This window comes from Solea senegalensis, linkage group LG5, assembly GCF_019176455.1.
Source record: "Solea senegalensis isolate Sse05_10M linkage group LG5, IFAPA_SoseM_1, whole genome shotgun sequence".
Classification (NCBI taxonomy): domain Eukaryota; kingdom Metazoa; phylum Chordata; class Actinopteri; order Pleuronectiformes; family Soleidae; genus Solea; species Solea senegalensis.
In genome coordinates, this window is record NC_058025.1 from 12365585 (window position 1) to 12487550 (window position 121966).

Consider the following 121966-nt stretch of genomic DNA (forward strand, 5'->3'; position numbering starts at 1 on the left):
ATGTAAGACTCAGGCGTGGATCGTTTCCCTCCACAGTTATTTATGAAACCGGTTCTAAACACACACTGATCTGCAGGTGCAGATCCTCTGTGAGCATAAGCATGTGTGAGTTGACGGGATTTTCTTCCATATGTGTTTCTGCATGTACAGCTTTTCACTTTGACCCGGAGGTAAATGTAAAAAAGTATCACACAAAGCCACGGAAACATCCCCCCCATATGTAAATCTCACACAGTAATGGAACATGCTTAGGACATCTATTTCTTTTTCCCTCGTATTAATGTGTGCATACAAATGTGAGGATGGTAGCATGAGGCTGTATTGTCAACAAGGAGGTTAAGTCACAACAGGGGGTCCAAAATAAAAAAAATAAAATAAAAAAGCAGCACAGTCGCAGAGCAAGTCAAGCAGCAAGTCTGTGCAAGTACATATTATAATACATAAGTGTGTATTACTAGTGCATGGAGAAGCCGTGGATTAAACATCAAACAGCACTTGGATTAGTGCGCAGCACATCGGTCCACTCGCAGTACAATCAGTGCATTAACTGCAGCCAGCTCTTCATGGTATATAATGATTACGACCGAGTATTTCTCTTGCCTATATCTGGCAAGTTTGTGAGTCATATGAATTTATCATTTGTGAGACATGGCTTGTCATTTGGAGGAAACTTTGGTGGATAAAGTGAAAATAAATAAACGATTATTCATGTAATTTGTCAATTAAACAGTTATTAAACAATATTCTGAGAACTCTGGTTTTCCAGAAATCCAATTGGTCAGCAGGACTGTTTATTAGGCTTTATCTAATCTGTGGAGTAACTAAGCTGGAAGTTGTAACCCTGAAAACCAAAGGGTTAAACATGAAGTCGCCCAAATATTAATGGCAAATCCTCTCTTGCTGTGGAGGCAACATAAAAGGCCGCAGCGAAAATAAGATGCAGAGAAGGAAAAGTCCAAGTAAAACATGACATCTGTCAGGCGTGAACTTGCCAAAGAAACACCAAACGAGCCCCAAACTTTCTTGAATATTCCTGATCTGATCTGTTCTATCATCTCCAGACCATAGTCTCTCCCCCCCCGCCCCCCGAGTTTTTCTGTCCATATACAGTCTTCTCCTCCACAGACCACAGCAGGAGATCTGTCAGTCTAAGAATTACCACAGGCAGCTCATATGTGCGTGTCTGTGTTTGTGTGTGTGTGTATGTGTGTGTGTGTGTGTGTGTCTGTCAGGTCTCAAACTCAAAGAACCACCGGGCCTCTGAGCAGAAATCAAACCTGTCAGGACTTTTACTCAAGGCTAGCTAAACTGAAAGCTCATCTTCAGATATGATATGTTTCAGCAAATCTAAATAGGTTGGTTTGCTCCAATATCAAAAACACAAGAAACCTCTGAGGCACTACATGCAAGTCCCTGGTGTGCACTGGAGCTAAAAATACATGCAATGTTTGTTTCTGACTTGTATGCAAATAACTTAAACATAATAATAACATACACCTTGACCACTTCTCAAATATTGTATTGTCCCATCAGTTATCGTACTCCCCAACTCATGAGATCAAGACAGGGTCAACATATGGAGCTTTTCCATGATACAGTTCTTGCACTACTCGACTGGACTGATACTAAACCAAGTCAAGTCCAGTCAAGTAGAGCCGAGTCGTGCCTGAACTATCATGGAAAAGCAACAACAGTACAGAGACAAACAACCAGTCGCTCTCACATTCACACATAAAGTCAGTTTAAAGTGTCCAGTTAACCTGAACCCCAATCTGCATATTTTTGGACTGTGGAATGAAGCCGCAGTACCCGCAGAAAACCTGCACCCATGAGGAGAACAGGCAAACTGGTGACCTTTTTGCTGTGAGGCAACAATGCAAGCCACAGTGCCAATGTGTGGTCCCATTATGTTGTGTTTTGCTAAAAAGAAAATATGCATACTATGTATAGATTTTGTATTTCTGCAAAATATTTCATGTACATTTCACTGATTTAATGGTGATTTATTGTGACACGAGTGGTTATTGCCAATTCTTAAAAGAAATCTGTAAAAACACTTTGAGTTTTAGAACTTACACTGTACATTTGTAGTCACAAAATATCTGAGACACCTTGCCCAACTGATTTATTCTGCTAGCCTCATTCCACTGAGTGAAGTGTCCTCAGACTACTATACACTCGGCCAATGTACAATATATCACACCCTGCACATCCATTTACAGCTTGAAATATGCCCGGCAACACACACAGCTATAAAAGTGTGAATGTAAATATTCAACTACCCAAACTTTGCTGTTAACGGGTCGGGATTTACAGCTTTTGCTGCCTTTGGGAAATATACATTTTTTGATTTATATTTCATTGATTTCATCTTTTACCTGCTCTATGTTTTTAATCAGTTACAAGTCGGTCCACCTCTTTTTCTTTTTTTTGCCAAAATCCTTGAATTGGCTCCAGGTACAAATTTTTGATGTGCACAGTCTTCACAGGAAGTCGTCCAAATATTAACCATGCAAGGTTTAAACTGCTGGGCTGAAATGCCCAACACTTTGAGAGGAGTTTTACACACATTACTCACAGAGTGTAGTGATATGAATGCAATCTAAGTGCACATATTTGCTTTTTCCTACTCCCTCAGACTCCTATTCCCTTGGTGTTGCGCCAACTGACCAATGGGAAGAATTTAAAAAGAAAGCTTTTGGTCAAAATGTGGTTCCTTTTGCAAAGCACTTGCAGTTTTATGAAAGATTAGGTGGTATTTTATTGGGGGAAAGTTCTTATTTAAAGTTATTGTTATTCAGGGTCTTTCAGGCCCTCGGTACATTAAGTAAAAAAAAAAATGTGAGTCAAAAATTACTTCTGCATGCACAGTTTCCCACCCACAGGCTTTGACCTGGAAATAATAGAAGAGGCAGGAACAAAGAAAAAGGAGACAACGCTGAGAGAAAAAAATGTGGCAAAATCCAGAACAATGCGTTTCTCAACTGATAAGGAGATTGAATTTAAACTGTCACAAAAATGGGTGGTAGAAAGACACGGACTGGTGCTAACAAAAATCCCCCAGCTTAAGTTGTTGTCTGTGACATAATAGGTCAACTGGGAAACACCTGATACTAACAAGCGGAGCAGAGGAGGATAAATAGATTCTCTGCTAGCGTCTGTGTTACTGGGACAAGGACAATAGTGGTGCTACCCTGACTGGTACGAGATTAGGTCTACACTAAGGTCACTAATGTCAACTCTCCTCCTGACCTGTTCCGATTACTTGTTCCACATCTGCCTTTGTCTGTTTTTCTGTTGAAAACTGTGCAAAATTCACCAGATTTCTTCCCCCCCGTGTCGGTCAGCTGAACCCTGACTCATTTGCTTGGTTGTTCTGTTCAGTTGTTGGAGGAGGTCATTGTGTTTTATCTGACTCCACTTCACCAGGGTGCTTACAAACTAAATATCATTCCATGCTCTTAGTACTGTGTTCCCTTTTTCACCCCATACGTTGGGAAACTGCAAATCAATATGGCTGTCAATAACTCAGTTACACTGACTCCGTTTCAATGCATTGCTCACATAAAAATACGATTGTGGAAAACTCCTTAGGGAACCCCACTGCAATTCATTTTTCATGTTGAACTTTGCCGAAGATCAACATCTCATGGTTGTAATGAGATTAAATCTCTATGGACTGTGAATTATTTCGAAGAGTTTCCGCTCCCTTTATATAAAAATGTCAGCCGAGCTCTTAGGGGAGCAACACTGCAGTCAGCCTTCTAATGCCCAAGTGAAATTTCAAGAACATTCAATGTTGATATGTCCAAAAGCGACTGTGACTCAATCAAAACTCATTATAGTGTGTTTATAACGGCATTGTATGAAACCCCCGGTCAAATGTGAGAGTATGGCTGAACTGTGCATAGTCAATATGAACTTTAAGAGAAATGCCTGTGGGAAAGAATGACCTCTTCTTTCTTAGAGACTTGTGACCCAAACTGGCCACTAACTGTTCCATCCAAGGAAACTTGGGCACAACATGGAGGATTGTGACTCCCACTTTCTATTTCCCATGCAGCAAAACCAACAACAAAATATATCCAATGTTTCCAATTCCTCACACACAAACTAAATAGTAATGCTGAACCTAAAAGTCTTAACCTTTGACGTTGTGAGGACCCCTCCAAAATTTGAATCAAAACCACACACACACCCTGGTTTCCACTACTTTAGAGGACATTGCATTGAGTCACTTCCTGGAGACTTCCTATCACCTTAACCATAATTTCTTCTGGCCCTAATCCTAACCCTCACCCTAACCTTAACCTAACCCCAACCTCATGTTTTCACCATAAAATGAAGAAATTTAGTACACTAATTATTAGGACTTGATTTTTGTCCCCATAATGTGACTGTGCCAAGGTTTGCCCACAAAATATTTGTTAACAGCTGTCATTTAAGGTTTTGTTTATTAATTGCTAACAAGCATTGGTCAATACTGCAGCTGCATTATCAAACCTCTTCACACGGTCTGCATTAGTGACATGCCTCTCAGATAAAACAGTTCATTTCAGCTTCAAAACACACCATTCATGTCTCAAAATAAGCTCATCCATCCACAACCTTCAACCAACAAGTCCCACTTAGGAAGCAGAACACAGTCACTCGGAGCACACTGAGCTACAAAATACTAACAACAGAGGGCACGATTCATCGAACACATCTTATCTCTAAAGCTTGAATGATTTTTCTTTCAGATAAATCAGGTTTTTTTTATTATGGAATAAGGTCTTTACACTGTTACATTTGTTTATTTAAAAGTTATGCCCAAAAGTGTGGAAGATACTGTGACACAGAAGCAGATTCAGCATATCATTTTAGCAAGTTTGTAATAATGGAGTGAATCGATAAGCGGCTGAAAGCGTAAATCACAACTTTAATTGTTTAACAAGGAGGCGTGTTGCAGCGCTGTTGGGACAGATAAGACCAGCTGATAACCAGTTGGTTGCACAATTACCACCGCGGGAAATTATAGCTTGGAACAGAGAGCGCGCATGTTTGAGAGGAGATGAAAAAAAACAAAAAAAACAGGAAGTATGACAATGAAACTATGATTGAAGTATGCAATGAGGCGATGCTTTGTGTGCAATTCTGTATATAAAGAAGACTCGATCAGCATCGGAGATAAGAGAGTGACCAAAATCAAAGAACAAATGCACTTAATTAATAATAATGGCCATTCAATCCAAAATGGTTGCCTTCCTTTGGGATTGGTGACAAAGTCCTTATTTACTTTTTTGAGTGTCCCGACATGATTAATGCGTGTAAAACACGTAGATTTCATCTTCGTTTGTCCCTCCCACTTCCAATTGACCACGCATATTCACTCAACCACTTTCAGACGCTCGTTTCCACCGAGACTGACACGTGCGCAAAAGTTTTCTGGGATGCTTAGGCCCTTAAGAATGTGATTCATTTGAGTGAAAAATAGAATAAAAATAATAAGAAGAATAACTCCTTGAGCGCTCGGACCCTACTAATATTAATAATTATTAGAAGAATAAACCTTAATATAATACAATAGGTACATAGTTGAAGTGTGTCTTACCTATTATAGTGTCTAAATGTGCACATCTGAACTTCATTCATTGTGCCTGTTACCATTTATTGTAATTGTGTAATTACCTGCAGTAATATTCTCCTGGCATACATTTCCTATTGCAATTCTTTCCTATTGCGCGTCATAAAATCCAGGTCATTTCAGGCAGAATGACTGTGTTTATATAATCGCTTCAGGCCCCTTGAGGTGAATGAATGCTGCCTGTAGCCGCCATTCTGACTGAATAAGGTGAACGAGGCCCCTGCTCCACCTGTCTGATGAATGGCTTGGGCGCAATTCCCTCGCTTTGCTTTTTTATGTCGTCGCCTGTCTTTGATATCATCAGATAATTGCTCCTTTTAGAACCCGAAAAGGGCCACTCAGTGCTCGCGGAATGGGAGAGTATCCATGGTGACAATCTTTGTTATTCCACTCTGAAAACAACTGTTTATTGTGCCCTGGAAGAGGAAAACGCTTTTGAGAAGGGATACTGCACATGTGGGGTTGAGGAGAGAGGGAGCCCAAGAAGGAGAGAGAGAGGGGGGAGAGAAGAATTAGAAATAATACATTTTGTGCGTGCGTTTTACGTGATTTCTTTTTTTTTTGAAAGAGGTAAAGAGTGACAGGCGATAAATGGATTGTAGCAGTTTGATTGGAAAAAAAAAGGGAGAGTTAGAAGGGAGCTTAAACAGGATGAAATGAAAAACAAATCCATGAGATTTTCCTCCCTGTGTTCAAAGGGGATTTGTATGCGATCATAACAAGAAGAGAAGCGATATTGATACCGTCACTGCAGGATAGATGAACGGATCAAACACTGACACCAGTACATGACAGATACAGATTGCAGTCGCACACGCCTCTTCAATAAACATGCATTGTTCCATACAGGATCCATCACTAAGCTCCTATGCTGCTTCCAGTGAACTCTTGCTTTATCTGCCATTTTTCCACAGCTACTATTATTGTTATTATTATTTTGGCCATATTAACCATAGGTGTGATTGTGATATGTGTCCCTGTGATGTACTGGTGGAATGTCCATGGTGTGACCCCGTCTATTGCCCCCCGCGACCCTAATAATTGGATGGATGTGGCCGGATTATTGTTGTTAAATGCACACACCCATAATGCAAATGATTTCAGCTCAGTGGGGCTGTCACTCTGCTGCATGCGCGGACCCCATCATTGCCCTTCATCAGTCTTCCCCTGTATTCGACTTGATGACTGAGCTAAACTTGACTTAGCATCACATCGTTTTGAATTAAAATCCTCTTCACACTCCACTGTAACGATGAAATTGGCCTTTTTGCAGTTAGTACCACTGGATATTGCCAAATGCAATTATGGTAGATAATGCATGGCTTTTAGCTTCTTTCTGACTCTGGCCGCCTCATCTTTTATATCGTGTCTCCACATGATGATGAGGGTCAGGCATGTTAATGCACCTGACTGATTTAGGAATGACACAGCTCCCAGTGAAAACAGCTGAGCCATGAGCTTTGCAGGGACGACGGGAGCACTTTATTAGTCACGTATCGTGAGATACTCTTTCACACCTAACTGGACTCTCTGATATTACACCCGTGTTGCAAAACATACGGTTATTTGAATGACCGAGTGAACATTATTGATCAAGGGAGAAAGTCGACTGCACACGCAGTCACAGCAAGATCAGATTCAAGCAAGAGTTAGATGGTTGAGTGCTGTATTTGTGAGAGAAAGAAGAGGAACTTGCCACTATGAGGAGGCAAATAGATTGCATATTTTCTGTCAACAAATTGGAAGCCATCGTGTGAAATTGCTTGCTGCCCACAATCGTGTGCAAAAGATCTGCCCACATCATGTTTCTTGTTACGCATGCTGAACCACCACCACCACAAGCACTTATTTCAGTGGATCCTCAAAGATATCTCCAGGGACTGCGGCAGCAATCACTTCCCTGTGTTGCATCTTAATAGGAGAGGAGGGGAGAGGAGAGGAGAGGAGAGGAGAGGTGAGGTGAGACAGGCGAGATGATGATAACTGCAAATATGAAAAAGGAGATTAGCAGTGACCATAAAGTGCCTCATTTCACACTATTCCATTTTAATTTTGGATCTTTGTACCCGAGGTCACTTAGCCTTTACCTTTTCCTCTTTCTATCTCTGTAAGTGAAGTCTGTCCTTCAGGGCTTGTGATTGGGACAAACGCAGGTAGTCATGTGACCCATTTTGTGTCCCCAACCAAGCATCTGGGAATGACTGCAATCCACCATTGTCCTTCCATGTTAGTGTACCTTCAAATTTGTTTGTCTAATCTGCAAAAAAATATGTGCATAAGACAGATTATCCTCCTCTCCTTCATGTGTTCTCCCTTGTTTATTTTGGGAGTTCATCTCCCTGGAGTTTCTCGCTCTGTTTCAGCCAGTTTCTTTGTCTTTTTGCACTTTCTACCGTGTTACCCTCCACATGAAGGTCGCGGGGGAGCTGGAGCTAATCCCAGCTGACATAGTAGCAATTTTGGCCCCAAAAAAGTTTTGGTTTTGCCTTAAAGTTAATTTATCATTCAACAGTAGGGTTTAAGACGTTATTTGAAGCACTGTGCGATTTTGGATTCACACAATGGCTCTCTGTAGGTGTAGAAGAGACACCTATAGACAAGAGGAAAATAGAGATGATTATGGTATGTGTTTGACAACGAGAGAAAGTGAGTGGGGGAAAGATTTTGATGGGAGGGTAAGTGATAATGAGAAGAATGGAAAGCACAATTAAGCACCCAGTTACTGTGTTTCCAAGAATATACACATATACACAGGATCCCATAATAATAATAATGATCCCAGTCTTGATTACACTCAATTTTATTAATTCTCCGTGTTGTTGAAAAGACAGAAAGTTTGTTGGAGCTTAGGCGAACATAATCTGATAAACCAATTTATTATTCAACTGTCTCATGTCTGAATCCATTTTCTACGCAACCCATTACTTTCTCATTCCCGCTGACGTGTTGTAAATCTTCTCAAACATATCATCAATTCAGCTTTGTGCCGACACGAGAGATGTTAATACTTTTGAAGCAAAACAATATGTAGAAGCAGATGATTGAAGCTTTACTTCAAAGGGAATCGATCAAAGGCGATGTGTGGCATGATATTCCTGATAGGTTATTGGTCAGAAGGCATGTCTACAATAATTCATATTCTGTCAAACAGCATATTTAATCTACACACATTTTTCTGTAGTGTCCCTGAGCAGGGACCTGGGGATGAGCCCTTTTCTTTTTTGTTCTTTTTGCACCGTGTCAGAGAAAAGTATATGACCTCAAACCACTTTTCAGTTTTTACTGATGCTGTGTGGAATATATTCACTCGTCTGATTCAGGCCTCGGTGGATATGATCAAAGGTATATGTCATATACAATGTTACATATACTGTAGAACCACTACAAAGCTTCTATGTCATTCTGTTTTTCTTTACCTGGGGCTTTGTGTTCTAGCTCTGGTTTCCTGTTTTATTTTGTACTTCTTCTTAGTGTGTGTATGTTGTTCAGTTTGACTTCCTGTCCCGTCTTCCCTGTTGATTGCCAGCTCCGCCCTAATGGGATTCATCTGTGTCCTATTTGTCTCACCTGTGTCTGATTATCCCAGGCTCTCTTGTGTATTCATGCTGCCTTCACGTGCTATCGGAAAGATGATACTTCCCATTTGTGAAATTGGAACCATGAGATTGTTGTTGGAGCAAAATGAAAAACTCTTATCTGCTCGCTGGGTTAAACAATTTTTGAATAGTTAATTAAGTTGCTCGAGCATTAACATTTCAACATTTCACATTTACCATAATTCTGATAACACATGAAGGCAGCATTAGTCTCTTGGTTTGTTTAGTTTGTTTCATGCTACGTTTCAGTCCCAACTTTTTTTTAGCTTGTGTTTTACTTGTTTACCCTTTTGTTAGTTTATCTTATTCAAGACTCTTTTTGTTCATTTTGTTGAAACTACTTTTTTGGTCCCCCATTGTTTCACACTTCATGACACTGGCAGCTTATGTTTATCCGTGGAAGTTTAAAATCAACCTTCTTATCCCCAGTGCCACTGTCACCCAGAGTTCATATTTCATATGCATCATTGAAATATTTCCATGCATAAAACGGAGTCATTGTTAAACTCCACTGTTAATTTGTTTTAAGCTTAAAAATGGTCAGTTAGATTTAGTTTCTTGCTTAACCCTTAGTGCTCACGTGGCACACATCAGTGCTGCAGGTGCACCCATGTTTAATTGCAGTGGGAATAATACACAACTATGATTATGAGATATGTGATTATAGCTCACATCTTCAGGCTTTACGAAATGCGTTTTTCAGTCTTAAGTGTTGTTGAGTCAAACTTATGATTCATTTTATATTGCTTTAAAAACAGGAGTAGAATGGATTGTGCAGAAGTCACAAAACCTTTTTCTTTTATTTGTATTCATAAAAATGAGCCAAGCAAATTGAACATTTCCCTTCTTTCAACGTATTTCCAAATTTCACAAATTCAATGATTTAAAGCTTTAAAGTAGTACTTTTTGCTCAAAATTTCAGGTGTGTTTATATTGTTGGTGAAAATGAAAAATCATCAGCACATTCCTATAGCCTCTGTATACACGTTTTATCATAGTAATGAAAAAAACAGCCTAAATGCTCTGCGTTCTAAGGGTTAAGCTTGCGATCGTGTTAATATATGGCAGTTTCCCGTTTAAAAACTATGCAATTTGATGATTTATAGAGGAAAAACGAACAGAGGAGATTCATGGATGTTGTGAAGGAGATGGAGGCAGATGATCTGTTGTGGCGACCCCTAAAGAGAGAAGCAGCCTCACCACCAGTGTACGGTGCTGTTGCAGATTTGAAATAAATGACATCATAAACTGTCAACTTGAATAACATATCCTCTTTAATATTACATTTAGTTTCAGGTGCAAACATCTAAAGAATCGAAAGAACAACTGAAGAAAAGATAAATAAAGAAACATAATTAGAATATATTGTAGTATATATATCCCCCAGTGTGTGCTGAACTGAACAGCAGCAGGATGCTGGGTAGTATCATGGGTAAGATAATAATACTATTTTTGATACTGCATATCGATGCAGGGCTTTAACAGTGCTCTTATTGGTTCTTTTTAGGAGAAAGTATTAAACAAAATAAATAAAGAGTGCACTTTTTTCATTTCTCATTATTAACACAGACGAGAAGTCAAACAGTGCTATTTTAAGGCAGTTATTTTGAAGTTTGTTGTTTTACCCTTAGAACTGGCTGATTTTTTTACATTAATATTTTAAATAGTACAGTATATACAGAGGCTATAAGACATATTTTGTCGTATATCCTTTTTTCAGCACAAGCTAGGCAATTTGATGAAACATTTGTTTTAATTTTCACCAACTATATAAACACACCTGAGCAAAAAATACTCAGAATATTTAAAATCGGACTGAATTTGTGAAATTTGGAAATATACGTCACAGTTTAAAGGCTCATTTTTAGGAACAAAAAGAAAAGAAAAACACTCTATTTTATGTCTTCCGCACAATTATTGCTACTCTATATCACTGCTAAAATGCAATATAAAATGAATCATAACTTTGACTCAACAAAGATGAAAAATAATCACATTTTTTAAAGCCTGATTATGTGACCTATAAGCACACACCCCCAGGATGTCCATATAAGAAGATATGTATTATTCCCACAGTAATAAAAAACTTTTTTGTAACTTTTTATTTTTTATTTTTGTGAGCGCTCATGAGCTCTCCCTGAATGTAATTTTTATTTTTATCCCTCGTTACATCAGCCTGTCAAGGGACTACAGGCGGAAATTAGCCTCAGGCTGCAACGTGGCATATTTACATTTTGATGTTTATTAATATGTATTGTTACTGTCCTTAAATAAATAAATAAATACAAAAAATACAGAACTTTTTAATCAGCTCCTGCACTAACAGCAGGTCTCCCCCTGTGAACAGCGAAAATCCATCACAGACAAACAATTTTTCCAAAAATACAGTTAGCAGAACCATTGAACGTCAGTGGGACTTCATAACGCAGCCCTGGGGTCCATAGTTCCCAGTTCCCGGGTTTCGTTACCCACCCACAGTTGTGACCATTTTCTCTATTCTTCTTTTTCTTCTTCTTCTTCACTACATGTTTTTGTAGTTTTCCCTCTGGGGCCATTTGCATTGATGCTGTGCATCACCACATGACATGCGTTGTTCACATTATGTGGTGCAATAATATGGATGTGTGTACTACATCACTGTGGTGTGTGGTGAGAAGTGAGTTTAGGCACCAGAGAAGCTCTCACAGCTGCCGTGCGCACAATGCAAGAGTCTCTTAGCCGTGTATTTACTCACCTGCTGCCTGTTCTTTTGAACACAAACACCCTGCAGTTGTAACAAAAAAAGAAAAAAAAGAAGTAGCATTAGCATATACCAGCTGTCAGAGAAGCTGACAATATGGCATGCTAATCATGAGTGGAATTCTAATGTGAACACTATATTTATTTGCGCGCGCGTGCACCACATGAGCACAGAAATGCTGTGTCTGCAAAACAAACCCCTGTGAGTCTTCTCTGAGGGAGAGGATGTTCGGGAGACTATTTTGGGGCAGTTAACATGTACAGCAATCACCATAATGGCGTACAGAATTCGCACTGAGTCTGCAAACTTCCATGGTATATTTCTCCCGAGTCTACATAATTAATATAGGAACTGCGGCACACGTACATTATTGATGTACTGTATATGTACGAGATCCATCACCTTTTTTTTTATGTAACGTCTCTCTTTTGGGTGTTTTTCTTTGCTTTCCGTCCATATGTGTGTACATCTCTCTTTTCTGTTTCATAAGCTGGTTTGTCTCTAAAAGCATAATATACTCACGTTATGGTCGTATGGTTGGGGTTAAATTATAAACAAAATATTGCCTTTGCATACCAAATTCAAACCAGTCCACAGCTAAATAAATCAATGTTCGTTAAAATAGATATTTTTAATACTAATTAATTAGCCCAGTGAGTAGGATTCTGACTTTTTTTTTTTACAATCATTTTATCACTACGATTGTTTTTGTTAAAATAACAGTCTGCTGAATCTTTGATGCTGCTGTGTTATGTTATAACCTGTTATAAGCTTTCCACACACTATTGCATGTTATGTAAGCATATGAGTGGAAAGGCTGTTCCTGTGTTTGTTTTCATTCCCTTAAAAGACAAAGACAAATTTCTCCCTGCAGTAGCTCACTGTGCTGCACCAGTGATGAATATTGTAAGAGACTATGTCATAAACATGTTGCACTTTTCTTAAAAAAAAACATTCTTAATATACATTATTATAATCATTCTGAGTAACATTTCTTTTATTATCATTTAACAATAACATGGTGTTTTACCTTATTTTGTAATATTTAGTATTACTGTGGGAGTCTAAATTCTGGACTATAGCATATTGTGTTTTGGGCATTAAATAATGCCCAAAACACAATATGCTATAGTTACACAATATGCTATAGTTATTTATTATTTTTTTTTTTTAACCATTAAAGTACCAGAGAATGTCCTTTAAAAAACAGTGAAATTACCGTAATAACCACCATCGTGCAACTTCTCAGCTTTCAGAAACCGTTGGAATTTTTCTAATAGCACAAATCGTTGTGTTCAAATGTGTCATCAGCAATACGCTCAGTGTTAACGGGTTAAACTAAACAGAAAGAGTAAGTACTAAATAATTTAACAATGCAAAAATGATTGGATTATGTCAAAATTATGTGAAGCCTTAATGGATAATTCTTCACCGAGTGGTGACACCCCTGCCCACAACCTCTCCCTACCTCCCTCTGTTTATCTTTATTTCTATTTCTCTCAGCAACAGTTGAAGGGTCTCTCAACATTCAAGACAAGAGGTCATCCGACAGACTCCACAGTGCGGAAAAATTGAACAAGAGCAAAAGGGCATGGATCTCTGCCAGCCAGACAGCAAGTGGGGGCTGCTCTTCTCTGACCTGTTTTTTTTTTTTTTTTCCCGCTTGATGTTAAGTGGAAAGTCTATGAGACTAGATGGTGGAAGGAGGAGGAGAAGGATCGATGGAGGGGAATGCTGAAGTAGGAGCAAATAAGTGAAAATTGAAGAGCATGGGAGTTGCAAAAGGACGCTGGGGAGGCAAATTCAAATTTGAGAAAATAAGTGGAGAGGCTCGCAAGGGTGTCAGGAGCTGTGAGGAGGATGGTGATGCACGCGCCGGCGCACGTCTCTAACATTCTGAAATGCAGTTTTTTTTATTATCATGTTTGGGAATAAACAAAGAATACGCTTTGCTTTTAAATTGTTTTAAATGACACCGACCAAGTGAAGTGGAATTGACAGCTTAGAGGAGGAATTAGTTACAGAAAAGCAGATATTGATCAGAATGTCTACAATATGCCTCCCTGTGGAGGTTTGCAGGGATTTCTTCAGGTAAGAGACCTCGGGGAAGAGCCAGAACAGGCTGAAGGGATTTCATCTCCTACCTTGGGAACACCTGCAGCTTCACATGCCAGATTTAATCACATCAGTGTCTTTATAAATATCACAGGCTCTTGCTATGAATGTCTTCTGTTCAGTTCTCCCATACGGTCCTGAATATAATGTAGACACGTCAGCGTGCAAGTACACAGATCTATTCCTGTTTGCGACTCTTCTGCTCGACTTCCCTCAGAGCTCCCTGCTCTCACTCTTATGTACTATTTCTCTCTTTAAATTGCATGGTCAAAGGATCACACGATAAACCCCTTGGCTGCTGTTAGCACTGAATGTATCTAATTGGCCTCCTTTAGAGGCTCAGTTTGCAAGTGATGAAGTGTCAGCGAGCTCTTATCCTGTAGATACCTGCAGCTGCAGCTGTGCTGTGACAGAGACTAATGGACAGACTTTGCCATGGGGGAATGCTGTTGCTGTCCATTAACATTAGTCGGCAGCGCACAACTTTGGACTGTGCACATCCGCACACAGCACAAGCGGACACGTACTCGTGCACAACTGGGAACTGATGGTTCCATATAGGCCTATAAACAGCCTGAAGGTGTCTGCACATGCCAGACACGTTCACATGACCAAGATACATTCACTCACATGCAAAGAATATACAGTACAGACTGCTGCTGTAGATATTACAGTACGTATTCCATGCTTGAAAGCATTTTGACTGCACACATCAGCAGCCTCCGAGTCCATCAGCTTAGCCATGAGCCTGGAAACTGAAAATCCTTATGCACACGTGCTTCGTACTGACGATTTCACTCTTTGGTAACACTTTCTGAGCTGAGTAGTGCACAAGTCCGAAATGTTGTCCAAAATTAATAATTTTAACATTTTCCCACATTTAGCAACACACACTTGGTTTTCTTTTCCCCCCGCTTTAATTTATGGGCCAATCCATCGCTGTGCATCATGTGACTGGAGCATTATTAGCCGAGACTAACAGTGGTAGTGTTTAATGTAGTTTTCATCAGACATTAATTAGCCAGCCATCTTAATCCCACGCCCTACTCCAGTGAGGATTTGCATTTGTATTAGGGCTGTCAAACTATTTGCAATTCATAGCAGAAGTTCTATAAAATTCAATAAAATTCTATTATTTTGCAATTCACAACAGTTTTCACGTCCATGTCGTAAATTATATTGTACTATGTTGTTTTGTAAAACAACTCTTCCAAATATATCTTGCTTGGGAATCAAAAGAATGCCAACACAATTACTTATTTTATTTTTTTTTTAAAAAGACACAAAATGATTAATACATTAATGCAGACAGCCCTAGTTTTTAGATATAATAAGACTCCAAGCAACATGAAAAGTGGGCCGGACAAATGTGTAAAGCCTAATGGATTCTGTTGTGTTGGGCTGAAAACTTGCTTTTTGTACATATAAATCACATGTCAGTTTAGTTGTTTTTTTTGGGTTTCTTTTAAACCCTTCCTTTCCAAAAAGGAGGTAATTTAGTTTTTTAGCTTTTACTCCACAAATAAAGGCATCGAGCAGCCACTGCATAAGTCACTTAGGCTGTAACTTACCTCAGTGCTAGGTCACTGGGATTCCATTATAGTCCTCTGCCTCCTCAGACGAGGCACTGACATCCCTGGAGGGACTTCAAGGTGTCCTATCAACGTCCTGTAATATGTCTGCATCCAGGGGCCAAGGCAGAGCGTCGGCTGCCATGTGAGGCCATGGAGCTCAGCTCCTTCTCTTTCTCTATCACATACCCCACGAGTGGGAAAGAAAAAGATCTGAATGTACCTTTTTTTATTCTTCTTAAGAATGAGCTGGTGCAAATATATTTGAACCTTTTAACCCATAGTGCTCACACGGCACGGATCTGTGCCGCAGGTGCACCCATGGTAAATTGTCGTGGGGAATAATACACAACTTCTTATATGGACACATTCAGGTTTTTTGAAAAAAAAAAAATTTGTTTCATTTTGTTGAGTCAAAGTAAATAAAGTAGCAATAATTGTGCAGAAGTCACAAAACAGACCGTTGTTCATAAAAACGAGCCAAGTGAACTTTGAACTGTGACATGTTTCCAAATTTCACAAATTCAGTCCAATTTTAAACATTATGAGTACTTTTTGCTCAGGTGTGTTTATATAGTTGGTGAAAATGAAAACAAGTATCATCAGATTTTCTAGGATGTGCTGAAAAACGATAAAAATCTATATTGCGCATTCTTGTAGCCTCTGTATATACCATTATACTGCTCTGTGTTAATGAGAAAAAATGTTCCCAGTATTTTGCATTGCTGTATTTATCCATCACATCCTTGGTGTTTCGAGGCTTCTCTGTGATCTCTTGTAGTAGACTTGTTTTTGAACACTGTGTAATTGGGGACTTAACGATTATCATATTACGTTCTTCCTGTAGCAAGGAAGTGACAATGATCAAATATTTCTAATATCATATTCTAATCAGCCTATCCCCTTGCTTCCTCTATTTCACTTTATTCTTTTTCTTTTTTATCTTGCTTTCATTTTTTTCTCGTTAGGGACAATGGACATTAATTATTCAATACGATGTACTGTGAAATTAGTCAGTTTTAGCCTGGGGGCTCATTTTCATCTGCCGTCCCAAAGCAGCTTCATGTTATACAATAGCATCAACCACCACCCAAGACAAACTAAAGGCGACTAAGTAAGACATGAAATCTTGATGTTTATTGCAGTTGTAAGGAAACATAGACTTTGCTACTCTTTAGAATGTAGTTTGTCAAGTTGTGGCAAAAACAGGTCAAGGTTTTCATAAACACGACCCAATTAGACGAGGAAAGAACTATAGGCTCGGGGGAGTTAATGTATTGGTTTCTGTTGTGTGTGTGTGTGTATGTGTGTGTTTCCAAGAGCCCAATTAATATGCACATCTTCTGCCAGTGTCAGTATCCCATTGGCAATTAAGATAACATGACTGAAAGCGAAGACATTGTCTCTGAGGACACAAAAATGCAACACTGTTAAAATTGTTTGTAAAAAAAAAACAACCCCATAACAAACAAACAAAAAACAATGTTACCCGGTGAAGCACTAAAAAAAAAGCACCAACAAAAAATATTACTATCACAGGTGGTTTTTAGGTTACTGAGACTGAGAGAAGAAATATCAAATTAGAAACAATATATTCAAATTAAACGCTGTTCCTGAAGCGGAAACGCTGACATGTTCATTTGTTTACACTCAGACTGTGACCACATTTACAGGACACATGGGGAGATGTTGTGAAAATAAACAAGACTTGGCAACAGATGAAATGAGGACTGGGGGCCTTTTTTTTCTCCAAGAGTAAATCTTAAGGCAAAAGATCTAACTCTTGGCAGTAGATGTTGCATGATGACACTGGCTGGAAATGATGCAATAATCCAAATTCCTCTCTCTCTCTCTCTTACTTCCTCTCCCAATTCCATCAAAACGTGCCTGAGGTCCAGTTTAAAACTTGTAGTGACGTCTTGTGTTTCAGTTTCCTCCGGAACACTCACTCTCTCTTCCATATAGTCCTTTTTTTTTTATGAATGACCTTGAAGAGCTGCACTATGATGACGTTAACATTGGCTCTGTACTCGAAGTCAAACTGCTCTCAGATTTTTTGTTGCAGTTATTTATAATCTCCAGGTTCTCCGGCTTCCTCCCACAGTCCATGCAGATTTGGGAATTAGGCAAATTGTGGCCACTAAATTGACCATTGGTGTGATTGTTTGTTTCTATAACTGTCCAGGGTGTACCCCGCCTATCGCCCTATGCCAGCTGAGATTGGTACAGTGCCCCTGTGACCCTCATGTGGAGGATGAATCGATAGTAGATGATGGATGGATGTAAATATTCATAATATGCCACAGCAGAAGGGCCCAGATTTGTCACCCGGTCAGAAAGAGGGCCTTTCTGCATGACGTTTGCATGTTCTCACTGCGTTTGATAACGGAGTGCGGGTTCCTCCCACTGTCCAAAAAAACATGCACAGGTTAACTGAACGCTCTGAATTGGCCATAGGTGTGAATGTGAGAGTGAATGGTTGTTTGTCTCTGCCTGTGGTGCAGGAGTAGAAGTATTTGCTCTCCAAAGAGGTTTCTATGGGTAAAAAAAAGAGGTTCTGTCAAATAAATGACAAGTCGTCTTCAGGAAGTAACTTTCAGTCACAAGACAAGAGCTGCAATCACTTTTTGACAAGAGTAAAATTGCGTTATTCTGCTTGTGTTTGTTATATTTCAGTAAGTAAAAGGGACAGGATTATGCACGTTATGCAAAGTCTGTGCAAGTTATAACAGCAGCTGTATATGTATTTACATCACACCTTTAAGATGCTAAAAACTCATGTGAATGGAGTAATTAGCTGTATTAAAGAAGCCTGATTGTGACTTGTGAGTTTTTCAAAAAAGTTTAAACTTGCAGGATCTGATTCAGTCTCACAGTTGTCCTTCCTTCTCACCGACCAGACACTGTGCAAGGACAGAGGATCAGGGTGCAGAGAACGGAAAATGTATTCTGTGACCCATCAGAATGATTTACTGTAAATTGTCATGATGAGTCAGCTGCTGGTCAGCTTTCCATATAAATTGCATGTGCAATCATCATGACGATTGGCTATTAAAGCTAGGGTTGGTGATCCTGGAAAAACTGTTCGAGCAGGCTACATTTTGAATACAGAAGTCCAAGCCCCTTTCTTCAGACTTCCCTCCGAAGCTGCGCCTCCAAAGCACAAGAACGCGCAACGAACACGGACTCACGAGCGCTGCGCAGCATCGGTAACTTTCGCTACTTTTTTGGATAATTGATGATGAAAAACAACAACCCAACACTTTGCAGCCCTTTCTGGGCTTTCAGTTGTCGCCACCATTCAAACGCAGCACCGATGTTCACTCTTGGATCGCTCTGCTCTGTTTTCCCAAAAAACACCTTTTGTTTGGGGGCAGGGGGGCAGATGGCAGTTTGACTAATACATCAGGATCCAATTATTTAATTTGGATGGTGTTTTTACAGGCTTGTCTGTTCCACAGCTGACTGACATTTTTCATTTTTGTGACAATGCATTATTCATTGGTTACAATTGGGGTGTGAAGAGGATTTTAAGCAATACAGTAAAACAAAAAAAATGCTCCAGAAAATAATCTCCAACCCAACCGTTAATGATTTTTAAAATGTTACATTTGTGTGTGAGTTTACTGTTTGATGCTAAAGTTAAAGATAAATGCTGAAGCTGGAAAAAAGGTACTAACACACACTGCCTGTCCCATATCCCACTGTCTTTCTGTATGCATACTCTTTGACCTGGACATACTGAATATGTTTATCCTGTGTCAACATTTGTTCTTGAAAATGGTCTGCACACAATTACGTAAATGAGTGAATAAAAGTTGAGATTTCAGTCCAAGTGGACTCATCTCTCAAGTAGCTGGACTCAAATAGGCTTCCCGGGCTGTCAGCATACAGTCCATGTTCCCTCCACTTCTCTCTGCCCTTCTTAACACACACACGCACGCACACGCCACACACACACACACACACACACACACACACACACAAACACAAACACACGCATGAGCAATGCCTCCAGGCAAACTGAGAGGAGCATGTTTTGTTTGGAGTGGCCTTTGTTCTCAGACTGTCACACAGTTAGTGTTTGGTCCTCTGCCTCATCCACTCATTGTCTCTCCACGTACTTTAAACCATCAAAGTTTTAGCTGAATAGCACTCACGGAGAGGCACCAGGCGATTACTCTGTGAGAAGTGTATCAGAGCGGGGAGGGGGGGGGCATCGACTAAGCAGCGTGTTTGTGGCTTGTTGGAGGAGATGCAGGAGAGTTCTTTCCTAATTAAAAACAAAACCTGAGGTGAAGTGTTCCTCGCTGCTATAATACACAGGAGCATGACTCTCCATCGCTGGCTCTTCCATTATTTGTGAAAACAGTATGTGATAGACATTGTTTACTCTTGCGTCTTTCCCTGTTCGCTGTTGTCCTTGAACATGTGATTCCTACCCTCCATCACACTGATGCGGTTTGTGGTGTGTGTGTGTGTGTGTGTGTGTGTTTCTGCAAGATAGAAAAGTCTTATCCATCAGTGTTTGGACGATGATGTAAAACAAACATGACGCACACTTTTGTGAACGAAGAAAACTAACCTGGCCATATTTGGAAAGTCTTGATTTTCCACATCAGGAGATGTTTCCGGTCCTCGCTGATGGACATAGATGAGGATATTTGACAGGCTGAGCGATCCTTGAAAAGACTCTGACATATTAAGAAGACCCTGACGTTGGAGGGGATGAGGCAGAGACACGTGTTGGACTGAATCTTCATTTATATCAATTTCTCTCCCTGTCGTTTAAGCCATTTTCTATTCCTCCGTTTGCTTTCTGCTCATCCGTTCATTTTGTTAACTCGTATGCTTTTTTCCCCTCTCTATATCATTGCCTTGAGGGGCTTTATGTAATTATCATATTAGGCTATAAATTGACTCTGACATGTCATGTGAAATTAAAGGAAACATAATAAATAAATAAAAAAAAAAAACACTGGCTGCACTCCTAACAATGGTACGGCCAGTATATTTATGAAATTAATTTTCATTTGTAGCACTTCGGCACACAGGATACCAAAGCAGGCAGAGCAGTGAGCTGCTGTGCACAAGAACATTATTAAACCTAAACCTTAAAAAGCCTCACTACCCTGCTCAAAAATGCCAGAGAACAAGAAAAACAAGGGTCTATGTATATATATACATATATATATGTATATATGTATATATATACACACATGCTTGCTCTCAAAATATAACAAAGCCTCTGCCCACTACCCACTGCCTGCCCATGTTTCATTATTATTGAACCGTAGACCCAATGCCACTTGCTTGCTCTGGTTTTACTTAATATGGCCCCCAGGTCCCTTTCGCGTGGGGTCAACAAAGTCCTCTGATATGCCCCTGACTCTGAGTGTTCACTTTTAGACCAGGAATGAAAATTTATTGCAGCAGGGTTTTCTTTTATTAAATATCACCAAGGCAATCCTCTGTCCAGCCTAAATCTGTAGCTTTATTTAGAGATTTCCATTTCAGGCCCTTTATGTGACACACTTATTAGTCCACTGGCATTTAGCTCTATTTTAATTACCCTAAATTTTAAGATAAATATGGATGTTCTTTTTTTACACTAAATGACTGAGTGTTTGCCCTGGATTTCTAAAGTGATTGGTGCTTTGAAAAGCTTATCTGTTCACTGAGTGTTTGAGCCTTTGCATAATCTTCTTCTGTCCCATCTCAACATCCTGTCAACGCAAGCTAAATAAAACAATATACGCGTTAATTTAGCTTGTTAAAATCCAACATTTCAGGTGGTATGGATTAGACAAATCAGTCAATCATAGCAGGGGGAAATCAATGCTTTTGCCAAATGAAATGTCATCTTAAAATGACTTATGTTATGTTACTGTGCAAACTCTATAAATGTTTAATGTTCCATTTGTTGTTTGAGGAGATTGACATGACTTTTAAATGCTCAGAGGTTTACAAAAAAATTGGTCTTAACTGTTCTTTACTTTATCTTTATCATATAAAACCATGAACAATCTATTATAATATAAATTACACAGTTGAGCATGTGTAATAAACCCCATAATCCCCCCCCAGTGGTTTGATATAATCCCATACTCTTCAATTCTTTTGCTGGCTTGAATAAAAGGCTTTTGTATCATTATACCACAACCATCTATCTACAGTATTTTACCTCCCCAGAGTCGTTGGGATTACTGTAGTTTTACAATCCAGTAGATATTATGACATAGATTAAAGCAGGTCAGTAATGCTTGGTAATCTCATATCAGGCCCAAAATGTAATGATATTAATGCTTTCCACATCTTCACAGGACATTTTACACTTTGCTCATCAGCTCACACCACAATCTCTATGGGGCTGACTGAGCTCATCATAAGCCCAGAATTTGACCCAGAGGTCACAGGTATGAAATTAATTTTTTCCAAAAGCATTTTTAGGATAACCGATGTCACACTGACTCACCACAGAGCTTGTATGGTCTGATGAAGAAAGGAAACATATGATGTGGAGAAATAATGGGTTCATGACTTTACAGCTCAGTTTTCTCCAGGCACAATTTGAAACTATTTATTTATTTTTTTTAAGTTTTAAAACCTGTTACACATTCTAATTTATTTTAAGATTGTGTAACTATAACCACTGCTGTTGGGATTAATGATAAGAAAACTATATACTCTGCTATTGTGTTTTTAGCAAGTATTAGTTTTGTTGATCGACATTTAATTTACTGTTTGATTGATGGCCTAGTTAGGGTCCTCTTCCAGGCTCCAGCTAACCAGTAAGTCAGGCAGCCCGCATGGCCAAGAGGAGAAGAATTGGGCTTGTAACGGTTGATGGTTGACAGTTCAAAATCCAGGATTGGTCAGTGGTTCAGGTGCACCTGAGCGACGCATCCAATCCCCATTGCTGCTCCCCGAGTGCAGATAAGTGCAGCCCAGTGCTCCTGCACCCAGCGTGTGTGTTGTGTTCTCCACTGTTCTCTACATGTGTAAAAAGAAAGTGTGAAATGCAGAGGTCAAATCAGCTATCACTAATTGATGTGACTGCGAAATTAACTGTTATGAATAATAATATTAATAATAATTGACACGTGTCCTGATGCTGCATTGTCTGTGACCTCTCTAAATTGGTGCACTGTGTCTCCGTGCTTCGCCAGCATATCCCGTCACTCTGACTGACCATGTGGGCCTCAAGCTTCATGTGTTGCCTTGGCAACAATCCAAATAGCCACTCATCTTACATTATTTGAAGCATGCTGGCCTCACATATAGTGGCTTCTTCCTCCTGAAAGTTGTGCTCCTCCTGGTCCTTTTCATGGCCTGACAGTCTCTACTGTAAGTGGATTTTGTGTCTGGGATTATAGAAATGCAGTCTGTGCAGTTTTTTTTTGTTTTTTTTTCTACACAAACAGACCTCTATACCATGTGCTATTTAGGGTCTGTGTAAAAAAAAGTACCACTGAGGTTTCCTTCTGTTTCAGTCTGTTGTTGTTTCTTTCACATGGGGCGAAAAGAAAAAAAACACAGAGTAAAAGGAGAGACTGTAAACACTCTATCAGAATTGGCTGCTTCTTTTTTGGGGGGAAGGGGGTAACAACAACCTCCTGTTGCTTTTGACTTTGGGATTAATTTGATGCTGGTGTTTTTGCTGGATACCCCTTGGACATATATATACATATATATATATATATATATAACCTGAAACACATCATGCACTGGTGACCTGACCGCCTATCCTCATCCTGCAGCCTGTCAGAGCAAACTGATAAGTTGCCTCATGCTTTGTTCTCCCCATCTACACGAATTGATGAATTCCCTGAGACCTCCTGGATGAAGATGTACAGTGTGACGTGACAGCAACCAAGTGATTCTGCGATTTCTCGTCATGGGCCCTGATCTCCTCTTGGGTCATTACTTTCGATTTTCCAGCCTAAATAACAACTGACTCATATTTCTTAAGGACAAACTTTGATTGCTTTTATTATTTCAGTGCTACAAAGCTCATGGTGTAATAGGACGGAAACCCGCGTCTCGTGATGAAATGCATGGAATCAGCACATGACACGTCTTGCATGGCAATACAACGATGGCTGCCGTCGCATATAGGATATATATACTGTAGCTACAAACACTGAATAAACATGAGCTTGTACATTTAAAGCGACTGTTCATGTCTTGTCACTGTGTCGTTTCATCAGCAACCAGTGATTTTCTTCCCTTTATCTTTTTTTTTGAAGGTTTTCTCTCTTATACACATACTGAAAAGAGACTGTCCCTGAATTAAAGTCTGGATAGTCCATTTAACTACTCAACACGCCAGTGAACACCGCATGTGGTTATTGCCTGCAGAATTTGCATTTTATAATCTTCTTGAAAGCATTTTGGAAGTCTTTGTTGAAGTAGGCATATATGATGGGGTTGAGGAGAGAGTTGGAGTAACCCAGCCAGTTAATGACTGCGCCCAGCCAGTCGGGCATATAGCAGCGCTCTGCACAGAAAGGCAGCACCAGCGCGACGATGAAAAAGGGCAGCCAGCAGAAGATGAAAGTTCCCATGATGATCCCAAGTGTTTTCACCGTTTTGCGCTCTCTGGCCAGCGCGATCTTCCTCTTCGCCCCCGAGTTCTTTTCGCTCATGTAATCGTAGCCTTGCGAGGACTGTGGGGTGTTGGGCAGAGGAAGATGCGTCTTTGAGTTCCCGATAACTTCAATGATTTCCAGTGACTCGCCCTCATCACCATGCTTCACTGCGCCGTTTACGCACGGAGAACTCGTCTTTGACTCGTCACTGCGCTTCCAGCCCTTCCCTCCGGCTTCGCCGTTGGTTTTCTTGTGGAAGATAGACGGAGAGATAGCCAAGCACTTGTCTGACACTTTTTTAGTCTCCGTTTTTTTCACCGTCTTTCGAATCCGAAACCGAGCAGCCTTGAATATTCGCCCGTATAGGACCAACATGAGGATGAGGGGAATGTAAAACGCGCCAAATGTGGAGTAGATAGTGTAGCCCGGGTCCTGGCTGATGATGCAGGCGTCGGGGTTCGCCCGGTCTTCGGCGCTTCTCCAGCCTAACATAGGCGGAATAGAGATGGAGAAACCAACTAACCAAGTCACACTAATCAAGAGCGCAGCTCGCCTTGGTGTCCGTTTATTTACATAGTCAATGGGGTCAGTTATGGCCCAGTACCTGTCCAAGGCAATTGCGCACAGATGTAGGATGGATGATGTGCAGCAAAGTACATCCAGAGAAATGAATACATCACAAATCTCTTGTCCCAGAGTCCACTTGTTCAAAACCTGATAGAGAGCCGCCATTGGCAGAACCAGCACCGATACCATGAGGTCTGTCACGGCCAAGGATCCGATCAGATAGTTTGCCACATTCTGGAGAGATCTTTCCAAGGTGATGGCTGCAACGACACACGCATTGCCAAATATTGAGCAGAGGATGAGGGACCCCAAGAGCAGAGAAGTGATAATCTGGTAATTCAGTTCCAGACCAGGCAGAGACCCATACCCCGTCCCATTCTCGCCCCCGTCCCAGTCAAGAACCACGTCCTTCCCGTGAGGGAAACCACTTGTCACGTTGCTGTCGTTGCTGGTAGTTGTTATAAAATCCATAATGCGACTACAACTTTCCCAGAGCAGTGGGGACACGCTGCTGAACAGACGGACAGGACACAGTCAGCCCCTCAAACTGCAGCTGCTGCAGCTGCTGTGCCTTTTACTGGGTTCCATAGGAGTTACCGAGCTCGTGCCGTCGCTCTCAGGACGCATGACGCAGGCGTGTTTGTCAGTGAGTGTGAGGAGTTTTGTGCGCGCGTTGTGGCTCTTGAGTGTTGACAGCCGGGTGCGCTCACTGTTAGTGGGAATCATATGAGCGGCTTGGTGACGAGGTGAATTCATTTATACCAAGAGCTTTGAGTACGTCAGACCGCGAGGAGGTCGCCCTGGAGTTTTATGCCCGTGTTCTGCTTGTTGCTCTGTTTTTCAGCGCAGACAGCCAATAAAGACGCACAGCGCTTCTTTTCTCTCCGTTTTACTTTAAAACGACAGTTGAAGCTGCGTTTTTTTTTTTATTTATTTTTTAAATGTGTGTAAAGGATTTATTACACAAATAAGAGAAGAAAGAACAAGTCTCGTTTGTCCTTCTTATCACTTCAGATTAATTTATCATTTAATCTAAATTATTTTTCAACAGCCATGTGACATAAAACGAACGAACTTAAGAAACAAATACACACGTAGTGGGAAAAGTGTGCGCTATTTAAAGCCGGGATGGAGGAAAGAGATCTGCATGTCCAGATTTTCGAGTGGAAGGAAATTTCAGGACCAGAGACAGCGCCACATCAGCACAGAGAGGGAAGCTGCTGCCATCTGCTGGTCGTAGTGGGCGGTGCATCAAATGGGTCTCACTGATCTTTGCGAGAGGCGAGATGAGAATTAAAGCGTGTGTGCGAGAGAGAAAGAGAGGGGCTGCCGTTTGAATCTTTGGAAAATAATAATTGCGTTTCGCTTCCTTTTTTTGAAAATCTCCGAGGAAACTGAGAATGTAATCAGTGAGTCAGGGAATCGAGTGGAATAAGTGCAGTGCGGTGTACACACGCATCGGGGGCAATGTGTGGTTCAGTGGCTTTCATTTCAAACAAGCTGAGCTGAGGCGCTTGGGATGGAACATCAAACCCTCTGAGCCACAAGCTGAATTAGAAGTGAAAAGGCAATTTACAAAAGGGGAAATTTAAACCAGAGAAGTGAAAAATACTGAGTTCGAAACATACAGATGCACCTTTGAATTAAGATTTAAAAACTTTCACTTTTAAAAACGTTATTTGTGTTTCTGGTTCTGTCATATCAATCACACTTCTTTTTTATTTTATTTTTACTTTTGGTAAAGAATATGTTTTTCTTCAGCCTTATATTCTCTTAGAGACAGCAAAGTCTTTTGGGAATAAAGTGCTACTGAACAGGTTATGATATCATCTTTCATTTAATACTTTTACATTTGTTTCATGTTTGTTTGTTTTCAGACATTTATTAGGTGCAAAACTGCACCTGAGGCCCTCGGCAAACAAAAAAAATGAAAACCAATTAAAGAAAAGGTCTGGGGAATTACAGTATATTGTCCAAACAAAACACACACAAGGCAAAAAAAAAAAAAGACACTGAAGGCAATTTGATTCTGATGTGATTCTGACACACCCACACACACATATGAATGAAAAAAGCTGACACAACAGTGTGGATGTGATAAAAAATAAAAGGTGGCTCTGGCTTTTTCACCTTATTTTTTGTGTGTGCAGTGGTTGCATAGAGATGTGTTTTCTATAGGTCACACAGGACAATAATGAGGCCATGAACAGTGCAGCTATTGTGTTGCAGCTCACCAGAAGGACTTTGTCTTTGTCAACAGTGTGGAATGTCCCGGGGGGGGGCAGGGGCAGGATAGATCAAGCCAGAGGACTGCATGGTTCACCTCCTCTGCGCTGGAACACTCCCTCTAACTCTTAAAAAAAGAGATTGACTCTATACATCTAGAAGGAGTTGGAAGGCAGAAACAAGACTGAAGAAAGAATGACAGGTGAAAGACCAGACTAGGTGGTTGAGGTTGCACCAGATACGCTCTGCTGCTGCTGCCTAAGGGGCTGCAAAAAGCATCATCATGAGCTCCCATGCTGGAGGCTCTGGTGTAAGCATCTCACGTGGAGTGACAGGTCATGAATCTGAGGATCCGCATGAAGAAAACAGCAACGATGAACCTTACACCCCACACTTGATGGCAGTGAGGCCTCAGCTGAGGAGCGCTGATCCAGCCGGAAGAGGAAGATCAAGCAGTGTGGAGCAGCTGGGGAGACTTTCCTTACCCGGGAGGAAAGCTCGCAGAAAGACCTGCACTGAAGACGACAGAGGAAGATGGAGAGAAGGAAACCAAGTAAGTGAAGAGGAGAGAAGAAGTGTTGAACGTGCAGAAGGAAGGGTCAGAGGGAAGCAAAGGCAGTGGAAGACTGAAAGAACACATGGAGCTGGAGCCCAGGAAAGATGTCATTCTGACATGCAGTTAAATTGTGCTTTAGAAGTTGAAGAAGGATCAAACAACTTACAGGGAGGACAAACATGTCCCAGATTTATCTGTATCGGCTGCTCCCAGACCAACACCGTCAGTTTGATTGCCCAGTCCCCTTGGCCCACAGTGAAGCCCATGTCTTCTTCTCCCCCTCAACTTTCCATCCCATCCAGCTCCACACCACTGCAAGCTCAGAGGCTTTCCCTCAGGACGGCTGCAGAAGGCCTGCACCACCACCCACCCAGTTCATCCAGAGAGCCTGAGCCGTTCTGGTTGCAGGTGAGAGATGGAACAGCGACTGCACGATCATCGCAAAGTCACCATAGCTCAGAGTTGGGAGAAGAGGAGGAGGAGGAGGACAATGACGAAGTAGAGGGTGAGGACGTGGAAGATGGCAAGGAGGAAGGCCGCGGTGTGATGGAGGTGACGAGCCAAACCACGACGGTGGCAGTGGTGCCACACTGCCTTCCTTTTGGGGAGCGAAGGATGTGTAAAAGAGAGAAGAACAGGATTAAGTGTTTGAGGAGGAGGCAAAGGAGAAGAGAGAGGTGGAGACATGAGAGCCGACAGGTGAATGACACAATCAATGACAAATTATGACAGTTTTGCAGATGAAGAACCACAGAATTATGGTAATATAAGTCTTTGGGGAGTACGAGAACACAGCAACTGTGATATTTGAAGTCTATTTTAAGTTTAATTTTAGATGAAAAAATACTAATGTGGACAGGAAAGTCAAAGGCACCTATCTGTGGTACATCACAACTTTTCAGTGCACTTTTTATAGCTGCACATATCAGCACCATGCTCAGCTCAATAGCCATTGTCCATGCGGTTTAAAGTGGGGTTACATCTGAATTAGCTGCATGATGAGGCTTGGGCAGAGAGCCTTTCAAAACCAAGCAGACAAAGAAGCAGATCCTGTTTTGATTGGGTCCTGCAGCTCTGCAGTCAGGTGGTTGGTGGGTTGGAATTATTCCAACTGGTGTATTAGAGAAAGCTGAATATATTTAATTGCTTTGAAAACTGAGTGTATCCATTTTCCATGACCGTGTCCTCCATGCTGATTATGCATAAACAGACAGTGGTATTGATCTTCTCACCTAACTCTCAGGCAAAACTTGAATAATTGTACTTTTCTAATCAGGCATTTCTCTAAACGTTAATTTATTCAAGGGAATTGAATGAGCTTGCCTGCTCATGTATCATTATCAAGGCTTATTGAACTAGCGGCGTCTGTTCTCAGCTGTGTCTAACTTTGCACTTCCACAATTACATTAATTTCCACTTGGGATCATCTCAGTACAAGCACAGCATTTGTGCCATTAGCCACTGAGCAACACTATGGCACTTGTGAAGGCTAATGGCAGGAGAGCAGTAGTTTTTCCTCATTCACTTGTTTGTGCCTTTTATGTATTTGAATCCTCTTCTGGTCATAATGTCGTTAAAGCTGTAGTGTTCGTGAAAGCTTTAGGTTCTCACTGGAGCCACAAACCACCCGGAAACAAGGTCACACTCAAACATTCAGTTTATTTTCCTGAACCATGGGTTACAGTAAATCAGTTGACGAATGCTATGGTTCTCAAGGAGAAGAAATATATTCGAAATACTGCTCAATTAAATAATGAATTCAACATAAAGTCATATGAACCCTTTAACACCTAAAAATGTCCTGCTTATTTTAACCATAAAAGTGTCAGAAAAATGTCTTCCGAATAAATGATTTTTGACCATTTCTCCAGAATAACTTTGAATATTTACAATTTACTGCATGTTAAAATAATGTATGAACAATTTATCAGTCAGTCAGTCATCATCTAACCGCTTTATCCTCCACCAGAGGGTCGCGGGGGGTGCTGTGCCAATCTCAGCTACATCGGGCGATAGGCGGGGTACACCCTGGACAGTTCGCCAGTCCATCGCAGGGTCACACATGAACAATTTATAATAAAGGGAAACAAAAAAGTGGAAATTGATTTTAGAGAAAAAGTACAATGCAGTTGTACAAGAATAACAGATTTTTTGTGTTGAATTTGACTTTTGAACAGTGTAAAACAAATGTACAATACAATGTTTTGAGTCTTTGTCTCAATGTGCAAAAACAGGCCATTTATCCAACTCTCTCCTCTCTGGCGACAAGGACGCTGATTTGTTGGTTTCCTGCTAAAGCACGAGTGACAATACCGTAATAACCACAATGTTGGCTTTCATGTGCAACTGCCCAGCTTTCAGAAACCATCGTGTAATTACGGTAATGCAAAGTGCGCTTGTGCAAACGTGTCATCGGCAATACCCTCGGTGTTATAAATACCTAACAAATAACTTGTAATAACCTACAAATAAGAGTATGAATTATGGTTAGCTGAACAACTTAAACATAAAACAATCAAACAAATGATAAAGGTTATTTGTTTTAAACATCAAAAAGTCAGGCAAACGTTTGGAGACAAAAGGAGGAAGTGGAGGTTGAGGCCTCTATTTATGAGGAGGTACAGTGCAGTGGGACATCCTCCTATCTACTTCCTGGATACCTGGATGTTGAAGATCAATTCAATTCAAACCATTGTTAAATTTCACACAGTGCTGATGAAGCCTATCAGCTTCACATGACCCTCTCCGTGTTTCTGTTTTGTTTTCTGTCACCTGGTGACATTCCCACACTGTACACAGAGTGATACTTTTCACATCATGACAATCAGAGAGAAGGCAGAAGTGGGACAGCGATGGCAGGGATGTCCCTCCCTCCCTGCCACCTTCTAATCCTCCAAGAGTCTAAACCACTTGTCTTCCTCCCGACAGCATCACTGCCGCTCCCCGCAGAAGCTCAGTTCATGTCTGCTTCGATTTCCAGCAGCTTCTTTTAGATGTTTCTATCATGTTGGCTGAGAAACTATCAGAAAGATAGTGCGTTTGATGGAAGTTACACATGGGAGCTTTAATTTATGAATGATGTATATCACAAATGTGTTTTTTTGTCCTGAACAGTACCACTTTTATATAACTTGCTTTAAGGAGAATGTCTTGGTACTGTTTGCACTGATTATGCAGTGGGCCAAAGATCAGAGCAGGTGTTTTTGTCATTTCCCACAGGGCTCAGTCTCATCCTGTGTGTTAGAGAGGCAATTAGCGCTGGATTGTTTGGAAACTTGTTCCAGCTGATATAATTACTGTTAAACAGAAGCTTTAAATATGGCTCGAGTTGCACTTCTAGTGGTGGAAGACTTACAGTTCATACACAAAGGTTATGGAAATGGTTTCTGTCATGTTTCTGTCACTGCCTAAACAAAGACAGTGACTGGTTCTTTATCAGTTTATACTTCTCAGTGTGCAGGTATCGTTTGATGCGTCTGTTTTATTTCTATTTCTAATGTAACCAAAACAAAGCTGCTATGTAACAGTGTACGTTTCCAGGGGAGAGCCTCAGTGCCTGTGATTACTTGGGAGCTGTGTGATCTGTGTTTTCTCCTGTGTTGATGACACACCTTGGGAGGCAGAGCTGGTGTGACAGGGAAGTCCCTGGAGCTCCCCCTGGGTGAGAAAGTGGTAATTACACCCCCGATCTTTTTCAAATCTGGAGCTTCAGACTCCATTCCCCAGCGGTCTGCTGACACAGTCCTAGGATGACTTGGGATACGGTTCTCAAAATGAGTTTTGGTGCATCCTCTCATGTGAGTTATATTTGGCATTTGAAAACAGGAAGCTGCAAGTGAGGGATTTGAGAGGAGAGGGATTTGAGCAGTGGGCAGGTGGCAGGCTGCATTGTGCTTTATGAAATAAAATGACAAGATTAAAATAACAGAAGAACTAACCCTCTGCAGTGGAAACACAATGCATGTTCTTCTTACTTGAGCTGTGTTTGTGTGACCCATACTGTGGCACATGGAAAACTACACTCATCTAATCAGGTTTATTAAAAAGAAAAGTATTAAAGGAACCTCAAGAAGGTGACGAGAGAAGTCAGTTTCACATGGATTAACAACCAGCTAACATTTTGTAGTAGTAATATTGTATTTGCTTATACAAACCTCACATGATCCCTGGATTGTTCTTCTTCATTCAACGCAGAGAAATATGCTCTAGTTTTTATAGTTTCTATCAGAGCAGTTCACTGAATATAGAAATGACCGTAAAGTGTGGATGTAATGTTTTTAAATGATCTTATTGCATCCGAGGCACAAGTGGAGGATTAACATACTCAAAGTTGTTTGTCTTTGAATGTAACCCGTCACACCCGTTCTTACTGCTTTGCATTCTGTTGGCGGAGCCCACATTTTTAATATGGGACGATTACGTTTGAGAAAGTCAAATGATGATGATTGTAATGGATTGTGAAGTCCTTCCTCTTGATTGTACAGGTTTATTTTTAGCTATAGAATCCACTAGAGAGACTTTTCATGGGCGTTTCTTGCCATTTTCTGCCATAGTCTAACTGTTCATGTATGCAGCCATGTAGCTATTGAGTTTTTGACTTGCCTCCTTCAGACGTCAAATGCAGCACACCGCGTTTGCAGAGCTAGTGGTGTGGAGCTGATTGTGTGAACAATGGTACGAGTGCAGCAGATATTCATTTGCATTTAAAAGTTTTACTATACAACTTGCCTCCCTGCACACATAGAGTTCAACAGAAAACCCAACCACCAGCAGCAGCAGCAGCAGCAGCAGCAGCAGTGAGGACGATGAGGACGTGAGCACCAGGGACAAAGAAGGTTACATCTGTGCTGTGTGTTTGGACGTGTACTTCAGCCCTTACATGTGCCACCCGTGCAGCCACATCTTCTGTGAACCCTGTCTGCGGACGCTGGCTAAGAGCAGCCCCGCCAACACCCCCTGCCCCCTCTGCAGAACAATCATCACGCACGTCTTCTTCCAGAAGGGTGAGCTAAAGGGCAAAAACAAGGTATTAAGTATTAAGATGGGATAGTAGACAGTTCAAAATGGGTATAAATCAACATGCTTATACATTAACGTTCACATTCATGGATATAATGATCATAAAGGCTAATTATGTGTATATTTCTGGCTATAGTCCTGTGTGTTTGTTTTCAGGGGGCTCAGCTGCAAATATCCCATAGGGAGCAGAGTAGACCTTTAGTTAAGCTCTGACCAGATGAGTCATAAATGACAGAGAAGACAACCTGAACATTTGTATTCACTGCTTTTATGCCTTGATAGAAATAGCAAATACAAGTGTGATGTGTAACGTGAAAATTACAACCCAAGTGTTGTCTGCGCATAACAATGTTACACAAGCAGTGAAACGACAAGGCTTTGCACCTATGCTGTATCACAGGCATGCATATTTTATGCAATCTCATGATCACTGCACACTGATTACATGGTTTGATTTGGAGGAACCCATGAATTAGTAATGAAGTGATGTGATTCACGTTGACCTACTTCTCAAAGAATGTAGACGAGAAAGTGAGCGGCCGCGATGGCCATAAAAAGACAGAGTGGCCGTGGTTATGAGCACTGCAGACTATAAGGACTCTTGTTGGTGATTAGGTGACAAGCGTTGAAGATTAGATTCTTGTTTTGATTACCAAAGCCAAGGTCACACGGAAAGAGGAGAAAATGAGGGAGTCTTTTGTTGCTTCATCTGCTGTGGGGTTTTTTTTTTCTCTTTCGAGAGTTGTGACTCTAATGTTCCCCCTTGGCTCTTACGTGTGTCTCTTTGTCTTTCTTTACAGAGCTAAACCAAACCACGAGAACATTTTTCCCGAAGGAATACCTTTCTCGGAAACAGATTTTTCAGAAAGCAAGTTGTGCAAAGTGGCCTCTCCCAAGCTGCAGAAAGCTCTTCCGTATCTTTGGAGGCAAGTGTTTGATTCCACGTACATCAAAATTGATTGAAATATTTAGTCCTGATTCCCTAAATGGTTCCCACCTTAGAACATAGAACATCAGTTAATTTATTTTTTTAATGGCAATAATGTGCCGTAATATCCTGCCATTTCCAATTCAATGTGGATTTAATCAAAGATAAAACTAATGTGGTAAACATATTGTAATCATTTTTTATGGAAATACCATCAGCTTGGTAAGAACGATAAATTATCAATTTTGATTCAGAAACATTTCCATCTGAGGGTATTTCACCGATGATATAGTAATTCTCATTATAAAGTTATTTTCTGAATATTACTTTGGAAAGAAGATGGTTTTACTGGAAAAAAAAATCACCTCCTTAAGTTTTACCATACTGTGGAACTATTTTACAGCAAACTTTTTTGATTTTTCTTTGAATAAAAAAAAGCCATAACATACAAAATGCTGCATTTGTCTCACACACACACACACACACACACACACCAGGCTTCCAGAGGCAGAACAGTCCCATTGCCAGACGCCAGTTCCCCCACGGAGGCAGCTTCCATCAGGATGCCATGGACTTTGAAGACGACTCTCAAGGCTGGCGCTTTGACATGGACATGGTCATCATCTACATCTACTCAGTCAACTGGGTTATCGGCTTCTTCATATTCTGCTTCCTCTGCTACCTCTTCTTCCCTTCTTTTTGATCATTAAAATCATTAAAATGGGGGATTGGTGTAGTGGGATGTTTGGGAATCTATTGTTCACATGACGTGTGGATGTCCCGTGTCTGTACAGTGTACGGATGGAATCAATATACAGTAGCAACTCTTAAGCTGTGGTGTTTTACTTTCACTATATTCACATTTGCATTACAACATATCATAAAGTGTAGGCGCACATCCCAGTGGAAAATGACAACAGCAATTTTCCAAAGTAAAAATCTGGATGGGAAATTTTACTTTTCCAAGAACATTATCCAATTTCATGTTGTTGCAAACCGCTCACACAACATTATATTTAATAATACAGAATAATATACAGTATAGATCTGAAAATACAGTCAAGAGTGTAACTTTTAAAATCAGTTTTTTAAAGTTGTAATTGTATTTTGTCATTGAGAAACAAACATGATTATTGAAAGGTTGTAGTGCTATTTTTTTGCACCAAATCCATGAAAGAAACACTGTAGTTATCATGAATATCCAGTTTATCTTTAATTTATTACCATATACACAACAGGCACTTAAATCACTAATGTTGGTTTTCATTCATTGATTTTCTACTGCTTTATCTGATTTTTCATCCTTATCTTTTTCTTTCACTTACTCTCCGAGCACACTTTTGAGAGAGTTTTAGAGCGATCCGATGACTTCATCCATGCTGCAGGCCTCCACCCAGACAGACACCGCCCTCACCTCAACCATGATAGTGGCCAAAAGTATGTTTTCAGGAATAAAGCACAGCCACAACCATCTCTGTTCTTTTCATCTTCTCATTAAGGCTAGTCAGTCCACGTTGAAAGTCATTGCGCCACCTACTGACAACAGGTAGTACTCTTGGGCCATAGCAGTCGCTCGACACTCCGTCATGCATGAGGGGTGTCAGGGTCTGTTCAGTGCTGCTGGCAGCCCTAGTTTGTATTTAAATCCCCTCTTGCATTTATGTCCTTCAGTATTTTGTATAAAGCATGTCACAGTGTGTGATTTAGAACCACATGAGTTAGGTGAAGTAGTCTGGAAGTAGTCCCCGTGGTTGAGACAATCATGTGTTGGATTAAAGCAATTTAATTTTAAAGTTACACAATGTAGGAGTGGCTCTCAGGTTGGTACCACAGTTGGTAAGCAGCATTGTTTGTTATAAATGTCAGAAAATATATGTTAACCCTAACCCCAACCAACAATACCTTCAGATGTCAGGAACAGTAGTCAATGTTATAGCATTTTACAGAAATATGATGACTTTGTTTTATTTTTCAAAATATTAGAAATGAAAACTAACCCCCCCAAAAAACACAGAAGAACCATAGTCTTTAGTTTACATGGCTTGCACCCCCCACCCCCCTCCCCACATTATAGAATATATTGCTCATTGCTTGAATCACTTGATTTATGTACAGGAGGATGAGATGTTTTCAAAATAACAGCCTGACACTAAGCAGATTGCAATACACTTAAAATAGATGATAGGCAAATTACTTACACTTAAAAGTCCAACAGTAACAGGACAAGGACAGGACAAGGTCAAAGTTTCCCTTCGCTAGTGGAACAAAAGCAAAAGTGAAAGCCAGACCAATATTCTTCCTTGTGCAGCCTCTTATTCTATCACTCTCCTAAAGCCTCTGTGGTATTTGTGTTGCCTCTGCCATACAGTAACATCCATTCAATAAATACTGTACCTTTGTTGCTGCATTTGCTTCCTCGTTTGAGCGAGGGGAGAGGTGGAGTTGGTGGGTGTTTGGGGGGTGTGACGGATGCCATAAAGTAGAATGAGTTAGTTCTTTTTGTGGCACAGACCCAAAACCAGAAGTTACATGTGGCGACTCTACTTGCCTCGGCACGGCATGGTTATTTTGCTTTTCCATTAGCGATAGTACCTGGTACTTTTTTTTTTAGTACCGGCACTGGCGAAGGTTGAAATCCTACAACGTGTCACTTTTAGTTTATTCTATGGAAAGAACAGGATAAGGACTGGCTTTCTCAGTATGGGAGTGGCATTGACAATGAAATCAAATCTTCAATGTTTTTGTTTATCATAAAATAATGAACATCTGAGGAAAAAAAATAAGCTACTACCATGATGAGATGGGGGTATAATCGAGTTAGCTCCAAAGCACTTTCTTCTACGTCACCATATCCAAGAATAAAACACAATAAACAGTCTCCCACGTTCTATTCTCTACCGTCATCGTTTATTTGCTGTGCACTTCCGAAACGTATACATTCATTGATTTCCTTTGCATTCCTTAATGTCAACTGAAATTGATCCAATTAGTTATTCCTGTAAGCAAGGGAGTGCAAACATTCATTCATTTGCCAATGAATTCAGGTGCCTTTACACTCATTTACACATCTACAATGTGCCATCTCACAAACATCACCGTGTGGTGTGAGGCGCTCATCTGACCTTTCACCCTCTGACCAGATGGAAGTTGTCATTTCTGAGAGGCTGCAGACATTTTTTTATACTTTTATAAAGTATAAAAATGATTTTTTTATTCTGAGGGCCCATTGCTTGTTTGCATGAGTGATACGTGGTTGTTGAAATGAATAAATATGTAAGTTGTTCCAATTTATAATTAGGTGTGCCTTGTTCCCAAATTCAGCCTGTCTGTGCACGCCACTGTCTAACTAAGTGTGTGCTGTCGTCCCACTTCTTGGGTGATGACAAAGTGGTCATTGCACGATCTAAGACGTTAAAGGGGCTCATGCAGCTCCAGCTCAAGGCGGGGGTCTGACTCTGACTGTAGAGTAACAGGCCTGATTAGTATTCAGTCCTTTGGGTGCGCAGTGTTCGCAGCCACAGAGCCACGTAGGGCCTGTAGCAACTGCTCGTCTTGTCTGCCTCTCCAAGGTTAGAGATGGGCCCGACCGAGTAGCTGGAAAACAGTGGAGGAAACACAAAACTGGGAGACGAATAGGGATACGCGATACTAGGAATTAAGTTTTTTGTTTGTGGGAACATTCAGCTTCCCCCCACACCCCCCCCCAACACCCTCCCCTCCCCTCGAACTGGGATTGTCGACAGTGAGATTGTCAGTGGGGACATTGTTGGCATCGTCGCTGTGGTGAGGAAGCTGTGCCGCGAGGAAACAGATCGTTATCTCCCTTCTTATTTGTGCTTAATGGAAACGCGCAATCATAAAAAATGGTTGCATCTGGAGGAAACCCGTGAATGCACGCGATCGGCTCTTCCCGACATCGGTGCGTTAGAGAAGACGCCGCAGCTATAGCTGGACTCCGGGTTGGGTGTGAAGTGTTCACTGTGCACCGTGTGCTGCTGGAGTGAAGGTGACTTGCGCCCCGTTGCAGTCAATGCGATGCGGAGAGAGGAGTCGAAGGCGCTCATCCGGTACTTTTTCTGCGCTCCGAGGCTCGTCTAGGAAAATATTTGCGCCTCCTCTCATACTAGAGGAGAGGAACGTGAGCGAGGGCAATCACCACAGTCGAGGTTTAACCAAAGCAGAGGTGTGTCTGAGGTAAAAGAAGAGGGAGAGAATAAGCCAGGTGGTGAGGAAAAAGTGCTGGAGTTTGGTGGGGGGGATCAGACAAAACCGTTCTGTATTAGAGCCGTTTTATTAGTGGATGTGTATGCATGAGTTCTGCATCGAATGGGCGCAAAAACCGCCCCAGATCCGCCGGGAACATCTTCCAGATTGGCAAGCCTCCTTACCGAGACCCACAGAGGAGGGAGAGCACCGAAAGTACCCGCAAAGCCCAGCGCGCCGTGGCCGACTGCAGAATGGTAGGTTTGCGACACGTCGATGTCTGCATGCTGTCCCTTTATAAAGGGGGTGCATTGTTATTATCCCAGGATTTCTTTGTGCTAGGATGTTCGGCTATCCCGTGGCTGCAGGATGCACAGGCGACAGCTGTTAAAGACTGTAACCCGGCCCGGGAGCCTAAAAATAGCTGTATGCATTTGCATTGCTTTGTCGGCTGTGAAGCCAAACAGATCATCTCGGCGTGCAGATTATGATGATGAGTGATTTGCATTCTGCGAGTGTTGGAAGCTACAAGGTGATTTGAGCTGATTTCAAAATTGCCCGAATTGCAAGATTGCATCCACAGAGGTGTTCGTGATCGTGGCACAGATGTCGGGTGTTTTGACAGATGCTGGCAGCAGGGATCATATGTGTATGCCTGCTTCACCCTTTCATACATCAGTGAGCGTCATGGAGACTCGCTGCTCGTGTACCTTTATTCAGCAGGATGTTATAGTAGGAGTGTGTGTGTGGGGTTGCCAATAAACTGCCAATAATAATACAAACTGGACTGTATTTCATTAAAACAAAATGTTTTTATATCCATGTTTCAGTTGGCTTTTGTGCAATTTCTGTTGAAACATATCCCCGTGCACTTGAACTGGTAGATTGTTTGTCCCCAGAGTGGAGGAAGAAAGAAAGAAAGAAAGAAAGAGAGAGAGATATTGAAAGACTTGGATGCGTTTCTGTCTTAAGTGTCTGGTTTTCATGGGATCCTCCAGTTTACTGCAGTGACCAGAGAAGGACGCCAACTGTAGTTGTTTGGTGCTTATTTGACTTTGGTTATTCAGAGAAATAACTTGCTTTGTGTGTGTGTGTTTTTCACAGATCGTTCAAGAATTTAACACACTCGTGGCTCTGTACCGGGAACTGGTCATCTCCATTGGCGAAATCACTGTCGACTGCCCGTCTTTACGGGCCGAAATGCTCAAGACCCGGACTAAAGGCTGTGAAATGGCGAGATCGGCGCATCACAGTCTCTCCTTGATATCGGGGTGAGTTTGGCGTACAGCTGCTGTCCATGGTGCTGAAATGTGTGTCTTCGCTAAGACCTGTCCGTGTTGGTGAATGTGTAACTCTGCAACTCTGCAGCGCCTAAAGTTGTAAGGAGGCACATTTTTTCTAAAGAAAATCTCGTCTCAGTGAGTTTGGAGTGGATTGGGGAAAGTTTGGAGAAACAGAACATGAGACCGGCTTTTAAAAACCATGACATCTCTAATTGCTGGGGGTGGGTGTGGAGGGGGGCTCTACCAGGAAGCAATCACAACAGCATACTGTAACTGACCACTTCCCATTAGCTGGCCCTAAAACGTTAATGGTACAAAGCAGAGTGGAAGTGGAAGATAATTATAACAATAATGTGGAGTCAGTGACTTTTAGATTGTTTGCTTTCTGTGTATGCAGCGTGTTTGTTTCGTGTGTATGTTAGTGTATGTGCATAGATAAGCTACTGGCATTATTTCACCCTTGCAGCAACAATAGCTGAACAATGAATCCTTTTCAAATCAATATTGCTCTTTTTGAAACCTTGCAATCGGCAAATCACAAAGGCTACAAGTTAATGCAACTGCAAATTAAAAAATCTCAAAGTCAAACCTGTTGGAAAGTTGAAAACAATTGTTGTCTTTGTAAGAGTAGTTACTGTTCACGATGGTGATGTGTGTCATGCTCCATCACATTTTAAATAATTAAAACACAGTGAATATTGTACTGTACACACACAATTAAATCACAAATCATATTGTCATTGTCATTTAGGTAATTTCAGCCAAATACACATCATCCTCACCAACCAATAACCTGAAATATTGGGTTTTATTTTAGTATTCAAGAAAGTGTTTGTTTGTTTTGTCATTTATTCTACCAGAGGAAGTTTGAAAAGCTTTGAAAAGCATTACAAGTGGTCTTTTTTTCCCCCATCACTATGCTAAAAGGTATAAACAGAGGCTGTAAGAATGTGCAATATAGAGTCTTATATCTGTTTTGCAGCACAACCTACAGGCAATCTGATGAAAATAAAAGTTTTTTTTTAACTATAGAAACACATCTGAGCAAAAAGTACTCATTTGTGAAATTTGGAAATAGGTAACTACGGATGTCCATACAAGGAGTTGTGTATTATTCCAGGGGTGCATCTGTGGCACTGATCTGTGCCGTGGGAGCACGGCACAGATCTTAGTTAACTGCATTGATCTTTTCTACACTGGTACTAGTGGACGAGGGGAAAAGCGAGGCCGAGTCAACTGAGGTTCCTCAGTAAGATACCAGCTGACCTCAACGTTAATTAATTTAAATAAGAATGTGACATAGAGAAAGATTTGGACAATGTCCACAGTGTTGTCTCAGGTACTGTTGGACCAATAAGCTTTAGGTTTACTGGAGCTAAAGCCCACAAGGCTCATGACATATTTCCTATTTTTGAAAGCATTTAATGTTCTCCCAATGATAATTTCACGAGTTTGTTGTAAGCTGTTCTCTGCTCTGAAGCCCATTTCCTAACTCAATAATTAATCCATGTGCTATATCTTACAGTGATTTAAGAATGCATATCCTTCACTGTCTGTTACATGCATGAGAAAATCTTTTCCATTTCACGTACACGCTTTGAAGTTTATGTGTGTGATGTGCTCATATGGTAAGCCCGTAAATATGTATTGCATGTCTGCTTAATATTTCCTGTCACGCAGAGGCATGCGTCATACAAACATCCTCAGCACAGAGGCATTTATAACAACGCTGAAATAACATCTTATTTAAGTCTTTGAAGAAACTGTGCAGTCAGTTTACTGTGGAGAAGCTACATGTACTCACTGCACTATTCCTTTTTTCCCAATATATGGCTTGTAATTATACAGCTGTGTTGCAAATGGAAATTAGTGATAAGTGATATATATATATACATACATATAACACATCTTCTTTATTATCTGTGGTTTTCATCTACCTATTTCAATGTCAGAGACTGGTTTCAAGGATGTCCTATTATATTCTTATTGGAATAATTCATTTGTAATATTGCTTTTAAAAAAAACAGTCACAGGTTTTTTATTTATTTATATATTTTTCATCCATCCATCCATCCATCCATCCATCCTCTACCGCTTTTTCCTCCGCCAATCCCAGCTGACATATAGTACAGGGTGAAAGGCAGGCTTCAGGTGTGATGGACAGGTCGCCAGTCCATCAAAGGGCCACATAAAGAGACAAACAACCGTCCAGTCTCACACTCACGGTCAATTTAGAGTGTCCGAATTTACCTAATCCCCAAATCTGAATGTTTTTGGACTGTGGGAGGAGACCGGAGAAAACACACGCACACACACATACACACACGGGGGAGAACATGTAAACTCCATTCTTCTTGCTGCAAAGGCAAGCTAGTGCAAACCACTCTATCTATTTACTTCCCTGATTAAAAAAATAATAATTCATACATTTACAAAACAATTTATATCTTAAAGTTCTCATCCTTGCATTTCAACACAGCATGTTATATTTTAAAGGTGTCTCAAGCTGTAATGCTCATGTCATGTTCCACAGGGAATATTGACCAACTGCTTGACTTAAAAAGGACATTGCAAGTTAAATTGCAATCACATTGTCCATCAGATAAATCGCAATTAGATATTTTCCCCAAGCTCAGCCGTGTTGCTCCGTTTCTTTCCGTATTTGTCTCTACAACTAGACACAGAGTTTGAATTGGACGGCGCAGATCATTCCCGTTCAAATCAAATAAAGCAGTGTGTCTGAAGGGTTTGAGTGATGCAGGGCTTCTTCAGTGTGCTACAGCAACGCTGGTAAGCAGGAGAGCATTGATGAGACAGGGATGAAAAGTAGAAGCGTGGAAGAGTGGAACACAACAGCATGATTTGTGTGAAAAGAAAATATTTGGACCAGGTGCAAGTTTCACACCTTTCATCGCTGTCACTTTCCCATGTGATATCACACCTGTCATAGTTTCCCCTTGATCATCACATTTATGTGGCCATGAAGTGACCGCTGTGTCTCATAAAAGCTAGTCATCAGCTCGGGGTAAATAAAAAAAAAAAAAAACAAGCCGATGAATAACTTCTCTACTCATCATTTCTGCAAATCCCACGGCTCATTTGCATGCGAGAGCTTTTATTTGGTAGAGAGTCTGAATTTAAATTCAACTCTCCCTCTTACATGAGCTGATGTCATGAAGGCTTTAGAGCTAATATTCAGCTTATAGATCATTTTAATATAAACACTTGCAGTCAGACTGACAGTGCTGCCAGCACTTTCAGTCATATTTGTAAGAAAGAGAAAAAGAAAAGATGTTTTCAAACTAAATGTATCTTAGTGATACTTGGATATTTATGATGTAATGTAGTTTTAAGGATGTAGAAGCTTCACACTACTGCACAATTTGACATTTGTCATGTAATGGAACTTACAGTTTGGTGAGTCAAACCACAATAACTTCTCTAGATGAGATAATGTGGATCAGTAATGGTGATGCAATATTAAAAAGGTCATTTTGGTTTTTACCTTTGGACTTTTGAACCTTTTGCACTTGTTATTTATTGATTTTTCCACATGCCATTTTAGTCCTTGGAGTTGAGTTGTGTGTCTTTTCAGGCCAGAGGACGGGGAGATCCACCCTGAGATCTGCAGGCTCTTCATCCAGCTGCAGTGCTGTCTGGAGATGTACATCACTGAGATGCTCAAGTCTGTCTGCTTGCTGGGCTCCCTGCAGCTCCACAGGAAAGGTTTGTCAATGAAGACGCCTTGTGTGTGTGTGTGTGTGTTTAGTGCTTTATTTCTTCTTTTTTGTTTCAAATTAATTTGAAAAAGAAACAACCAAGAAAATCCAAAATTTAATATAAAAACCACAGTGTAAATGAATGAACTAAACCATTGCTGTTGCACTACCTGAATAGATTCAACAACATTTTTTTTTTTTTTAACATTTCAATTTATTAGAAAAGTGCTTAGCTAATAAAATCTGCTGTAGAAGAAAAATCCCTTCCTGAAGCACAGCTTTTCATGACGATGCAACCAAAAGAAATCAGCATACATGAAGGACTCACACACTCACTCATTCATCTTCTAAGGCTTTATCTTCCACATGAGGGGTTGCTGGTGCCAATCCAAGCTGACATATGGCGGGGCAAACCCTGGACAGGTTGCCAGTCCATTACAGGGCCACGTAAAGACAAACAACCATCCACTCTCACTCTCACACCTACAGTAAATTTAGAGTGTCCCGCATGAAGAACATTAGTAAAAAAGTGCTTCCCTTATGGTGACGTTAAATTAACGTCATTATCAATTTCTCTGAGCTCACACGTTTAATGAAGTTTAAAGACGATTTTAATTGTTTTAGCCCAGAGATGACCAGATGAAATGTTCCAGTTAAAATCGTTTTTGATAAGTCTGTGGTCAGATATGTAGGTTCCCGTCCCGTATCTCCACTATTGGCTGAAACTGATGTTTTTTTTATGTCCTCCTAAAAATGAAGGGCTGACTCTGTGATGCACAGTGTTACACTGAATATATTTATGGAAAATCTCAAACAGCAGGAACAGAGTCAGACACAAGACACACACATGAAACACTGCCACATTTTTCTTGATTTTGTTCACCAAAGCCCCTAAAGATTCAAGATTCAAGATTGGTAACACATATTTGAGATGAGCTGCACTCTGTGTGCTGCAGGTAAAGAATCCTGCGGCCCACCCGGGGTTGAGACTAAGATGGAGGAGTGCTCAGACATTCCCATTCTGGAGGACACGTCTTCCTCCCCGACTGACTGTCCTCAGCTCTGCTGGCTGGTGGCCACCGACATAGAAAACATAGAAAAGTAAGTGGACGAAAATACGTTTGTTTATCCATGGTGTGGATGATTGTACGTGTTGGTCAAAGCACAGAAACATCTGCAGACGATGCAAGTGAGTAATTTCTTAGTTTTCTAAAACTATAATGACTCATTGCTTGACTTTTACAAAACACTATATATATGTTTTTGGCAGCTGCTGAATGTGTTGCGCTTTGCCATTAATAAAAATAAATAGAATTACTAGCAATAATGATAATACTGCATCAGGTAACATTTGGGATATTTTAAGATATAGCTATAATACTGAAGAATAAGGCAAATCCAGTGTAATAAACAATAACGTTTTTTGTGTAATTGCAGAGATATGAGGGAAATGAAGAACCTTCTCAGTAAACTCAGGGAGACAATGCCTTTACCACTGAAGAACCAAGGTAAGACTATTGCTTTGACACACACACACACACACACACACACACGTCAAAGTAAAAAAGTAAAAAAAAAAAAAAGATTTGACTTACTGCCAAACAACTTAAGGAGAATTGAGTGGAATTACGAGTAACTTGCTTCACAGACAAATATATCTGACATGGCAACAATGTCAATCAACGTCTTCTTGTGTCCAGATGACAGCAGTTTGCTCAACCTGACTCCCTACCCACTGGTTCGACAGAGGAAGAGGCGGTTCTTTGGGCTCTGTTGCCTGGTAACCAGCTAAGGGCCCCGCCTTCATGGGTAGGAGGCGGCAACAAAGACACCATGACCCACTGTCCCTCACCACTTGTGTCTCCCACCACTCTATTACTGCCATTTTCAAATAAATTGTCTCTTTCTCTTTTTTTTAAAGGCTACCCATTTTATAATTTTATTTTGTAATACAAAGAAAAAATTGTAACTGCAATGTAATGAAAACAAAAGTCATGAACATATATTTTAAGATATTTTGCAACAGACTTTCTTTTGGTAAATGAAGTCCGATATCTGCTTGTCGGGTGTCAAAGGGAATGCGAGGTCCATGTTCAATCACTACCACATACTTGAGCGAATGAAGTGAGGATTAATGTTTTAAAAAGGGAATATAATAGTCAGTTTTTGTCGGAAATAAAGGGATATCGCAAGAAAAGATGCCATAAGAATATTTGAGGATGGTCGCAAAGATAAAGTTATGCCTTTGTCTGTCTGAGCTGAGGTGACAGATTCGTGCAGAGTACGTTTGTTGTGTATTACAGTCTCTGTTTTCTGTTTGTTGCTGTTTTTTTTTTCTTCTTAATGTACTTAATTTAGTCTTCCATAAACCAAGAACCTGTACCCAACTTTAACTTTTCAGCTTCAAAATGAAATAGATGATACAATATTCATAAAGACAACTTCTTTGCACACAATATCTATCTATAAATTGAGACATTAAACTTGTATGTACACATAATCTTTACGCAATGCTCTCTGAATTATTTTCAAAGGTGAAGACAAGCAAAGGGTATCACGGTATGATATGAGCAAGCCCTCTGTGTGAGGCAGTCAGTGCAGACAGAGGGCAGACAGCATGGGTCTTGCTTAATTCAGATAGTGATCAATGTTTAGGGCCCAGTGAAGGTACTTTAGTCCAAGCTGATATAGGTCATTTTACATTGTTAATAAAACTTTTGTTATTGAAACTAACTGATGTGTTAAATCTAATCTCAGATTACAAGCACTTATCACTCTGTTGTGATAAAACTGGCAGTGACTGGTATTTGACGTCGGACTAAGAGTTGTGATTGGTTGTGATGTTGCGATGGGTCGGTTTTCAAAGCCTCAGATTTCAGGCTGCAGCAATGTTATGTGTCTGCCAACACCCAGAATTTGGAGTGTTTAGCCTTCACTGCTAGTTCTGATGTCTAAGGATTATTATGGTCTTGAGTCATTTCTTTTTTCTGTGTTATTTCTCTCTTTCTTTACTCTCTTTCTTTCACTCCATGTTTAAAAGTCGTAGTTATCCGCGGTGCAGCACTGGGCTGTGGTTTTCAGCACAGCTCTATTATTCTAGTGTTATGTATCTAGTCTTTCACCATAATGTTATAAGAAGCTTCCATAGCTCAACATATTAAATGACTTAAAATGTTAGGAGTATCAGGATCTCCCAGTATTTTATTTTTCAAGGTTTAAACATAGTTTAAAGCTGCTGTATATTATAATTAATATAATGCTGTGCATGTGATAAACTGATATTACTCATCTGTTGACAGGTTGTAAGTGAATGAATGGAAATGAAGGGTATCGAGAATTGTGTCATATATAACAAAGAGATCCATGTAGAAGAACAAACACACGTGTGTGTGGAGTTTGGCAGAAATAATAAATCACTTTCTGTGTTTTTGTAAAAACACGTTGGTCCACATATTGAAAGAGCGTGTGACTGTGGAGACAACATATTACACAATGGGAGGCGGGATCAGGAAAGTTAGTGAAGCTGATCCTGACTGAAGAAATAATAATCACTATTATTTGGGACCAAATTTTAATTTTGAATTTACCTTACAATAACTTTAAATGATTGTACTGTATATGTCTTTTCACCCAGGGATTCCACAGAATGCTTGTGTTATACTTGGATGATGAGTGGGACAGGAAGTCATATACCATTACAACATTAAAAGCGATGTTTTCAGAATAAATGTGTAATAATCGCGGTTTTTTTTTCTCAATTGTTTTGTTTTTGTAATCTTTTTGGGGTCATAATCACCAGACTTTGACAGATTTATTTTAAGTTGCTCATATAGTTTAAACAAAATCATTATTCCCCCACTCTCACCCTCTCAAACATCACAATTTGATTCTCTCTATTTAATATTACTCCAACTAAAATAGCATTAGCTTTGCTAACTTCCCAAAATTTGCTTTGAGAGGGTATAATTGTGCATTTGAACCTTTTAAAATGAATCCGATTATTAGTGTTTTAATTAACAACAATAAATGGCCACTTTCACCGTGCACATCCACTCTCCTGCTTGCCTGTCTGCCCACATGGCAGACAGACAGGCTTGTTTTTCCGCCTGTCTGTCTGTCCGTTTGCTTGACGGTCCACTGTGTCACAGCGCTACTAATGGCCATTGCTGAGCCAGCCACTTTCTAAATGACACCCTCCTCCGCTTGATGCAGCTGCAGTTATGCGCTCACCTCCTCCTCCTCCTCCTCCTCACCTCCTCCCTCCCCCACTTCCTCTCATGCACTCCACCGTCTTGTCAGCGTCCTCTCTATATGTTCATCTGAACATGCATCTCGCTCATACATCACACACCAGCAGCTGAGTAACTGACTGACCATGTATGACTGGACCATCTTCTCCCCACTGCTCACCATTCATTCATTCATTCATTTTTGTGTATGTGTATGTGTACACAGCATGTTTCTTCCATAATTCCTGGATCATTCAGCCCCAGTTGCTGCTCAAACTCAAAGAACAGCGACTCTTGTCAAGAGTGGACGCTCACCTTGTCTTGTCTCTGAGAGACTCTTGGACGTGGACCACACTCACAAACTTCCTCCTCAAAGTTCACTGGTCAATCAGCCCGGGGGTTTCAGCATCCTAAAAGATGGCGGTGGCAAGGTTTTGGCACTGGCTGCTCATAACTGGATTGCTGTAATTATTCATCGGGAGAGTGATGCCTTCCAGGGGCAGAAGATTGATTAGTTTTGATATGCGACTTAGTGTAATCTGTCTTTGACCAGGGCTCCTGTCCAAATTGGCAGGAACGATGAAAAGAGAGGAAGTTCTTTTAAAAGCGAGAGGAGAAACAGGCGAGCATGCGGCGGACAAAGGGAAGAGAGAAAGATTACCCTGTGACGTGTGTCTTTAACGTACAGTTGAGCGAGGCTGTGATGCAGAATGCGGCGTTAAAACGCTGCACCTGTCATGATCAGCATTCACGTGTGAGTTTATTTTTTGAACCACTTGCATGTTTTGTCTCATTTTCCGCGACGAGCGCGTGTCCTCGCTTAATCCTCCAGTGTAAGCATGGCAGAACTTAAAAGGCTCTGATTAGGCTGTCGTGTCCCAGACGTTGGCTGGATATAAACTTGGGACACACTCACAGTGCCCATATGTGCCCTTTAGACCTCCATTTGTGTTTTGTTAATTAAAGGATTCTCAACTGCAATTAGCAAGCTGTACAGTGACACACACACACACACACACACACATGAATGTGTGCTCACTGACACAGATGTACATTCATGGACTCACAAACACTCCGCGTCGTTGTTTAAGTATCACGCTATGTTCTGCTGTTAGGTCAAGTTCGCGTGCAATACCGTTGGCTTGTGATCACTTAAAGTAAAATAAAAATAAAGTCAAATACAGCAGCAATGCTTGGTGATAATTTGCAGAATGAATAGAAAAATGAAAAACAATCCCAGGGGGAAATTACCGAGACATGAAATCCTATTTCGGTAAAACAAACAAAGTCTGCAAGTGGGACAAGATGATTTCAACAGTTTTCAATGCAAATAAAAAGTTTGATTGTATTTATACTAATGCAGTATATCTGCCTCATTGTGTTGCTATAACAAACTCAATTTCATGAAATTTCCACAAGAACATATGAAACCATTTTATTCCATTAGAGGCATCTTTTAAGTTCTACGGAGTGTTTTAAGCTTCATTGACTTCACCCAGGCTACAAAATACATTAGCCCCAAAACAGAAAAAAACAACAAAAAAACATGCAGAAAAGATGTTGGAGAACAACTATTAATTTATTCAACGCACTGATTAAGAGGAAGAAAATGGAATATAATATGATGGGCAGTTATTAAGACATCATGTTCAATTGAAATACTGGCTTCACTCATAACAATGGTGCAGCAAGTTTATTCACAACCAATTCAATTGGTTTTGGTTTTGGTGTTTGGTGTGTTGCACTTACCCGCCGTCGCCCACCCGCTAACTCAGCCCGTAGCCCTTCAACTCACACGATGCCAGCAGGGCTGAACACAGCAAACTGCAGCTCGTGTAACTTAAGTCCTAAACCACCTCAGCCTTGAAATGTCCGTCTGGGACCCGAAAACGTCTCGTGAGGAAAGTGTTTTTGCTCCTTTTTTTCCAGAATAACTTTCAATATCTGGCAGTTATTTACAATTTGCTGCATGTTACATTAAAACAAAAAAAAACTGACTGTAGTTGTACATGAACACCATTTTGTGTGTTAAATTTGAAATTAGAACAGCATTAAACATATTTTGTTCTGTTTTTGTTTCTATGTCCTAAAACAGGCCAAACAATGGAAACAGGTGTTTTTCTCACTTGAAGTTACCGTAATAACCACTCGTTGGCTTTGATGTGCAAGCGTGGGAATTTTCCAGATAGCACAAATATGGTCGCTTCCTTACGGTAACGCAAAGTGCGCTTGTGCGAACATGTCCATCACTACTACAGTCTACTACAGTCTTTCATCATCCTCACGTCCAACCAGCATGAGGCTTGTTGTCCCAGACTCCTCCCCCTTTATGAAGTGAGCTGATTGAACTTGATTGTATGTGTGTGCATTGGTAATTGTAAGATTGAAGTTATATTATGTTCATTGAAGGGTTTAAGAACAACTTTGTAATGCTGGCAAAAATAGTCAAATATGAATAATTCAAATGATACGAGTCACATGTAGTTTTTGTTTTGCTATTGTTGTATTTTACCTTTCAATCTCGACTTGGTGATCACTTAAACAGACAATGGGACAGTTGTGTATGAGCATGTAAACGTTGGCGACTTAAACACTAAACATGGATGTTATAAATTATTTTACATTTATTCCCTTCATGACACTTTTATTAAAAAGTTGTTTTTTTTTGTCTTCCTGGCGCTCCCATATTCCATGTCGTGTATTCTTTTCGTGTAACTGAACTATTTCACGTTGAGTCCATGGAGGCGATTGCTTTAAGACAGCACGGCAACCTCTTCTTCCTCATGAAATAAATTGCATTTACATTTCATTGTTAAAAGTGCGACAGAACGTGATCAGCGACTTGACTAATTCGCCCAGAATCAGCTGTCTATCGCAGATTTTCAGCAGCAGCATGGCGCGTTAAAATCCGTGGAGGCTCAGCTTCATCTCTATGGCCCCGTGTGGATTTTGCGAGTGAAGTCCAGAAACAAAAAAACGGCCTGTTGTGTGTTATTTGCTTCTACACTGTCAATAAAAACACTGTTATAGCATTTCCTTGGTTCAGTTCTACATTTCCTCGTTCCATTCGTTTTTATCAGCTTCGGTTTGGTCGATGTAGGCGGGGAGGGGGCGGAATGGATGTATTGAAATCAACGTCCCCTTGTTTCAAAGACCAGCAACTGACACGAATGTGATCCTGTTGCAACTCAGTGGCTTTGTCCCTGTCAGACCTAAAGACAGAGCCTGGGTCCATGGCGGCCAAATGGCCCCTCATCCTGGATCCTTATGAACCGAATTACACCAGCGCTTTCCCACTGTGCTCCAGCCTTGTCCACAGGAAATCAAGGACAGGTGGATGTTAAGTGAATGGAGCCACACTTTGGCACATTCTAGTTGGGGAGACGGTGGCAAAGCTAAAGCACCCCGGAGCTTCTCAGAGGTTGGGTGAGACTATATATCCTATATATATATATATATATATATATAGGATATATAAGTATATATACACTCACACACACAGAGAGTTGCAGATGTACCAACTCACAGAGGATAGGTGCTGTCAGCTCTGTGGCAACGCTGCTTAGCCACTCCTCTCCCATATTTACTTATTTATTGGCCGCGATGGCTGCGATGACAGGGTCACTCACTCTCAGAAAACCTCCCGGGCTCCACAACGTCCCTCCAAGTAGCGGTGTAAAAATTTTAAGAGCCCCAGGCCTGCTTTGATGATTTTGATGTGAGTTAACGTGGAGCTGAGTTGTCGGGTGCATTCAGGGGGCTAACTGTTCTAATGCGTTCACCCTTTTGCCCGCCTCATGAGTGTGTGTGTGTGTGTGTGTGTCTCAAAGCGAAGCGAAGTGTCACTTAATAATTTAGTCTTTGGTGTCGTCCCCCTTCACCGTCCATCCATCCATCCATCCATCCATTCATTCATTCATCCATTCACAGGCCTCTCTGTCTTGCCTGTGGGAGTGCAGCGGGCCGTCCCACTGTCTCTCCGGGAGGTGACACAATATGTTGTAGTGGTGTGTGAGGACAAAGTGAGGGCGAGTGACGGTAAGAGAAGAAGACAGACAGACAGACAGACAGACAGACATGTGAGTGTAAAACGCTCGGAAACAGACGAGAATTAAATCCTGAGATGATTTATGAGTGACTGCAAGATAATGAACAACAGCCGCTGTGTTTCTTAATGCAGGATTCTACAATGCAGGCTCATTGCATAGAGACTCATGTACACTCATGTCATTTAATCTGTCCTATATGTGAAAGCCATGCAGTGCACACACACACACACACACACACACACACACACACACACACACACACACACACACAGCTGGGTTTCTGGCCTCAGTTTGTGCCAGACAGGAGATCTTTTCTCTCTCGCTCTCTCATCACTGTTCTCAGACTAATGGGTTCCTGTCTTCCGTGGAAGTGGTTCTAAGGCGAGAGCGGGAACCCAGAGCCCGCTGCACGCCGCACGCCAAACCTGTGGCCACAGTTGTAATAATCAAATATTGTAACTTGGCCACATTTAAGAATGTGTGTTAATACATGAGAGCTTTCAACAAAGTCTCTCGATGCCAGTGGCCTCCTATATACTTTAATATGACTCGATGTTCACTTAACCCACCCGTCTTATTCTCATAACTGAAACCTGATGGTGGAATAATAGTAATAGTAGTCTCTGCGTCCACTAAGCTGATTTTTCCTGTAGCAACACTGGTTTACAGAGAAAGAAGCTGAACTTGTCTTTTATGTTCAGTTAAACACTCACAGTGGTTAGTGCACCTCTTGTGTTTCTTCTCTTCATACTTGCCATTGTAAAAAAAAACAAAACAAAACATGAGGAAGACTGATGTGCTGGAAGTGGGAATTGAACCCAAACATTGTTGTGTGACTGAACTTCTCTCTCCTCAGAAGTGAAGCCTCAGACCAAAACGTTGTTTCTTATTTGTAAAGTGGTTTTAATACCACAGGATGATTTGTGTGACATTTATTTGGGATTTTTTTTTTTTTCCTTGGCAGGAAAAAGACACAAGTGTTTGTGTGTTTGTCGTGTTGTTAGCGGTTATGTTCCTTGTCATGTGTGTGCCATAAATAAAGACTCCCCTGGCTAATGTAAGCCACATGTTTTTTGTTCCCACCTCCCTCCCGCGCTCATTATTAGGTTTCGGGGAGGATTCAGATGGTACACAGCACTTTTGGACCACGTTTCAGCTTTAGTGAGGTCATTGAATTTTTATTTTATTTTTTTTTTTTTTATCAAAAGCAGTCATGGACTTCCCTGTTGCTCACAAAGGCTAACTGGTATAATGTGTGATTCCCATTACTGCACGACATCACCGCTGAGCAGATGCACAGCTGGTGACTCATGACCTCTTTGGACACACATGCAGGTAAAAATATGACTCACTGACTTTTTGTATTCTCTCATAAACTTCAAAAACTATATCATTGTATCCTTTACATTGTGTAAATATGTAAGCAGCTGTTTTGTTAAGACACTTTTGACTTATGTTTACATTTCAGGGATTTTCTTATTCATCTGTGGCAACAATACAGTTTCAGTCAAGTCAAATTACATAGATCATCGGATATGGATTTATTTATACCTTCTTATTCATTGGAATAGGTGCAGCCTATGAAACCTTGTTTTATATATATCATTTTTTTATCAATATTCTTTTGATCTTAGTCGATTGATGTTTCTATGCTGAACTCGTTGAAATGAATGACAGTTTAACAGAAAACAGGAGTCCTGAGATTGTTGTGATAGAGTGAGAGGAGAACCACAAACTTTGACCTCAGTGCTGTCGAGTTAAGTAAATGAACAGCAATGATAATGAGCAGAGATAAAACAATATTCAATAAAAGATTTATTAGCTTCTGAGTGTAGTGAATCACACACACACACACACACATGTCTGCACTCTAATCACTTTCACCTTCACACAGTCCAGTTTTCACTCTTGTGCAGTGAAATGTTCACAGGGCAGAAGTCAAACTACCAAACACACAATAAACACACACACGATACAACTTGGCAGCCATGTCTTTAATCTCACGACACAAACAACTCATAAAGCAACAAGTCTCTGTGAGCTGAGCTGGTCTCATCATGGGAGTTTCTCCATTCAACCAAATGGACTCAATATGTCGTAGGCTTATGGTTCAGACTGAGATTGAAACGATTTCCAGTCGGCAAAATTTAATATATAGGTACATATATACATATACTGTATATATATATATCTATATATACATATATATGTATATATATGTATATATATATATATACATATATGTATGTATATCATATATGTATGTATATATATATATATGTATATATATGTACCTATATATACATATATATGTATATATATATGTATATACATATATATGTATATGTATATATATATATATATATACAGTATATATATATGTATATATATATATATATATAGTACAGTATATGTATATATGTACCTATATATACATATATATGTATATATATATGTATATACATATATATGTATATGTATATATATATATATATATATATATATATATATATATATATACATATGTAATGTACTATGGAATTATATTTGTGTCAATGTTTTTAAACAACACTTTTTAAGAAGTAAATAAAATATTGATTTAATCATTCAAAAATCTATTGTATTTGTTAATGCATTTGTTCTTTGTTTTGATTTGTCGCGTTTTCTTTGTGTTTCTACACAGTTTTGAAGCGACAGCTCAGTGGGCCGTGAAGTAGTCGCAGGCTTGGAGTCGCTGCCCGTCTGGAACTCCTTTTTCCAGTTTTCCCCGTCGCCATCCGACAAAGTAGTGACCTAACGTTTGTCGGATTATAAACGACAGCGACTCTAAGCCAGTGACTACCTCACGGTCCACTCTCAGTAGCCAATCAAGTGTCTTTTCAAACAATAACATACAATATTTTTGAATGATTAAATTGCCATGTTATGATCTTATTTGCTTTGTGAAAAGTGTTGTTTGAAGATAGTGACACAAATCTACGGATTTCAAACTTCACACACTGTGAATTTCAGCGATTTCTGAAGGTCGAGAAACACTCAGGCTCAACGTGTAATGTCACCACTAGGTGTTGCTAAAACCTGCACGTTGTACCTTTAATCACATCATTTCTAGAGAAGTTACCAAAAAAAAACCAAACCCACAGACTTTTCACTGTCTCCTATCTGGACCGTGTTACGGTGTCAAAAGGAGTAGAAAGCTAAGAGAGGTTAAGATATATTAGTCAGGTCAGGGAGGAAGAATCTGTGAGAGAGAAAAGGTAAAAACAGAATAATGAGAGACGGAGCGTTAGTGAAGAAGAGAGGGGGGAGACACTGTGGGGAAGGACTTTGTCAAACTCTCATTGCTGAGTTTTGGTGGAGGGAGGGCATATAGACTGGGGGCGCTGCCAGGGTTGCCACGGCAGCGTTCCGGATGGGCAGGCGGTCTCCTCTCATGGGGTGAGGGTGGGGCTGTCAGGGGCCTGGCAGGTAGAGACACAACACCCTGTGACTAGGGGGGACCACGGGTCAGTGAGAGAGGACAGGAGTGAGGGTAGTGGAGGCAGTGGAGAAGTGGGGTGGAGGCCTGTCTGATGAGGTGAGAAGAAGCTGAGTGGAAAGGGAGGGAGACATGAGAGAAGTAAATGAGGAGGCGGGGGAGGAGGAAAGATGGAGATGATTAGAGGAGAATTATCCAAGTGTGAGTGAGGATGACTGTGGAGAAAAGAAGAGGGAGAAAAAGCAGAGGGATGGCCTCGGGGTGCCTTGATATAACACGCCTGAGAAATGCCCTGAAACCAACCCAGTCATTAGGCTACAGAGTGGTGGAGCTCATCCTCATCTTCAGCTTTGTCTTCCCACACACAATACTGCCATCTCTTCGCTAACACGCGCCCTGAGACGCCAGCGAAACTCAATCTACTCAACTAAAGCATGACAACTGTATTTACATGGGGCTACCAAAATGATACATTTAACATTTGAAAACCTTTTAACCAATAATCTGCATCTAATGATTATTTTCATTATCAATTGATCTGTGGATTATTTCTTTGTTGAAACATCTTGATCGGAGTTTCTCAAACCTGGGAATGATGATGTTCTTTGTTATGTGGAGCAAAGAAACCAGAAACTAGAATTTAAGGAGCTGAGTGATTTAATTTAGTAATCCATTAATAATCAATTAATAATAAATAAATAAAAATTAATAATACATAAAACATTGAGTTCAATAAATGAACTCAATGTAAATATGAAGTCCATACTGTATATATTCTGGTTACTTAAGGTCTATAATGTCTAGACTTGTTCATATTGCACATTCACATCAAGTGAAAATGCACATTCATTATTGGTCTTTGCTGCTGGGACACTGTAAATGTCCCCATTGCGGGAATAATAAAGGGCTAATCTTATCTAATCTTAATCACAACAGAGTTGGCAGTGAAAAAAAGTGTTGGAGCTCGTGATTCACATCTTCCTGAACATGTTGGCACTTTGCAGACCAAGTCATTATTCAAGAAAATGTACACAAGAACAATTATCCATTTGAAAAAAGGCATTTATTCGTAGTTTGAGGAGCATGCAACACACACATGCATCATACATGAGAGAGAGAGAGAGAGAGAGAGAGAGAGAGAGAGGGAGGTGTGGTAAAGGTGTGTGTGTGAAACCTCACTTCAGGGTGAGCCACATGGCATCTTTCATTTGTTCATGAGTTGCCAGAGAGGCATTAGCAGACTCTTGTTGCCTCTTCTCCTGCAGTGATCAGAAAGTTGAAAAACGATAGAGAAGTCAAAGACGAGGACAATCATGTGGCGCCCTCTCTCTTTTCTCTCAGACCTTTAGGTGCCCTCGACTGTCTCGCTCTCTCTCGCTCTCTCCCACAATCACAAGTGGAGAGCTGTTCCTGTCATATGATGTCTTGTGGCCCTGTAGTGGTAGCAGAACAGTGACACTTCTATCCCTTTGCCATCTGATCGACACGCCATTCCTTGTCACATGCGCGCACACACACACACACACACACACACACACAGAGAGAGCCTGGATGAGTATATGTCCGTGATTCTCCTCGTATGGTTATAAAGTAACAGTACCAGCCCTGAGCCATGTCCTCCTGCTTATATCTGTACTACAACATTTTTGGAAATGCCGCTTAATCCCAGTGTTCAGCCATTATTTCGTTTGATAAATTAAAAAAAAATATTAACTGAGATTTACTCCCAGAGCCTTTAATCTGGTAGAAAGTTGGAAGGACAAAGCATCTGAGAGGAGGAACACTGAGTTTCTTTCCTATGACAACCTCAGGTGAACCAGTGTTCTCTGGAAAAGCATCCTCCTCAGCAAACTGACACTCATCAATCCTTTTTTTCCCCCTACTGGCCCTTTATCACTTGTTTCTGCAGCACATAATCACCATCACTGAACAAATTATCTTGTTGTACTTCCCTCTCTATCTGCCCCACTGCCTCTGTTCATCCATTTGTCCCCTTTTCAGTGCCTAAAAGCCAATTTGAGTTGAATTTCGCTGCTGTGATTCCATTCCATTAAAAAATGACCCCTTCAAATCTTCCTACAAATAAAAAAAAACAAAAAGCAAAGAAAATAAAAGAAGAGGAAAATGAAACATTGAAAAAAATAACACAGCAGACGAACACGGGGATTTTTCCATGATCTCTGCCTCTGGTATAGGACTCACTGTTTGCTTGGACAGGTTTTTCTCACTCTGACCCACAAACACACACACACATAGTACTTTGCCTGTTGACACTCATGTCTTATTTGACCCATTCGTTGTCAATAAATGGGAAATATAAATGGGAAGTATATACATGTAAATATATATATATATATATATATATATATATACATTATATATATATATATACATTATATATATATATATACATTGTGATATATACAGCATTATATGTTATTGACTTATTGTCCAGCCCTGGATATAATCTCTTGTTAACTGAAAACAATATTTTTAAAGGGGGAAAAATGTTATAAAATAATAAATACTACTTACTATACTGCTACTATAACGAAATGCGTTAGAAATGAAAATAAAAGTGTTAAACGGTGACATTTTGAGACTCACAGAAAACAAGGAGACTGCAGCTATATGTTATATTATTATGCCACTATAAATATATGTATGTAAAAGAAGAATACAGGCAAATATAAACACAAGACAGAAATCAATAAACAACACTCCATGAGGTGATATATTGTATGTGCCAGATATCACAGATTAAGAATATCTCAACTTTGATAATATCATTTTAATAAAGTTATATTAATAATATAACTTTAACGTCTTGTAATCATGTTAAAACAGAGAGTATTCTTTTTCTTTTTTACATGACAGAGGTTTTAAAAGATCTGCTTTTAAAGCAAGGATCTCTCAGAAACCATGCCTCGTGCAGAAATGGATTATTTAAATGATTTGTTTTGTTATTATTTCAGTCAACTATCCAGGGTATTTGATACTCGTGTTAAGTTCAGACACGAGCACTGTCACCGTAGTGTCATGCTTGATAAATGATTTTTAATTCCCCAAATGCATGGATGACTTGAATCCTTTATTATTATTATTATTTTTGGGAACATCACCTGCTGAAAAAAGCAGCCTTGAGGCTTGAAATGCAGCCTTTGTTCTCTGACACAGTCCCTCTCTGACTGCTTGGATCGTAGAATTGTACCCCAGACTGAACATGTGAGTCACCGGGGAATAAGGATGCTGTGGCGAAGCTTTAACCTCGTGCACACACTTGTATTGATCTGTACAAGCCTCAGTGACTGTTGCTACAGAGCACTTCTGCACTCTGTCATACACAGAGCTCCTCCTGTCACCAGTCAGCAGCAGCTAAGGAGCAAACACACACACACACACACACACACACACACACACACAGCCACTGGACTAACAACACCAGCACCAATACTGCCCTCACCCTCTGCCCCTCCCTCACTCTACTCCCCCACTTCCTTTTTTTTTTGGCTCTCTCTCTTTCTATACCTCACTTTTCCTCTAATGAGTTGCAACACTGATAACGAGCCTGATGATCTTCCATTGATTCGGCTATCACTTGCTTGTCTGGTAATTGATCCGTAGCTGAGCCTCTAGTTAATTATATAGGCTTCGACATGGCCCCCTGCCCCGGGGGGAATTCTCAAGTCCTGCACAATAATAGTTTTAATAAAGGAGCCAAAAGGATCTCCTGCATCCCTTTTTTTCCTGTTCTTTCCTAATTCCAGAGCTTTTTATCCGTCTATTTCCTTCTTCCTGTCTGTCTCTGCTCCCCAAACTTCTCCATCTCCGCATTTTACTTCTGTGTCTCGTTCTTGTTTCCTCTGTCATCACAGCCATTATCATCAGCAGAGGCAAGGCCAACGAAGGACGGGGGATGAGAGATGAGGAGAGAGAGAGAGAGAGGAGAGAGAGAGAGAGAGAGAGAGAGAGAGCAATATTGGCAGCGTCCACTCCTACCTCCCACAAATAACAGCCATTAACCAGCCAGGTCAGAAGCTGAGCCACCAGCTTGACTTGAAACACTGAGTGCCACTTGAAAAAACCCACAGACAAGCACATTTACAGACAAGAGGAGAGAGAGAGAGAGAGAGAGGGAGAGAGAGAGAGAGAGAGAGGGGAGGAAAATTGTGAGCTGGAGAGCAAAAAGGAACCTTGGCTGCTAAATTGTCACTTAATATAATTAGCCTAAGCCTTGTGCATTTCCTTTTCAAGAAGTTGTTAAGAGTGGAGCTGGCGGTACATGGACAGGAGGTGACACATTATGGCTTTTATGACAAAGGCTGCTTGTGGCTTCTGACAAGATGCTGGCCACAGAGAGAAGAAAGCAAGAAAGAACAAGAAAGGGAAGGGGAAAAAGAGAGACGTACAAGTGAAGAAAAAATATTACAAGAGACAAAAGGGAAAAACGAAGACTCTGAAGAAGAAGTGACATAGAGACTGTGTCTGAGTCTCAAATTGTCAAGAAAGGAATTGCTCACCTTTTCCCTGTACATATAACAGTAATGACCAGTGTGATAATCTCAGCAAAGGTTAGCAGTATACTGCCATTAGTACAGCGCCAGCCACGAAAGGCTTTTAACAGACGACCGAGCTCTCGACTACTGCAATTTACCACAAAATCTGGAGTGACTTTATACATCACGAGCCATTTAATGTAGCCCACAGGAGAACTTCTGCCTCTGTCCCTCTCTCTTTTTTGTAGCTCGGCAGTGGAAAGATCACAATGACATCTCCTGCCTCCATCTCCCTCCATCTCCCTCCATCTCCCTCCTGCCACAGACTGAGGCACCTGCTCTGTCATTTCTCTAATGATGGTGAGGTGAAAGGACAGGGGTGGAGATTTAAAGGGAGGAAGACAAGGAGGAGGGGATGTCTTCATTGTTTGAGATGTGTCCTAGTCTCAGTCAGAGGAAGCATAGATCCCCCTCCTCTCTTTTTTGTGTGTGTGTGTGTGTGTGTGTGTCTATCCTCCTGTGTGGCTTTTTCTCAGTGTCTGCCTCCCTTTTCTCCTCCATCCCTCATTTTATTCTCTTACCTTTGCTGCTGTGGGGACCAATTTGGCTAAAATGGAACCTCTTCCTCATTTTTTTCTTAATTAAAATCTGAGAGCCTCCATGGGGGGTGGGGGCGTCATGTGTGTGTGTGTGTGTGTGTGTGTGTCATACTTGATGGTGGCAGATTGCCTGCGTTCCATTAGTGTTTCATTAGAGTGGCTGAAAATCAAACAAAGGCACCCGGTATTTCTTTTTTTGATATAACAAGTCTATTGATATTTTTTTTTCTTTTGTTGTTTATTTGTGTGTGTGTGTGTGTGTGTTTTCCTTGATTATTGCCATTCAAATCACAAATAGAAGAGTGTTCTGCCAGGAGAAGTTAGAGAAGCTTCTTTATAGATTCTTAGTGTTTTAAACAAAGAAATATATTTATTAAAAAACATTTTTTTTTTTTATAAATGTTTTTATAAATGCTCCTGAGCAATGTGCGTGTGTTTGAGCTCGTGTGTTTTTGCGTGAGGTGGGATGGTCCCACTGTAGAACTAAGTTGCCCCACACACACACACACACTTTACAGCCCCCTGCGAAGGTGCGCGTGTGCGTGTGCGTAAAGCGTGCAGCGCGATGTCACTGAGCATCTCAGATTAGCGCGGCACAGTTGAGTCACTTGAGTCCGCACCGGCCCGACTCGCGCACGAACACACACTCTCTCACTCACTCACTCACTCACTCACTCAGCCGCTCTCTGACTCCTTACACACACACACACACACACACTGCGCGCACACTTACACTCAGGCTCCGAGTTCAGTTCCTCAACAGCTGCGGTGGAGTACGGAGTATTAAGAGAGAGAGAGAGAGAGAGAGAGAGAGAGAGAGGGAGAGAGAGAGGAGCGCGCAGAGAGGAAAAGAGAGAGGACAGGCGGCGGCACGGACATCGAGAGAGGGACACAATCACAGAGAGCGATAGTACAGGAGAGAGAGAGAGAGAGAGAGGAGCGGGAGGCAGAGAGCTGGATCGCGGTGTCTCACTCCCACATCTCATCTTCACTTTACTGGGACACACACAGAATTGATGGTAAGAGACATTCATGCGTTTTATCCGCGCAACTAATATTTGCGTTTAATGGAGCTTATTTTTCACGGTGATTGTTTTATATATTTAGAAGAAAAAAAAATGAAACACGTTTTTTTTTTTAACATTTATTAAATAAAATAGTTGATTGTCTTTTTTTAAAGAGTGATTTTTCATATGTGACATGTTTTTTTTTAAAAGTTACACAGATGTCACATTAGTTTTCTTCTGCTGGTGTGAGCATGTGTTCAGCTCCCAAGTTGAACTTTTTCTTTTCATGCTTTGAAACAAAAATCATGTAGATGTGTGTGTGTGTGTGTGTGTGTGTGTGTGAATGCATGCAGGTGAACATGTGTCTGTATGCATGTGTGTGTGTGTGTGTGTGTGTGTTTGTTCAGTCCTGTGGTGCACACTTGACTGACAGATGGATTTAAGCAAAACTGAGACCACAAACATCAGACATCCCCTCCCCAATTCACATACCCCTTTAATATTTGGACTCCATTCTGGCTCACCTTCTCCTGATCAGACCCCCTCCTCTCCTCCATCCTTCTCCTCATCCCTCCTCACCTCCAGTGCTCCACTCGTCTTGCCCTGTCCATGACGAGGCCCCAGAGGAAAGTCACAGCAAGCTCTCTCTTCTCTCTCGTTCTTCATGAGAATTATCTACACACACACACACACTCCCACACCACCAGAGCTACCAAGAAACATCTCCCCCTCTCACACACATCATCTACTCTATCATCTTCCCACTCCCTGTCCTCTTCGAGAAGCAGGTCCTGCACAAGGCAAAAAAAAGAGGCAAGACGACCCCAAAAGAACCCACCTTCACTGACTTTTTTCTTTTCCCCTCCTTCACACTCCCACATCCCTCTTGCCCTCCCTCCCTCTCTGCCCCCTCTCTCTCTCTCCCTCTCTCTCTGTCTAAGTCCAAAGAGGCAGAGTTGGATGTGAGAGGCAGTGAGTGTGACACAGTCCCACCAGAGCCCAGCACAGAACCACAACTGCCCCGGCCACCACCTCCAGCCAAGGCTAACGGACCCAACAGCAGCCCTGCTGGCATCTGCAAGAGCATCGTCTCCGGTAGCCACAGCAGCAGCAGCAGCAGCAATAACAACAGCAGCAGCAGCAGCAGCAGCAACAGCAGCAGCAGCAGCAGCAGCAGCAGAGGTCTGGGTGGCATTAGCATCGTTAGCAGCAGTGCTGAGGGAGCAGGCGAGAGCTCCATGCAGTTCAGCACCAGACCACCTAGTGCTGAGCAGCCGGGCTTCATGGGGACATGGCAGCAGCAGAGCACTGACAGCAACCTCCTCTACAGAATGTCCCAGCAGGTATGTCAACCTCAGCCTCACCTCCTCCTTCCTCACCCTCTCCCTCTCTCTCTCTCCCTCCATACCTACCTCCTCTATTTCTCCATCTCCTCTTTTATTATTATTTTCAGTCTTTATTATTAAGGACCAAACGGTTACTTTTCTTCTTGTGGTGCATGTTCACACATCTGCTGTTGTGTTGTTTACTATCTCCTGGTCTCTGTGTATCAGTAGGTGTGTGTGTGAGTGTGTGAGTGTGTGTGAGTGTGGAGGGGTGAGTGTTTTGTGGGTTGTTTATTTGTTTTTGTTTTTTTCAAATGAGGAATTGTTAGATGTCATTTTATTTTTTGCTAATTCCCCCCTCTTGTAAATGTAGTCAGGTTTGATGTTTGGTGTTGTTGTATTAAACACACCATGCTTGAGAGGGTTTCAATTATCCATTTCCTTTCTGTGTGTGTGTGTGTGTGCTTTCTTTTTAATTTCATTAATCCAAGTCCCCTGTTTTCCTCCCCTCTTGTTGAACACCACTTAACAATAAATAGAAGCTTATGCTCATATATTAAAACAAACACATTTTAATGAAAAAATGGCCCACTACAAGATAAATAAGTGAAATCCACCATTTGATGGATTATGCCTGTCTGGATTCGTTACGTTCACGCTTAAGTCTCAATCATTGGTGTGTGAGCGGTGCGGTGTTAAACAGCAAAGCAACAGCAGTGTTTTGATAACCTCGGTGGCGATAAAGACTCGGGCAGGGACCTTCCTCTGGGACCGGTTAATTGACTTCATGTGGCCGAGGCAGGAAGCCCCTTGCGCGGCTACAGAAGAGCAGAGGAGCTGCGAGTGAGCACAGGCTCCGCTGGAGAAGTCGTGGTGATAACGGACAGTCTGCACATTTCTCGCTTGTTATCGTGGATGTTACACTTGAATGTCACTCTAGGTTTGTTTTTGTTTTTGTTTTTTAACGTGTACAAAAGTTAGAAGGAGAGTTTGGAAGACACGGAGATATTTGAGGGGTTTGGTTGGATTTAAAGTCACATCTATTTATTTTTTTTAAGGAAAAAAAAAAAAAGAGAGGAGAGGAGGATCGACAGTTGCCGGTGTGTCTGTGTGTGAGTGTGTGTGTGGTTATGCGCGCGCGTGCGCCCTTTCGTGTGCACGTGTGTGAGGGGGAGACCGTAAAGATAGAGGATGGTTGTTATGTTGCACTTAATCATTGTGGGACCTGCACACTCTCCGTACCATGCACACGCTGCTACTGCGGCTCTTGCGCTAAAGCTTCGGCCAAGGCTGCGTGTTGTCAGTGAGGTGAAATTTATTATGTCACTTTGCCCGTGTTGTTGTTTTTTTTTTAAAATCCCAGATGGTCTAACTGTGGAGGTGAAAGTCATGTGCTCCTGTTACTTTTCTGAATTTAATGACAACTCCCTTTACCCGGGATTCTCTCATCAATTTGAACATTTTAAATATATTTGTCTGCGGATTTGGACGAAAAGTTCATGAACACCACACACGCATGTATATATATATCTATATATATATATATATATATATATATGTATATGTACAAATAAAATCCCAACTATACTGATAAGTGATTTGGAGGAGATGGCGATGGGTGAGCGCGCGCTCCTCCGCGCTCCTCCCGGTGCAGGAAGCAGGTGGATGTTTGGGCCCCTGCGCGCAGCATCTGCTGGGACCCCACGTTTGCATCCCCAATCCTTTTTACAAATGCGCACCGTTGTTTCAATATAATCAGCTGTGGGACTCGCTGTTATTTATCCTTCCTCGCACCACTTAGAAGACATCTTCCCATGTTTAGTAGGCATGACATAAATTCTCCGAAGGAAGCCTGTTCCTTGACAGACTCGCCTTATTGGAATCTAACCGATAATGACTTTGTGTTTGCCGAGGATGGCGCACCCTGGGGTGTTGGAGGAAAAAGAAATGGGTTATGGGCTTGCGTTTCAAAATCGCCCCTCGCTCCCTTAAAGATCAACAAGGTGGCACGAGGGATGCGGCATTTTATCGTTGTTAAGGCCAAATTATATTTCCATCTGATCGATAGAGACGCAAAGCAGCTCTCTCTGCGCCGTGTGTGCGCACAGATGCAGCTGTGCTGAGGTGCAGGGGCTTCATGAAGCCAAACACATTTTCTAACCCCGTAGAAAATATTTTCAACATGACAGAGACGAGTGGAGGAAGGAAGAGACATCCGTGTGAAGGGATTTCATTTTAAATGAACAGCAAGAGGTGATTGTTTACAGCAGGTGTCTGAGCATGTCGGTGATCGATGACTTTACATAGAGACGAGATTTGAAAGTTTAAAGAGTAAAATTACGCACCGGGTAATTTGATATGAAATGTCTGTTTTACTGTTATCCACAATCAAACTATAAAAATCAGAACCTGCGTCATTTACCTGAAGAAAACCAATCTCTCTCCTCAAATCGGATCGATGTCCTTGATTATTGACGGCCACATTTTCATCCGATAATCCAATGGTTATTTGCAAATGATTTCGCTTTATTTGTATTGTTTTTTTATTTGCATATTTCGCATCTAAATGTCGTGCCATGTGTTTATGCTGCAACAACAATGCAGAACATGTTGATCAAATAAAGGTGAATTGTTATTATTTTTTAAAACTTATGATAACATGCAGTCGCTCTTCATTAGTGTGCGTTTCTCCAACGAAATTAGCAACACGAGCGAGTATTAAGGCTCTGCTGTGGGTGGATCATTTACACCTTTCATAAAAGGCCTTAGTAGGCTTTTAATCTTTGGAAAAAAACAACAACTTTATTCTTTCTCTCTAATACACATAGTAGGAGATTCACAGCCTTCATAATCCACGCAAGTGTCAGCAGCAAACAGCATAAACAACACGCAATTTAAATGAAATCGATGACGTGCATTCGATAAATTCTGCCTGTTTTCTCAGCCTCAGAAAATCTGTGCACACTTTTTACAAAAACACCAACAAGAGGCAACTTTCACACGAGACAGAGACAATCGGACACGAACGAGACACGAATGAGCAGTTGGATTATTTCCCATGCATTACACCGTGGTAATATGTGGAGCCTTTAATTGACCCGCTGCTGTTGTACATGCGTGGCTATGAATATCGACCCTTGCAAGTTAAAAAGCCCGGAGTTACGTGATGTTACACGAGCCTAATTGGTTCATCAGGAATAATTCCTACACAATGCAGGAGCCGCAGGCCGTGATTTCTCCTTTATTCGTTTTTATTTTTATTTCATTTTTCATTCTGCTTCCAGTCGGAAGAATGAGGGAAGAGAGGAGCTCGTAAAAAAAAGAAAAGAAGAAGTGGCTTCATTTCCACCTGAGGATGTGATGCTGCAACACATGCTTTCACACCCCGGAGGAAATTGATTATTAATTATAGATAGAAATAAATAAATCAAATAAAAAACTGTGCATGTGTTCATTCTGAAATTATTATTATTATTATTATTATTATTTTGGAACGCGGTTTCCTTTGAAGTGCGACAGGTCGAGTCTGGGCCGAGACATGGAAGCGGTTCAGAGGCTTCACAGCTTCCGTCTGAAACAACTGCTCCATCTTTATTTATTACTATTATTATTATTATTACTGTTATTATTACTATTTTTTTTTTTTTAAAGAAATTTTATTTACATACAATGGAAATTGGAAATAATAAATAAATAAATAAATAATGTTGAAAATACAGACTAGAGTGAAAGAGAAATTTTACTTAAATCTTTCATTTACCAAATGGTCACTTTTAAAATCAAACGTTTTGAAAACCAAACCTCACCCACACACGCCTGCAGCATTTTCATTTCCCTCTATTTCAAATTCAAGATACTAAAACAAAACCTCAAGTCCCTCAGTAAAATATGATGAAACCATTTTTAAGATATATTTAAAGTAATGTTTTGTTTATTTCTTCCTTCATAAACAAAATGTGATCATTTAAATGTCTTAAATGTTTTAGGGTTATTTAAAAAACAAAAAACCAAAAAACACTAAACATGTGTTCTGCATTTTCCAACGTCTTCATTTCGATCGTTTTCCATTTTCCTTGAATATTTTTTCTCGTCTGCTCATTGAAACTTGTTCACTGATCAGTGTTCCAGTCGTTTATTTCACATTTCCTGTCTGTTTACATTAAAGCGCTGAAAGTGAACGACATATTTATGATATATTTGTTTTCGTCCGCGTGAAGAAGTGGGATTGGGATTGATATTATCCTCCTCAGTGCAGATCACACAGTGTGCTAATCTGCCTATTAACACACACACTTACAGCATATGTGTGTGTGTGAGTGAGCACAGTATTTTACACAGTGAGGTACAGATGACCTGCATGTTGAATATGTGGTGCACATGCAATGCTTCTTACTGTTGTGTGGGACTGAGAGGCAGTGATTTGATGCATATGTGTGGAATTATCCACAGTGAGTGAACACGTGTGTGTGTGTGTGTGTGTGTGTGTGCGGTTACACTCTGCTGTTATTATTTCCATGTCTGTCTTTGATGGGTCGTTGCACACAGAGCATATGGAGGCCTATACATCCATGTATCTGGTGTCAAGTGAGTGAGTGAGTGTGTGTGTGTGTGTGTGTGTGTGTCCTGGCAGTAAAGTTTACTTGTGTGTGTGTGTGTGTGTTAAAGACATTCATGTCGGTGCGTTTGCCCTTTTTTTCTGAGTGGGTGGCTAAATATTCATGTGCCAGTGGTGCAAGTGTATGTGTACATGCACATGCGTGACAGAGAGATCATGAGTGTGTGTGTGTGTGTGTGTGTGTGTGCTCTGGCTCCATGTGTGTGCGGGTGCGAGGTGAAGTGTCTCTTGGCTGGCCTTGGCTCGAGAGCTGGAGGAGAGCAGAGGTGAAAGAGGAGATTTGCAGAAAAGACACGCACCACTTCCCCCATTACTACTTTTTCCTTTTTCTTATTCTTCTGCTACTACGTCTCTGTCTCTCACTGCTTCTCCTCTCGCTGTCTTTCCCGTCCTCCTCTTATTCCTCCACACATCAACCCTCCCTCCCTCCCTCCCTCCCTCCCTCTCTTCTCAACTATCTTTCCTAAAACTCTATCCCGCCGTCAGTCCTCTAGATACTAAATCAGATCATTTTATTCTGCAGCTACTGTCTTTATTGAAAGGGCTCTTGAGATTGAAGCTTATGTGTAACACAGAACCATTTCGGCTGTTGCAGGCATGCAGCACGTTTATGGGATTATTCATTAGAATAAGATACAAGGACAAATGCCAGAAAGAGCACACGGTTTTATCACTAAGGTGGGGAGTGACTGAGTGTGCCGCTCTATCAGCATTTGGCCTAAAAACAATGGACTGCATTTATTGCAGGGAATTTAAAGTGTATTCAGCGACAAAGCTGCAGTGACATGGCATCACACCGAGTGAGTGAGTGAGTGAGTGTCCCTCACTGTAAAGTTGGGGGCCATTTAATGTACTTAGTGTGATGATGATGATGATGATGATGGCAGATAACATAACAGTTGCCCTGGCTCAGCAGGCGTGTTCGTCAGTCTTTGTGATGACGTGAGGGTTTCCTGACGGCAGCATTGTAAGAAGAGTAAGACTGAGTGGGTAGGTGGCTGCAGCTTATATTCACTGTGCATGTGTGTGCACTATTAAGAGCCCATCTAGTTTGATGGAGTAGGAGGATGTACAAGGTCCCATTCATCCTGTGGTCCCCTCTGTATTTACCCAGGCACCAACGAGGGAGATGTGACGTCTGCAGCATTTTTTACTTTCAACTCCTTTCAACCGCCTTTTAAAAATAAGTGCCAATATCTTACCAAGCGACATTTGGTTACCTACTAGGAATGTTTTCAGGTAAAACCAATATCCAGATTTTATTTCCACCATGATTAAAAAAAAACAACAACAACAACAACAAAAAAAAGAAATCCTTAAAGTATATGCAGAAAATAAATCCACACTGCACACGGCAGTGATCACATGTGTCCCGGGTCATTCCGTAACCTCTGTAGCTGCGCAGTAAAGCCTTGCAGGAACAGCGATCCGGACTCTGTGTGCACCACCCGGGGGCAACCGGCGATCAATAAGCATCATGTGAGCATCACTGTGGGCCTCCATGTCAGCTGTTTGTCCTGAGGAGACTTCTGCCTCACTGCCGTGGTGAACGGCTGAAGAATGGGATGGGATGGGGGGGGGGGCACAGATTATCATGGAAGTGAAAACGGGGCTTTGTTATCATGTTTGGCAGCATGTTTATGTGTGTGTGTGTGAGTGTGTGTGAGTGTGTGTGTGCTGGAGCAGGGACCTGTGTTAGTCACGTGTGGGCTCCATCGCACAAAAGGAAAGAAATACCATATTCCTATGATATGAGTGAAGCTCAACATGTTACATGAGTCGTGTGGACTTCATTTAAAAAACAGATTTATTTTTATTTCTATATTTGAGTTTGATACACACGTCTACTACTCACTCTGGTTTTCCCCTTCTTTTATTTTAAACATGTCTTTCAAAGAGAAAAGAGGGGTGTTAGTGTTTCCTCTTTTTTTTAACATCGGCTTATTTCCTGCAGAGGGGAGAAGTCGGCAGTGTGAAGAGGAAGTGTGTGTTTGAAGGGCCAGTCGTTCAGGATGTCACCACCCCGCCACTGGCTAATGAGGGGACATACACGCAGAGCCAGGGCAACACACACACACACACACACACACACACACAAGAATGCAGCAGCTGTCACCAAGGTCCCGGCAGTTATGAAAGGGATGAAGTATAGATGTGCCTTGTGTGAATGTGTGTGTGTATGTGTGAAGTGGCACTACCAAGGGTCATGGGGGGGGGGTCGGTGTTCCTGCGCTGGCTTCCCTGATCCAGAGATTGCTACCAACAGAGAAGATCATCACACATAATTGACTGAGGTGCACAGAGTCGGGAGAAGCCCGAGCATATGGCAGAGTCATTGTTGAGAGAGGCTGTTCTTTCCCACTCTGTGTCCAAAGGAAGGTGACATGAGGTGTGACCTGTGCTAAGTGACAGGAACCCCGAGCATACTTTCACCGCGGCTTCTCCCTTTTCCTGTTATTCCTCAACTCCTGTTATTTTGTTTCTGTTGGCGCCGCGCCAGCTCAACGGGCAAAACGACGGCGGACTATTTTTACGTCCGTCTTTAAGGACCCCTGTCTGCTCGCCCTGCCTGCCAATTTGCCCCATCAGCAGTGGCAACGAAGACGAGCTCTTTCAAGGCACCGAGTCTTTCATTTCTCTCTTGGCGATGTGGCTAATGCTGTCACTGTTATTTGAAAAAGCACTCAGAGTGAATTGCTATTATTATTGTTAAAACCATCATCATCATCATCAGGCTTATTTATGGTTATGGATAATGATGGTAATTTTGTTCAAGGTCTGCAGTTGACTCCCTCGCTTCCCCTGCTGTGAGCGAGTGAGTGTTTGTGCTGTACATTTTCGACGTGCTGGCAAATTACCAAAGTTGTTGTGGAAAGAAAATGGTTTTTCCGACAGGTAACAGTCATTTTATGTGTGCAGTTCACAAGTGAGGTGAGGAGAACGTGTGTGCACACAGGCAACAACAAATATCCTACTCTCTTAATGCATATGTTGACCTCTGTGGCTTCAGTGTTTGTGTGAGAGGAGGAGGAGGAGGAGGAGGAGGAGAGAGGCCTGTTCCCCAACTATTTTCTGTTTCATTGCTTTTTTTTTTTTTTTTTTTCGCCCCATGTTTTACTCTCCATCTATCTCTCCACTCTGTTCTGTTCTGTCTCCAGCTTACCGTGGAGATTTGATTGCTAGAGGCCCAGGGAGGATTTTAGGGAGGTTCTGGAGAAGGGAGGTTAGTGGTACAGGCTGTGGTAGGCTTGGAGCCAACACACACACACACACACACACACACAATAGCCAGGCTGACATGCATAGATACCTGCACTCACACTCTCCCATTTCATCTTTTCTTCATGGAGATTGTGTCCAAAGATCACTTTAGTGCTCTGACAAAAGCACAAGTCGAAAGTCATTCACGGCTTTTTGTTGCGAGCAAATTGTTGAGCAACATGTGTAAGCGTTTGTTTGTGCTCGCTGCTGACTTTGTAAAGATTAATAACATTTAATGGCCACTGTTAAATGCAGCTGCCTTGGCATCCCACAGCTCACAGCGTTTTTCTGGCAAAGTGAGACTCTGGGTGGCTTTCTTTCTTTTCTTTTTTTTTCCAGTTGTGTGTATACCAGTGTGCATGTGTGTGTGTGTGGAGGAATTGTTGGTAAAGACACTGACATGCCTCTTTAGCTGAACTGAACCCGTCTGCATGTGAGACGATCACATATCGAGCTGCGACGTACTCAACTTCTAACAATCTATAACGTCGATGAAGTCACAAACGATGTAATTAGGCTTCAGCGATAGACGTCCCTTGGTGTGACCCCCGTATCTGTGGAGAAGAGCTGCGGTGGGAGGCCAACGTGCACGACCTCTGAGCTCTTGTGACATTCACCAAACAGCAGGACAAAGTCAGGCGACTTGTAAGGAAAAAGCATTTTTTATTGTGTGTGTTGGAGATGTTGACACACACACGTGCACACACACATACAACCGCGCACACGTATACACTTGCTTTCTCGATGTTGATGTTTTTCTCTGTAAATGGCCTGAGCTGCCTCTTCCATTGTCGGGAAACACACTCAGCGATAAGTGCTTTGTTGGAGCGCCGTCCGCTCCTTGATGTGTGCGACTCCGACTGGCATTTAATATTTCATGGCATTTAATCCATTTGATATGTTTCCTCCAAATAAAAAAAAGAAATCTGCTGCTTGTGTTTCCTTTATCCAGGCCATTACTTTAGAGCTTGTTGATCAGATTAGATTTGTAAAGGGTGGCAACACGGGATTTATCACCCAGATTCACTGCGACTTTTTTGCACGAACATTAAGCTCATAAATTCAGCATGTTGTTTGTCTAAAGCAGCCTCAGGAGGGCAAAGGTGATCCTTTGTGCCAAATCAATGTGTAACCATATATAACTCAATAATATTAATAGTGAAAATATCATAAGCAATGTGCCGCGAGATTTACTGCAGGAAAGAAATGTGAAATGAGAGCACTTAAAGGGCAGTCAGGTCTGCAGGATACGGCGGCGCATTATGACAAAGACGAGTAGAAGGAGTCGACAGCTCGAGCATCAGTCACAAGGTGAGGAGGAGGCTCTCTTTGAGATCAATTGGTAATAGGCTGATGTCACAGAGGCGATTAGAGGCGTCGACTTGCCCGTGTTGTAAATGCTGTCAGATCGGTTAGAGGAAGCCTAATACCTCTCAGGTTGAAAGCTGTAATAACATCAAGTGTAACTGGATCTGCGGGGAAGTGTGCGTGTGTGTGTGTGTGTGCGCGCGCCAGTGAGCAGAAAAGAAATGGTCGGAAAGGCGAAAGTATTTCATTGTGTGTACAGCGGCGAGGCGTGCGTGTGTTTGTGTCTGCGTGGAGGAAACAGCAGCAGCAGCATGCATAAACGCCACAGCCGCGGGGGTTGCTCCTGGCATTTTTCTGGCCACCAGATGCCTGTCACTGCTTCAAGGGGAAAAGAGCAGTGGATGAGGAGGGGAGAAGGACAAAGAGGAGGGGAGGGAAGGAGGAAGGAGGGAGAGGAGGAGGAGGAGGAGGGGGGGGGGGCGTTTGTGCGCCGCTGTTCAAATCATGTCACGTAGCACTAATTCATCCAGCCTCATTAGAGAGCGGGAAGGGACCAGAGGGCCTCTCTTAGGACAGGGCCCAGGCTGAGACACACACAAACACACACAAACACACACACACGGATAGATATGCGTACACACATTGTCTTAGTTTTTCTCACATACTGACACACAGATGTTATTGCTCTCTTCCGAACACACGCACACACACACACACACACACACAGCGGTGTACAGAGATGACACTGGCACATGGCGCAGTGCGGGGGCAGTTTGGGGAATAGAAAATTGCCTTCTCAGGAAGGCCCCGGCCAATTAAGGACCTGACCGTATTGAATGTCAAGTGTTAATTTAGGCTGCCCCTCCCTCCAACCCTACACCCTCACCCCTCAATTTCCCAGCAGTGGTGCTGGTGCTGGAGGTGTGTGTGTGTGTGTGTGTGTGTGTCCCAGTGATGAGCAAATACATGTCAAGCCAAAGTTGATTGCCTGCTCCGTATTATATGTCGCAGACAAGTGGCAAATGTGCTCCCTCCTTTTAGCCTTCCTCGTTCCCCCCTGAGGGATGCTGCGAGGGAAGGAGGAGGAGAGAGGGAGGATTAACTGTACCGCGGTGATAAGAATGGGGGGGGTTTTACACTGGGGAAGACCAGGGTGGGGAGTGAAGGGGACAGACAGACACACAGAGACAAGTCGAAAAAGGGCAGAGGGTTTGTTGGATCTCATAGGACGAGGGAGTGACTTTGATAGTCTTTTAATTGCCTTCATGTTTGCAGAGGTGATGTCCCTGACAGAAAAAAAGTGCTTTCAAATACAAAGTTGTAAAACTTTATTTTAAGGAAAAAAAAAAAAACAACAACTTTATTAACTGCACGAGGAACTTAAAAAAAGATCTCAATGCACTGACTTTGTGTTACACTTCCTGCCGTTGTCTTGGTCCAGGGGCAGGCAAGGTTGTTTGTGAGTGGGACTGATGGTAAATGCCCACCTCCTTACCTCCATGATCTAATAGACATCCACTTAGTCTTAATGGGCAGATTCCCTTTCTCCCCTCGTGATGACTGTTGCACTCTTTAAAGGTGGAAGTGCCAGCTTGACTTTCCTATCAACCCCCCACCTCTCCCTGCGTTAGCCTCTGTATCTCATGTTCACTCGGTGTTCCTGCAGGACACAGAGGAGCTCAAAGTCCTGCTCTGACACACGAGGTTTTACGTTCACATCGGCTAAATGACTTAAATATAATGTTTGCATCTGACTGAGTGTGTGTGTGTGGTGACAGCAGTGATGTTGTGAAATTGAATAAAGAGGGTGAGTATTGATCATTTCCCCTAGTGTGTTATTAGTGCCTGCTGCAGCTGACAAAAGACAACAGGAACCAATGCACAAACACGTCACGTACATACCAACACAACACACACACACACACACACACACACACACCGTTATGCAGCATGTTGTTTTGACATTTATAATATTACATTGCATCAACAAGGAAAAAAGCATATTGAACTGCTTCATAGTATTTTATAGAAACAGCAAGTGGCCTATAAATTACAGTGCCTGTAGTGTTACGACCCACCGGGTTACGTGTCACTGGCTTATATGTGTCAAGGGTCTTTTTTTTTGTCTTGTGAGCTCACACAGCCACACACATGCACACATGTATGCTCTTTATGCTTCAGTCTGTGAGTGATAACACATTCGGAGTGACAAAGGTCACAGCAAAGTGTAATTCAGCCTCCGATCACTGATGTCCAAACACGGCCACCGATACAGGCCTCCAGGTGTTAAAACCCCGCAAAAAGTGCTCCGTCTAGGGGTGGACTGCGATGTCTGCGGAGCCACCGGAGCTCCGGTGGTCAGCCAGGACCGAGGAGTCTGTCAAACCCTAATTGATTACCCTGACCCGGGGAGCTGAGGACAAAGGGAGAGGTGTGTGAAGGGATGAAACAGATAAAGAGAAAAGAAAAAAAACAGAGGGACCGGTGGCTTAATCTCCCTGGACTGGACATTTTCCCCTCTGGATGATAGATATAGTCGGGCTGGTGCATGACACAGATGGATAATGCAGGCATCTGGGGTGATAGAGTTATAAATTAACACATTACTGGACCTTAACGTGGACTACTGTGGAAGACCCCACACCAACATCACCCACCCTCCCGGCGCGCGCACACACACACTCATAAACACATACAAACACACACACTAACACGAGTACAGTTGCAGTGATGTGTCCAGCTGAGCTCAGGGCACAGCGTGTTCTCCTCAAGTGGCATTGATTTGTTTAAAGTGCTGAATTAGCAGGAAGAGTCCAGCTGCTGTTTTCTTTCTGTCTTTCCTTCTTTCCTTCTTTCTTTCTTTCGTTCTTTCTCACTTTTGCTAAGTCACAAGTGTTCCTTCCCTGTAACTTTGCTCTCCCTGGTTGTCCTGGCAAGTGCCTGCTCCCCCATTCCCCTCTCTCTTGTGTCTCCAGCTGGAAGGTCTCACCTAAAAGAACAGTTGTTTTTTGTCTTTCCTTCTTGTGGCTCACACTCTGTTATGTCCCTGACTATGAGACAGAAAGTGTATGTGTGTGGCTGGGGATTGGTATTTAATAGCCAGACAAAGAGAAGAGTTAATATCCAGAGCAGCAGTAGTGGATGTGGATTGTGAGGCCACACACAGGGACCAGGTCCTGTATTTAAAACTAGTCCAACTCCTGTAGCACAAGGCGACGTCTCGCACACACTGGTGTGAATGTCATTTAACAACAAACGAGTGGTGAGCAGTGAGGGTCACTGGTCTCCCCCTGTCTGCCGAGTATGAAGTGCTGTGTTGTGCTTGGGTTTATGAGTTGGACAGACTGTCTGCACTCTGAGTCCGAGTCAAGGCCCCCCCAGCCAAGAGGTGCAGATTTGTTAGTGTCTGCTCCATTATCACCCATCACTCTCATGGTTTGGTGTGTGAGCGTGAGGGAGGGAGGGAGGGAGGGAGGGAGTGAGGAGTGTGTCCTCTCGTTCTGTGGTCCAGCCTAAACAGTTACCATCTGGTGACCAGCGACTGACCCTTTTCTTGTCCCACACATGCTGCATCCAAGTGATGAGTGAGTGACCAGCTCACTCCTCCACCAAAGTGTCCTTCTCTGCCAGACCTCCCAGGTCCCTCCCCTCGCTGCACATGATTGGTTGATGAAAGGTTGATGGGTGACTGATCTGTCCACAGCTCCAATAAAATGGTCAATAAAGCAGCCATTCTGCTTATGACAGGGCTAATAGAATAACACACACACACACACACACACTCACGGCGCCCAAAATAAGCATCTCTCCCACACGGCTGTTTTTTGGCTATTGCTTTACATTAGTTAAAGTCCTCTTGTGCTGTAATCCGTGTTATTTTATTATTTCATTTTTACGTCAGAAGTGAAATCAATAGTTGTTTGAATGGTAAGTTGATCAATCCAAAATTATTGGGCAACATATCATTTGATAAACGATTATTTTCAAACAATATTTGCTGATTGTTGAAAGACATTAACTTGACTTTTGTGAATTAGTAAATTGATATTTTTTCACTTTTTTGGACACAAAGGGTCACTTCACAAAATAAATGAATAGATGATGATCATCAAAACAAATATTAGCTGCAGCCTTCATTCACTGACGTAGCAGACTGGTCTTATAATAATAAAATAAAACAAATAAACACGAGAAAGCAGGGTGACAGACCAAGGTCAGACGCAAAGACAAAGTGACACATGCATCACGTGGTTGTGACATGTCAGGGTCACGACAAAGGTCACACACACACACACACACACAAGTGTGTTGAAAGTGACTGTCCCTTCAAAGGAGACGGGAGGCAGAGGCCGACTCCACCTCTGCTTGGACTCCGGGGGAACAGGGAGAGCGCGGAGAGCAGGTCACAGGCTGGGTCTAATGGCAGTGGGATGTTGTGACTGTAGCTCTACCTTCAGGTTAAAGAGAGAGAGTGAGAGTGGGAGGAGGTAAAGTGTGCTTTGGGAGGGTGACTGCATAAAAAAGAGAGACAGAGTGACAGAGAGAGATGGAGTGCAAGCGCAAGTGGAGCATATCAGCAACAAAAACACTTAAAGTGAGGGATAGTGAGCGGGGATGGAGGGAGGCAGCCGGGGGGACTGAAGGAGGGAGGGAGCGGGGGGCGGGGGGAGCAGGCGTGTGTCCCTTTGCCTGAGGCTGATGCATTGTGACAGTCACTTAGAAGGATCTCACTTCCCCTAAACTGCAGCTTGCAGGAAGAAACACCATAAGTTGGGACAATTATGGGCTGAAGGAGATATGACAGGACACATGCAGAGTGAGGTGCAGAAAGCAGGGAGGAAGGAAGTGAAGCATGGGGGTGGAGTAAGAAGTGTGTGATATCTGTGTGCGTGTGTGCGTGCATTGAGGAGAACACAATCATCTAATCTGCTGGAGTTTGGCAGTGTGCGTATGTAGCCTGGAACTGTGCGTGTTTGTGGGTGTGTTTGAGCGGGCTCACTGGTGGGGGCCAGTGAGTGTACACACCGTGTCAGGGAGGCCTGGCGTCTCACTCCTCATGGTACCGTATGTTACCACTCTGCCTCCCTCATTCCTTCGCCCCACGTCTGTAACTTAACCTGGTGACGGCGGGTAGGAGGGAGAGCGAGAGAGGGAGAAAAAAGAAATGTTTCAGTCGGATTCTGCCAAGAAAACAGGGCCTATTATTTTCCTTCTCTTTGGTTGATTTGATTTCTTCCTGTCTTTTTTTTCTCCCCTTCTTCATGGTAATAGTTCAGTCTTTCATGTCACAGCCCAGATAAGTGTCCCGAACGTTGGTTTCGCTGCAGCACATTGTGTTACGCCTGTGCCGCGAGCTCTGCCAAGAATGTCACTGTAATTTGAGTGTAAGTGGATTCCAAGAACTACACTTTTCCTGTTTCATTGAGTCGTTTTGCTTTCAGCACTATTGTGTCCTCCGTGCGAGCGAGGTGCCGGTGGATTGGTCTGCCCCGTGCCTCTTCACGTGGTGCCCACAGTTACAGTTCACCGACAGTTCCCTCACCATGTGTGTGTGTGTGTGTAAGTAACAAAACCAAAAGAGCTTTCATTCTGAAAAACAAGCCACACTTGAGCACCCTGAAATAACATGTATTCCAATATAAACAGACGGATGTGCCTCTTTTTTCTTTCTCCCCCAAATGCATTTGTTAATATTGGGTGTTTGTTAGTGTATGAAAACGCTGCAGATCCATAAAATGTTCTGTTTCACACAGCAACCACCTTTAATATCGTCTGTGTCTTTAAAGATAGTTTAAAGATGGGGGCTAAACTAGGCCTTAGTCCTTCACCGCTGCCATCTTCCCTCCCGTCTGTGATTCTCCGTGCTCATCAGTATGGCACTTGTGTTTGCTGAGCTTGCTTTTGATAGACTTTGGTTTGGTCATCAGAGATTTGTTATTAGCTCTTCTCCTCTCCTTTCCCTCCCTTTCTTTTCTCTCTCTTTTTTTCTTCACTCTCTGCATCCCTCCTTTGGGTTTTGTTCAAATGTACATCCAGACTGTGCTGAGACTGGATGTGTGAGGGAGGGGGGACAGGGAGGGGGCAGACTGGGACAGAGGTTGAGGGGTGTTAGACCCTTGAACACAGCTGGGACCCCGACTATCAAAGAGATGGAAATGACCGTCTGCTAGCATTAGAGACCCTGCAGTGAAAGAATGGCCACACAAGCGCCACCTTTGTCCACCTTTGTCTTTGATGGCTCATATTATCTTGCTTGATTAACGGTGTCTTGAAAAATTCTGTTTCATCTTGCGACAACAAAAAAGAGATGAGTCAGAATTTTGAAGCACAGACATTGTTAAACCTGGCTCAACCTTTGCTGTAGTGCAAGCTAAACACAATCGTCCACATGAAGGAACACTTTCCTTTCTGACATAAACAGTACCGTAAATCAATTATTTTGGCATGTGATAAGCCTACCAAGTCAAACAAGACTTGCTGGCATTTAATTTTTCTCCCCAGTAGCCATAGCAACACGCCCACACCGGCACCGTGCTATTTTTGGTTTGAATGCCTCCTAAGAATTTTTTTTTAAGCAAACAGCGACGCAGAAGGTCCTTGCTCGTGTTTAATCCCGGCCGCGTGGACCCCGCCTCAGCTCAGCAGAAGCCACATCCTGGCTCAGATGAACCTGGACATAAAAACACAGCACTTAATGCATATTACCCAGACCCCTGTTGCAGCACTCATTACCAATGACAGGGGTCAAGTAGGGTTGTGGGCCAAGAACTCCTTCAACTGTGGAGTCAATAAAGAGCTCATGTCTGTCTACAGTGTTGGTGTAGGTGAGGAGATCACCGGGAGAAATAGATTATGAACCTGAAGTGAATTCAAGTACAGTAGGAGCCCTTTGAAGTCTGCCTGCACTGAAAAACAAGTCATTTTAGCAAACACAAAATTATTACACATTTTTACCACTGGTAGCTGCAGCTCTCCGTACTGTCCACACAGGCTTGAATAATTGATCTCCCTTTGCTCTCTCTCTCTCTCTCTCGGTCTTGCACTCTCTTTCCATGTCGCTCTCTGTTGCCCCTCATTTCTCTTAGCACTTGCTTCATTTGTTTGCTTTGAGGAGCTAAATCTTGTTTGCGCATATTAATAAATCAAGGCAGATTATCACACCACAGCCCCTGTAGCATCCTGGGCCTCGATATGCCGGGTGGCTCTGTTTGCAGAATCAGAGCCCCCCAACCACCACCCCACCTAGTGTGCTAGGCTAATTAGATTAATTCTGATGCCTGTAATGATTGCTCATCTATTTTTAATGGCTGGTGCATATATCAAAAGAATAGTAAAGCACACTACAAGCAAAGCCTGCTCCCAGTCCTCCAGTGTGTGTGTGTGTGTGTGTGTGTGTGTGTGTGCATACATTTGTGTCACTGCGGGCTAAGAAGGAACATGTGTTCAGCTTGGCCTCTGCTTGCCTCTAAAAATAAATAAAACACAAATAAATTACAATTCAGTCACTGACATGACATTGTGATTTTTTTTTGTGGTTCTTATCTACATACTTCCAGCTGTTGTTCTTGTCAGTTGCTGCCGATACACATTTTTTTTTATTTTAAATTTGTGGAGTGACTGGAAAATATAATAGACGACCAAGGTTCGGTTTGCAGTGAAACAGATGCAGAACAAATTTAAAATCTGCATGAAGTAAACAGCATTACCCTCATGCAGCTCTATCACTACCATGTGATGCTTCTCGTCCGCTTCCATATGATGTTTTTCCTCCTGGCTCCGTCTTCCTTGTAGTGAATGAAAAGTAAACCTACTCCAGGGCAAGTCATTAAGCATTAAGCCACGGCTTACACCTTGCCATCACTGAGGAAGTGTGTTCACTATCCCTCTTTATGCGCTGGATATGTTGCTCATCTTTAATGGATTCGTCTAAGTCTCTTCCCTCTTTCTCCGTCATAAATATTTGAGAGGCGAGCAGTTCAAAAGTGGGGAAAAAGGGGGCGTTTAGCGAAGCCATTTGGAAACACAAATCTGAAATGAGAGACTGTCATGAGTAAAGGAGGTATGAAAGGGAAAGCGTGAAAGCAGCCGCTCCATATGTATGCATATCTCCGTCTTCTGTTTCCTTCCATGCTGAATAAATACGTGCACATAACACACACACACACACTGGATTTCCATAAAATATTAAAGGAGGTGTTTCCTGTAATTATATCACTGTTTGCCCCTGCCTCAAAGCCTGACCTGTAATTAAACAGGACTGCACATGCACACGCCAAAGTAAAGCACACACCTCCACTGACTCACACACACACACACACAGCGACACATACAAACACAGAGCACGGCGCAGATGTGTGAGTAGATCCCTGTAATTCATACTCTCCCATAACACACACACACACACACACACACACACACTCAATAGACTCATTCATAGACAAGTGCTCTTACACACACCTTACCTTCTTCACTCACACACACACACACACACATCTTTCACATCCACTGTGTGTGTGTGTGTGTGTGTGTTCTTTCCCAGACACCCTATCGTGATGTTATCTCCATAACTATCCATATATTGATCCGCCTCCCTCTTTAATTCTCTCCATGTGACCCCCACCACCACCTCCATCTGCACCCCCCCCCTCCTCTCACCCACCCAGCCCTTATCTAATCTGGCTATGCCACTAATGGCAGCCATTCCCAGCCATGAACAAGTGCCATAATGTGCTCTGGTAAGCCTTTATGATGTGAAATGACCCTATTGATTGGCTTGCATCCCCACTGACAAAAAAGTGGCGGCAGTCACTTATTACCGTTAATGAGCTGTGGGATGGGCCCTAAGTGGCACGGCACACGTGCACACATGTCCGCACACACACGCACACATGCCCATGTGTGCGTGTGTGTACGTTTTGCATAATTGTGGAAGCATTACTCCTACCTGTCTGTGTCCCGCCACATTTCAGCTCGTTAGTGATGGGAGGTCCCGCCATGCGAGGCGAGTGACGAGCTTTTAACGGCCGCCACTCGGCTTTGTCACGCCGCGTTTCCGATGACTGTTGCATCTGTTTCTGTTTCTGCATCTGTTGTTCACACTTGGAGCGTCTGTAATGAACAAAGCGAAAAGATTTCCACTTAGTCTGACAAATGAGACAAGCTTTTGCTTTTTCAGTAAAACATATTTTAGCGCAGGAGGCAGCGCACGAGAGGCTGCAGACAGTGTGATGGCAGCTGGAGCGCCACAGTGCAATCATGGCCAAAACTAAAGTGGGAGGTTTGCTTAGACACCAGTCAAAGCCAGATAGGTGCAGATCTGACACTAACTGTCTATATATACATATATATACATATATATATATATATTATGCCAATTTTCTTTATGAAACAGCAACATCTTGTAAATGTGTGTGCGTGTGCAAATGCAGCTTCTGTGTGTTTTCCATGCTGGCAGCTCCTCACGGGAATAATCCATGGGACGCATCCAATCAGCCACAGTGCATGTGCGACACATGTTTTTTTATTCAATCTTCTTGTCTTTTCATCTTCCGCCACCACCAGAACGCTTCCTGCTATTTTCTTCCCAGCTCAGGACAAACGAATAACAGATGTGAGAGGTTGGAACATACACACACCGCCATCCTCCCCTTACACACACACACACACACACACACACACACACCACCACCACCGCTCCCCTTCCACTCCTCCTGCGCTGTGACTAGTCTGCGACAACCTTTGTCAACTTTTGTACTCTCACTCTCTCCCGCTCTTTTGTTTCCCTGAAGCCTGCCCATCCCTTGTCCGCTATGTGGTGATATAAAGCTGCACCCACCTCCCACCCGCTCCCACTAGATACTGTAACTGTGTCTTATTCTTTTTTTTTTTTATCAGTGAACGTGACCTGGATCACTTTAGTGTGTATAGACAGGTCTTGCTCCTCACAGGCCAATTTACAGGAATTACAAGTCAGCACAGATTCAAAAATGACTCATTCACTCAGTCACTCTTATTTTAGTGGAATTTTAGAGCACGTTTTGCAAAACTCAAAGCTGGAGAAGTGGAATCATCTTCAATTTTTATTTTTTTCACAGGGTTGTCTTAGAATACTAAAATAGAAACTCAAAGATTCCTATTTTGATCAGATCTTGTAGCTCATAGTGGGATTATTATTTTTTTTTTTCTGACAACATGGCTCATAAAATGCTCCAAATTTCCCATACACATCAATTAAGAACCTTAGTAATTAAACCATAATTTAATATATTTGCTTATTCATTAAATCCTGAAAGTGAATAAATCAATGTCGTATCAATATTGCATACTTGAAAAGATTTATTTATGCAAGGCTGGGGCTGGAACAGAGGATATAGTGAGGTGTCTGGGAAGAGTCAATATTTTCATATGTAAGACTGTGAAATTAACGACCTAATATCTGCAATGAGAAAGCTCGTTTTAAAGGCATAATCCTCTATCTGTTTCTTGGGAAGTCAAGAGCAACTGAATCAATAAAGGTTTAGGCTCTGGGAAATTATAACGGCACACACACAATCACAGAATCACAGAAAGAGAGAGTCACATAAAGTAGCCCGTGACAATTACGACTAAATTGTTATAAATGCTTGCGTTGTGTGTTTTTTTTTTATTATTTTTTTTAAAGTGAAAGGAACTGATTCAATTTAAAATTGACCTCATTCACAACCTCATTTTGTGTGAAACAAAAAACAGTGCATAAGATCTGGCAGCTCTTTAAAGCAGTAATCAGTCACTGTACGAAATCCAAAGGCCAAATACAAGGGGATACTGTACCTGCACTTTACATAGTGAAAACACATGTTGATTACTATAGTTCACCATGCTATACACCAGTCCATGAACACTAACGCTTGATCATTCTCATTTGTTTTTGCAGATGTTTTTTGTAGTTATATAGACATATACATATATATATATACATATATTTATATATATATATATATATATATATATATATATATATATGTATATATACATATATACCAATGGCATCGCCAACAATGCCAGCAGTAGTGTTTTTGCACCACACACACACACAGACACACACACATGCCCACACACCAACACACACACGGAATTAAAATGTCATTACTTAGCTGGAACTGAGGAGCTCAACAAGACAGAACAGCGAGAGAAAAGGAGAACAAAACGGTACTTAATTCTTTCATTATCCAAATGAATGAAAATCACATCAATGCGTCAGGACAAGGCCACACTTCTGCCTCAGAATGAACTCCACAATTATGTGAGAGCACTAATGAAGGAGGGCGCTCAGAGCAGGGGTTGCTCACAGCCATCACAAGGCTTTTGATGCCATTTGGAGAAAAGATCTCTGAGGGAACTCTGGGCTGGCGCCAGCTGACCTTCTTTATCTGACCTCTGCCCTCCGCAGTAGCTTGGGAACTGAGCTGATAGCCCATTTGTTGGTTTGCCCAATAGCACAGGGAACGAGTGAGTGAGAGACAGAGGATTGTGTTTTCTCTGAACTCCTCAGTACTTAGTATGTTCTTGACAATTACACGCTGGCTGGATGACTTGTTAACAGTGTCGTAGCCTCGCAGCACACTGACCCTACACTCAAGCAACCTCCGTGTCTCCATGAGCATCCATAGGAAGCCACAGCGGCGGAGGAAAAAGGGAAGGATAGGGTGGTAGGGGGCATGTAGAGGACAGTCATTAGGCTGCACAGAAGGAGGGATGAGAGGGAGGCAGCTGGGTGTGAGAAGACGAGAACGGGAACTTCGCCGGTCCCTGAGCATCTGGCAATTCCTCGCAGGGAGCCGCGGTCCCTGTCATTAATAGTGATGAAATCATTTAAGCCATCAGGACTAAACGAGCCAGTTAAGAGACGCTCAGCGCTACAATCGCGTCTCGAGATGGAGCAGCGTCGCCTGTGTGCGCTGCTGGCGCTCTCAAATAAATGTGTGTCTATACACAAGTCAAGCGTGGAGGAAGTACATTAACTACAGGATACACGTGTGATTTGTTTGGTTTTGTAAGGCCTGTTTCAAGGTTTTCATTTCATCCACGAGTTTTGGAAATACTTATCATTCTGCTCGCTTCTTTTTTTACAATTTCAAATGTCACTAAACTTAACAATGAACAAATGAAGTAATGGTATTAATTTAGGCAATTTAACAGGGCGATTAAAAACATGCACACTCAACAAGCCTTAAAGTTAACAACACATTGTGGCGTGTTTGTTTTTTGTTTTCTCCCTGAAAACACTGTATCTTGATTAACTCCATTGTGTTGACACGAGAATCAAAGGCCTGAGGAACATTATAAGTGCACCACTAAAAGAACACAACAGCAAGAGTGGCCTTTTTATATCAGGTTCCAACCTCAGCGGAGGCGGCAGCAGCATCAGCATCAGCAGCAGCAGCAGCAGCAGCAGCAGCAGCAGCAGCAGCAGTGTTTCAACAACAAACAGCTCAATTATAGAGTCCTGGCACGATGTGTACATTAACTCTGTGTTTTCCACTGCACATACATTAGCTCATTATTATTATTATTATTATTATTATTATTATTGTTAATAACCAGTGGGAGGAACGTACACTGCGTAGTTGTTGGGATCAAGAAACAAACTGTATTATTGGTGTGCCACAATTTACAGGAGATGTGCCATCATTAGAGCTGCAGTGAGTGGAGAACCAAACCACTGGCTAAATCTGCCATGAAATACAAGACTGCTGCAATAAAACCTGAGCATCTGCACCAAACTGGAAACAGATGAACCCCGTCAAGGATATGTTGTGCCCTCCTTGTTTCCTGCAAGGCTGTGGGTCTTCTCTGGATGAGTAGTGAGAAGAGTGATTTTGTGCATAATAACGTGGGTTGATGTAACGTGGGCTGATGTGTGCGCACAATGCACAGCATATTCCAAGTGTGTGTGTGTGTGTGTGAATGACAGTGTGTGCGCTGCCTTGTGTCTGCCTTTGTGTGTATCATGTTATGGCCTACACAAGTACTGAGGCCACAAAGAGAATCCACTGCCAACAACAGCACAGCTACTGGCAAAAAGCCATACCACCCCAGAGGCTGATGGGATAGGGTTTACAACCGGCGCTCCAGTGAAGGAGGGTGAAATCTGAGGGTGAAAGTGTCCACTCATTACTCACAACGCCGTCATGTTTCTCCCATTTCTCAATAACGACTTTGTTTTCATCTTGTGCATGTGGCGATAAAAGGCAACGCTCGGCCCATGGGCCACTCAGCACTCGTGGTACAAGTCTGTACGCCGATGTAGAGCAGAGCATCAGAGATTTATAGACTACATTAGAAGTCGCATGAGAACATTATGGTGCTTACTTGTGAATTAGGGCTGGGGCTCGTTGCCTTGTTTGCTCCTGGGGTGAGGTCGCGATATCCCGTTACTTCCTCAAACCCCTCACTCAACGGGACAAGTGTGCTTTTTCCATCTCAATCCCAGACAAGTTATTTCCAGTGTGTTGGCGATTATTTTTTTTTTTGTTATATAATGATATTTGATAGCTGGGAGGCCATGCTGAATGGCTGGTTACGCTGTACACATGCACAGTGATTGGTTTATTAGCCTTCTAAACATGAGGATGTGGTGTGTTTGCAGACTAAAGTAGCTGCAACATGACGGGGTTATGTGTCTTTCTTTCTCTCCTGGTGGTTCAGTTGGATTCTGTGTTGTGTTTGTGGTCATTCATCTGAGTCTGTGCTAATAGTCAACACACATTATCTGGTGGCATAATGTAGAATTTGAACCCAGAGCCAGAAACCACCACGCTCACCACTAAGCCAGCCTCTCCCCCTGTCCTTTGTGTTGTCATCCTTGTTCTTCCCCTTCTCGTCTATTGACAGAGCACTACGTTCTGGACATATCTGCGGGATTAAGTTGCAAATTTAAGCGCAATGGGAAATCAATGGGCTCCTCTTTTAATTCATGAGAAAGGCTGTCACTGTGAAAAAACAGCAGGGAGATGTGGCCGTAAAGATCACACTCATCCAGGGAGACGCAGCGAAGAAGGAGGCGGAGGAGAATGCAACTTAAATCTGTGAGTGACGGTCATGTACCACAGGTAGAACCACTGGTTTCTGCAGCGCTCACCTTCGTCGGTGCCATTGGTGAAACATTAAACGCGATGTTGCTTTGATTTGATTTTATTATTCTTTATCTGAAAGCAAATGTACTGTGGTTTGTAGAAACACCAGCGCTCAGCAGTGTTGGGAGAGGCTGCAGCACCTGAACTCCGCGCCAACAAAAACAGGCCTCTGCCTGCACAGATGTAGGATTTTATTCCTGCCAGGGGTTTTTTCATGTAAAGCTGAGAAGTCACCAAATCCTTTTGTTTTCATCTGCAAAGATTTCAATCACAGATTCCTCCATTTTTGACACAGCAAATTTAATTTTGCCTCGAGAAAGTCAGAGCAAAACGAGCTCGGAGAGGTCACAGCCCCGTCATCGCTGCAGAGCACAACTCATCGGACATTGTTTTCTCCAACAAATTACTTAATTCTTGAACATTGGACACTTCTGGCCGACATTCAGTAAAGTCATCAGATTGCTGTTTTATGTCTCCTCTAAACACGTCGCGCTCATCCCCAGGTTACACTCTATTACTGTGGATCCCCTGCTGACCTCAGGGAATTTGATTTTTTTTAATGAACGGCTCAATATCTAATTCATTAAAGTGGCTGTTTTATTTGATGCATTTTCCTTACTCCACTCGAACCAAGGGAGCAAGCCAGGGGATGAGGGGAGATGGCCCCGTTGATGGACGTGCTCTTGTGCCGAGTGTGTGCTTGCATGTGTCCCTTGGAGAGACTCGGGGCTCTGGTCGATTGTGGCTCCTCTCCACAGGGGCTGAGAGTGGGAGTTTTACTCTGTTTGACTGCTGAAGGACGGGAGCTGTAATTGGCCTCGCACACACTCTCTCTCGTTATTAGAGGAAGGCCAAGAGGCAGGTTTAACAATTGGTGTGGGGCGCACTGCCAGTGCTTTCTCTTTTTCTCTAGGCGAATGTCTGGCAGAGGTAAAAGCATAAGGAGGCACGTTGGGCTTTAGTGTCGTATTAAAAGTGTCGCCCGTGGCTCCGCTCCAGTGTGTGTGTGTGTGTGTGTATCCTCTGCCGCTCTGTAATTAGCATGTCTCTCATTTAGCAACTCCTCTGTGGTCTTCTCCGATCAACAGTGTGATCTCTGCATAGATCGCTCTCTCCACGCTGACTCCACTCTACCCTCTCCCGGGCTCAGAGATAGATCCAAGAGACATAAGCTGTCCTGAGAAATGATACGACCACGCGTTGCATAATATAAGAAAACATGGAACCTGATATCCGATGTTGAGAGGCCGTGAAGAGTATAGCGAGGAAAGGTGCAGTTCAGTGAGAAAGAAGGCCTTGGTGAAATACGAAGGGGTCAGACTGCGAGTGGAAGGGGGCCCCTGTAGGGGGGGGGGTGCATCTGGGGATGTGTCAGGTGCCTGAGCAGCGCCTTGTGCTGGACAGTGTTGTTGTTACACCGAGGGCAGCGCCACAAGTCCAAAAGTATTGATTTCCCGCCTTGTCGAGAGGCAGAGAACTGTCATGTGGAGAGCACTGACCTTGGTACACACACCAAGACAACTATTCCCCGCGGCCCCCCCATGGCGCACAGAGAGGAGAGAAGAGAGGAGCAGATGCAAGACACAGCAGCAACAAACAACAACAAGCAACAGTCTCCTGCCGGGGGGGGGTAAGAAAGGAGAAGTAAGCTTGTGAGGACTCGAGCGGGCGAGACATAGGAGACATAGGAAGAGTAACAGGAAGCAAATGAAAGTACGGGGAGGAGGGGGCTAAAAGTCAAAGCCACGGCCAGTTCCCTTGAGTTGTCAGTGAGCAGCATAGTGTCTGGTTATCACGCTGTTTGAAATGACAATGGCTTGACTTGTATTTTCCTCCTGAGACTCAACTCAGATCTATAAGCCAGAGGGGGAGAGAAAGTGCAGAGAAAAGAAAAAGCTGTTCAGAAAAGGAGACGATAGGAGAGGGAGGTAGGAAATAGTACAAGATAAAGCCTGACAAAAGGAAAAGTGAGGGGGGGAAAGGAGTAAGAGATTGACTCCTTCTGTCTCAGTAACACTGCTTCACTTGGAGCCTTTGAGATCTACAGAGAGGAAGGAAGAGAAAGAGCAGCAGCAGCAGCAGCAGCAGCAGCAGCAGCAGCAGCAGCAGCAGCAGCTGGAGTGAAATGTTTTTCATGTGGAAGCTCCATCAGGATTTGACAACAAAAAGAGCTCCCTGTCACCTGCAGCTACACGGCAGGGCTCATCCCCAGTCGCTGCAGAGACAGGCAGAGAAAAGACAGCCTACAAAGAGCTCTCCTCCAGTTAGATCAGGGTGACAGACACTTAAGAGACCCGGCTTTAGTCACACATCTCTTGCCTCAGATCACGGTCTTTTGCTAACAAGCTGGAAAGCAAGTTCCCTCTCTTGTACACTGAAGCCTATGAATAAAGGCCACTTTTTCATGATCAAGAGTTCTGTGTAGAGTTGTGAGGGAATCGTTTCACAAAGTCTCTTTTTGGCACTCTGAAAGAAGTGGAGCCCTAATTGAATTAGCTGGCTTATTAGAGTTTGACATTGTAAGCTTGGCCATAAGTAAGGAAGTGGGAACTTGGGAAGTGGATTTGAAGAGCAGGGTTAGTTTTGGTTCTAATTTTACACTCTCCTGACACACATTATTTCCCTTAGCTGCAGTTAGGTCCAGATATGGTAATGCTAATAATATTTGTGCAAGGGGGTTTAAGTGGCTCGCTCACCTCAAAAGCTATAAGCCTGGGAAATACAGTTGTCTCTAAACTCTGCGTCTGTAAACAGCCTTGTCAATAGTATGCAGTCGGACTATATGTTAGTTATGAATAAAACATTCAAAGTAGAATAGAATACATTATTTAAATAGCTGTGAGGAGACACAAAAACAAATATATAGTTTGTTTCATTTGAGGATAAAAACATTGTTTATCCTTCAGAAAAAACACGCCGAGCACACCGTTGGCAAGAACAGTTTTTTAGTAGCCTTGATACTGTGCTGTATTATTTATGTATTCATCTTTTGCCTGCGTTAGGCTGCTTTAATTTGGTCAAATTTGCTAATTACTCTTGCTTTCATTATCTAAGTGCGTTAAATCCAAGGGCTTTACCAGTATTATCTTAATTCACCGAAAGAAAAAAAGAGCCTTTGATCAAGATTAACAACCTATACTCTACTTTTCTCACACACACACACACACACACACACATGCACACACATGCACACTGTGCACAAACTTGATTACTCAGTTTCATCTCTCTGCTTGACTTTCTCTCTGTGTTGTCGATCTTCCTAAAACCCTGAGAACACAATTTCTGTAAGTACTCCATGTTTTTTGGGGTGGAGCATTATGCAACACGCTACACATGAAACCTTATTCATCCCTTTTTAATGCAAAAGTTCTCGGTATCTCCCATGTGGTCAGTAAAGTGTTAAACGTGACTTGGGCAGTGGTTAACAACTTCATCTTTTGCCTCATGTCAATTATCAGCTTCCTTTGGGAGCACAGAAGGAACCCTGTGGCTTTCACCACATCACCATGAGTGTGCCGACTATTTAAAAGCACCGAGACACAAACATTGGCATTTATTGCACCTCCCCAAAAATATATTAGGACAACTGGCGGCAAACAAATGAATAAATGTAAGCCCCCACAATTAGGCCTCCTCGCTCTCAGTGGATGCATAATGGATCTCGCCTCGCAAAGCGATTACGAGCCACTTGAGATAAAGACAGATTGTTCTAAAAGGAGCTACTTCACCCACTTAGCCCTCTTCGGGGGCATCGTGCCGTTTCTCTCGGAGGTGGAAAAGGACATGCCAGTGAGGAATGTGGGCCCCTCTGCCTCGCTGAGCGCCAGAGGGCGCGTTGCCAAGCAAATGCCCCAGCTGACACCTGATAGACTTAGGAACAGGTGACCAAAGTGAAGGAGGTCATTCTTTACATTCCAGGCAAGTTTGCATGTAATGTCCTGCCAACACAAGAGCAGGAAAAAAAAAAACTGCTTATCAATCAACTGTGATCAAACAGGGCCGCAAAAATATTCTGACATACGTATATAATGTGTGTGATTGTGTTTTTAATGCTGCCACAGTCTAGTTTGAATTGAATTGAATAGATAGAAATAGAAGAGCGTTTGAAAATGATTTTCTTTTTTTGCCCAGTCAGTTTGTATCTACCCCATGTATTCCCCACTGCCCGTGACATACTGGAAATGCCTGGTTAAGTGCTGTTCTGACATTAGCCGAGTGTAGTCACAGCATTTGGCCTGGGGACAAATGTTAGAAAGGCCTTATAAATATGGATGCCACCCACCCCTCCTCCTCTCTCCTGCTCCCGCTCGGCTCCCTGATGAGTTTGCATGTGTGTGTGTGTGTGTGTGTGTGTGGCACGCCGTGTCCCCACTGTTTGTTTACTCACACTGACAACAGATAAGCTCGCTGGCTGATCTGCTAACCAAGCGCCAAAGAGCGCGCCGACGCTCCGGCTCGTCCCGTAAAGTACTAGTTACACGTCTGCACGTCCTTGTCAGTCGTGATGTAAGGAGCGTCACTGTCACCCGCTGTACACGATGCATCCAAGCCAGTGTTTTCCTGTGTACCCGTCTGTGGCCCCCGGGTGCCCTGTGGCAGCCCCTGTGGCTGCTCTGATGCCAGCACGTGCGAAGCAGCAAGGAGGGTCCCCCGTAGGGAGGAAGTGAGCCATTAGTGCAGTCCCTGCCTGAGTGTTTTACTTCACTTCAGCACACATCACAGAGGGCCGCCCTCTCACTGACGAGCTAACATATGCTAATTTGCATGGCGAAAGCGCCAGTATCTCCCTGCTTGTTTGCAGCTACGGAGCAAAGCATGCTGGGAGGACTGGCATTGCATCATTAAGTTTTAAATAAATGTGGAAAGCACCTGAGTGCTGAAATACATGAATGATGGTACAGGAGTGATTGATATAAACACACGTTGGGTCATTTGGTCTAAAATCTAAAAGAAAGAATGAATGGCAGACAGATCACTGCTCTGGACAACATAAATAAAGCTTTTAAACTTGCCTCACCGTTTTTACGGAGCCCCAGACATGACACGGGGAGAAAAAAACAAAAACAAAATACTACTTCACACCCACAAAATAAGTATATCTTTAACAGCTGGGTAAGCAAATGGAGCGCACCCTCCCGTGAAGCTGTGACACTAAAGTAAAGTTAGAAAGATATTCACGGATTCAAACTTCCGCGATCAATAACATTTAACATGTTGGAACGAATTGTGCACAAATGAATATTGGTTCTTTTCCCCCACGTCACGTCCGAGGCTCGGGACCTCGCAGACGAGCGTAGCCTGCCGCCTGCTTTCCAACCACAACGCTGTCCTACAGCATTTTCATTTTCTGGAAACAAGAACAACCACAGCCTTAATGAAACTTAATGATGATAGTCATAACACAACAATAATCCAGCGGTCTGGAAAACCAATCAATGCGTCTTCTCTCCTATCCCCTAATGACCTGTGAAAACAAAGCAATAAAAAGGTGGTGTGTGTTTATTTTGGCCAAAGCAACCGTCTGATAAGAACCGCTGGCTGATTAGAGCCGAGCCGAGCCGGTCACAGAGATGAGGACGCCTCACAGCGCTAATGTCACCACATGAGGGTATTTATATTATTATTATTATTATTATTATTATTATTATTATTATTTATATATATTTATTGAACTCGACGCTCCGTAGAAATTCCGTGGTATTATTTTATTTCCTCTTTGATGTCCACACGCTATAATTTGACTGTTACTGTAGCTTCAGTCAGCAAAGCCAGTAGCTCATCCCAGTAGTGCAGTGATAAACACATGTTTCCCGTGTCTGGCTGCCGGAGCGCTTGTTTTAGCACGCCTCTTGTCTGTTGGGCTCTGGGTGATTCCTCACAGACTCTGGCACTTTAGCACAAATCAGTGAGGTCAGGTTTGCTTCACAAATGAGCCCCCAAAGTTTAGTCAGAAATAAAAAAAAACAACTGTATGTAATTGTTTATTTTACATGACACTAGGTGTTGAGTGACTGGATTTAATTAGTTCAATAAAAATATGGACTGTAAAGGAAATCTTTCCTTTATCAGCGACATTACTCGTTCTTATTCAAATAAAACCGTTTACGACAGTGGAAATCATCATGTGAACATGTGTTACAGAAACAACCCTCACATCTGTCTCCTGGGGTCCAAACCTGAAACGTGTCGTGCATCAACAACATCAGGACACAGTGAATCACTGAGAATTTCAGAATTCAAATGATTGAACCTGCGCTGTAATAAATGTATTTCTTATTCCCTGGTCAGATCATATGAATAGCTAAACACACAACACACTTCATACGACAACATGGGAGATCAGTGTCGGGTGGATTACATGGAATGATGGGGTGATGTGTCTTTTTTTTCCTGCTTGCTGGAGAGCCCGGTGTCCTGATTAAAAATTTCAGCTCCACTGCCTTTCTAATTAATTAGCGAGGCCACTCAGAGGAGCGCTGTGGACCAATTAGTCTCTACCAAGCCGATGATGCCTATCGCTACAGCATCACTGTACAGCTGTCGCTCCCCGCTCCGAGGACGGCTGGGGATGGACCCTCAGGTGCTCGCACGGGTTCAAACAGCAGCGTGTGTGCGTGTGTGCACGCGGCAGCATACGACGAGCAATAGAAAGAAGAAGAAGAAGTGCCAAATGTGCATAAAGTGACACATTTTTACAGACGTTTTAGACGTTTTAAATTGTGATTAAATAGAAACAGCCTTTGCGAACACAACACACTATACAAACACAAATAATTTATCGAATAAAATGAAGTGCATTTCCTCTTTTGGACCTGGAACTGCTGGTGTGTGTCTGTGAGGTCTGATGTTGGATTCATCCTGCGTGCTGACCACAGGGCCCGGGTGGTGGTGGTGGTGGTGTGCATGTGTTTGCTGACATTGTGAGAACAGACTAGTTATAAGACAGAGGGAGCTCATTTCCACTTCAAGGGGTCGTCTGAAACATAGCATCAGCAGCAGGCCTCTCAGTTAGCTGCTGCATTCACTCACAAATGCACACGTGCACTAATGCGTGTAGGTCCATGTGCACACACACACACACACACTCACAGATCCCCTTAAAATATCCCCATCACCTCCTCGTCCCACAGTCTAATGTTTATTCCTACTTGAGTAAAATACGCTGATACAGTTTTTATTCACGACTGAAAAACAGCCAACAGCAAAAAAAAAAAAAAAAAAAGGAAAAAAAAAAAGAAGGAAGTTCAAAGCTCCCTCCGGAGGTGGGTACACGTAAATGAACACATCACACAACGTCCTGCAAATCATTTTTCTTAGAAGCTTAATTAAAAAAAGTGGACTTTGGATTGGCACGTCTGAGCATGAGAAGTGTGTGTGTGTGTGTGTGTGTGTGTGTGTGTGTGTGTGTGTGTGTGTGTGACTGGAGAAAGACTCTCAACAGCTTGTTGCCCACGTGTTCATTATATTTCACTTAAACGAGTGGATGTTGTTGTTTTAAGTGCTCACACACACACACAGATAAAAGGTATGCACTGCAAACAACACGGTTGGAAACAGTCGCAGTTATTAGATCAGCATGTCTGACATTTTGTCGACATAAGTAATTAATTTAGCCTTTCAATCGGGAAAGTCCAAAGAGCCCAATTAACATGGCTAATATTGCTGCGTCGTGTAAAAACATCTTTTTTTTAAATACAGAGGGAATATTTAAATGACCTGCTTTCATTATTCAAATGTATAAGCAAAGTCATCACTGGGGGAAAGAGAAAAGACGGGATTCACACGCGCAGGCACAAGAAAATGATAATCAATCTTTTATTTCTGCAAAGCAGTCACCACGCTTTTGAAATGTGAAGGTTTCAGACACTTCCATAAAAGAAATGTTCCATTTAAAAGGCTTATTCTTTGTTAATATAATGACTATTGTTGTTGCACAAAAAGCATTTTGAATGTGTTAGTGATATGTTTGGTATTTCCTTATAATTACAAAGTCAAGGCTTTAGACAAAGATATATATATATATTATTTTTACTTCAAGTGCAAAGGCTCAGACAGGAAACCAGGCCAAGACTTGCTCCTCTGCCAAACCCACAGATTTGTAAGCAACACGATGCAGCAATGGAATCAGACAAATAATAGGCTTAATTTTCAGAGTGAGACTGTAAAAGGTCAGGGGGGAGGAGTGAGGAAAAGTCTAACACTTTATTCGATTCTGTTTTCATAGATTGCGATTGTGACACTGTGTTTTCTATTTTCACGGCTGGTTCAGGTATTTGTTTTCTAGCTAACTCAGAGGGCCCCACTCCTGAAAGGCCCGCGCTCTTGGCTCGACTCTCCCACTCGTATAGCTGTAACAAAGTCAATATTACAAAGAGGTAACACATGTCCAGATATGCTTCAGGCCTGCCCTGCTGATGTGATCCTGGAATGGGACACACACACACAGACACACACGCACACACACACACACACACATGCACGCCGTTAATGACAGGTCATCTACCTTCACTTCAAATTTGTTCTCTTTTTTTTTCTTTGCTACATGTACACTGTGAGTACTTGCTGGTGCCTGTGCGTTCACATAAATTTAGATTGTGTGTGTGTGTGTGTGTGTGTGTGTGTGTACCAGTTTGTTTTGTTTTTCCCTTACTTCAGCACATCTGAGAGAGCTTTTCTGGAACTCCTGAGCCCTGTCCAAACAAAGATGGCCCGAATGTGAGGGATGGAGGGGCGGTGGATCAGGGCGCGCACACACGCGCGTGTGTGTGTGTGTGTGTGTGTGTGCGTGCACGTGCATGTGTGTCTATGCGGATGTGTGTTTGTGATTTTTCAAGTAAGCTGGGACCAGAAGGGCCTTGCAAAAAAACCGAGAGGAGGGAGAGAAAACCGAGCCCCTGAGAAAGGCAGCTGGAAACATGGAGACTTGCGGTCTCCCCACTCACTGCCTCCTCCCCTCCCCTCCTCACCCCCACCTCTCTCTCCAGGGTCCAGCTGCACTCAGATGTGTCCTGACTGATCCCCCACCACCACCAACACCCCTCAGCCCCAAGGCCCCATGCTCAATGCCACTGCCAAGAGGAGAGAGAGAGAGAGAGAGAGGGAGAGAGAGAGAGAGAGAGAGAGAGAGAGAGTGGAGTGTTGCAGCTGGTAATACTTACTGGCCGTTTTACCGCGGTAAAGGCATGAGATTCATTAGCCCAGGGCCCGCTGTTTTGTGCTGAGTACCGGCCGTGTTATTGTTAGGATGTGGTAAAATTATAAATATGGAGGGTGAGGGGTGAGTTTAGGGGTGTAGGAATCTAAGTGGAAGAAGTGGGGAGTCGAGAGCGTGAGGTGGTGAGGAAGGAGGAAGAGGAGAAACATGCCACTCATTAACTCCTCTGCCACAATCGTGTTTCTCCTGATCGAGCGGCAATAAAACAAAAAAAAAAAGTCTGTCACAATTTGTCAAAGTTAATGACTCAATGGCACACGAGCACTCGCTAACACGTGTCCAATCAGTCAATAGCTTTATAATTGCAGAAATAAGGATTCCAGCTTTAGCCAAATGAAGCGGACTTACTGAGTCCTGAGAGGGAATTTGCAATTCGGTCAGGTCAATTGCAGAATGGCACTCACCGAGGCCAGGCTGTGCTTTCCACCGCACACACTGTCTGTCTCTCTCTCTGTCTCTCTCTCTCTCCCTCCCACCTGTGTGAGCAGTGTCTGTGGCTTCTTTGTAACTTGTGACTCTGGATCACTGTCTAGCCTCCACTTCATCCCCTCTATCTGTGAACTTTGTAAGACTGATAAAGACTAAAACAGCCAGATGGACTTTCCTTTGGTCTGCCGTCTGCTTCCAGTCACTGACACACACACACACACACACACACACACACACACACGCACAGAGGCATTCCTTCTTTGCTGTGTGGCTTTAGGAGTGACACACTTGTCAATGCAGCAGTGTGACTGTTGGTTAAATGCTGTCCCGGTCTCTATCTGGACCTGTTGTGTCTTCTGTGGACTGGAACTGCAAATACTAATGGAAGATACAGCTCTTTCTTGGCGTGTCACATCTACAGTGGGAACCGTGAACCTGAATCAGGAGCAGTCTTCTCACTATGCTGGCTGAGGTAAACAAATGTGCAGTTTTTAGTGACATCTCACACGAACCAGAGTGCTGAGGAGAGGATGGAGGTACTTGGTTATTCCTGCTTTTCTTTTTTATTATTCTTATTTCCACAGCTGTTGGGTGTGCAGGCCCAGGTGTTTACAAGTAAACCGCCATGCTGACACGCTGTTTGAACAAAACTCTGAGGGAAGAAACAAATATTATTGCCCAGTCGTGTGTCTTGAACACCAGCCAATCTGTCTATAGTTGTGTTGAAAAAACACACACGCATAATTTGGAGATTGCTTACACACAATTAGTGCAGGCTTTCTTTTTTTTACATTAAAAAATGGTCAAAGAAAATAAAGAGCTATTGGCAAGATTAAATCTAGGGAGCTCGTCCAGGATTTCTCTGGCGGGGGCAAGTCTGAGTAGGGGAATTCATTGTGGGAGTGAGTGTGTGTGTGCGTGCGTGTGTGTGTGTGAGTGAGTGTGTGTGTGCGCATAATATTTGCATGACTGGGAATGTATGTGTGTAGTTCAGGCGTCCCACCCTGTAGAGTGCGATGACTAAATGTCAATTTGGTGTCGTTTCAGTTCTTTACTTTTGTCCTCGTGTCATCAAAACATCTCCAGACTCCAGCCATCTCTCTCTCTGTCTGTCTCTCTGTCTCCCTGTCTGTCTCTCTGTCTCCCTGTCTCTCTCTCATCCACACCTTGGTCACACCTGTCTGGACTACTACGATAGATTTTCCACCCTCCGATACATCGTGAACTCCAGAGTTCATGCCAGAGTTCTTACCCAATTCCAGGCCTGGCAGCAGCACATCACCCCCGCTCTCATCCACCTCCGTTAGCTCCCGGTCAAGTCACGCATCACCTACAAATAACTCAACGTCCGGGCTCCTCACGTCTCCTCTTACCTGTCAGATCTCCTTCACCCTTACACACTGGACCGGATTCTGAGACCCTCGTCTGTGGGTCTGCTCTTTGTCCCAGCAGGACTCACCCTCTCATCTCTGCAAAGAGCCATCTTTTCAAGCATGCCTACAGTCACTGTCCTGTTGTACTTCCTTTTTTGTTTTGCAAAGCAGCTTTTTCAAGCCTGCACAATGTATGTGTGTGTGTGTGTGTGTGTGTCGTTGCCCACGCCGACCGGTGATCACCGTGGAGATGTCCCTCAGTAAGAGGGGTTGGGAATATGTTTGTGCTCTGTTTGTGTCAGGGATTAAAAGAGCGGAAGACGTTGGTCATCTCCTCCTCCTGTCTCCTCCTCCTCCTCGTCTCTTTTTTCTGTTTTCTCTCCTTCCTGCTCTGTCACCTTCTCATGTGTCAGTCGCTTAAGTCTCCAGACAGACGCCCCGCCTGTGTTGTTGTGGCGCGGGTGTGATCAGTGGGCCAGCGAGTGCAGGTGTCACATCTGACAGAGAGTTGTTCTTATCTGGCGTGGGTCGCTCCCTTCGATAGGCTGAAGGTCGGAGCGTATCTATGGATGACAATGGCCTCTTTTACTTCTTTGCCTTCCTGTTGAGAGCATGGCAAGAGATAAGGAAGTATGTCTCTGGAAAACAGAAAGCCAGGAAACCTGTGCAGTAGCTGCTGCTTTGTTTTCACTTTATTCTGTTTATTATGCAAGAAGAACGTCAGGGCTTTCAGATTATGTGCCGACAACTTCTAGATGAAGTGACTGACTGAATGTAGAACGCTGGGATGGGGGTGATGGGGTTTTTGTCCAGATGTTTATGTAAACATGTGTTAAGGATAATTGTTTGTATCATAAACAACCATACAAATACCAAAGATAACATTTGTGATGGGAAAAAGTAAAGTCGTTATAAATTATAGTTATAAAAACTATAAAGGTCGCTGAAGAAGTGAAAGTTTATCCAGTACACTAGTAACCTGTACATTCATTTTTTATTGCCGACTATATTAAATATCATTCGGGCCGACACTGAAACACTAACAAGAGTACGATATGTAATTCATACGTAAACCTGTGTCAAAGTTGCATTATACAGGACAAAATGTGGCCCAACGTCGACCTCACACACGGTTTTTTTCTAACCCTTTTCAACTTTTCTCTGCCTCCTCCAACTTTGCTGCAACATCTCTTCCCCACCTTTCTGATGCACCAGCTTGCCTGACTCCCCCCTCTGTTGCCTTGTCGTCCTACTTCTCTACCTTTTCGCCAACTTTTATTCTTTCTCTCGCTCCCTCCCTGCCTCCCTGCCTCCCTCAGCATCCCCTCTTTGAACCTGGCCTTGTGTCTGTGGACCCAGGGGTCTGTCACTGGGCAGACGGTTTGATCTTTGGCTGGGGAAATGCTTTGAGGAGAACTGAGAGGGGCCAGGGGCCTGGACCGGGAGCCTCTGCCTGGACCTGCTGTCTACACAGAAAGATGGGAGAAACTGCTGCTCCCTTGATGCTTAGGTATTTGAACTGACAGTGCAGTCCAGTGTTCACGGTGTGGTACAACTCTTCTGCTATACAGGCTGCACTGACTGAAAGCATGGCATATGGTAGCGAGATCACAGGCCTGTTTCTGGTCCAGTATTGTGATATTATTGCTCCCTCTCCTTCCCCCCGTTGTTTCACAATATCAAAGCCAGCTGGGTCCTTTATCTGACCACTTCATAAACGAGCGGGACTGTCCCGAAGTACACGCACAGCTATTTATCATCTGAGTGAGTCAGGCTCAACGTTTCATCATTGATCTGATTCGAAATTTTCAGGGCGGTGTTCACAATGGGGAGATGGACTTTCTACGACTTGTTTGGAAGAAGCCGGGACGTTGGAGGCATTCGTTCTTAGCTTAGACCCGAGCGTGTGTGTGTGCTGGCGTGTGTGTGTGTGTGTGTGCGTGTGCGTGTGTGAGTCACGATTCATGTCTGACAGCTGACAAACACAAAGAGACAGGACTGGACCTCTGGACAAAGTTAAAACTGGACATCCTCTGGAATGACAATTGATCACAGATATCAGCACATTTCAGCTGTTAGATGTATGTTCAAGAATGTGATTCTCATGGATTCTGACTGTATTTGGAGTTCATCACAAGCCGTAGCATTTTTTTTCTTCGCTGTCATTCTCAAATTCAAAACATCTGACATGACAGACGGCACCAAGAACGCCTAGAAACTGTTTTGTGATTCCGTTTACATTCTGCATTCACGTCGTTTACCTCACACTCCTGAGGTCGACTAACACTGCGACAGCAAAACAGGTGAAAGCAAAAGTGAAACAAAACCCAGAGACACAGCCAAACCAAAATCTGTTCACTAATCTTTGTTAAATACGTTGCTGGCTTCATTTTGAACATTCATTCATTCATTCATTCATTGAAATGTGGCCCTTCTTAAACCCAGACTAAGTAGTTTACACAACGTTACGTTAAAGGAGGCTCAATCTAAACACTGTAATACATTTGAGAGACTTTCACTGATTGACAACACCTCATACGAAGCTGTCCAGTTGTGAAGAGCATTCATTGAAAGTGCGTGCAAACAGCGGAGACGGCTGCTTCCATTTGTTTGACTTAACGAAAGGAGGAAAAAGAAAAGGAAGAAAAGAGAAGGGTCCCGGGTCTCCACATGAATACATGAAAACACATGCTTCTCTTCTCCTTCTGTAATCCACCAGGGACTCACGCCCCATTTGGTTCCCATTAGCATAGCTCTGGTCGCTCTGCCCCGTGTCAAAGCCCAGATGCACAGCTGCACAAAGGACAGGGACTGCAGAGCTGACATGCAGGATGAGCTTTGTACTGTGGGGATTTCATCTTCTCCGTCAACGACACTTTTGCCCTGTAGATCGCGACAGCGCTCTGAGCTGATTAATCATTGTTTATCTTGCACCACTTTGCGAGGCAAGAAACCTCTGTTTCAAGTCAAATGCATAATGTATCAAATCAAACACGCAAAAATTAGCCTTGGCATGAGGTATTTGCTCCCCTGTATTTTGTGGCGTGCTGTGTCTGACTACAAAGACTTTCTTTATTCGGCATGTTTTATTTGTCACCTGTTTCCAATATGGACATTGTGAAGTCCTGATCTATCAGACAAAGCCAGGCTCTGCTTTATGACACGCAAAGCCGCTGTGCCTCTTTTCCGACACACGTTGGCTGCACATTTCTGGCAGGAAATTGACAGCATTTCAGCAGCTAACTCATGGATGAGATAATATCTTGTGGGTGGAAGAGAGGACAAGATGCTCCCAGTGTTTTACAGTGACCCTAAGCAGAGACAAGTTTAAATCTGAAGCTGCTGCTGCTGCTGCTGCTGCTGCAAAGGCAAGGCACACACATGCACACGCATGCACACGCATGCACACGCATGCACACGGGGTTTTCATTTAAAACTCGGCTTTGCTTAACTTACCAAACAAGAAATGTGGTCTGTGGCTGTGTGTTGAACATGGTAAAGGTTTCAATTTAAGTAGGAGGAACAATACCCACCCCGCGTCCAGCAGCTGACTGGGTTGGCTTTCTGTTGTAGGCTGTCTAGAGAGGATATGGTGAGGCTGCAGGGACAAGCAGCAACTGCTGTTTTAGTGGTGTTTTCTGTGGCTTATAGTTACAATGTAAACCAAAAAAATGAAACTGTAGTAAAACAGTTGTAGAGGATATTAGTTTAGGATCATGTCTTTCCCAGCGCCTGTTTGAAATCCTCCTGGAGTCCAAACTGGAGCCGTCTTTCCTGCAGTTCTTCAGTCCATCTGTCCCACTAACGGTCTTTTAATGGAGAGTCCTCCCCAGTCTGATCTGATGCTGGCCACTGCCGACCGTCAGTGTTTATACAATTGGGCAGGGACAGGGACTGTGAGCCAAGCCAAACATCTATGAAACATCAAGCCTCCAGCTAAACAAAACCCACCAGTGACACACACACACACACACACACACACACACACACTTGAGCCAGATAAGGGATGAAAACGATGCTTTCTGGACACAGCTAGGTTAAGTTGTTGACCATAGAGTTGTAAAAGACTGAAGACTGACAGAGTCGTGGGACTTTTCTTCACTCGCTCACAGCTCTCACTCGCTCACTAACCCTTTTCTAGTCATTTGCACTCACACGCAACAAAGTAACTCCCTCGTACCCGCTGTCCTTTTACGTGTCATCTTGAATTCGGAGCCAAAGAGGAAACCCGGTCGAGACGCGAGCACAGTGACTAATGCTTGTGTATCTGGCCGGGCCCGCAGATAACAACACAGCCTCCTCCCACAGCCTGATGTGACAAATATGTGCAACTGTAGTTGTAGGATCCGGGCCCAAGCTCATCCCTGACCCAGCCCAGGCCAGTCACAGGTTCAACCACGGCCAAGTGCAAGGCTCAGTTTAGTTTATATGGGAAATCGTGAGAGAGCTCGCGTGTGTGAGCGTGACTTTCTTGTTTCATCTGACGTGACACACACACGAATGTGTTTGTGTTGGCCACTTTTGACATATGCATCTGCTAAAACTGCTTTCATCTTCTTGCATATGATGAATTCTGATGCCATCATATCTCAAGCATCTCTTCTGTTACCCTTCCCTTGCATGTCCCTGTCTGACTGTTGAACAATGCACAAATTAATCCCGAGAAATAACAGGCGCATTCCACCCCCTCCCCTCCCTTTTCTCCCATCAGCACCTCCTCAGTTGAAGGGCCTTGCTGCTTTAATGCTTCTTAATGCTGCTGTCTGCTTAATGGGCCAGATATGAGAGGTGCTTCTAGCCAGCGTAATAAGTCAGTGATTAGAGGGCGCCTTGTCACAGCGGCAGCCCCGCAGACAGTGGCACACTTTAATTGCCGTATTAGACGCCCCTTAACTATCTTGTCAGCTGTCAGAGCCCCGGCTCGTAAACAGCAGAGGTGCATTTGATATTTCCATTTATTTATTTCCGTCTGCTGCTCTTAGCACTGCCGCACAGAGGTAATTATGAAAGGGTTGTGTGACATGATGGTGCTAAATCTGGATCCTCTCAATTAGTGTTTGCACAAATCTTGACGTGAAAGGAGTTACATAAAGAGGAAAATAATCTGTGGCAAAAGAAAAAAAAAAAAAAGATTGATGATAAAAGACATAATTCACTCACAGATTTTACTTTACGGTTTTTAAGTCAACACAGACGTAGACAAACAATTAATGACTCATGCTCATCTTCATGTGAACGTGTTTTCGAGTGGCATGTTTGTCATGTTTGCGTCAATTATTTAAACAATTAGAATTTCATTTTAGTTTGTTTTTCTTTTTAGTTACATACAGCAAATGAATTAAGTGGGAGGACAATGTTAAATATACATTTAGATCTGTTTAGTAGCAGTTTATGCCAAACCATGAATACTTTAAAACTGTGGTAACTCCATTAAGCAAAGAACGCTGTTATAAAAGTGACTTTATGAACAGGGATGAAAACATTCAAAAGTCCTCTTGCAAATGTTACTGATCCAGAATCTGACAGATCACAGGTTTGACCCCAGTCATGGCTTAGGAGCACTTATGAAGACATGTCTGCCGCATTAAGTGTCCTTGAGGGAAGGAATATTGCACATTTCTGTGGATAAGAACGTCAGCTCAGAACATAACGTGCGCTCCACCTGGCACATGGCGTATAATCCACACACTAAGGATTGCCTGGCTCGCACCTGGAGAGCTTAAAAACAAAAATCTCTGCCTCCTGTCTCGTTCCATGTCAAACTGTGAGGCGACGTGGTTGTAAGTGGTGTAATTTTGCGTTTAATCTTGGATTAGCCCATGTTCACTTTGACTTCTCCAGTGACTAATCTGGTTTATAACACCAGGATGAGCGGGGAGGAGGGGGATCTCGTGGAGCTGACGTTTCTGTGCGAGACGACAGGATATTGGTGTCATCCGAGTTGCTCTACGCCTCATACAGGCACCAAATGCTGCTGACTGACTCTTATTGACATTGTGAAATATAGGTTATTGGCCCAGACATGGACTCCGACCTATGACCCTTTGTGTCAATGGAGTGTCACATTATTGTCACGCAACAATAACGGTGACACAATAAGAGATAGTGCAGGTTGTAAATACATCAAGTTTTTGTCTCTATGGAGACTTGGTGAAGTTTCCTCAGTAAACTACTCACAGCCTTGTCACCTTGGACACTTACAGCCGACTTCCTCTCTCGCACATTCCTGAAATGTTTTGCTCTGTAATTTCAGTGATTACACTTTTTTTTTCCCCCTTTGAAGCACACAAGAATTAACACCTAGTGGAAAAAACCCTGAGACACTCAGCCCTGACTCAACACCACATGTGCCAAATGTAAAATACATTATTCTCCTCCAGTGAAACTACTGCTTATTATGCCGGTTAATTAACTGGTTGCAGTTTTTCTGTTTTATCACAAGGAGGCAACTTGGTTGACATGCTACTACAATATTTAATAACAAAGATAAGTCAAAGGTTTGTGGTATTTTCCAATGAAAGTGTTACTATATTTATTTATTCATTGATTCATGTTTCTATTTTATTTTTCCTTACAGCTGCGTTGATGGTTTCTGTGTGTACTATGTTTTCTAGCGTACTTTCGGTTGTTGAATAATCTGCTGGACGTTGCTGAGGACTGTTGTGGTTCAAATGCACCCTGGGAAATAAGAGTATGGAGAGGCAGAGTCACACACTGGAATGAACGAGTCGGCTGCAGCTGTGGATGTTATGTACGACATTGTTGTCACATTTTTATCGAGCATTTACAACACAATAGCACTCAGTTCAGTGTGGATGAGCTACGGCTTTAGCGAGCGCCTTGCAGTCACACAATATTCTATATGAGACAGTATTTGGCTATTTCATGGGGTAGTTATTTGTGGTATTTGATGGCAGTTGGCATCTGTGAAGTTGCATTACTGCCTCCTTCTGGATTCCACTTCTTATCTCTTCCCTTCTTATGTCTTCACCACGGCTCATTTTCATTTAGAAGTTCCTCTAAACCTAGAACTATTCTCAAGTTGTCTGTTCCTCACGCGTGACCTTTGACTGACGTGAATTTACCCTGTTTTTTTTTTTTCTTTCTGCTGTGTGTTTTCAGGCAATTCGCTGCACGCTGGTGAACTGCACATGTGAGTGTTTCCAGCCCGGCAAGATCCACTTACGGACATGTGACCAGTGCAAACATGGCTGGGTAGCTCATGGTAAGAAGACTCTACTGCTAAGATGTAGTCAAATATGGAACATATATATATATCATATATATATATATATATAGATGTATATATATATATATATATGTACTGTTCTTATGAGCTTTGTTTTATTTAGCCTGAAAAGCTGCTTGTTCTTGCTGCAGAGAGAGAGGAGAGGTCCTGACCCGCCTATAGTCCCTCCCGTGAATAGAGAATCAGCTCAGATGCCAGTAGCATGAAGGCATCCAAATCTCTCATAACTACAATATGTTTAGAACTATTTTTATTAAGAGCAGAGATCAGATTCTCTCTGTATGTGGTTGCAATTGTACAGCGATTCAAAACAGAAGAGCTTTGATATTTTTGTTTGCCTCTGTATTTCATCTGCTGATTTTAAAATCTGCACCTTAGATATAAAAAAAGACTCACACACACACACACACACACACACACACGTACACATCAAGACTGTTGGAAAGACAAGAGACCACACCTTGTGACTTTTTCACATGGGTATGAGGAAAAAATGAAGAGGAGACAACAAAGTACAAAGAGAAAGAGGAGGGGAAAAAGATAAAAGAAAACACCTGTTTGGCCTGAGTGTGCACAAGAGCAGGCCACGGGCCCTTCAGCGGAACGCACAGGACCCCATTGACTATGTTTTAATCTCTCCCTCTGAACTGTCAAGCGCTCATCTCTCCTCTCCCCCACTTTTCATGTCATGTCGGCATTGGCTGGGACTCTGACAAGTAGTTCTTCATTTTTTATTATGTTCGTGTCTGGCTGCGCTGTGTTGTCAGGCAAAGCCCTCATCAGCAGGAAAAGAGCCATCCCAGCATCAGAGAGACCCAGCCAGGTGTCACCCAGACAGGCAGGAGAAGAGGGGAGGGGGGGGACAGAGGGCTAGAGAGGTATGAGGTAAGGGAAGACGAGGAGGGAGAAGAGGGAGTGGAACAGGTGCCAGACAGCCAGAGAGCAGAAAGGTGACTGAGGCTGCGTTTGAAGGGGCAAATAACAATCCTCTTTCCCTCTGCTCCCAACAACACTTCCTAAGCAGTGAGGCGTTTTTACCCCGAGATTCACCCCTCGGGCAACACTCAGGTTACTTTATCATATAGCTGGAGTTTGTTGTGGATCCTGACAGAAAGACCTGCAGCCATTACTCAGGCAGCAAAGAAAACTACTCCCACCTTCTCTGCATGTTTCCTCGGATAAAAAAATGTGAAATCAAAGCGCCTGTTTTATTTACAGTCCAAGTTACGCACACTACTGGATATAAATAAAAGATACGACAGAAGCCTCGCCGTACTCATGCTAAAGGATAGATGGACATATATATATATTTGAACATACCTTAAAAAGCATGACACAAGCTCGGTGCGGTCACAAGCGCCACTAGTTAAGGTTAGGGTTAAGAGAGAACCTCAGGCAGGTCGAGCGCGGGTCAGGTGGAGAAGGAGGAGGCAGAGGAGGGGAGTAAAAAAGGACGTGCAAGAGCAGCATAAATGTCCAAGAGCGAGAGATTAGATTAAATAAAAAGAACGGCAGATAATTACATTAATGCCGCTGCATTTGTCTGATAGACACACTGTGTTATTATCGGCGAGTGCTGACTGTGCGGCTGCCTACAGAGGAAATGTGAGGTGAGAGAATAAGAAACTTGATAGTCATTAACCTCGCTCTCTCTCTCTCTCTCTCTCTCTCTTTTTTTATTCTTTCGCCACTTTGTCACCCACTCATTCCACACAGCTCTGGACAAGCTCAGCACCCAGCACCTCTACCACCCGACCCAGGTGGAGATCGTTCAGTCCAACGTGGTGTTTGACATCAGCAGCCTGATGCTGTACGGCACCCAGGCCGTCCCCGTCAGGCTCAAGATCCTTCTCGACCGCCTGTTCTCCGTGCTCAAGCAAGAAGAGGTGCTGCACATCCTGCACGGCCTGGGCTGGACCCTCCGAGACTACGTCAGGGGCTACATCCTGCAGGTCAGTGACCGCGGAAATACATGTAAACCCGTGTCAATGTCAGGACCACATCCCAGCATCAGAAATGCCTTTCTGCACAGTCCACGGCGATCGCGAGCATTTCTCTCTCAGCAACTGCGTCCACAAATATCTTTGGCAGTGCAGTTATTTTGAGAGGTCTTGCTCAGAAGCACAATAGTTACAATCTAAGCCCCTCCATTCTCCGCACATCTGCCCCGGCAACACTGTAGGCTACACCCCCTCTGCTGGAAAAAGAAAAACGTATTAAAAAAAACAAAAAGAAAACTGTAAAAACCACCGTCGTGTGTTTCCTCTCTCTACATCCATCCCAGATAATTGCAGTCAGACACATTTCTCAATCAAAGGTTTCTGGTGTTGAAACCCAAACCAAAGTGTTCCTGAATGAATTAGTTAAGCACGAGTTAACATGTGCATGTGGTTTTCTCTGTGTGTGTGTGTGTGTGTGTGTGTGTGAACATGTGCTTATCTGTATGCATATATGGTTTAGTGTTCCAAGAGTGTAGTGTATGGTGAGGGGGAGTGGTTTGTATGTGAAAACAGCTTCTGTGAGTAAAGTGCTCACAGACCCAGTCCACTGAAGACACACACACACACACACACACACAGTATATGAGGCGACAGGTATATTGTTAGAATTATAATTTTTCTGTATTTAAGAAACATAGAATAAAAAATATATGTAAAATATTATTTCACCATTAATTTCAGGAAATTCAAGAAATTATAATATTAACTGGATTTAGACTATATTATTATTTTCTGGTTATAATATAATATATTTTAGTGTTGTTACATTAAATATTAATATTCTTGATTTAACTAAATGAGAAAAAAGGAGAGTATAAAGAGTGAACTCAGGATGCTTTCAATTTAGAATTATTGTGTCATCTGTTTTATACTTTTCACAAAATCTAATCATCGTACAGATGAATGAATGAATGAATGAATGAATTTATAGATGTTTTTTTTTAAAACAATCGGAAACAGAGAAGCAGCAAATCTTCACATCTCTGAAGCTAATCCACACAACATGATTTGTGATTTATTTTATTCCGTGATCCAAGAAGTGAAACATTTATGAATGATCAGAACGGCTCCAAATTATTTTTTATTTATTTGTCGATAACAGACTGTTTCAGGATTTAAAGAAGCGTCACAATCACAATTCGATCTCAGTGTAAATCCTAGATAAACTTAATGAAACACTCCACTGTTAAGTAAACGTTAGAGCGCTGGGCCGTTCCCAGAGCTGAGGCCTCTGTGTTTTTATCAGCTGGTTCTAATAGTCAGCTGTTGGGAACACCGTTGCTCAACCGCTCAGCCTCATGTCACGCTACTGGCTAAATCCTCCAGATCTCCTCAGAAGGGCTTCAAAGGGGCCGCGGCTACGGAGAAGCAGCCAATCACTTAAGGACAATAAGTAGTCATTGTACAGCCCTATTAGCCTGTAAGTAACTATGAAATTCAATCATCTTCTCAGAGCCTACAGGCAACACTTTGTGCCGGGGTGTGTTCCCCGCCACAGTGCTGCCCGAAATGAGAAATAAAACTCTAGTATTGATAATGATAGACAGCACATTTTCCTTCTGGACCCTGACGTCAGGGGACATGATTTAATGCGTCTTAAATTGATTTAGGGTTTGAAATAACTGTCTTTTTAATGAGTTATGTTATTAATTGCAATTTCTGAATGAAGTTGAGGACACAATGTACTCTTCTGTTTCTCTCCTCGTCTCACGTCGCCTCAAATATATAATACAAAGAATAATGGTAACAAGAAATACTTTAGACTGTGTGTGTGTGTGTGTGTGATGCCTGACCAGTCATTGTATGCCGTGCAGGAGGAAGGAAAACACACTTAGAATAACGTCTTATCTTATCGGAGCATTAACTTATCTTTATCTTTGTGACACATGTGTAAAAGTCTTACTGATGCAAAAGGTGTGACATTATTTAGGCTGTTATTTTAATACTGCACACACATTCCCAAGAAATGATCTTCTTTATCTTTATCTTATTAAGAGAAATTATTATGTCATTATAGCATTGCTAAATCTACTGGTGTCCAAAGACTTTTGCACAGAACTGTTTGTGGCAAAACTGCACGTCAAAATAATGAATAATACCAGCAAAAAGAGGCCTTTCTTTCTTCGTCTACTGGCCTGTTGTCACTTCTTCTGTTCCTGTGATCTCATCCACAGAGCTCACACTTGCACACACCGACTTAGACGCGGCCTCCTTAAGCGTGAAGCTGTTTAGCGCCTGTGTGTTTATCTTCCATGTGCCACATTATGTGCCGTCTGCAGGATTGTGGAGCCTCACCCAGACCACATCTGTTTTGATTCACTTCCCCCCGTGAGGATAGTTCAGATGCCTCTTACCGTGCTCACCTGCTCCTCCTCAGACAAACACCTACATACCGTACACTTACACTGACGTACAACAATAGCCGGGAGCAATGGCTCGTATACGCTTCATTCATTTCTGAGCTATCAGTGTTGTCTCGTCGCCGTGCCGCTCGCGCTGTTGCGATTCAGCGCTGCACAAATAAAAACTGAATTGAAGTGAATTGAGTTCACGACTTTTACCACGTCAGCTTCGATGCACGCGGTGTGTGTGTGTGTGTTATTATAGCCTCTGTAGTGGAGGTTAGATATCTCTGTAGAATTCATTCATATTCTCTGCGATGAACTAAGATGCCATTATAGATTTTTAGGTCAAAAGTTCAAAATCAATAAATGTGCGTGAACACCTGAGACAAACTTAACCCTGCAATTTCCTTCCCATTATTCACTGCATCATAAACATGAAGAGTATAATACACTATTCTTGTTGCACACACACACCTAATGTTGATCCTTATATTATTACTAACCATTCCTTTTGTAACTAAAATGTTTTATAGTTATTATGTACATTTTATATTCAGCTAAATCTACGTCAGCGTCTCTTTTTTTTATCTTAGTAAATCTACTGTCTTTTATTTTATCACTTTAAATGTGTATGTACAAATACAGTAGTCACTTATTACAATATTCATATTCACCTACAGATAAAATTCACCTCCACGGCCTGTGCATGAGCTCTGGTTTAAAAGTTATTGAATGACCTTTGCAATTTGCTTCACCGTGCTTCACCGTGCAATGTGTGCTGTGAAATATTCCATAATGTGATTCTCCATACACACACACACACACACAGCAGAGACTGTCATAAGATGTGCTGCTCTATTTGCTTCTTTTATAACAGCTAACACGTCATACGTGTGCGAAATGAACGCGGACGCTTCACCGCTGAGTTGGCGTTTTTCTTAGATGAACGCATAGAGTTTGCATTTATACTATATACTTATACTTGCATTTATACTATATTTATACTACGAGACGAAATCTAAAATAATAAATGAACGCAATGCTTTATTTCCCTTTTGAAGACATAGAGTGGTAACATGAGTCCAGATCAGTAAAAACCAGTCAAACTAAAAAAAAGTCGCCTAAATTAAAGCGACGGCTGTTGTTTTTCCAGCCGATCGTCACGACTGATGGTTATGTGTGAATTGATGCTTGTGTCTCTGCAGCCTTATCCCCTCACTGCACTTTCAATCCAAGGCAATATGTGAACAACAGACAGGTTTATTCAGCGCCAGAATTCTCTGCCCTTCACTTTGGCAGGACTTTCCCCTTCTCCACCCTTCAGCCCTTCATCCTTTCCTCTTCCCTTCCTCCTTCTACTCATCTCTCTCCTCTTCCCTCTCCCATGGCTGGTTCCAGACAGATCCACGGCCAATGTGCACCAGATGCCCCCCATGACTCCACCCCATCCCACAGCCTGTCACTGCTCACTCCTCTGTTTGATACACACAGATGGAATTGCTATCAGTACTGGCTTCTCTGTCTCTGCCCCCGTCTCCCACACTTTGCGCCGCTCCTCTTTCTTATCCCTTACCAAGTGAAAAATAAATAGCAAAAGGGAAAACGGGTGGAAAGAGATGGAGGGAGGGAGGGAGGGAGGGAGGGAGGAGAGAGAGATAGGCTACAGCTTTGCAGCCAACATATGGGCCAAAGCCCAGGGTTTTCCTGAGCGACATTCTCAGTAATGTTCTGTCCTTGTAGAACATTGGGCTGCCTCCGCTTTTATGAGATGTGGTTTTCCTGACTCCACACAGCTTCCAGGAGACCCAGATGGAACCGCTAACAACCCCCACCACCGCCACGCACGCACACACACACTCACACTGTACACACAAACAGTCCTAACCCTAATTGCTCACACACTCTGAGGAATTCTTATTCAAACTATCAGGCGCATACACGGCCACAAAAATCAAACCCATCTACCCCAAACACAGGACTGAGTTTCAGTGGCTGATGCATCCTCACCAGGGTGTTTTAAGTTATTAACCGACTTAAATATTACCTCATGTTTCTGGGGATGTGTCTACATTTTTTTTTTTTGTGTGTAAATACTGCATATTGTTTCACTAATGAGCATGGCAGGGCCGGGGGGGGGCTAATTTAAAAGAAAAAAACAACAACGTGTGACTGTAATTTTGTACATGTGTACACTTACACATGTGGAATATGAGAGGTAATTACATGGATTAGGGTGCAACAGTGTTTGTGTAAGACAGGAAACCATTTCCAGTTGCAGGTGGGTCCTGAGGCCTTAGTGAAGGTACCACTTGGCTTTCCTATGGTGGTTTACAATGCTATTTATTGAGTTAGAGTCACATTTCAAAATGTCTGTCTTGTTTTCTCCCTTTGACTGCCTCACTGCTCTCCCTTTTCTCCCTCTTCTTTCTCTCACTCTGTCAACCACGAAGGTCACCGTATCTCTTGATCCTCGCCTGAGAAACTTCCATTTTAGGTAGTCGGGCTCAATGCAACTCCATTTTTTTGGACACATTCCCCTGCTCCAGTCTCCTCCATACGGCACACTTGTAACCTCTATTTTCCTCCTGTCCTCCTCTCCACCCTCCATCACCTCCCAGTGCCTCCCCTCTCTCAGAACCTGTTTTCTGTTATCACTACTTAATGTCTCACCCTGGGAGATGGACGGGGGAGAAAGCATTCTCCTAAGGTGGAAATTCTTACGTTCATATGGTTATGATTTGGTGGGGAGGTCAGGCTCGGTTTTTGCTGGAAGGCTTACTGTTGGCTCTGCGCTGGCCATGCTGGGCTGCAGACACTTCAAAGCGAGCCGGTGCACTGAATCAAGGTGATTCTTACCCCCCACCCCCGCACACACACACACACACACACACACACACTTGTCCTCCCTGTTGCTCTTAAGGGTGTCTTCTCCCTCCGTATTCTCAACTGCTCCCTTCTAAGTAAGCTGCAGATAAAAGGATGTGATTTGAGATTCAGAGGATCAGTCAGAGAAAGGTTCAGCAAAGCATTCAAATCTTCACTTTTGATTGCATGTTTTTGTATTCAACAAACAAAAAAAATGGCTTCATCGACAAGAAATAACACTGACCCCCGCGCGATGCGTGTCATTAGAAAGAAATTGTGTAAGTGCGTTCACTGTCACATATCTCACAGCTTACACAAGCTCACTGCCAGCTCCTTACACAAGTTCTGCCCATGCCAAATCCTCAGTCCTGAACCCGAAAACTCAAATGAATTCAAGCTGCAGAAGCAAGGTTATGAAGAGGTTACATTCTATGCAGGAATCTGGGAAATAATTCCACTTATATTGAATTTGGATTGTTTGAATTCTACCATATATTCAACGAGGCCTTATAGGTTTCTGTGAGTTTGTTTGATTTTATGTACTTTTAACACATAATACACACGTTGTCAAGTGTAGTTTTAGAACAAAGAGAAGTGTTTTATTGTTTAATATTCTCCTTTATTTTGCACTCATGATGCTTGAGGTGAGGTTTGGTTAAAGTTGACTAATAGCTTTTACAGTTTAATATGCAGGGCTGCAGAAACGCCAGAAATGTACACCGTCACATGTTACTCTCACTGTCTTTGCTGTTATGCGTCAGTTATTTCATTTATCTTTATTTATTTGATTAAAAATGAGTACATTTTTTACTAATGCGTGTACAAAGGAATGATCTTTTTCTGTAAATACTGAATATTAAATCATGCAGATTGGGCCTGAACTTATGACAGTGGTTTAGAATTATGAATGTTGTAACAACACAGTGCAATTTCCTCAAAGGAGACATCAAAGTAATTACACCCCATTTAGAAATCTCTTTCATGCCTCTATTACATGCTCGATGGCCACATGGGTGGATAACCTATGGTCAAATCTAAATATTGCATGAATATTCTGCTCTAATAAAATAGAACTGCGGAGGTCACATGCTGTGTGAGGCAAACATGGGATGTTTAACATACATGGTCAGGTCTGGGGTCTCCCACGGGAGCCCAGCAAGGGTTTGATCACACTAACCTCAGCACACACAGTATATGAGCGCCACCTTCTCACCCATTTCCCTCGAAAATCCCCATGATAAGGCCGACTTCAAAGCCTAGTAGCCAATCCTCCAGCTTTACCACAGATGCCGGTTTGATTCAGTCGCTCCATCTCTTCCCATGGCCCCCATTGCACTCTTAACACACACACACACACACACACACATGAAGGCACTTCTTTTAATTCAGTTGTGGTCTATATGTGAGAAAACCATCTGTTCACTTCATTATGTCTCCAAATCTAAGTGAAGAAAGGGAAGCACCAGTGTTTGTCCTTCTCTCCCCAAGACAACTAAACAATTATGACAATTTTCTGCTTGTATTAAGTGGGTGTACACTTTCTCCTCATCCCCCATGAACACCCTCACCCCTCTGGTTCTTTCTACTTTTACCCACATAGTCCATATCCTGGGGGAATTCCCTGAACAGGATCTTTTATTTACCTGAGTCTGACTCTGGCCTTTTCAAAGAGGGCCATGTTATAATTACCTCCTCAAACAGAATTCCTCTCTATCTGTCGGCAACCCTCGCTTCATATATCCCTTTTCATAAGTTATAATATCCTGTCTTGACTGTGCCGGCAAGAGGAAATGGCATCTGAATTCTGAAGTGGCTTTTCAGGAGGCTATGGGGGTTTGTTGTTGCAGAGGGAAATTGAATTTTACTTCAAGGTCAGTGACACTAATGACGGTGAGGGAAGGTGTTGATCTTGTGCCGCGCTGGTTTTTCTAACAGTATCCCGCCGCATCGATCTGCACCAGAGATTCTAGTCCTGCATTGATTGTCACACTGAATTGTTCGGAGTGAGGTGGAAATCACTAGTGCACTATAAGTGGTAATTTGGGACTGTAGACACTCTCAGCGGTCGGTACACAGTGCGGAGACATGGAGTGAGTGCGATGTGCAGTTATTGTAGATGCAGTACATAAACGTCCCAAACATTATAACTGATGCTTAATAAAGCCATTGTAAGTATACATTCAATCTAAATACTGTCTGTGAGTCGCACAGTGTGCATACTCACACGACCCCCAAAATACTGAGAATTTGAACCAGTCGCGTTCATGATTCACTGCCGCTTCTACGCAAGAGGGTTAGTTATGGGTAGGTGCCCTGCGGTGGGAGTAAATGTGTGTCACTTACCCCACAAATGGAAACATTTAGACACTGAAGTGTATCCTGAGGTGAGAGCTGCAGAAGCTCTCACTCATAAAGTAGCAGGGAGGCAGCTTGTGGAGGAAATGAGCTCGGCAGACGGGTGGAGGTAGAGGAGCGTGACACGCACTGAAGGACCTCACACACACACACACACACACACACTGGTGACCGCTGTGGCTGTGCTGTGCTGCGTGTCTATCACCGTCTCCAGCTGTGTTTGACTTCCTGTGTTTCGACATGATGCTGTGGTGTCATTGGCAGAGGGACACAGGGCTGCACTGTACCGCCCTGTGTGCCACGGCATGACCGTTTAAAAGGGTTCACTGACCCCATCCTGAACCGTCACCAGTGTGAGCACACCTGTGGAACTCACTCCAGAACAGCTGATGAAACATAACGGGACCTCTCAGTTTAGTAAACGCACACAAGTCAAGACCCTCACCCTCTTGCCTCTCCTCTCTCCACTTTCATTATCTCCCTCCTCTCTGACATGTTGTGCATGAGTGCTTTTATTAAGCAGGATGACCTGTCATGCAGGTGTGAAGAGGAGGAGGAGGTGATGACTATCCCCGGTCATCCACCTACCCACACTCCCTCTGCTTCTTTGTATGGTCTAAAGAAAGACACAGACACTTCCTCCACCAATTGGTCCAGCTTCACTTCACCTCGGACAGGAGAGGAGAGGAGAGGAGAGGAGAGGAGAGGTGGATGGAGGAGGAGGCAGTAATGAGGGAAGAAGCCGAGTGAAGCCTCGGCCCGAGAAAGTTCCAACTCAGTTGAATTGCATTATAGGTCAGGCTGTTTTTAATGGTGATTAGTATTAGCATGCATTGCAAACTCAGAGCCATTTTTTGTGTGTTTGTTTGTTTTTATTCCCGGGCACGCCAATAAACAATCAGTGCATTAAGTGGCGAGCAAATGGAGTCAATTCATCCAGTTTTGCGCAGATGAGTGCAGAAAACGAGGCGTGAAGCAGCCGCTCTCTGTGTTTGGAGTGGCTAATTAGGAGCCCATTACAGGGCATCTCAGCATGGTGCTACCCTGATTGTTTATTAGAGTTTCACTGAGGTGCAGGAGCAAGAGAGAGAGAGAGAGAAAGAAAAGGGGACTAATAATAGTAATAAATGGATAATAAATGGATGCCTAAAAGACACTCACAGCCTTGGTAAATGCCAGCCTCGGAGCCTCCGACAAAAAGGGCTCTTGTAAAAGTTAAGGGGGGAAAAAAAGGAAAAAATCTGTACCAGCACCGTGCATGTGCTTGGCTCCGAACTCTTAAATACTGTCTTATTAAATGGGTAAGTGGCTGAGTGCTGGGACCACCAAGTCAGTCGTGCTGTCACTGGCACACTGCTCTCTGTGGGCTGAGCAGACAGGATATGATATAGGGTCACCAGAAATGATGGTTTAGCACTCGGTGATGCATCAGTTCCCAGCACTCCCTGCTCCGCCTGCCAGTGGCATTCCAAAGGCATCTCGTTTTTGCAGAGGATGCAGATCTACGTTGTAGCCTCCTACAACGCTACCTTGAAAATGTGTGTGTGTGTGTGTGTGTGTTGGAAGGAAAACACTGTAATCAACAAAGACAACGGGGCTTTCTGAAGACGGAGGATCAATAGACCGCTACAGGTGACTGACCTCAGTGAGCAAGTACACACTTACACAGGCGTGGGCACGTGTACCTGCTCTACTCAGTGTTGTCTCCACCTAACCTATGGCTTTTGTGTGTGTGTGTGTGTGTGTGTGTGTGTGTGTGTGTGTTTACATTCACACATAGCCAAGTATCTCTCTCCCTCATCTTCAAGATCTAAGGCTCGATGCCAACTGGTGCTTTGGTGCCAGGCACTGCCTTATCGCCTCCCTGACACACACACACACACACGCGCGCGCACACACTTGCATTCTTACTCACACGTGCACTTTAAACAACCTTGTTGCAAGAGTTTGTGCACACACACACACACACACAGTTGTACACAATGATCTACCCTCCACATAAACAAAGATAAGCGCAGGAACGCGCAGCTGAGGGCCCAAGAGATACAAAGCTATTACTGCGAGACCACAGTCGCGTGGCTGTGTGTGTATGAGCGTGCAGTTGTGTTTGTGTAGTGCCAGTTGTAGAGCAGAGTTCTGTGTGTGTGTGTGTGTGTGTGTGTGTGTGTGTGTGTGTCACCACCATTTGCCAGTGTTGCAGCACTAACCGCTCACTGCATAGTGCTGGAGACTGCCAACCTCGGCACGAGGTGCTAAACCCCTCACACTGACTTCCTGTCAAGATCTTTGCCACCGGCCGCCCCGGCGTGCACATCGGAAATGTATCTGACAATATGATCACAGCAAGCCTCCGAACAATGTGCCAAAGAGCTCTGACAATTCAACAGTGGCTTTGTCAGCACCGTTGTTCCACATTAAGCACTGGATCACACCTTTGTGGAGCAGTGCGGCCGACTCGCTGTCTCCAATCTTGATCCCTGACAAAAATCCAACCTGCCGAGGTGACACAGTACAAAGCGTTTTCCCACTTTGCCGAGCTGACAGACCTAATTACGGCGGTAAATTTCTTGGGATTACTCCTGGATCAAGTCTCCTTAGTACTTTGAGCTGTACACCCAGTGTCCCTCTGGAAAGGAATTTCCTCAGATTCTACTGATTTTCCCAATTCCCAGGTGTGAACACTGAGAGTGTCTGTGTGAAATACTCTGTGTGTTATCTTTAGTAGTAACAATTATGTTTTGCCTCTTAAGTGAAATGAAATCTCATAAACCGCTTATTATCGTTAAAGCCTTGAGCCTGCCAGTGTGTGTGTGTAGCGGACACAGATCAATAATCAACAAAAAATCTGTCCATTTTTCATCTGGACAAATCATCTAAAAATAGACCCTTTTCCCTGGCTGAGTGACAGACGCTTGCCTTTGTGCAGCAGAGGAATGAATTCCTCAGCATTATGACCACATCAGTTCCTTCAGCTCTTTGAAAATAAATGCAGGACCGAGGCCGTTTTTTTTCTGTTGTTATCAGAGCGTAGGCCCAGTCACCTTTTCCCTTTATGGGCATGTTTTTGCTAATCTTGCTACTGGCCTCTACTTTTTAAGTTGAAACAGGTGTTGCACTTATAATGCTATCGTGTATTATTAGTGCGAGCGCCACAGCTTATACTCTTCAGAGGCCGTGTTTTCTTTGCAAATTCATGTCTTGGCTGCAAGGCTGATACCGTGTTTCAAATCATTTTGAGCAAGTCATTAATGCTATTTTGACATGGGTCTAATTTTAAGACGGACTTGCTGTGGGTCACATGTACTTGTTATAAAAAAAAATAGCAATGCAGTATTCATATGCAGGCAGACACAAGTCACATTCACTGCGACTCACAACTCCTTTTCTGTGTTTGCCATCCGCCGTGTGCCTATATCTCTTCTTTCTTTTTTAAAGTGATATGAAGTAAAACTAAAATAAACTGAAATAATAAAATCAATCTGGTGCAGAACTCAGCAGGAAGGTTCTGCTTGGGTCCCCACAGTCACTCTACTCTTGGACTTTTCTCTTCCATTTTCATGTCTAAGGATAGAGAGATTAAAGGGAGGTCATGTCTCAACCCTGAAGTGCTGCCATCACTCAAAGATGAACAGTGCCAAGCTACTCTCGCTCCTGCACTGGATACTCAACATCCCCCGGTGCTCTTTGGCCCTTCTGTTCATCCTCAACCCACCGACACACACACACACACACACACTCATAATCTACTCCAATGCATGTCACTGCATGTGTGTGCGCATACGTGCATGGCAGCGGCCACATCAAATACACCAAAGCAGCCCCTCTGAGACGTTACCCCATCCATTCTCATTCCCTCAAACTCATTCCAATACAGACAAAAGTCAACATTTCAAAACCTGAAAAAATAATAAATAAAAGTAAAGGCAGACTACATCTGGCACAATGTCTGTACTTAAAGTTTCCAAGTATGTGTCTGGGGAGGAGATCTGGTGGGACAAAGCCCGAATCGGCTTGGAAGCAGTAGAAACGGATGTCACGCTGGAAATTTATATGGTGCGGTTCAGGGAGCAACGGCTGTAAATTGACAAGTGATGCTTGTGAGCAGCGTTACCCGTCTGTTTCCCTTTCTCTCATCTTCTGTCTTTTTTTTTTTCCGCTCATCTTTTCTTCTCTGTGCGTCGCTGTTACTTCTTACATCTGTGTTGGCCCCGAGCATTATTGTTAACGGGTGAGAGGTACAGAAGCGAGCCAGAAGACAAGAAGTGGGGGAGAGAGAGAGAGAGAGAGAGGTAGCTGTGCTCGGAGATGTGGGAGAAAATTACTTGTATTCCCCATGTGACATGAAAAAGTGACAGACAAAAAAAATGTGAGGTTCACTTGAAGCCAGCATCTTTAATCTCTGGACAAAAAAACAAAAAAAAACCCTCAGTATTTTGCTTGGATGAACGTGACCCTAGAGTCCTGTTTTGGCAGCGGTGGGAAAGTGTGAAACGAAGGGAAACTATAACACAACTCTGACAGTATAATATGGAGTCAGCTGAAGATGTTTGTAACCAGAGTGCCCTCACAGTGCGTCAATATAATCCTGGAAAAAGGGCATCAAAGCTATAAGGCCTGTGTGTGTGTGTGTGTGTGTGCCATAATGTGATCATTCTACTGCATAAATGTCTCTAATGGCAGCACTCTTTTAAATAATGCACGATCCTCTTCTCTCCGTGGCGGCCACATGAGCCACCGTTCCTGACACATTTCCTCTGAGACACTAGACACAGAGAGCGAGTGCACAGGCCGTGCGACTGCAATATGATGCTGCAACACACACGCACACACACACACAAGACACAGAATTGCCAATACTTGGAGTAATTTCACATACATGTTCAGTTACTGAGCAGTAATTGTGGCATAATAATAATTATTGACCAAAATCCAGGACTGATGTCAGTCACTTTGATTCTTTGAAGTCATTTTTTCTGCTGATACCGACTGTCCATTTGAGGCTAAATATGCTCCATCACTCTACAAATGAACACAAATTGAGTTATCCTTTTAAAATGCACAAACTATGCTACTAGTCAGTGTTCTGCCAATCCATGTGGAGAGCATGTGTGCCAGGAGCCACAAGACATCATCGAGCCAGTGGACAGTTTCAATAATTGAAAATGTTATTTCATTTTCTGTGAAACAAAGTGAACCCGTTCTGAGAGGATGAAGTACACTGTGGTGATGTGCACACTGCCCCAGCAATGTTCTGCAATGACATCTGGCAGAGTGTGCTTTTCCCCCCGGCCCCCCCCCAGCGTCGCTGCACACCACTCGAGAACAGACAGATGCCAAGACCACTGTGGCAGCTCTGTCTCGCTCCCTCCCCGCGTCTTGTTTTGTTGTTTTTTTATCCCAGCGTGCCAAGTCGTGTCTGATATGGGAAGCATGCTGTCACATCTGGGCCTTCCAAGGAGCGAGACATGTGGAGGGAGACATGATACGAGACAAAAGCGGACACGGACACGGGGACTCTGTCATGCACTTACTGTCATGTACTGTACGTACGGCACGTGTGAAAATGTCACCGGGTGTCACGAGGATGAAAGGGCTTATGGGTGATAACGTGTGTGTTACACTGGAGCATGAGTGCAGGCTGATGCATGTTACACCCCTACCTTGTCTATTCCGCTCTCTCCCCCTCTCATTAACCTCACTTCTGATTGCCCCCAGGACTCCCTTGTGCTAATTGGGGGATATGTCTATGATGCATGCACTCCTGTACACACACACACACGGAGGTTCAGCGTTGTGCTTCTGACAGAGAGGCTGCTATAACTGGTGTGAGAATGAAAGGCTCGTCTGCTACTGTGTTTCATCTGCATTGTGAATGTGATGGCAAGTGCCTGGTTAACCCCAGCAGGCGACTGTTAGCAGCACTGTTGATTCCTGTACCGCAGACAGCCTTCATCTCCGCGCTGCTCACTTCAGCTCCAGCTAAATCAAGACGTGAGCCCTTTGTCTCCACATGAACAGCATCTCTGAGTGTGAGTTGATCATTTGTATTTCCCACCCGTCATACTCACTATCACAATTACTGCACATATGCTATAACTACACATTTAAAAAAAAAAGGGTTAAATGTGGTGACATGTGTTGTCTGTTTACTTCAGACAACACACACACATTCAAAGACACACACAATGACTGTCCCTGGTCCTGAGTGAATTAAAGACAAGTGTTCCGGCCTCTTGTCTTTTGTTGATATCTCCATTCACTTGGCTTTTGTGATCTGGGGAGCAATTTGCAGATAAAGGACGGGTCTACCCTGTGTTTGTTCACTGTTAGCGACGAGTACGAGCAGAGATACAAACATGTTGTGGGACTTGTACAGCAAATAGCCATTTGTCCCTGCACTGGGCCAAGGGAGAACAAGGGAAGGAAGAGAAAGAGGGATGGAGAGGTTGGGGAGGTATAGATAGAGGTAGGCATGGGTTAGGGTGACAGGGGGATGGAGAAAAGGGAGAGTATTTAAGAGCACTTGAGTGCCAGCAGAGATGTAGTCACTTCTCCCCGAGGACAAAACCAGGCCCCTCTGCACCATGGCATGATTTTTCACTTTAGCAAGCACCACTCAGTCCTCCTCCTTCAGTCCCCCTCTCCTTTCTCCTCTTCTCTCACTGTGTGCTTCAATGATTCCATCATTCCCTTTCATTCACAATGACTACAGGGGACACACACACACACACACACAATTTGACCCATTAGTCCCCCTGCCATGTGTAGTAAATAATTCCACTGTGAGAGCCATTAGCAAGTATCTCAAGGGTTAAGCGGGGAAATTCACAGCAGTCAAATGGGCGATTTGACAATCAGAAGATGAACTGACCACTATATGGTTTTGTTGCTTAATAGTTTTGCAGAGCTCACATCAGACCTGTGGCTGAAACTCTTCTTCATCTTCTCAAGACCCCACATAACGTAACATATGAGGACACTTACACACACACACACACACACACACACGCGACTTTCATGCACATTAGTTGTATTGTATTGCTACCCCTCGCACATGTGGCTGCGGGTCACTCTGCCAAAATCTAATGATCAACAGACCGGGATCCTATCACTGTTTGAGATTCAGCATCTCTTCAGACGAAAGGAAATGTAAGACACACTCGTACTGTAGTCCTGTGTTCCAGTGGCAAAATCAAGCTGTGTTAAAGTACCTGGACCTGTGTGTGTGTGTGTGTGTGTGCGTTTTAGTTAAGAACTGCACCTTACATGGCAAGAACACCACTCTGCCAGTGACATAGCCTTTCAAGAATTAGTGTCACCAAGCCAGAAACCTCACAAGGGAGACTGACTCTGAACACTGTAATGCATCTCAATTATGTGTAACTGTGTGTGTGTGTGTGTGTGTGTGTGTGTGTGTGTGTGTGTCGCCACACACCCTGCACATGAACCTGTGGACACACTGACTGCTCCTCTGAGCCTTAAGTTTTTAGTTCATCCTTGTATTTTTCCACAGGCATGTCTGAGGATTACACAGTCCCTCTGCTGTTCCACTGACCTCCAACTACACACTCAAAGCCTCACACACACATACATCAAAGCAGCTCAGCGTAGTACCCAGCGCTGGGTAAGGGGCTCACTGGCCTACTCACTCAGCAGGCTGCTGGCACACACTCCAGATCTGCCTGCAGGGATTGCCAATGGCAAATATGGCCTGTGTGTGTGTGTGTGTGTGTAATAAAGCATATGTTATTCATGTTCTTTGTCAGGTGTCTGTCTGAACTAGTGTTCAAATCTACTGATGTGATAAAAGTTTGTTGGAAAACTGGTTAAAAAAAAAAGGTCTGTATGTTACAGTGCTACAAAATTAAACTTCTGTGTGTATCCTCGCTAACGTCCCTGTCTTTCATAAATAGGATGATTTACTTAAAAAAAAAAAAAAAAAAAAATGGGCATTTCCCATTTATGGAACGGGGGTTTTAAATACTAGTTTACTCAGACATACAGATTTCTTAAAGAAAGTAAAGGTTTGGGATCAGGCTAACAGGCATGTCGGGCAGCAATGAACCAGAGTTATATGCAGCATGAATTATTAAAGCACCGAGGCACATTTGCTGAGGGGAAGATATGGTGCATGTGAATTATCTCTGATCAATATATAGAGTTTAGTGGTAACATGGTTCCTAATTACGCCCCCATTTGACCACACGCTCACCTTTTCTCCCACCTTTTCCTTTCATTCGCTTTCCAAGCTCTGCTCTCATCCCACTCTGCATCTGTCAGGCGCTTTGGCCTACACACTGAGCAGCTACACAAGTACAATGCAAATCGATAGGTCCACATATTAACACACAGACAGACAGCAGACAAGGTAAGGGCTTCTAGACCTCTGACCCAAACACCTTTGGCCCTCCAGGTTGATCAATAGTCAGAAAAAAAGTAGGGCATGAACAGCCCGTGGCGCTCTTGTCCTTTTCTAATAATTATTGCAATGTTATCTCTCTCATTCCTTCCGATTTTCCTCTGTGGCGGAGAAGAGAGTTTATTTCCCAGAGCTCCTCAGAAATCCCAGAAGTCTGTGTGCGCCCATATCACCTCCAAGCCAGAGCCAGACACCCTGTTAACAGCTATTACTATCATTGCCCCTCCTCCTCCTCCTCCTCCTTCCTCCCCCCATTCCAACAAGACTCAGAAAGAACACAGACATTAGCAAATCTATACTTATTGCATCTGGGTTCCTTTCACTGCCTTGTAATTCATATGGAGAGACATATTAGCACGACATATTAGCCTGGCAACAGGTCTGCGAGGTGTGATGCTACACTGACACCGAATTGACTTAGTCATAGCCTCACGGGACACTGTACGGCCCTGCTGCTAGCTGACGAGTGCAGCTCCGTCTGCCTGTATTGAGTTTC

General features: G+C 42.8%; 4 protein-coding genes across 4 annotated transcripts; 3 read left to right on the forward strand and 1 right to left on the reverse strand.

Moving 5' to 3' along the window:
- Positions 1–23615: 23615 nt before the first annotated feature.
- On the reverse strand, positions 23616–25515 carry LOC122769837 (5-hydroxytryptamine receptor 1A-alpha-like). Its single transcript, XM_044026709.1, has one exon. The coding sequence runs from the start codon at positions 25275–25277 to the stop codon at positions 23997–23999; it is 1281 nt and encodes a 426-aa protein (XP_043882644.1). The 5' UTR covers positions 25278–25515; the 3' UTR covers positions 23616–23996.
- A 1800-nt stretch (positions 25516–27315) lies between these two features.
- LOC122769037 (E3 ubiquitin-protein ligase RNF180-like) lies at positions 27316–34366 on the forward strand. The gene is made up of 4 exons (XM_044025298.1): positions 27316–28287; positions 32333–32591; positions 33408–33533; positions 34033–34366. The coding sequence occupies exons 1-4, from the start codon at positions 27316–27318 to the stop codon at positions 34236–34238; spliced, it is 1563 nt and encodes a 520-aa protein (XP_043881233.1). The 3' UTR covers positions 34239–34366.
- A 2696-nt stretch (positions 34367–37062) lies between these two features.
- LOC122769012 (regulator of G-protein signaling 7-binding protein A-like) lies at positions 37063–45473 on the forward strand. Its single transcript, XM_044025263.1, has 6 exons — positions 37063–37995; positions 38843–39009; positions 42617–42747; positions 43697–43841; positions 44178–44248; positions 44441–45473. Exons 1-6 carry the CDS (start codon positions 37846–37848, stop codon positions 44530–44532), a joined length of 756 nt encoding a protein of 251 aa, XP_043881198.1. The 5' UTR covers positions 37063–37845; the 3' UTR covers positions 44533–45473.
- A 14959-nt stretch (positions 45474–60432) lies between these two features.
- LOC122769027 lies at positions 60433–120842 on the forward strand. The gene is made up of 5 exons (XM_044025286.1): positions 60433–60610; positions 61540–61941; positions 103360–103462; positions 105203–105438; positions 120565–120842. Exons 1-5 carry the CDS (start codon positions 60608–60610, stop codon positions 120784–120786), a joined length of 966 nt encoding a protein of 321 aa, XP_043881221.1. The 5' UTR covers positions 60433–60607; the 3' UTR covers positions 120787–120842.
- The last annotated feature ends 1124 nt before the right edge of the window (positions 120843–121966 follow it).

Bases quoted from the DNA above. Each gene is read 5' to 3' on its own strand.
- LOC122769012 (XM_044025263.1), top strand. From the start codon at position 37,846: ATGAGTTCTGCATCGAATGGGCGCAAAAACCGCCCCAGATCCGCCGGG. The intron at 42,748-43,696 runs GTTTGTCAATGA...TGTGTGCTGCAG, and splicing joins CCTGCAGCTCCACAGGAAAG to GTAAAGAATCCTGCGGCCCA. The intron at 44,249-44,440 runs GTAAGACTATTG...TCTTGTGTCCAG, and splicing joins TTTACCACTGAAGAACCAAG to ATGACAGCAGTTTGCTCAAC.
- LOC122769037 (XM_044025298.1), top strand. From the start codon at position 27,316: ATGAGCTCCCATGCTGGAGGCTCTGGTGTAAGCATCTCACGTGGAGTG. The intron at 28,288-32,332 runs GTGAATGACACA...CTGCACACATAG, and splicing joins GGAGACATGAGAGCCGACAG to AGTTCAACAGAAAACCCAAC. The intron at 33,534-34,032 runs GCAAGTGTTTGA...CACACACACCAG, and splicing joins GCTCTTCCGTATCTTTGGAG to GCTTCCAGAGGCAGAACAGT.
- LOC122769027 (XM_044025286.1), top strand. The intron at 61,942-103,359 runs GTATGTCAACCT...GTGTGTTTTCAG, and splicing joins TCTACAGAATGTCCCAGCAG to GCAATTCGCTGCACGCTGGT. The intron at 103,463-105,202 runs GTAAGAAGACTC...CATTCCACACAG, and splicing joins ACATGGCTGGGTAGCTCATG to CTCTGGACAAGCTCAGCACC.
- LOC122769837 (XM_044026709.1), bottom strand. From the start codon at position 25,277: ATGGATTTTATAACAACTACCAGCAACGACAGCAACGTGACAAGTGGT.